We start from the raw sequence: 121896 nt of genomic DNA on the forward strand, positions 1-121896 counted from the left end.
CCAAAGTTGTGCCATCGATGCTGAGCAGCATGGGGAAATGTAAATTGAACATGGGGCAAGAGTTAGTTTCTGCACTATGCGGCATACAGAAAATGCTGCAGCAGCGGTTCAAGCTTCTGTTTTGGCTGCAGCAGCTGAAGTAGGACTGAACTGCCCAACACTCCTATCAGTCAGTAGAGGTTGGGAAAATGCAGTTCCCAAACTACGGAATGTGCAGACCTGAACAAGTCCAACGGTAACAGTAACAACCTCTACAGCAAGGTCAGTGTAAATAAATGCCTCCAACTCTGTGGAGTTTTCCTCTGCTCCTTTCTCTCCAGATTCTCCTGTGCACTCCAAGCACATGGCTTAGTAGTAGTCCACTTTACCACTGCCAAGGGTAAACAACATGCATCTGTATTTTAAAAGGCTTTACTGGATCAGTCACCCACTGGCATTCGGTCCAGCTTCACAGGCCATTGCAATTCACTTGCCTTTAATGAGCAGCATGAAGTAAACAAGACTCCCTCCTGAACTGCCTTGACCCAGACTTGGAGGGAAGCAGCTGGCCACCTGCCCACGCTCATGTTCAGCCACATGGCTCAGGAGCCAAACAAGCTGCAAGGGTTGCATTCTCCCAGCTGCGTGACCCTGCTGCTGAATGCCTGGCTGAGTAGCTACATGGAAACCCAGCAAGGAGACAGCAGCTTTTGCCAAATTGTGCTTTAGAAACTAATCATTAGAAATGGAGAAACTCCGAGTTGCCAGATGTCCCTACATTTTAAAGAGACATGCTTAATTGGAGGGAGTTGACTCTTACTCCAAGACATGCCATTCCGAAGAAACATACAATTATTGGGATTGCAGCAGGATCTTTCTGGCTGTGCCAGCCTGTCAATTTTTATAGGGCTGTGTAAAATGGATTTGAGCCTTGAGCGAGCTTATGCCTTCCAGATGCCCATCCCTGGCATCAAACAACAGGAGCGTCCCCAGTTTCCATCATCTTTCTGCCTCTCATCTTGATAGTGCACACTTTTAAAAAAATATGAAAACTCCCTGTCCATATTCTGCTTGCTCAATACTCATTGCTTTAGTTTTGGAAGGAGAGTGAAAAGGCATTCCCTTTCCACAAGATAGCCTCACCCCCATTAATGAAGGTTCTCTACATTAGGTTCCATGACTCACCAAGTGGCTGCTTCCTAGGGTTGAGAACCTCCAGGTTGGTCCTGGAGATCTTCTGGAATTGCAACTGATCTCCAGACATCAGTTCCCTTAGAGAAAATAATTACTTTGGAGGACATCATACTCCATTAAGGTTTCTCTGTAATTTCTCCTCTCCAGGCTCTACCCCAGGAATTTCACAACCAGGAGCTGGAACCCTACCATTTCCACATGGGTAATCTGCCCAAATTTGGTGCTATTTGGAAGCTTTGTGGTGCATCTGTGTATCTCCCAGGTTTCCCTGGTTTTTCTCTGATCTTTCCCAAACCTGCTCTGCCAGAAATTCAACTGCCATTTAAAAAAAAAAAAAAAGCCCTGATGCAGGGGAGGGAATGGCCCTTGTTGGGAGTTTAGCTAAGAGAATGGAAGCTGAGTTGCTGCTGTTCTGCATCAGAAACCTCAGAACAGCAACAGGGGAACTACACTAGCCTGTCCCCATGTGGATATCCTCAAAGGGCGGTTCTACAATACAACTGTTCTCTACCATCAAGTCCATCATGCAGAACTACAATCGAAGATCCACATATTAGTAGATACTTTGCTTTGCAAATCATCTGGTGGTAGAAAGTGCCAGTAAGTCTCAGCTGATTTATGATGAGCCCAGAGGGTTTTCAAGGGAAGAGACGAACAGAGGTGAATTGCCATTGCCCGTCTCTGTGTCATGACCTTAGTATTCCTTGGAGGTCACCCATCCAAGTACTACCCAGGGTTTTCCCGGATTAGCTGCCAAAATCTGGTGAGCTCGAGCTAGCCTAGGCCATCATTTCCCTCCCAGATTTCCCATCCATACAATGAGTTCTGTTCTGTGATGATTATGAACCTGCTTCTTCTCTGTTTATATCTGTGGAAATAGATCTCTGTAATTTTTTCCTACATGTAATAAATGGCAATACTATTAGTTTACTAATACAAAGGGCTGGATCTAGGGGGGGGGGCAGAGTGGGTTGCTTGCCCCGGTGTCAACGGAGGGGGGTGCCAAATTGAATATGGAGTCCATTGTATTCTATGGGACCATAAGATAGAATGGCCCATAAGGGGGCGTCATTTTTTAATTTTGCACCCCCTCAAGAAACATGTAGATCCGGTCCTGTTAATACAATGGGCGTTTTCGCACTCACCTTCAAGTGGTGCGACCACCCTCCTCACGCCGGCGGATCTGCAGGGATTTCGCACCAGAAGCGCCGGCGCACCCAAAAGAGCCGGCGACTTCCGTTGCGAAACCAGCTCAAACGTTTTCCTGCTTCTTGGCGGTTTCCGTTTGAGCTGGTTTCGCGACGGAAGTCGCCGGCTCTTTGGGGTGCGCCGGCGCTTCTGGTGCGAAATCCTTGCAGATCCGCCGGCGTGAGGAGGGTGGTCGCACCACTTGAAGGTCAGTGCGAAAACGCCCAATGAGTTTTGAAAAACAGTAATGTTGACAAAAATGGCTGGGCTGAAGTCCTCTTGAGCAAGCAGATGGTCCCTTCTGCTCATACAATTGGTTCTCTGGCTTCAAGCAGCCACATGTTGGAATGCGCAGCAGGCAGCAATGGGGAAAAGATAAAAAAGATCTGTTCCACACAGCTCTAACCCAATGTTTTTTGGGGAAAGCTGCATTTTAATTTTTCCCCTTCTTCAAGGGTTCCTGCAGACAACTTCCTCTTCTGTTTACTGAGGGATCAAGAGTTAAGCTTTTGTGCTGCAATGATGGGATCTGGGAGGGAAAACTTCACAGTGGCAAGCTGAAGAAGAGTCAACAACAACAGAAAGGTGTACTGACAAGTTTCACACAGTAGGAAGGAAGTAATACAAGTCACATGGGGAATGCCTGAAGATTTGAGGGCAAGGAAGAAGCTGAGACAGGCAAGAGGGCATCAGTAAGAGGCTGGGACTGATAACCAGCGCAGCAGGATGATGAGCAGACAGAACTCATTGTGCTCAGCAAAGGAAAAAATAATTATGTAACAATCCTAACTTCCTTGGAATTCTATCTGATGACTTCAAACACCACTGGCTTCTAAACCCATCTTTCATGACTATTGTTGAAATGCATATTTTGAAGAACCTCACTTAATGCAGAGTTCCAACTTTCCTTCTTATATTGTAAATGATTCTTTTCTGAACTGGACAATTAATTTTCAGTGATTACTTGACATTACACACAATTCTGAGAGAGTCAGGATATGAAAGAGGAGTTGTTCAAACAATTTGGAGCCATGGACCATTTCTAGAGTTGCCAGCCAGTAATATGAGTGGGGAATCCCCCCCACCAGCATTTCCTGCCGGCCATCTGAACAGTAGCATGAGAAAAATAAAACAAAACAATGGCCATCAATTGACTTTACATCACTTTCAGGGAAACTCAGCTGTGACTTTGTGCTTTTCTAGAGAGATATGACATCACATTCAGATTTTTCCTGGAAACGATGTCATGCCATCAGTTGATGGCCACCTGCCCATGCTCCCACCCCCTGGTCTCCCACTGGTTGGCTGCCAGACATGACAAATCAAGACAATTTGCACATTATAAAGTCTATCTGGTGGACATGTGGAATGTCAAGAGAAGTGTGCTACCATGAACTAACTTCTCAGGCACAGATAGGAGCAATCTGTATTGGGCCAATGCCACACAGGAAAAACAGGCTGCTGTTTTCCTTACCTGAAATGGTAATGAGAGAAAGTTATGTGTAGTCATCAGTACATGTAAGCTTCCTCAACAGGACAAATCTTGACTCCCCAGAGCTGTTTCAGGAGAGAGGCTTAAGCTCTTTCTTCCCACAAGCCCCATGACTCTCGAGCTTGCTAAGGAGCCTGAGAGTCATGGGGTAAAAAGACAAGTCCTCTTGTGGATCAAAAACTGGCTAATTAATAGGAAACAGGGAGTGAGTATAAATGGGCAATTTTCGGAGTGGAGGGTGGTAAGCAGTGGGATTCTCTTGCTACATGTTAAACCTTTGTTGGCATTCCTTGCAGTATTTGTCCTGAACCAGAATTTCTATTACTAAATAAGTGTTTAAACGAAGCATCTCCAAGCAACCCCTCCTTATTCTGTTTTTGCTTCCTTCTTCCCCCTTCCCTCCCTTGTTTTTTCCATCATACCCCCCCCCTCATCTCAGCCACTGCAATTACTTCTACAATGCAGCTCGTGTACTGCTGATATGTACCCACTGCTGATATGTGGCAGATTACAAGCCCCAAGGGAACAGAATGAGGTAGCTTGCCCCACAATTTATCTGAGCCATAGTTCAGTTCACAGTGCTGTATTGTAGACCATTAATTACCTCTTTATTTACTCCATTTATGCTCCAACTTTTCTCCCCAATGGAGACATTTTCCTCTTCTCCATTTCATCCCCACAATAACCTTGTGACATAAGTTAGACTGACTGACCCTAGCCAGTAGTATGAGTGGGGTTGCCAGCTCTGGATTGAGAAATTTCTGGAGATTTGGGGGGTGGCATCTGGGAAGAGTGGAGTTTGGAGAGAGGAGGGACTTCAGAGGGGTACGATGCCATAGAGCTCACTTTCCAAAATGGCCATTTTCTCCAGGGGGACTGATCTCTGTCATCTGTTGATCACTTGTAATCCCAGGAGATCTCCAGCCACCACCTGGGGGTTGGCAACCCAAGGTCACCCAGCAGAGTGGGGAATTCAAACCTGGGTCTCCGAGATCCTAGTCTGACACTCTCTGCATCACCCTGCTTTGTTTCTTCAACTTTTATAGTAAGCCTACTTCAGGCCCGTAGCTAGAAGGGGGCTGTGGGGGCACAGCCCCCTGACTGCTAGGCAGGGCCCCTTAACTTGGGGCCCCTAACCAGCCTCCAGTGCCTTGGCTGCATCAGTCTCCATTCTGCCGTCATCATACACCGTTGCTTCTGCTTGCTTAGGGGACATGATCATACACAGTTGCTTCTGCTTGCTTAGGGGCTGGAAGAATTCTCTGACCCCTCAGCGAGCAGAAACAACGGAGCACTTTCAGCGCCTAGGACTGAAAGTTAAGCTCCCTGTTGTTTCTGCTTGCTTAGGGGCTGGAAGAAATCTGACCCCTCAGCAAGCAGAAACAAGGGGGCACTTTCAGTGCCCAGGATTGAAAGTTAAGCTCAAAGTTGCTTCTGCTTGCTTGGGGGCTGGAAGAAATCTCTGACTGCTCAGCAAGCAGAAACAACGGGGCACTTTCAGTTCCCAGGACTGAAAGTTAAGCTCCCTGTTGCTTCTGCTTGCTTAGGGGCTGGAAGAAATCTCTAACCCCTCAGCAAGCAGAAACAACAGGGCACTTTTGGAGCCCAGGACTGAAAGTTAAGCTCCCTGTTGCTTCTGCTTGCTTAGGGGCTGGAAGAAATCTCTGACCCTCCCAGCAAGCAGAAACAACTGGGCACTTTCAGTGCCCAGGACTGAAAGCTTAACTCTGTGTTGCTTTTGCTAGCTTAAGGGCTGGAAGAAATCTCTGACCCCCTCAGCAAGCAGAAACAATGGGGCACTTTCAGCACCCAGGACTGAAAGTTAAGCTCCACATTGGGCTGACATTGGGCTAGAGGGCGCCTGCAAGAAGAGGCCATTCTGGCCCTCAAGTGGGGCAGCGGGGGTAGGGGGCAGATGGCTCCATTGCAGACAGGGCAGGATAAGGTAGGCTGGTGCACACAAGTGGAGGTCCCAGCTGCAGTCCGGGGCTGGGGATCAGTGGAGATGTGATGTTCACCTGCAGGGGTTTTCTGGCCTGGTCTCACTGGCCACCCGAGCAAGGGTGGGAGTTGCGCTTGGGCAGCCTTGGCTCGCCCTCCGACAGGAAGAAATTCGAATTGGAGGTCTTGTAGCCCCAGAAGTCAGTTGCGACTTGGTGGCGCCTCCCCCCCCCCCTTATCCCGCCGGGCTTGCCTAGCTGGATCATGCTACAGGTAAGGGCAGAAGACTGTGCGGCACATATCTAAACCTCTGAGTGGCTCCCCACCAGAGCTGCTGGAAGAGGGGTGGAAAGGGATCACCTTTGGGCAGCTGCAGGGAGGAGGGAGGCTGTATGGCAGTGATCTGGCAACTTTCCTTCTCAGCGGTGGTAGGAAAGAAGGCCATGGAGGTTGGGGCCACTATGTGCCCCCTGAAAAAAATCAGGGCACCCCCAATTCTTCAAATCCTGGCTATGGGGCTGGCCTACTTTAAAAAAAAAATCCAAGCATGAAGAACATAGGATGATGAATCGTACTGCTATTGGCTAAGAGAAAGCCAGTGTGGTATTGTGGACAAAGTGTCATTGAAGAAGAAGATGATATTGGATTTATATCCCACCCTCCACTCTGAAGAGTCTCAGAGTGGCTCACAATCTCCTTTACCTTCCTCCCCCACAACAGACACCCTGTGAGGTGGGTGGGGCTGGAGAGGACTCTCACAGCAGCTGCCCTTTCAAGGACAACCTCTGCCAGAGCTATGGCTGACCCAAGGCCATGCTAGCAGGTGTAAGTGGAGGAGTGGGGAATCAAACTCGGTTCTCCCAGATAAGAGTCCGCACACTTAACCACTACACCAAACTGGCTCTCCTGAGCCAGGCAGGCAGAGGTGGGGGTAGAGTTGCTAACCTCCAGGTGGCACCTGGAGATCTCCTGCTATTGAAAATGGCCTTCAGACGACTAAGATGGAGAAAATGGCTGCTTTGGAGGGTGAACTCTATGGCATTATATCCTGCCAAGCCCCATCCTCCCCAAGCTTCACCCCCAAAATTGCCAGGTATTTCCATACCCAGAATTGGCAACCCCAGGTAGTGGTGCCACACACAGTGGGCAGGAAGGGGAGAAGTGGAAGTCACCATCCTCTTCTTTTCTGCTTCCTAACAAACAGCTGATGGGTGGGTTTTTAACCTTTTTTAAAGTGGCCCCATACATACAGGTCCAGGTGATGCACATGTGCTTTTCCAAACTGGGATGTTGATGTACTGCCATGCTTACTGATTATGTAAATCAATACAATGATGTCAGCACCAGTGTTCCCTCTAAGCTGAGTTAGTGTGAACTAGCTCACAATTTTTTAGCCTCCAGCTCACACATTTTTGTCTCAGCTCAGGAAAAATAACCTTAGAGCAAACTAATTTCTGCAGTAGCTCACAACTTTAATGCCAGTAGCTCACCAAGTAGAATTTTTGCTCATAAGACTGCACAGCTTAGAGGGATCATTGGTCAGCACCCTCAGTATTATGTTACTAAAAGAGCCTCTTGCTAAAAATAAAACAATACAAGCATGAATTTGTAACACATAATAATAGAATACTGTTATATAAACACACACTAGTAAATGAAGCTTGCTTTCTTTATAGATCTATTTTTCTGACTGCCAATGGAAGCACCCTTGCGCCAAAATCCTGACCTGAAAATACGACATGACTCTCTCGACCCCAAATTCCATATTGTGAAGTTTTGCCTGCTGTCCTCTACATTCTGCACTTCAGACTTTTACCATAAGAATAATAATGAAAAACCCAAGTCTATGTATGTTTGTCAAATTTCCTACTTAAAGTGGGAGTAGCTTCACTATCGTACAATACATCTCTGTTATGACAGAGATTTATAAATTGCTCATTAGGATATCCTTTACTGCATATGTGCCAAATTTCAGCTTTCTGGATGACTTATTTACATTTCCTCAGATGAGCTCCACCACCTATTTTTCTACAAAATGACTTCTGCATATAACAAATATAAGTGTCCTTACAGACAATGGGAATGCTTATTAAATTTGCTGATGATACTAAATTGGGAGGGGTTGCAAATACAGTAGAAGACAGAAACAGGATACAGGATGACCTTGACAGGCTGGAAAACTGGGCTAAAACCAATAAAATGAATTTTAACAGGGATAAATGTAAAGTTCTGCATTTCGGTAGGAAAAATCCCATGCATAGTTATAGGATGGGGAAGACTTGCCTTAGCAGTAGTATGTGCAAAAAGGATCTAAGGGTCTTAGTGGATCATACGCTGAACATGAGTCAACAGTGTGATGCGGTGGCTAAAAAGGCAAATGCAATTTTGGGCTGTATCAACAGAAGTATAGTGTCCAGATCACGTGATGTGATGGTATCACTTTACTCTGCTCTGGTAAGACCTCACCTGGAGTATTGTGTTCAGTTTTGGGCACCACATTTTAAGAAGGATGTAGACAAGCTGGAACGGGTCCAGAGGAGGGCGACGAAGATGGTGAGGGGTCTGGAGATCAAGTCCTACGAGGAAAGATTGAAGGAGCTGGGGAAGTTTAGCCTGGAGAGGAGGCTGCTGAGAGGTGATATGATCACCATCTTCAAGTACTTGAAGGGCTGTCAAGTACTTGAAGAGAGCCAGTTTGGTGTAGTGGTTAAGTGCGCGGACTCTTATCTGGGAGAACCGGGTTTGATTTCCCACTCCTCCACTTGCACCTGCTGGAATGGCCCTGGGTCAGCCATAGCTCTGGCAGAGGTTGTCTTTGAAAGGGCAGCTGCTGTGAGAGCCCTCTCAGTCCCACCCACCTCACAGGGTGTCTGTTGTGTGGGGAGAAGATATAGGAGATTGTAAGCCGCTCTGAGTCTCTGATTTAGAGAGAAGAGTGGGGTATAAATCTGCAATTCTTCTTCTTCATATAGAGGATGGTGTGGAATTGTTTTCTGTGACCCCGGAAGGTAGGACCAGAACCAATGGGTTGAAATTGAATCAAAAGAGTTTCTGGCTCAACATTAGAGCAATTCCTCAGTGGAACAGGCTTCCTCGGAAGGTGGTGGGTTCTACTTCCTTAGAGTTTTTTAAACAGAGGCTAGATGGCCATCTGACAGCGATGGAGATCCTGTGAAATTGGGGTAGGTAATTGTGGGTTTCCTGCATTGTGCAGGGGGTTGGACTAGATCAGGGGTGGCCAATGGTAGCTCTCCAGATGTGTTTTGCCTACAACTCCCATCAGCCCCAGCCAGCATGGCCAATGGCTGGGGCTGATAGGAGTTGTAGGCAAAAAACATCTGGAGAGCTACCGTTGGCCACCCCTGGACAAAATGACCCTGGAGGTCCCTTTCAACTCTATGATTCTAATCCTAAATTAATTTTATACATGAAGCACTGAATATTGTTACATATATCAGATAAAACAGAGGTTTCCAGGTTTTGGCATCTTGTTATCAGCGGCAGTCTGCGGAGCTTGTCTCCAGCGGCCCCTCAAATCAGGCAGTAGGAGGGGTGCTACAGCTGTGGTACCCCTAGGGGGGCCCAGATAAGGGTCCCCTGACAGCAGGGAGCCTGGGAAGCCTGCGGTGACTGGTCCCTGAACCTTCTGTTGCTCCGATGCACCACCGCAACAATCGCCATCTTGGCATCAAGAAGTGAACACCCGCTCGCTTTTCTCTCTCAGTGATCCTTCATTGCATCTTTTTTCTGCTAGAACTAATGAAATGGCACCTTGCAAGTAAGTTTATTTGGCAATGTTACCTATCTGCAAAACTCTCACTACAAAGCCAAACTTGCTTGTTCACAAGGAGTGGGGGAGGATAAAGACCCCTCCCCCAAAGTGGCTTCTAAAAGAAAAAAGAACAAACTGATAATAATTGTCACTGTGCTAAGTAATATGATCTGGATCGAATATATATATATTCACAATAAAAGTCACAATAAAATCACAGCAGCATAATAATAGAAAGCCAATTACAATATTCAATACAACAGAATAGTCTGGCAGAACAAAATGATAAGATGGTGTAGCAGGACAGTGCAGCAAATCAGTGCAGTAGGATGGTACAGTGGGGAGGCCAACCGATCTAATGGATAGATGCCCACTGCATCACCCGTAGACCTGGTGGAACAGCTCCATTTTACAGGCCCTACGAAAGGCTATCAAGCCAGGTAGCGCCTGGATCTCTATAGGGAGCTGATTCCACCAGGTTGAGAAGGACCTGGCCCTGGTAGAGGCAAGACAGGCATCTCTTGGGCCAGGGACAGTAAGCCAATCTTGGGAGGCCAAACGAAGCGACCTCAGGGGCATATACAGGAAGAGACGGTCCACAGGCATGTTGGTCCCAGGCCTCATAAGGTTTTAAAAGTCAGAACCAACACCTTGAAATGGATCCGGTCCTCTATAGGCAGCCAGTGCAGGTCACAGAGCATCGGTCGCATGCTCACCTGTATAGGTGATGCAGTCGACAGGCGAGCTGCCGCGTTCTGCAGCCGCTGCAGTTTCCGGATCAGTTTCAAGGGCAAGCCAGCATAGAGTGAGTTACAGTAATCTAGTCAGGAAGGGACCATTGCATGGATCACTGTGACCAGGTCTTGGGGGGATAGATATGATGATAGTTGCCTGATCTGCTGTAGATGGTAGAAAGCAGACCTGGCAGCCGCCATGACCTGGGCATCCATAGAAAGTGAGGCATCCAGGATCACTCCCAAACTCTTCACCTGTTGGGTTGGCACTAAAACCGCACCATCTAAGGGTGGGAGCTGTGTACACAACCCCCCACCTCGATTCAGGCACAGGACCTCTGTCTTAGTTGGGTTTAACTTCAGTCAGCTCTGCTGTAGCCATCCTGCTATGGCTCCTAATGCTTCAGACAGGTGTTCAGGGGCAGAAGATGGTCTGCCATCCATCAACAGATAGAGTTGGGTATCATCAGCATACTGGTGACAACCCAGACCGAAACCTCGGTTAATCTGGGCAAGGGGGCGCATATAGATGTTGAATAATATGGGTGAGAGAATAGCTCCCTACAGCACTCCACATATAAGTGGGTGTCGCATGGAGGTCTGCTTGTCCAGCATCACCCCATCCCCGGAGAAAGGAGGAAAACCATTGCAAGTCTACACCCGTATTCCGGTGACTGCGAGGCAGTGGGTCAATAGATCATAGTTGACCATGTCAAACACTGCTGACAGGTTGAGAAGAATCAGCAGCACCGACCTGCCTTGTTCCAGAAGTCTTCTTAGGTCATCTGTGAGGATGACTAGTACTGTCTCTGTTCCATGGCCCAGGTGGAAACTGGATTGGAATGGGTCCAGGGCGGATGTTTTATCCAGGAAAACCTGAAGCTTCTCCACCACCGCTTTCTCAACTACCTTTCCCAGGAACTAAAAGTTCGAAACATATATTTGGATGGATTTGGTTTAAAATTAAATAAGCATTAATTAGACTATTAATCTTTCACGCTTCAACTCGAACAAAGGCTGATTGTGACTTTAAACGAGAAAAGTCCATAGGATGATTTATTGCGACTGAAGTGATTGTAATTGGAATGCAAGAGATTTTTTAAGCAGAGATTTGGAAGGACTTGTCTATCGAGATTATGAACTATTTTTTCAGTTTTTACTACTGGACTGATCTATATTGTGGGAAAGATGGCGCAGCAAGTAGAAATGGTTGCTCAAAAGGATTTTAGGGCTATCATATCTTCTATACAACAGGAAATCGGTCTCATAGTGGAGTTGATAACAGACAGGATGCAAAAGCTTCTTGAGAAATGTAAAGACGTTGAAAATATACAGGAGCAGACATATCAAGGTGTACAAGATTCTTCTAATGAGCTGGAAAAAGTGAGTAGACAAAGTTTGAAAATGTCCAGAATGATTTTAAAATGGAGACGACATATGCAGTTTTGCAGGAGAAATCGAAACTAGAACCTATTAAGACTAACAAAAGGGGGAGTGACTTTGATTTGGCTCTAATATTTTCCGTAGAACTGATGAGTGATCCAAGGGGAATGTTTCTGGATTATACAAAAATTCACAGGTCCATGGCAAGCTATAAAAGAATCAAGACTTGGAAGGCTTTCAAAAAGAGGGACTATAAGCTCTCTTTCCTTGTTTTATTGCTAATATTGGTACAATACAATGGAACTGGTGTATTTTTCTGGAATGGAAATTTGGACTTTTAGGCTCTGTAGTAAACAAAATTGAAGCTTAAATCAAGGGGTTCTTACTATTAGGTGGGTAGTAAATTTAAAACAGGGAAAGGGGTGGCCAGTTACAGGGAAAGCTTAATAAGTGCTTTTTATTGTGCCTTCATTTCCACCCCCTCCCCTTATATATAATATGATATTTGGGTATACATTACCTTTGACAACCAACCGGCATAGAGTACTGAACACTGAACATCGAATTTGAATTGAGCATAGCTTAAGACCGCTGAATGATTTTAATGTTTTACGTATATAACAAATGTTTAGATTTTTAACTATAAATTATGTAATGTTAATTTTAATGCTTAATTTTATATTTTATGTTAGTTTTTACATGTTGTAAGCCGCCCTGAGCCACCTGGTGGGAAGGGCAGGATATAAATCTCAGATAAATAAATAAATAAATAAAATAATTCCTTTAAATGATTTGAATAACCTTTTAAATACATATCTTATTTTTAAGAACATATAATAATTAAGAGGTTATATGAACTTTACAATCTGGATGACCTGTTTGCTATTGTTAACCATGAAATTTCCCTCCTTCAATTTAGATAAAATAATCCAGCAGAGGCAGTGTATACTCTCCTTTCTATAAGTAATATGTTGTTCGGCTATATATTGGTTCCAATAACTTTTAAACAACTTTGAATAACCTCTTACACGCATACATTATTGCTGTCAACCTAGAATAATTTAGAGATTATATTTACTTGATAGTTATAGATCTGCTCTTTATTTTCTTTTATCATTTAGCTTTGAAATTCTTTCTTACTATTATAGATGAAGCTATAGGACTGTGTTAATATGATGCTTTTCCTCTCTTTTGGTAGTAGATAAGCCTGTATGATAGACTGTTTTTTTGCTTTTTTTCCTCTTCCTTTTCTAAGCACTAAGGATAAATGGACTGGATTTATACAAAATCATAAAAGGTCACAAAATCTTTGCAAAATTAATGGTAATACTTAGGTTAAAGGTGGACTCTTGCAGGTATAATGAACTTTGTATTATTTTCTGGTTCTTTTCTGTAGTAGAAACTATTGTAATTTGTATACTGTTTTTTTCTTTTCTTCTGTATCCCCCCCTTTTTTCTCTTCCCCTTTTGTTCAAACTTAATAAAATTTTGAAATCTCAGATAAAACAGAGGCAATTTAAAGAACAACCACATTTATTCCAGCATAAATGGAATGAATGAGATGCATCAAATAAATAAATCCATTAATAAATTCATCCACAGCCTGATAACACATAAGTGCCTGTCGAGTCAAGATACCTTGTTATTCTCTGGTTGTGATCACACATGCTAAATAATGCAGTTTCAACCCACTTTTAGTGCACTTTCCAACTGGATTTTACTGTGTGGATTGGCAAAATCCAGTTTGAAAGAGCACTGAAAGTGGATTGAAACTGCATTGTTTAGCATGTGTGATCGCAGCCTAAGAGTTCTTAGTCATACATAACATTTGTTCGGGACTTCAGGACTGAATTTTGGACTTCCTTTGCAATATACATGGTACTTCAGAGAGGAAGGTAAAGTGTGGAGGAAGGTAATCAATGACGTTGTTATTGTGTGATCATATTATACAGTGAAGATATCAGTGTCAAGGACATATTTTTTATCTGTGTCAATGGGATCTGCTCTGCCAGGATTGGTTCTGATTCCATGTAATGACAGCATGTGCTTTCTAGTGCCTTTATCTACCCACCCTGGACTGGAACAGAATGCCTTTGCATCACTGCCAAGCAAATTCAAGCAGGCATTGCATCTAGCATTATGTTAAGAGTTTGAAATGTCTTTCATGCTTGACTGCTGGCTGTCATGTTGGAAATTAAGCCATGGATGCATTTTGTTTTGTTTTGCTAATTTTATTGTATTGTTTTTAAATTTAAATGGTAGGTTTTTATTGTTGTTCAGTTCATGTTGTGATCCACCCTGCCTGAGCCCATTATGGGAAAGGGAGGAATATAAGCCTACTAAATAAAAAAATAAATTGTATTTGCATATCTGAATTCTAGTCCGTAAACTCTAAGAAGACCCTTCCTGGCAATCTCATTTAAAAGTGAAAGTTCCTAGTCATTATCATTATGAGTGTGTGCATGCAAGTAGGTGATGCTAGCTGAAGGGCTCCTATGTATTGAGTTTTTGTTGTTACTCAGCTTCTTAACTGCATTGGCTTTCTCTTCCCCTACAAACAATATAGCTTGGCAGATACTGTTCTTTCAGTTTTTCCTTCAGGTTGTCTCAATTTTTCTTTCCTTCAGATCAGTGGCTAGGATGCCTCCTCAGTGTCAGACATAGCTCTTTGTCCATCCTCTGACTAGCAAAATCAGAATAAATGAGTGGTACTCATGGAGGGTGGAATCCCTCCTCCCATCGCTGCCCATTCTCCATACCTTACAGTTCAATGTGAAGTAGGAGAGTTGCAGGGGGAATCTCATAGGCCTCACCACCTACTCCTCAGCCCAGAATCTCTGCCACCACAGTCAAGTTTTGTGCAGCTGCTGGTGCCCAGCACTGCTGTTGTTGAGCCCGGTGTGGCTGCCAGCATCCTCCCACAGCCTTGCCTGCCTAGCACAGCTGTCAGTGTCCTTCAACACTGAGGTTGGGCCCATCCCGACTGCTGGCATCCACTGCCAGGTCAGGCTGGAGTGTCTCCCTTCTGACCAGGTGGGGCTATTGTCTGCATGTGCACAGAAACACAAATGTGTTGAGGGGAGTGTTAACCCCCCTCCCCGGTATATTTTAATGTTGATTTCAGATTTTTCTGCAAACTTGGAGAGTCCCCCAACTTTGCTGAAAAATCTGCTTAGCCTCCGCCTAGTCACAATGTACAGATTTAGGTATCTCCACATGTTGCTAATAGTATATACGTTATTTTTTTTTTTAAGTAGTAAATACTGAAGAAATATGCAAAACAAGACAATGCAATTTGCTTTGTTTGCATCATTTATAAGGACTGGATAATTTCCCTTTACTGCATTACCTGTGTATAAGTGCGACTGAACAACAACAATCAGACTTTTTTGTATGCAATACACACAAGTCTAAACATATCCTAGTAATTGTTAAAGTTATTGTTAATTGTAAGTAACAGGAAATTCAGTTAATGTGAAATAACGGGTTCAGGTCAAATATTTGCAGTATGAAGCTTACTGATATGGTGTATTAGTTTTACATGCATCACATAATTTGCATTTTGGAAAGCATAAAGAATCACCTGCCTGATGATACAAACCATTTTTGAAAACACCTTGAAGAGCCAGTTTGGTTTCCTTATCCTCTCTCTGTGGGAGCCCAACTGGTAAACTACAAAGAAACATATGGACACAGCTCAATTTAGTCTTGTTTGACACAAGCCCCGCTTAGTCAACTTTCCATTTACTCTATTGGCTCTCATTACACTAACCTCAGGCTGGGTGGCTCTTGCTTTGACACTCAGGAAGCTTTTCTGCTTCATGCAACTTTCCAGTTAGTCTACTTTGCTTAATGAAACATTCATAGCTCTTACTATTACCTGACTTGCAGCATCAGCCACTTATTAGACGTTTAGGTGTTGCATTTGGTATCTGTGTCTCACAGACTGGGGGGCCTTTTTGCCTTCTTCACCCTAGTTTCAGTTTGAGTTGTTTTCTAGAATTTGGTATTTTTAATATTGTTTCATTCTGAAGATATAACATCTCTGTGGCTTCCACTTGGCAAGTGTATAGGGCTTTCTCAGATGCTATGATTTACCAATGGAGATGGAAACACCAAGACAGAATTGCCTCAGCAAGTCCATTGTAGGGGGATTGCAGTTTAGCAGTACTCAACCCACTGACATAAGCCACTAGTGAATGTGTATTCTTGCCTCAGCGAGCCCAGCTACCAAGCAATATAAAGATAGTACTTGTGCAAATATCACAGACATCCTCTCAACGATGCCCATAAAATCATGGCATTTCCCTGTCTGGAAACATGGCTGAGGATACAGAGAGAACTGTGCTTCTTCAGTACCAGGTGATCTGGGAAAACAGGAGGCTCTCAAGCTGCCATTTACGTGTTCTGTGGAGAAATACTTTTTCCCCTTGCTATCCTGAATCTACTCTAAGTCAATTTCACTTAGCAAGAACAAACTCTATTATGAGGAGAGAGGGAGAAATAGTTCTTTCTCCATTTTATCCCCATTGTGTATACATAGTATAAAGCTCAACCATGTCTCCATTGCCAAAGGCATTTTTTCTAAACTAAAAAGTCTCAAACACTTTATTTTCACTGGGAGCAAAGGAAACTCTGTACATGCAGGGTGGCTCTTTGCTAAGAATGCCAGAATTGTTATAAACAAATGGTGGTAGAAGGGGACCACAAATAGTATGGAGAAATGCTAGAGAGTCTTATTTAGCCAACCAGAGGCATATATTTTAACACTTCATTCTTAGAGGACCAAGTTAGACATGATGGCAGCAGAGCTGGCTGTGTAAACACGGATCTGCCACAATTACGTAAAACAGGGGTGGCCAATGGTAGCTCTCCAGATGCTTTTGTCTACAACTCCCATCAGCCCCAGCCAGCATGGCCAATGGCTGGAGCTGATGGGAGTTGTAGGCAAAAAAAATCTGGAGAGCTACCATTGGCCACCCCTAACGTAAAAGGCTGGTGCTGATGAGTCTGATTTTAGAAGTAAAAGGGACATATGGAAGTGGAGTGTAGAGCTGTCCCTCTGCCCATTGCTTATCTTCCTATAGCTCCTCTCCCTAAACACATCTTGCCCAGCTAACCACACTTCAGCTATTGGGGTATGACTGAGGAGGAAAGCACTTTGGGAGGACAAATTGTGAGTCAGTTTCAGTATTCTTCACTTCTGTGTCCATTTTAATTGATTTCATCTTAATGTTCTGTTTTTATTATTTTTGTTTTGTAAGCTGCCTTGGGTAGTTTCCTGAAGAGGCGGCATAAAAATGTTCTAAATAAATAAATAAAGCACCCACCATCACATCTTGTCCTACATAACTGGGACAGATCTAGGTCATAGATCTGCCATTATTGTGTCTACTTTGGCCCTCACAGTTAAATTTTGGGGCAGATCCTACCTGCCACCAAGGAAAAGAATAAAGATCTCCTGCATTCCCTTCTGACTCACAGAAAACAGATTCCCAGGGTCACAGTATTAATGGGAATTAATAAGGTGGGGGGGGGGGGTTGCACTGGGAAGAAAGAATGAGTTGGCCCTTCTTGCATTTTCCAGCTGCAGAGCTGTGCTGAAGGAAGAGGTTAGGAAATACCTGGAGATTTTGGCGGTGGAGCCTGAGGAGGGTGGGATTTGGGGAGGGGCGGGACTTCAATGGGGTATAATGCCATAGAGTCCACCTTCCAAAGCAGCCATTTTCTCCAGATGAACTAATCTTAGTTACATAGCAGTCAGCTGTAATCCCGGGAGATCTCAACCCGCCACCTGGGAGCTGGCAACTAGAGTCACCAGGTCCCCCCTGGCCAGCAGCAGGGGACGGGGAGGTAGAGTTACCAGATCCACAGTGGGAAACTCCTGGAAATATGGAGGTGGAGTCTAGGGATGACAGGGACTTCAATGAGGTACAATGTCAGAGTACAAAGTATCCATTTTCTTCAGGAGAACTGCTCTTTGTATTCTGGAGATGAACTGTAATTCTAGGGGATTCCCTGGTCCCACCTGGAGGTTGGCATTCCTACGTGGCATCCCTAGGAGAGAGGGTGATTAACATGGTTCCCAACACCCCAGGAATCTGCTTTCCAGGTGTTGAAAAGGAACTGATGGAGGAAGAGGTAGTTAGAATTGAACCAGGGTCACAAATTAGCCAAACATAAGCGGGTATCATAACACTCCTTTCAGGCTGTTTCAAATATTCTTTATATTATAAGGCATAGAAGAGGAGTTACAACTAAGTAGTAGTGACAGTGCATTTCTCTGCTTGCCTGGAGGATGTACAGTTGCACTAAGGAATCTGGTGTCCTGTGTTTTTTCTTGGCTGGCTGGCCAACTTAATCTGGAGGTAGCTGCAAGTGCAAGCTGCACTGGCTGAGAGATGGCTTTGGGTGACAAGTCATTGGACTGCATGGGAGATCCTTGGGATCTAATCAGAGCTGTTTGGCTCATCTGCAAAGTGGCTTGGAGACCAAAAAACACAAAAACACTCTCACATAACACATATGGCAAAATTGTGCCAAGGGGCAAAAGTGTGGGGATTTGTAGCATACGCATTTGTATTCAAAATACAAAGTTTGCACATTACATCCGATCCATTGCACCATGCCGGAAGTGCAGTCATAACCCATTTTGTGCTGCTCTACTGCTCATGAATATGATATGGCACAGAGCATGCATGCAAAATCCAAGTGGCTGAAATATCTCTAGTTTTGTACTCCTGGTTCTAGTCTTCACAAGAGGGTAACATTTGGGCAACTAGCAACCACAAGTATTGGGAAATTCAAGCCTCATTCAGATACAAAAAGATTTTCTGTCTTCAGCTTGGTCTGGAGTCTAAATTTTCAAGAAGTCATTGTCCTTGCTTGATGGTCAAATGGGGCAGTTGTGCCTGCTAATTTAATCCTAGTAAATTATCCATAGCAATCCGATTGTGAACATTCAGGATAAGAAAAGCCCATATTTTATAAAACAAGACCAGTTACAGCAAGTGAAGAAGCATTTTAGAGTTTTATTTCCACATGCAGGCTGCAATCTCAGCATGAGGGGAGGCCCCTGTTTTAGAAAATGCTGCTTTTGGAAGAGGGCACGCTGTCTGTGATTGTCAGGACTTTCTTTGCACTTTAGCCAAGTGAGAACTGAAGGGAGTTACCCTACAGCTGAAAATACTCCCAAGAAAATAAACATTTTCCCAAGCCCTGCAAAGTATTTTCTCATGCCCTGGTGTCAGGGGCAGTTCTCACCTACAGAGAGTGAGAGAGGAGAGAGAAAAGACATTTTAGTGCAATAAATGATTACAGATGGCCTAGTTCAGACCGTTTGCCTGCTAGATAAACCTGATACAGCGTGAGAGACTATAGTTGCTAAGGCTAAGCAGAGATCTAACAAATTAAGCAAGCTTAATTCAGGCAGTCTTCAAACAATGCCTCCACCTGTTTTTCTGTTGCCTGGCCATCTGCTGCTCCTTGTTACCTGCTGCAGTAGCAGCTTTCCCATGCAGTAGATTTTAAGTCATGTCATATCACATCTTGTCACTAAAGACAACAATGGCATCATCTCAGCTAACCTTGACAGCCCAGAAATTACAGAGTGGCACACAAAATGGTTTACCAGTAGAGTAGCAATGGTTTTGTCATCACGTGTGTAGGGTGATGGCAGATAGCTTCCAGCCAGATTCTGCTAATGGATAATCAAAGTCAAAGATGATACATTACAGGTAGCAAACATTCACAGCTCTGATGAGTGACCAATTCAAGTTATAATTTCAAGAGAGCTTACCAATGCATACAGGCTACAATATGACAATGCAACATTATCTTTTGTATATATGAGAGTATATTAAACAGTTGAAGTCCAAAGACATTCCTCTAGTAAAACAATTGTAAAAGTTGTAATACAAGGGATGCAGTTAGCTATAGTTCGTGGTAGTTATAACTTTCTTCTCTATTAATATATGATATAGTGTGAGCATAGCTGTAGAGTCAGCAATATCCTGAACTACTAAATTTACCATGGGCACCACCAATTATGGCAGATCCCTTCTACAATATCATGCCATTGGCAGGGGGGCAGCCCTCTCCCAAACTGCAGGAAGACCACGCCGGTAATGATGGATTTATTACATCAAACTGGAAACTGTGGCTGCTTCCACACACACTGAATAACGCACTTAGGTGAACATTTACAAATGGTTTTTCCTTTTCACAGTGGGAAATCCACTTGCAAACAATCACCAAAGTCCACTGAAAGTGCATTATTTCACTGTGTGTGAAAGCAGCCTAAGGTGCATGTGTTATTTTACACTTTCTGTCATCATCAAATTCCACCCAGAGTGTAGGGTTGCCAACTCTGTCTAGGGAAATTCCTAGAGAGTTGGGTGTGGACAGAGGACAGAGTTTGAGGAAGAAGGGAACTCAGTGGGCAGGTGATACCATCGAGTTCACCACCCTCCGAAACTGGCATTTTCTCCAGAGGAACTCTGCAGCCTGTTGCAATCCAAGAATTCCAGGTTCCACTCTATCTCAATGCTATCTTTTGCTGATGGCAGACTAGTCAGCCATCAGAAGTCAGAAGAAGGTATGGACACCAGCACCTCTCCCCAAGTAAATACAACATCCCCTTCCTTTCTAAGACAATATGCCACAGAAAACTTTCTGGTGCACTACCAACTTAAGCAATTACCCTATGCTCATGAATCGGAATGTTTAGAAAAGCAGACCTGACTACAGTTTGGGGCTTCTTATAGTAGACGCCACTCTCTCAACCATCAAAAGTATTTCATACATTTAAAAATATGCAAAGAGAGCAAGGAAGGTAGATAGGTGAGTGTTGGGTGGGACTGCTAAAATAATTACTGTCTAAACTTCTCCTCCCAACAGCAAGTATATTGCTGTTTTTGTTAGGGGATGTTAGTTTTGCCATTCAGTTCAGCCATGTAGCCAGAGATTCTGTCCACTGTATGTAGGTATAGAGTAGGACTTTTAACCCCATAGCAGCCTGCGGTGGATAGGGCCTAAGTGCATATTACATCTTCCCCAGGTCCTCCCTGGATCCATATGACCAAAAGCATATCGTAGGTTGCATGCTAGGAATTTCATCCTAGGCATACACAGGCCCAATTGGGAGCATGACCAAAATGCACAGCGAGAAGGGACTTCTGCCTTCTCTCCCTGCATTATTTTCCTGAGCTAAAATAGCTCTGAGGGTATGTTATTTGCCTTGTTTGAAGAAGGAGAGATTGGATTTATACCTTGCCCTTCATTCAGAGTCTAACAGCACAATCCAGAGAGGGGGGCCGGCAAGTCTTTTGGGAGCAGACGAGCCGCTACGTGGGCACAGGAAGGGTGTGCGCCGATGTACAACCGGCATCGCCACAGTGGAGGAGAGTTACGGGGGCGGGGGGCCGCCTGAGCGCTGCTCCACCCGAGGGCAGCGGCGCCTGAGGGCTGCGCCCAAGTGTGGGTGGAAGTGAGGCAGAGCACGGCCGGAAGTGAGGCGGAGCACGGCGTTCAGGCAGAGGAGGGGGCGGAGTTGGGGGCATGGCCAGACTTAGGCAGCTTCCTGAGCAGTTTGGCCCATGACACGCCCCCCCAGATGTGCAACATCACGCTGGCAAAAATAGCAGTGTGTCCCATAGGCGGAGGTGGGGGCATGGCCAGACTTAGGCAGCTTCCTGAGCAGTTTGGCCCATGACACGCCCCCCCAGATGTGCAACATCACGCTGGTAAAAATAGCGGCGTGTCCCATAGGCTCTCGTTGAAACCAAAAACAAAGGTCACCTCCGCTCGCAAACCCCTTAGGGAGTGGCATAATTGCCTCACCAATCCCCTCGCGCCTCGGCCTGGCGAGCCTCCTCCCCGGTGCCCAATCATGCCCCCCCCCCCGAAATACTTCTGCTCTGCCTTGCACAGCTCAGTTGTTAGGGACAGGTTCACGTGACGGGAAGCTCTGCCAGAAAGCTCCCGGCCATACAGACTTAGAATGAAGGACAGGCAGGCACGTTGGTGGCGCATTTTGCACTGTGCAGTTGCTTTGACAGTACCTTTGACTTGTGAGGGCTAACTGCTCTTGTTTCCAGGTCTCCACAGGTTCAGGGCTCCCGGAGGCTCTGCATGTGAGGACTGTCGCCCATGGCTGGGTAAGTTCCACTGTCCCCCCGCCCCCCGGCCTCCCCTTCCCCTTGCTCTCGACTGCTTGGTGTGCGAGCGTCTCTGACACTTGAACCCGGCAGTGGGCTCCAGCAGAGGGCATTTGCTGACCCCGCTCCCCTGTGCTGCCGCCTGCTCCCTTCTCTTAGTCTGCCCTCTGCCGCATTCTCAACCCCTGGCAGGGCATGGGGAGGGGGTGTGTGGAAGCTGCCCCGATGCGGAGAGGTGGGTCAGAGACTGTCCTTTTAAGAGAGCTCCCAGCTGAAACGCAGCCTGCTCTTCCAGCTGCCGCTCCTGCAGGTGCTCTTGATCTCTGTCTCTGTTTTGCAGGTGGGACTCCAACACAGAGGTTTCCGCGTGTGTCGCTCCACTGCCCCCCCACTCCCTCAGCTGTTTCTGCCCGCTGCTCTGAATGGAGCCCCGCCCAAGGCGAGACTGCCCAGTGCGCACCAAGGAGACTGTTGCACTCTGTTCTGGAAAAATAAAGTCTGAGCTGTGCCTTCTGTTGTCTCTCCTGCTTGGCATCTGCTGCACATTCCCTGGGCAAACCCCACCCCCCGTCAGTGGCCTTTCTGAGGGAATGCCTGGAAGGGTAGGCAGACTTGGTTGGGGGGGGAATAATCCATGAGCCGCCACGCTGCCCCCCACGTGGCTGGACAGGGGAGGGGAGTGCTGCCCCTCAGCTTGCCCGGGCTGACAGCCTACCCAACCCCACAGGGCTGTTGTGTGCAGGGCACTAGGGGGGGGGGTGATGAAGTGGACTCAGAGTTCTGTGGCTGATGCACTCACACTCTGAGTTCTGCGGCCCCCAGGGGAGGTGTTCCGTGCACATGGCAGGGGGTGTCAGGGCAGCACAGGGGGTCTATGGGTGGGGGTGGTGTCTGCTGCTGGGCTGCTCACCCCTAGACACACATTCCAACTCCTGCACTTGGTACTTCATGCCATTGGCAGAGTCTCTGACAATGGGAGGGTGTGAGGGGATGACGGCTTCTCTGTGGTCCCGTGCGGGCCCATCTCGCACCCACCTCGCCACCAAGCCAGGCTTCTCGTGTGTGAATGCCCAGCCTCGCTCCTATTCCCTCCCCGTGTTGGTCTCTCCTTTGCCTTTGATGGTCTGCCCATCATTGGCTCCGTTCTCTGTTTGGGGGCGGGTTGGGGATGGCTATCAGCCTCTCTGGGGCTGCCTCTCCGCATCCCTGACTGTCATGAGCCATGGCGCATGCGCCAGGACTGGCCGGGGGGGGGGGGCGGGCTGGCCCTCTCCTCCGGCTGCCTCTGCCTTCCTTGCGTGCCTACGCCAGCGGTGTTGCCATGGCGACCGTCTTCCTCATGGCAAGCTACGCCTCTCCCCTCCCCATGCTCCAGCGTGCCGAAGTCCTCAGGAAGTCTACTAGCGGCACGGCAGCTACTCCATGGCCGGCCGCCACTTATGTCTGGATTGGGCTGCCCGAGCAGTTTACAACCTCCTTTTCTTTTTTTCCCCCCACAACAGTCACCCTGTGAGGTAGCTGGGGCTGAGAGAGGTCTCAGAGAACTGCCCTTGAGCAGAACAGCTCTGAGAGAACTGTGACTGTCCAAAGCCGGCTGCATGTGGAGGAGCGGGGAATCAAACCTGAGTCTCCAGATTAGAGTCTGTGCTCTTAACCATACACTAAACTCGGTGTGCCTCATACATGGTTAACACCTAGGTTTCCCTAATGAAAAATCCCCAGGGTCCATTCCAGACTGGTAAAACAGCATGAGGCTTATGCCCCTTTGTTTTGTGCATGATGGTCACAATGCAAAGTGAGGCCATAATTACCTGAGATGACATACCCAACACAAAACATGCAATATATGTTTGATTGTAGGGACATGGGAAAAACATAATGTATGCAGCTATACACTACAACAAACCCATGTGCACGAATGCAGCTTGTTTGTTGTACTCGCCTCCTCTCTCACTCCTCTTTGTACACAGAGCACAAATTAAAAGTCTTGTTTTTACCAAGCTCCAATCCATGGTGACATCCTGTATACTGATTTGCACATGGGAATATATTTCTTCCTACAAACCAACTCTAAATCTTGCTTTCATCCCTGGTTAGTTCCCCAGTCTGTGGAAAGTAAACAAACCACTTTGTATTCAGGCAACTTTCTTTCACTCACCCACAGACCCTATCTGTAAAAATCTGGTCTGTGAGTTGCTCATTTCCTGCTATCTCAAGGAAGCAACAAGTAAATCACAAAGGTAGGTAAACTTGGTCATTCGTAATCTCAAGGATTTCAAAATCTTGCAACAATGACTCAAAAACCAGAAGAGATCTGTCTTTACCACACGCAACCTCCATAAGACTCCTCCCCTTTCCTCATCACATTTCCAGCTTATATATTCCAAATTCCAATTTAAAATAATATAACCTCAGGTAACAAATTGGTAAAATCTATGCCAGTTTTCCTAATTTGGATAACTGATCTGAATGGCAAATTGTAAGTTTTGTGGTTGTGGGGTTTTAATTTCTATAAATGTACAAAAAAGCCCAGCAGGAGCTCATTTTCTACAAAAAAGCCCAGCAGGAGCTCATTTGCATATTAAGCCACACCCCTGGCACCAAGCCAGCCAGAACCGCTAGCCTAAATCTAGAACAAAAGCAGGTCAGACTCTCTCTCTCTCTGCGAAGCCTGAGTGGTGGGCATTGTGAAGGACTGCTGCTGGAGTATGGGGGTGCCTATAAAGGTCTGCTGGGAGCAGCTGCAGTTTCCACATGAAGGGAGGGAAGGAGGGATAGGAGCCAGCTACCACCAGTTCAATTTGCACTTGATTATCCCAGATGGTGTGACTTAATATGCTAATGAATGTGTGACCTAATATGCTAATATTAGGGGATGTGGTTTAATATGCTAATGAGTTCCTGCAGGGCTTTTTCTACAAAAAAAGCCTTGGACCTAGGCATTTACCTAGGGCAGCGGGCCAAGAGTGGATGGGTGTGCCAAATTAGGCTCTCCCCACATGACTTCAAATAGAAAAACAATTATTTGCATTCATTTTGCCAGCATGAATCATTCTCCCTCGGTGGAGCAGTTTTTAAGTTGATAATTTTGTATGGCCTGCAAATGATGTTATAAATATTCAAATGGCCCTTGGCAGAAAAACGGTTTAGGGGATAATTGGAGATCTTTGAATCGAAATTCCAAAAAATCCATTGCAGTATAGTGGTTAAAGTGTTAGACTGAGATGACCAGTGTTCAAATCTCCACTTATCCATTAAACTCACTGAATGGCCAGTCATTCATACTCTTAACCTCATCTACCTGACAGGGTTTGGGAAAGGACAAATGATGAGGTGAAAATAATACCCATTCCCTTATCTCCTTGGAGAAAGAGTGAAATACAAATGTAATATACAAACTGTCCTGAAGTCCACAAGCATTCTATGTGAAATTAAGAAACTTCCTCTTTGATTGTAAACCTGGGGGTTTCAAAGGGCGACCTATCTTAGAATGTCAGGGAAAACAAGTGGAACTTGCTTCTTTATATGGTAGGATGGATTCATTTTATTGTCTGAAATGTAAAGCTTCCATACAGGTTCAGAGAAGGGCTGGTTTCTCCTCCATACGTTCAAACTCTGTTTTGTACATAATTTCATAGCACCTAATTAAACATGAAGCAATGCTTTTAAACCATGCTTTCTGTTAATAAGAAAAAAACTCCCTCTTGTAAACCTCAGCACTGAAAGCTGGTATAGGTCATGAGGAGGAGACTGAACAAAAATGTTGAGACAACAGTGGTATTTACTAAAGTAATCTTGAAAACCTGACAGCAGTCCCAGGCTGCTCACGTGACAACCAGATCAGGCTTATAAGACAAAGCAATACTGACTCCAATGGGGCAGGGTGGGGGGGGGGAGCTTCTCAGCTGCAGAAAAAGTCAGCATTTACCTGCTATGCCCAATATATGTGGGCATGTGTTTCATATGTGTAATGAACACCAGAGAGAAGGTAAACATGGGCTTAAACCGGGGTGGGGGTGGGGGGGATGTTAATGAGTGTGGATTCTAATGGCTCTATATTTAGCACAACACCCAGTTTTATTTTGCCCTAATGACACCTAAAACTAATCTTCAGCTTTACTAATATCAGGACCAACACGTTTGCTCTCTGCCTTTAAAACATTTGTGTATTTTAATTGATGCTGAGGGAGCAAAAAAACTGCTTTTATATTTTCCAAGGGAAGATGGCCGATTTTTGCTTTTCTGTTCCTGGTCTGCATCTTGACATCCATTTTGCATCCCCAAGCTCTCTCATCGAATTAAGTCTGCAGCCCTTCCTGGTCTCTGTGTCAAGATGGCTACAAACTGCATGCTTTGAGCTCCTTCAGCATGCAATTCAACATCCACTCCCCTGTTCTGCACAACTAGTTTGATGAAGAGTTCTTGGGAACTTGAAAGTTTGCTGGCTACTTCGTGATAATATTGCTGGTACCAATGAAAATGTTTACAATGCTGTGTAAGATAGCATGCTGTCATATTTTGACATCAACAATAATTAAAATTTTCTTGTGTTAAACAGTAAAGAATGGGGTGCTCTGATATGCTACTATGATGCTCATAGAAAATCCGTGGCAGATTAATGCAGCCAAAATTATTCCCAGTACTATACTGAAGTGCCCTTCTGGGATATCTATTTTTATACCATTCAGAAAACCATTTAACTGCTTTATGTCCAAGTACGATCACAGCAGAACACTTTATGGACTGTCGACTACAGTCCTTAAAACTACTTATTCTGGAGTACACTCTTCACATTTACAAACTGTTTGTTTAAAGGCATGTACAAAGGTAACAACATCATTCAACAACTCTAGCAAAGTTCTATTCATCTGAGCTATTTTCTTTCTATTATGCAACTTTGGACAAAGCATTCTGTAAGTTTGCAGCAGAAACTGGTTCCAAATAGAGCTGATTGACAAGCATCAGTGATGTCACTAAACTATCTCTCTAGTAGCCCTAGGTCTGCAACTTAAGAAAAAGGAGCATGCTTTAAGATACATTGTTCGTATCTTGCCTGTTTTCTACCCTGCCATGACCTGGATGGCCCAGGCCAGCCATATCTCATCATGGGAGGGACGGTGGCTCAGTGGTAGAGCATCTGCTTGGTAAGCAGAAGGTCCCAGGTTCAATCCCTGGCATCTCCAAAAAAGGGTCCAGGCAAATAGGTGTGAAAATCCTCAGCTTGAGACCCTGGAGAGCCGCTGCCAGTCTGAGAAGACAATACTGACTTTGATGGACAGAGGGTCTGATTCAGTATAAGGCAGCTCGTTGTGTCCGATATATCTCAGAAGCTAAGCAGAGTCATCCCTGGTTAGTATTTGGATGGGAGACCACCAAGGAAGTCCAGAGTCGCTATGCAGAGGCAGGCAATGGCAAATCACCTCTGAATGTCTCTTGCCTTGAAAACCCTATGGGGCTGCCATATGTCAGCTGTGACTTGACAGCACCTTCCACCACCATCTCCCACTCTAGGACACAGAACAGCATACACAGGATTCCAGAAGATTTTTAATCCAGGGACAACCAGATACAGGTCTGCTTAGTGTTATGTAAAGTTGTTAATGTGCCTTCAAAGAATACTTGGATAAGGAGACAAATCAATGCTTCAGTTAATAACCCTATACATAGCAGTTCAAAACATTTAAAAGGTATGTAGCCCATCTGACGTATGGGGAGAGATGCAAGAAAGACAATGAATCTGAGTCTGAATCACTACTATCAGAGCTTTTTTTCTGCAGGAGTCCACAGGAGCGGAGCTCCCCCTGGGCTGACAAGGGCTCCAGCTGGCTTGACCTGCCATGCGATAGTCACACACTCCCAGACCAAGCAGTGTGGCCTAATATGCAAATGAGCTCCTGCTAGGCTTTTTCTACCAAAAAAAAAAAGCACTGACTACTATGAACATCTGTAATTTACATTGCAATGATGAGAGATAGTCACTGGACAAAACTCCCTGTGGCTTCTATTTCAATGTTACATCTTTGCCAGAACAAAACACTGCCTTGGATAACAGAGAACGTTGTACCTCCTCAAACATGTAGCTGTCCACATGGAATGTCAGTGCAGGCTGACTCACCGAATGTCCAGGGCTAAATCTGTAGAAAGATGGTACTGCCTAGATATGACATTGCTTTGCTGTGGACTGGTTATCATATTTGCACAACAAAATTCTGTTTCAGAAGCAGGAGGCAGCATAAAAGGGATGACTAAAAATGAGTGGCTGACCAATTCCCCACTCGCCTTGTTCCAGTCTCGTTGCTCCTTTTCCGATGGCGCTTCTACTGGATTTCGCACAAGCCGCCCCAGGACGGTGGCCTGCCTCTTGTCAAGTTCCCTCTGTGGCAGGCAAAAACCAGTTTTCAGAGGATCCTGCCTGCTGTGGAGGGAACTTGAAGAGAGGCCGAGCAACTCCCCCCCTCCCCCGGGGCAGCTTATGTGAAATGCAGCAAAAGCATCACAGGAAAAGGAACAACGAGACCGGAACAAGGCGAGTGGGGAATTGGTCATAATGTTTGTTTGCTTTCACATTTGTATACAACTTGAGGAACTTAAAGCTTGGTCTGAAATGAAGCCCACCTTTCTACCCTAGCAACCATCAAGCAAAGAACAAAACCAACACTTTTGCATTGCCAGCAAACAATACTTTTTTCATCAAGAAAAACAGAAGGTCATGGATTTGATATGATCCTTGTTTATATATATCTAATCCTTTTTTCAGTGTGAAAATCTGGACTCTGCTTCTCAAAGCTAGAAAGTCCTTGTGACATGAATAGTTCTAGGGGTGAGGTCTTCCTGTTTCGACATGGGTACAAAGTTTCTCATGAGCTCTTATGTCAATAATTAACAGGAATAAGAAGAGTGTGATTCTGTGTCTTAAATAAGGCAGTGTTAAGGGCCACACAGACCACCAACTGAAGGAGCTTGGGGACAGCCAGGAGATGACAGTTGTTTTATGCCACTCATCCCACTTTGAGGATATAATCCCAGATTTCTCCTTCAGGCCACTTAAAAGAGAAGCATATAGCAAACAGGAATCAAACCTAACATTAAGTAATATGTATGCCTCAGTGTATTGATAATGTTGCACACTTGGTAGGTGGTAGTGGATTAATGCCCTGACCTGTTTAGCCCACGATAGCCTGATCTTGTCAATTCAGAGGCAGGCAATGGCAAACCACCTTTGGAATCTCTAGCCTTGAAAATCCTACGGAGTAACCAGTGCTCTCTCTAAGCTGTGGAGTCTTGTGAGCAAAAATGTTACTTTCTGTACTACTGACATTAAAGTTGTGAGCCACTACATAAATTAGTTTGCCCTGGGGCCATTTTTCCTGAGCTAAGACAAAAATGTGTGAGCTGGAGGCTAAAAACTGCAAGCTAGCTCACACTAACTCAGTTTAGAGGGAACACTGGGGGGAAACCACAAATTGGCCGTGAACTGATGGCAAAAAGTGGTTAATAATGGTTAAAAATTATTGATCTAGAGAAACCAGAAATTGTAAGTGGGAACCACAATGAAATATTGAGGGTTGCTTTGTGAGCTTCCTGCCTTCCCTCCAGTATCACTCTCTGAAGTCTTGCCAGTTAGCGAGGACAGTTTAGGGAGGGTGGCTCAGGCAAAAGCTATGGAGATGGGCAGCTGGGCAAGGAGGCTCCTCACCCACATGCTGCCTGAGCTGTCACCTCTAAGCTTTCCTGATGAAACTGCAGAGAGTGATGCTGAAAGCATGGTGGGGGAGCAAGGAGGATTCTTCACACCCAGACACCCATCTCCAGATCTGCCGCTCCCTGTTCTCTTGCCCTTCCCCACTGCAGCAGTGGTGCATTTGGATTGTTAAATCCCCTCACCCCTTTATTGCAGGTTTAAGATTTTCTGCAAACCTAGGTAGTCCCCCAAGCCTGGGGCAGGGAAATTTCTGTTCTGTCAATATGGACCTAAACCACAGATATAAGCATCTGCAGATGGAGCCATATTTCCTTATTAGAAGATTCATAAATAAGAAAGTCACTGGGATGCTTTTTTGAGTTGTTTCACTTGCTGCTTCATGCACTAGTCCACTCTTCACATTTACAACCCATTCTTCCAATAATAAGCTCAGGATAATACTTATGCTCCCTTCCCATTTATCCTTGATCCTCACTATAGCTCTGTGAGTTATGTTAGAATGTAGAAAGGCTGCAGTATTTATAGTTGCATAATAGAGGCACCTTGGCACCAATGACAAGGGCCCCTGGAATTTTATACCCTCAGTTTCCCCTCTCAGTGGCCTTGAAGGAATCAAATTGAATTGTCACCAGCAGATCTGTTTGTGGGGAGCTGCTGTATTATACTGCATGGAGGAACTGACTGGTGCATTTCCTCACCACAGGACCAACTGTCTTGACAAAGATGTCATTGACAATTAGGTTCACTCACAGTTAGCTATCTGGGATGCCTCTCAGACATAACTAGGAAAATTCTTTGAAAATATCTAGTTATGCACAGATTCTCTTTCCCAAAGGGGAAAAAAACAAAACAAAAGTGGAGTCCTAATTAGGGACATGACCAGTCTAAGGTATGTGTTGCACCAGCAGCTTCTAGGACATAGTATAGATTCTAACAGAGGCAAAAAAAGAATTCTGACCACTCATAAACATTCATTTAAGGTTATCCAACATCTTTTTATCAAATGGATGATAAATTTAGGAGGCTTGATAAAATTTCTAAAAATCCTAATAACATGTCCTACTTGCACTTCATTTCACCCATTATTCTGGTTTCTTATCTTAATTCTCTCTCTTGAACATGTACTTACTCATAAAGTCTCACACCCGGTCCAGCCTCACTTCTTTATTGCTTCTCAAGAATCTGCATAGCTTTCACTTTGTCTCAACTCCCTGCCTTTCTCTCATCCTCTGCTTTAGTAAATCTCATTTGCCTCTAAATGAACCATATTCACTTTCTTCCTTTCTCTACCATTCTCCAACTTATCCTGTGTTCCAAACATACACACAACCTTTTTATTTGCCTCTTCTCATCTTGGATTATTATCTTGACATTGCAATTATCAATCTAGAAAACACAAGAGACATGCCAGATGGAGTCTAGAAGAGAAGTAGACAGATTTAGCTTAGAACAGTTTTTTCCAAATGTTGGATAATTTGGTATGAATCAGTGATGAATACCTTAAGATAGCAGAAAAGCACCAAAAGACATACAATTTCACTTTTTCCTCCTCAAAATAAGGCTAAGGGTGTAGTTACAGAATACCAGTAATACCTTTTTGTCTCTGGTGTGGCATTACATAATGGAAAGGCATCTATTTTTAATATTAAACTTATTTCAGCATTGCTTTTTATTTAGTTTTCAAATGAAGATGCTTTAAATACTGTTGTCAGCATCAGTTGTTGAAATGGCTTAAATCTCCTGTTGGTCTCATTAATGAAATAAAATGGTAAATCTTGCAATTAAATTTAAAAATGAAGGAAAAAATCCTAAAATATTATGGAAACAAGATAAATAATTTAATCCCAAAAGAGTGAGATAGGAAAGGTTCTTGAAAATTAAGCAGGAGAGGAAAATACCAAATTGCTAAGGGAACAAATATTTCACATACTTGACCTACAGTTTGTTAAAAACAGCTATTTTACAAAAGGTAAAGGTTTAAGTCTGATTTGAAGCCTTACTCAGCAAAAATGGAAGGAGAAAAGACAAAAGATTTGTAATACTCCCACAGGAATGACAATAAAATTGGATTCAAAATCCTGATTTTCTATCGGGCAGAGAAAGAATACATTTGATTACCAGTCTCAGATATGATGCTTACAGAAAACAACAGAAATGCAGAAAGTTGGGGACGGGGTGATAAATGTCACACAAGTAATAAACACACAATTTCAACATAACAAATATATTTAGTAGTAACTCTGTTACAGGGTGGCCCTAGACTCTTTGGCACCCTAGCAAGGCTAACTTCTGGCACCCCCCCCCAACCAATAACCAGTTTTCAAAAACAGATGAATTGTGGGAAAAATGAAAAGCACAAAACTTGAAATTGCTCCCTGACCTGGATAGTCCAGGCAAGCCTGATCTTGTCAGAACTCAGAAGCTGAGCAGGGCCAAAACATACATTTTGATTTGACTTTTTAAAATTTTAGTTTACAAACACACAAAACATACAAACATAAAATAGAAGCATAACTATAACCATACCCTTGAAAGAATCTCAGAATGAGCATCAGGCAAGAATGAAAGCAGCCGAGCTGCTGGCACAACCTCTTTTATATTTCCTGAAATTTTTATTGAAAATGAAAGATTTTGGCAAGCAATATTCTCTAGCTCTCACATGAGACATCACTTGCAAGGAGGAGAGCACATTAAAAACCACCTAGAGTAAACACATGCCCTCTCTCATCACAAGCATAAGTCAAATGGCAAATCCACTGCCTGCCTTAAAATCAGGGTAGCTGAGGATGAGAAAGGTTAGTTTTTTTGAACCATAGAATTCTCAGACCGCAATAACTCTGTGGGTCTAAGCTACATTTATTGAGCATGACTGTATTATATCAGCACCAAAACAGCAAAGGCAACTTTTTAAATTATTCCTGGAGCCCCAAAGGTACATGTGTAGAAGACTCAAAACTATCTGAAGCGGTTCAAGGATCAAACAGCATGAGAACAAGACAAGCAGTAAGGCCACTTTCAGTAAAATACAACAATCAAAAACCTAACTCCCTCACCATCCTTAGAAAAACCCAACCCCAAGAGAGCAATAGATGTACACTTCTGTGATTTTCAGGTATGATAAAATCTATACAAGCAAAGCATGGTTTTATGTATATATGTTTGTGTATAGTCTACCTTTCTCATGAGACTCAAAGCAGATTATATCTACATGATACACATATAGATTTGCATTTGCTGACTATGATATCTGACTAGTTTTGTTTTCAGAAAAGAAATTCCAGAATTTAGATGGTGACGCCAGTAGTATACATGCATACAAAGCTAGGTTGAGTTCCTATTGTTCTCCTTATTCACCTTCTGCCTTTCCACATGCCATATTCAGAGTCATTACAGCTCTGAGATCATGAGGTTAAAAAGTCAAGGGAAGCTGCTATTCTTATGGTTTGCTGTGAGCTTTCCAGAAACATCGGATGACTGTATTACATGAGCCGTTGGCCTGACCCAACAAAAGTGGGTCTCATCCCAAAACCCAAGGGTCCCCTCATCAGAACCTCCCACACCTCAGACACACACCCCAGTCTCCCCCTGAAGTTCCCCTTTCCAGAATAATCCACCCATCTGCCTACTATCTCCAGTGAGCCTCCCATAACTACCCTCACTGCTCACTCACCTACTGACCCAAGAGCCACTTATTTCCCCCCAATCCTCCCCAACATTGTACTACAATACAACTAGTCTGCTACAACATCCCCTTCCACAACTTCAAGGATTCTCTGTACCTACTTCTCACACAACACAAAGCACAGAAGAGCTTGCACCAATGCTTAACTTGGTCCTTCCAGCCTCAAAGCAAAAGTAGCACCTTCTGACCAAGGCAGCAGGTCTCTTGTTTGCACTCCCTCTCCACCCCCACCCCGGGCAATTTATGCTGCTGTTAGCTGAAGTCAGACTCAGAGTAGTGTATCTTGTGGGCAAAGGTGTAGGCAAAGGTTGTGCAGTGCTGGTCAGTTTCAGCTAGGGTTGTCAGGTCCAATTCAATAAATATCTATATTTGATTTTTAAACTCCTTTCTTGGTCCTATATCAACTTGAATAATGCTTTTGTGTGTATATATATAAGTATTATGTTTTTAGTATATATAAGTATTATATATGTGTATCATGAGCCTTTATGTACAGGCATTGTTGACCACTGAAGAAGGCCAGTTTGGGCCAAAATACATGGGGTTGCAATAGTTCCTTTTTGTATACATTGTATTTTTATGCTGTAATGAGGCTAAAGTTGGGCCCATAAATGTCTTTAACCATTTGATAATAAATACATGTATTTCTGATACATGTATTGGCGATACGTTGATTTGCAGTTAACCTTTTTGGCTTCTTGATTAAATTAAGATTTATCCATAACTTGTAACTGTCATTAGTCATTAGCCAATTGCTATTTTACATAATTCCTCAGTACATTATTTCTCCTGAGCCAGAACAGAAGCTGTTGCCATGATCAATCTTGCTGTTTCCCTTTCATTCCTTACAAACACTATAGCTGCTGCTATTAGAGTTGCAAGGGCAAAGTTTGATGTGGGAATTCTGGAAGATAGAAGCAGCAGTGTCATTTTATTGGAGAACATATTGCATAATCACAATCATATGGGGAACCACTTCCTACAGAGCACAGCACCCACAAAGTTCCTTTTTTATATGAACTGGGCCTAAACCCTGACTCAGACCATAAGGCCCCCATGTGGTGTGTGTGGAGTTCACTGAAAATCAACTCCGTGTGGCTTGCCACATGGAAGCTGTCAGATCTGACATAAATAGCTGACATAAACAGATTTAAAGGCTCAATTAATTTGCAAAATAAATGGATTAGATGAACGCAAATTCATACCAGTAGATTTGCACACTTTCATTTTCCCCCTGAAATTTAATATATTAAATATATTAAATTTATAGGGTAATATATGCTGGCTGAATGATTGAGCCTTGTTTTGGAGAAAGAAAGGGGGAAGTTGAATTTCATAACCGTTCTGCATATCCTGCACCATAACTGTGACTTTAATGTGTTTGTCTGCCTTCTGCAATGACTGATTTTTTTATTGTGATGCCGAGCTTTGCATCAATAAAATATTACTAGAAAATGTGGGCTAATTATTCTTTGGAGACTAATTCTGATGTACTTTATTTCCTGTGGCTCTGCAAATCAAGGGTCAACTCTAAGTAAATTTGGTAGCCCAGTCGGCAGGTGTGCTTTTGCTCTCTCAGAGTTCCATGTACACTGGCAGATGGGGGGGGGCAGGTGCAGCCCATAGCTAGTCTGTCACTAGTCCCCTCTGCCTCTATACAGGAATGCTGTGGTATTTGTTATGCCCTGGAATCTCATTTACCCATGAATACACACCACTTGATTATGGCCCAAGATGGCAGCTGAATGTGTTAACTGATTAGACCCCAAGGTGTCCTGTTTGAGATTATATGAAAGTTGTATCTGTGGAGGTATATGTGTATGTGTGAGGCCCACACACATAAAAGTCAATAATGCTTCAGTCAAGAGATGGGCAAGCATGTGCAAATGAGGCCTTTGTTATCCTGAGATGACAAGCTGAGGCAAGCGAACACCCCCCCCCCACCCCGTTCTTGAACAGAATTGGGTTCTGACTTTATGCATATAAACCACACTGTGAAGCTACAAAAATTTCCTGATTTTTTTTTTGGGGGGGAGGGGGTGTCGGGGAGTCAATGTTGTAAAAAGAAATTGTTCCCAGGATTTGAATGGCTGATTGGTAAGATTTAGGTCGCAAACAAGAAAGGCTGATAGCTATACATTTGTTATGGAAGCAAAAAAAATGCAGCATTGATGTCACAGCACCACAGTGTCAATTGTCATACAGAGGAAGGATACTGATACCATAAACTTGTCTCTTTTTTAAAAAGACAAATTGAAACATACCACAGAAACAGCAGCTCGGGCTTTATTTTTCAAAGTTCCAAACACCTGCTAAAAAGGATCATTGCCCTGAGATTAATGTGCAGCAAGCAGTTGGTGCCTCATTAAAACCAAGCCGTAAGTGTGACCTAAGGTCACAGGTCATTGCATTCGAGAAGTGGCGTCTGTGTGCAAATACCTGCAATGATTTTCATTAAAAAGCACCCAGAAAATCCTCTCACCGTGTGGTCCTAACCCACAGCGTCTTTGGGAACCGATAAAAAAAAAAGCCGCCGCGGGGAGCCCCAGCACATTGCGATCTCCGGTCCCTCCCTGAGAGTTAAAACGCACTATGCAGCTCCTCTTCTAACCTGCTTACGAATAACTATTTATTGTGAAAGGGAGAGCTGCAAAAGCATTAGGCCTGCAAACAGAAGCTTACGATCAATCCCGCCAACTCCCCCCCCCCCAAAAAAAAACACAAAGAGAGGGAAAAATGTGCACAACAAGAAAAACAGCTGAAGCAAGAGACAGAAAGAGCCACCCACCCCTCGCTCTCCCACAGCAAACCCCGCCCCTCCAAAACTTCGTCATCTTCCAATCAGCACCAGAGAGCCGGGAAAGTTACAGCTTTCCCAATGCTCGCTCGCTCTCATCGGGAGGCGGAGGGAAGCGAGTCATGGGCTACGGCTGATTTGCATGGCCCAATCAGGTGGCTGTATGCAAACGAGAGGAGAGACGGTTGGCTAGGGGTTGGCAGGATAACTCCAGCCAAAGAAGTCTTTGTCCCTCAGACGAGTCGTGCGGGGCTGTTCCGGCCGGCCTGCGCGAAGGGATCCGGGTTTGCAGGCACTTCAAGCGTTGGGGGAGAGAAGGGAACGTGAGCGACTGGGTCAGGAGCGAAGTACTGCGGGTGCTGATCGAGCCACATGCACGGCGGCTGCAAATTCGTCTGAGGGCTGCACTGTGGGCAGAAGCCGAGCACTCATCCAGTTTGTCAAGAAGAATAGGGGAAACCGGAGGAAACGAGGGCAGGACACCCGGTTCCCAGCTGCCTCTCCCTTTCCCTCTTTGCAAGGGATTTGCGGCTGCAACATGACTCTGGAGGAGCTCGCTGGAGATCATCAGACTTTGGGAAGGTACAAAATGTAATTCCACCTTGGCAGGACTTAGATTGTCCTGTGGGGAGTTCGCGTTGCCTGCAATGCTGAAGCGCACAGGAGAGAGATGTGGTGGGCAACTGGGACCGCCGCCTCACAGCTGTGAGGGGGGGGGGAAGAGTGGGTGGGACAAAACGGAAAGCGATTCTGCAAAACAAAACAAAAAAGCCTGAAGGGATCTGAGAAGAGGCGATGCGGAGGAAAAGAGATCCGCGCGCGCGTTTGTGTGTGTGTGTGGTGTGTGTGAGGCAGAAATCGAAGAGGCTGTGGAGAAGTTGGGGGAGGTATGGATTGTTCCTGACTGGAGAAAAATTAGTACTTGCTTAAATCGGAATCACTTCGGCGGAGAAAGGATTCTGCTGCGATTGCATCTGACGCCCACTGCTTCATGAGTCCGGTCACTTGGGATTGAAGGGTGTGTTCAGTTCAAACCTTTAATTTTGCACCATGAGGAGGGCGCAGGGAGGTCATGGGTGCTGCCGAGTAGTCTCTGAGAAAGTGATGCATGATTAATTTTTTTTGCTCCCTCTTGTCAGGAGTTTGTGTTTTTCTTGTTTGTTCCGTTGAATCTTACTAGTATGTCTGGCTTCTTACAGCATGGAGAAGGTAGGGGATGCCTTGGAGGAAGTCCTAAGCAAAGCTCTGAGTCAGAGAAGCATCACTATTGGAGTATATGAGGCTGCCAAACTGCTCAACGTGTGAGAATTGATTTTTGGTACCTTATTGTGGGTTGATTAATAATAACCACCAACCTTGGGCTGCAGTGCCTGTTGTATATTTATTCCATTCTTTTTCTGCCTAATGAGACTCCTATGCACTTATGACCTGCTGTGTGCTTAAGGTGTGAACTTTATGCGTGGATAGGGTTCAGGGTGCTTATGTGGCCGCACAGTAATATAAATGTTTGTTCATCTCTACTATGCATGCTCTACAAACACTGAGTTTCTCTGAGGGTCAGATTTCAGAAGAATGTCTACTCCTTTTACCCAGAATGCTAGAGTTCCAAGCACCCAGTGACAGTTGACACAATGGGAACTGCTGACCAGTGGTTTTGAAAATGCCCTTCAGTTTAGTGCCAGTAATCAAAAAAACTCCTTTCCCCATTGAATCAGAGTATTAGACATTGAGCACTTGAAAAATCAATCAGCCCAATGGGTGTGAAGGATCAACCACATCCTGTATAATGTACCTGAACTTCAGTTTGTGTATAGCCAGAATTATTAACTACATTTGTATGCCCTGTGACTTTAGCAGGGGAGGGGCTGTGGCTCAATGGTAGAGCATCTGCTTGGCATGTAGTTCCTGTTTTGTCCCTTTTCTGTTATTGTAAAATGAATCATTGTTTGTGGGTCTGTGACTGACTCTGTATTGTTTTATCCCTGCAGGGATCCAGATAATGTAGTGCTTTGTCTGCTAGCTGCAGATGAGGAAGACAATCAGGATGTTGCTCTACAAATTCACTTCACCCTTATCCAAGCATTTTGCTGCGAGAATGACATTAACATACTCAGAGTGAGCAATCCAAACCGGCTAGCCGAGCTGCTGCTCTTAGGAGCAAGTGGGGGAGGCGAACAGCCTGCAGATCTGCACTGCATACTCGTGACGGTAAGTGCCAGGCTTTATAAACAGCTAGAGCACTGGACCAGGGTGACCCAGCTGCTTCTTCAGGGTCTCTGTCTTAGCTGCAAAAGTATCATTTCCTTGAGGTATGCTTGAATTGCAAATCTGTCCAAAAACTAACCATCATCCTCTCAAGATGAGTTCTTTAGTTTAAACTTGGTAGGTACTGTGATGACTTGTTCAGTGCCCTTGCACTGGTGCACTTGGCTGTTTCACGTTTATGAGCCAAGTGTCTGACCTTTAGGTAGCGTTTCCTCTGCACAAATCTCATCACAGTTCCTACTTTGCTCGCAGAAATTTTCAAAGTAGACATGTTCAAACACGATCCATCCTGTTGACAACCGAAGACAACTCTATGAGTCACCTTTCTACAGTAACTCCCTGCCTATATTTGAATTTCCTTATTACTAATTGTCTCAGAGGTCATTGTTAGATAGCTCATTGTAACTATGATGAAAATACTGGTCACTATTACTCAATGCTGAGTTCACAGAATTAAATGTGATTTGTGGGCAGTTGAAATCATAGTCCAGAACACATGCTTATGTTTTTAGGTGCACATGTCCCATGCCAGCACTTTTACAGTATTTACTCAAATGTAAGAATAAGTATTTGCACAGGTATATAATAAAAAAGAAGGCCACCTTACATAAGCATACAAATTACAGTTATGACGATTCTTTTTGTTTGTGTAACATTTTAGAAGGGTCATTTTCTTTTTCAGTAAATACAATATTGTAATTTTAAAAAACTGAATGATTAGAAATATGCTTAGACAGGAAATTCAGGGTGGAGTTTTTTGGGGGAGAATAGTTTGGTTTGCTTCCAAGTATGGAATTACAAAAGTATGAGGTTCATCTGACCTAATGCCTCAATTCTTGCAAATGTATTATGTCTGACTGTTCATAGAGATTTAAAAAATAAATAGCTAAGCACTTTAGATTTACTTTCTGCTTAATATAGTACACATTTAATACAACCAAAAATGGTAATCAAATTGTATTAAGACTACTGCTAAAATTTTATCATAAACTATGCTATAGACAACTTCCAAAAATAGTCAGAATTACTTGAAGAAACTTGTGTACAGATTATACTCCTGACTTCTACTCTTAATAAAAAGTAAGAGTTCAAGCTCCTATAAGGATTTCAGTTGGATAATTTGAAATCTTCCCTGCATCCTTTACTACGAAAAAAACCCCTTAATGCATAATGCACAGAAAAAATCTGGGGCAAAAACATACAGAAAGTCAGATCTAAAGAATCCTGCAAAAGATGTTTGGCTATGACAGTATAAAGGGATCAAGGGTCTGTTTATCGATTTTATTTTACAGAATGTATATCCCGCCTTTCTGCCTTCACAAGTGCTACCAAGGTAGCTAACAATTTAAAACATACTAGGTAAAATTGCATTTTAAAACCATTAACATCCCACACACCCCAAAGCAAACATCATTAAAGCAATTAACAGCACAATTAAAATACATTCAAGTCATAAAAAGAGTAAATAAAACATTGGTTAGGAAGGAGGGATTACCAAGAGAATGCCAGATGAAAAATAAATCTTCTGCTAGCAGAAGATGGTGACAGAAGGGGACAGATGATTTTCCCTGCTGTACAAGGATAGTTCCTAGCTAGAACAACTTGGGGCATTTATGGATAGGCTTGTTTTATTACTGGCAGAATTTCATCTTATGCTGACTTAGTGGTCCTTTTTTTTCTCTGTAGAATCCAAATGCCTCTCAGTGGAAGGATCCAGCCTTGAGTCAGCTGATTTGTTTTTGCCGGGAAAGCCGTTACATGGATCAGTGGGTTCCAGTGATCAACCTTCCTGAACGGTGACAGTATATGGACTAAGTTGAACGGGATTTTTTTAAAAAAAATTGCACTGAAGTTTTAAAATACTTAGAAGATTGCTCAGGAAGTAATTTCTCAGCATAACACAAGGATTACAGTAACTGATGTCAAGCGGGGAGGTTGCGGTTGAGCTGTACATTGTGTGAAACTGAAGGATGTTTGACTGCGCTGTTGGGAAAAGACTGAAAGCAGAAGTTGCGTTGGAGGAGCAATAGGAAGTCCTTGGAGGAAGTCAGGCCTCCTTGAGATGGTTCTGAAAGGAGGGTGGCAAAATTCCTGTGAGAACACACCAAAGGCGCTTGGTTGGAGTTGTAAACGAGCAACTTTTTGTTTCAATTTTTAAGTATCTTTCACTCGTATGAGCTAAAATGGTTAATATTTTTTAAAACCATTCTATTTTGTCTCAACATGCTGATTTCTTAAGTTTTTATTCTAAGAAATATTAAGTTATTTTATGATATTAATGAAAGATTTATTTATGCTAGGGAATTTCAAGAGCATTCTGCTTGCACCACATGTATTTTAAAAGTTTGAATAGCTACACTTTAATAAATTGTTTGAAATTGGACTGTGTTGACTGAAATAAAAATGTAAAAGCCATTGAACATGGGTGTATTTGCTTTTGTTAACACAGTTCTTGCAGCACATGGAGTTGGGCTTTGGTGACATAGTTCCTAGAAGGCTGGTAGTTACAAGAGCAGTTTCTGGCTGAGGTAAGACATTTCTATGTGGTCACTCAAGGTGACTCCAGTTTTTAATATTTGCATAATACTTCTGCAGATTTTCTTAACAGCATGGTGCTTCACCTGCAAAGAATAGGATGAACAGAAATTGTAGGATGCTGAGGAAGGAGAGGTGTTACAGTTCCTATTTTTACCACTTTAAAAAAAAAATCTGGATGACTAGTTCTGTATTATACAGGCCTTGAAAAATAAACATTTAAAGAAAATTGGGAGGAAGTGGTTGTCACTAACAATAGCTCAGGAAATATCCGGAGGCAGTGGGGATAGTCTTAAACAGATTTGAAGAAAAACAATTGGAACAGCAGCTCTTCACACTGTCCTAATTACCCATTTTCCAAGAAAGAAACTATTGCATTGAGTGCTTGGGAAAACATTAATGCAGAACCAAGGCAATCCTGAGAGACTTTACATGTATGCACAACAAATGCATACGTCATATAGAAAGGACTAAGATTAATAATTTCTGTTCTTCACAACTAGAAGTTTGGTAAGTGGCTTTAAACAAACCAAAAATTTAACTCAAAAAAACTTACTACTTTGTCTTGATGATATAGGCAGTATTTGAAAGATTACTACTTCCTGCCAAATACAAGGTAATGTAACACAACTATACTGTGTAAACAAGAATAGGGCCAGAGCTGAAATTAAGCCTGTATTCTGATGCTGGAAACAGGTTTGTGCTGGTTTTTAGTTCTTGCATGTTCCCTCCCATCATGCAGAGTACAACTGAAGATTTCCTGGTTTCACAAATATTTCATCAAATTACAGTGTGTTCTGAAATCTAAATATAGGCACCTGGAGATATTGTAGTATGTTTCTTCCCTACAAGCTGATTATGAACCAAATCTAATCTACATTTAGCATCCTGGTCTGTTGAGAATCAAACTGCAGTTTGTCCAAATGCAGGCATCAGGATGTCATGATAAAGTTTGAAGAACCAGGAAGTCTTACATCATGCTTTGTATGCAAGGGGAGGGAATGCAGTCACCACAAGAAGCCAGGTTTGTGTCCATCATTAACAAACCTCTGTTTGAGATGTCTGAATACAGGTAAAGATGGGTGGGAAGGCAGTTAAAACTGCAGAAAATTTTAGTCCTTTAATGATACCCAACTATTTGTCATAAATGTGGACCAGCTTATGATGCTCAATGGTAAGGCCAGCTTTATTCCAAATACCTTCTGTAAGGGGAATACCTTATACCACACCTATACATAGTCCAGAGTGTACCTCCAAGTCTTACACTACAGTGTACCATTAGCAATTATGTAAACAGTGCATTTAGAAGCAGCCTAACATTGTAATCTTATCTTCAGGAAACATTTAGGATCTCACCTGAGTGACCTTAGACTTAGTTATCATACTGTACTTGCGCAGGTACTACACCATGCATGAAAGTCATGAGGTCAGACGTGGATGGTGCTGAAACTTACTCAAGACTCTAAAATCAGTATTGGTGTCCCATGTTGCACTGCACACACAAAAGATTTACTGGAAGGAGGATAACTGAACATTACACATCAGCTTTGAGAAGCTGGCTCTAAGGAAGATTCATTGGTCTCTGTGAATGGTTGTTTTCTGCCACTGGGTGAAGACTTTGGCATACCTCCAAAACTGCTTTTGGCCTCCTCCCTGGTTTTTAGTGTTATGAATGGTTTGTATGTTTTTGTCTATTTATTTTTCAAATTTATATTCTGCCCTCCCAGCAAGCAGGCTCAAGGCGGATTACAGACAAATAATTAAGCCATTCAGCTTCACAATACTACACAGGTTAAAATGAAATGCACAATTTGTTATGTGCACAGTCTCCAAAACTGCTGCTGCTGGACTCTGATGTTTGTCCGATCTGGACCATGTGAAAGTGGTGTCTTCAGCAGGGCCCCCCCCCCCGACTTTTTTATTGGACAGTAGCTGCCTCAACTAAAGGCCTGGCAGAACAGCTCCATTTTACAGGCCCTGCTGAATGGTAGAACCCCAACGACACACGGGAACATGTTCCACTAGGCCAGGGCCAGGACAGAGAAAGCCCTAGTTCTGGTCGAGGATAAATGGACGTTCCTCAGGCTGGAGACAGCCAGCAGATCTTGGTGGGCAGAGCTCAGGGCTCTCCAGTATGTCAGTCCTAGGTGGCTCAAGGTTTTGAGGTCAAAGGTTTGAAGGTCAAAACCAGTACATTGAAGTAGATCCAGTACTCAATCAATAGCTACTGCAATTGGTGTAGCGCTGGCTGAATGTGCACCAGCTGGAGTTTCTGGATCAGCTGCAGTGGTAAGCCCGCATAAAGTGATTCAGGTGGGCAGCTGTGTTGGTCTGAAGCAATAGAACACAGTAGGAATCCAGTAGCACCTTTAAGACCAACAAAGCTTTCTTCAGAATGTAAGTTTTCGTATGCATGCATGCTTCTTCAGACAAGGAATGAGGTACAGTGAGCAGAGCTACATATAGCTGGTGGGTAGTGGTTTAGAATGCAAAATGGTACAAAGTTAAAATCCAGTGGAAAAATAGTGTAATTAACAAATTGAAAGAACATTTGGTCTGGATAGCATTTGCATGGGAAACCAATAAAAGGTAATAAAAGCTGTCAATCACCCTATTGCTAGCAAGTATTCTCTATAAAGGGCAAACAGGACAAAGCCTATGCGCCAAAGGATAAATGGACACAAATCTGACATCAGGAATTACAAAATTGAGAAACCTGTGAGAGAACACTTTAACATTCCAGAACATTCAATGGGTGACCTCAAAGTAGCTGTTTTACTGCAAAGGAACTTCAAGAACAGAATGGAGAGGGAAACTGCTGAATTACAATTTATTATGAAACTTGGAACAAACACCTCCCCAGGACTGAACAGGGATATTGGTTTTTTATCTCATAACATATGCTAAACCTATTCTCACCAAGTATAGCTGTATAACCACAATAACCCAATGCATTTCTCTTTTAGAATAGTGTATCAGAATAATGTTTTTTGTATTGACATACTCAAATAAGGGATATTGGCTGTTTATCTCTTAACATATACTAAACCCATTTTCACTATATTTTAATGTATTTTTTTCTCATGACAAACTTGAATGATGTTTATAATGAATATTACATTTTAAAAAGTAAATTAGGTGGACAAGAACATCTTTAGGAAAAAACGTGGCCTTAGTTTAATCCTACTTGCTAACAATAGGGCAATTAACAGACAGCTTTTATTACCTTTTATTGGTTTCCCACGCAAATGCTATCCAGACCAAATGTTCTTTCAATTTACACTATTTTTCTTTAAACATATGTATTTACACTAATTACATTATTTTTCCATTGGATTTTAACTTTGTACCATTTTGCATTCTAAACCACTGCCCACCAGCTATATGTAGCTCTGCTCACAGTACCTCATTCCTTGTTTGAAGAAGTATGCATGCATACGGAATTCTGAATAAACTTTGTTGGTCTTAAAGATGCTACTGGACTCCTACCTTGTTCTATTGCATAAATTGAGTTATAGTAATCATTCCTGGAAGTGACCATTGCATGGGTCACTGTAGCGAAGTCCTGGGGTGAGAGGTAAGGGGACAAGTTGCCTGATTTGCCAGAGATGATAAAAGGCAGACCTAGCAACTGTGGTGAGCATGGAAAGCAAGGCATCCAGAACCACCCCCAGGCTCCTCGCCTTCTGGGCTGGCACAAGTGTCAGGGTGTGCGGCCTAATGTGTAAAGGAGATCCTGCTGGGCTTTTCCTTCAAAAAGCCCTGCACAAAGTAATGGTGACATCGAGGGGTGTGGCCTAACAGGCAAATGAGTTCCTGCTGGCAGGGGTGAAATTCTAGCAGGAGCTCCTTTGCATATTAGGCCACACCCTGTTGATGTAGCCAATCATCCAAGAGCTTACAAAAAAGAGCCTTGTAAGCTCTTGGAGGACTGGCTTTATCAAGGGTGTGTGGCATGATATGCAAAGGAGCTGCTGCTAGAATTCCACCTCTGCCTGCTGGGCTTTTTTTTACCAAAAAAGCCCAGGTGAAAACCATTCTGCAACAATACCAGGTGGAGCTCTATGGCTGCAATCCTGATCATATAGTTCTGTAATTAACTTCTGATGCAATTATAGTTAAGGAGAATGTGTATGTGCATGCATGTACATGTGCACCTACAGAACTTAAATGCTGTCTGCTATGTCCAAATTCTGGAATGAAAAACAGTGAAGTGGCTAAATCTCATCCTCACTACACATGTTGGGAGTTTCCAAGTCCTTTAAACATATGATGTAGTAGAATGGACTGGTGCCATTTGTAGACTTGCCTAACTGCTGCACATACTTTCAAACTATATACCCATAATATATATCACCAGTGGTGTATTGTGGTCCAATGTGCTATTGTTTACCATCCCCAACTGACTTGTACATACCTATTTATTTCAAATGATGGTTTGTGGCAATTTATTATGAAGTGCAATTACAACACAAGCACAGCCAACATGAGCCATTTAGCTATTTTTTCCTCCAGCCAGGACAAAAGGCTTGTTGAGATTAGGAATGACCTCAATAAATTGTTTGTCTTCCAGAATTACCTGCACTTCCAGCTGTCCACAACTGCCCAGCATTATCTGGCCAATATTTGTCTTGCTTGGCTTCTGTCTCCACATTGCCTGTATGAACCTGGTCTGTTGCAAGACCCTTCTGCCCTTGTAGGTCTTTTCCAACCTTCACCATCCTTAACAGACAAAAGCAGGCTGTTGAGATCTCCTTTTTGACTACTTGGTTATTGCTGTGCAATTTCAAATCTGCACAGTCAGTTTTTGGAATTTCAGCAATGTATACTGCATATCATGCAGGTTCATAGCTAAGCACATGTCACCGGCTTAAAAAAACAGACAAGCGCTTACTTAAATCCCACCCACAGATGGCATCTATTACCACACAACTTATTCATGACCGCTTTCCCCACTCTGTGTGGAGAGGAAGTGTGAGATATCAGCATGGGGATATCATGAAATTACGATGGTAAAATTGCTTTTACGTGAAAGCTGGAGAGTAACTTCTCAGAAGCACAATGGGACCATTCATTTAATAGGTGAAAAGGGGTACTTAACAGCATAATTCTCTCCCCAATTAAACTGGGTAGAAATAGAATTACTTGTGTAACAATAGATACATGCTAGATCAGACCAATGTTCTATCCAGTCCAGCATTCTGTTTTTAACAGTATTAGAACCCAGACAATAGCCATTACCTGTTGACTCTTTCCCAGTATCTAACAAACCCAGAATTCTCATTCAGCTACTATGGCTAATAGACAACTAGAGCCGGTTCCAGGTTTTTGAGGCCCATGGGCATCTTTGTTACAGCCCTTTTCTCCTTTAATCATATCCCCTTCCATTTGGCCCCTCCCCTTTGGCTCTACCTTTTATTCTTTAACCATACCCTTTTCCCATTTCAGTTTGCTTACTCTGCTGAAGAAAAATCATACAAAATTTTGCTTTTTTGGTTGCATTAAAGCATCATGCTGTGGATTATTTTCATCCAAGGGTTTTCAGCAGAAATGTGGTTTAGCATATCACTACACTATAGTTAACATGGAAAAAGAGTTCATATTTCCTACATCAGGTGAGTCCCAGAGTTTTTCAAGTACAGTTTGTTCAAAATTCCACAGAAACAAACCAAGATGCTTAGAAACAAAGACCCTATTGTATCCTCATCACTCCCATTCTGATTCTTAACACATTTACAACTAAGAAATAACTTCCATCATACTTTATGATAAAGTTGGCTATTACTTTTCATTGTAAACACTTCTGCCATTCTAACTCATACCGATTTCGCACTAGGGCTTGTCTCAGGTGGAGAGCCTTTTGCCCCCCGCACTTCTGTTTTTGCACAAGCTGCCACAGAGCTGCAAGTTGGTGTGCCACTCTCCTGTGGCAAGCAGAAACTGCTTGCAAGAGGATCTTGCTTGCCATGGGAAAATGGCACATCAACTCACAGCTCCGCAGCAGCTTGTGCGAAAACTGAGAGAAGTGTCAGGAGCAAAAGGGCTCTCCACCCGGAACAAGTCTAGTGCGAAATTGGTCTGTTTTTATATTACTTTTCCCGTTGTACTTCTTACTACCTGAACTATGGACCAGCAGCAGAGCCTTGCAATACCTGTATGTGCTGGAAAATCACCCTGGGAAATCTTATGGAGAACGGCAGGGAAGAGTATAGGCTTGGTGTGAGTTTTTATAGAATTAAACTTTTTAAAATTACCCCTTGATTTTATGGCCCCTGGCCTGCAGCAACCTGAATCTCTGCCCTTCACAATAGCTGGAGATTCTTGGTGAAGTTTGCAATGGCAAATGGCAATTGTTAGACTTTAAAGTGACACTGGACTTTTGTTTTACAAAAGAAACAGCATTATTCACAGCTGGGACATTAATTTGATGCCTATGAGTGGGGCCCTGGGAAGCCCTCAGATTTTTGCATCAGCTCCATCTCACTGACTGAACACGCTGGCTGCATAGCAACTGACAGACCAATACTCCATAAATCTATCTAGCCCCCTTTTAATCCATTTAAACTAGTGGTCATCACCACATCTCTTGGCAGTGAATCCCACAAATATACTACTCGTGTGCAAAGCAGTAATTCCTTCAGTCTGTCATGAATTTTCTGTCAATAAGTTCTGGTATTATGGAAGGAAATGAAAAGTTTCTATCCATTTTCTATATTCCATGGATAATTTTGTGGACTTGTCTTGTCGCTGCAAACTTTTTCTAAACTAAGAAATCTCCAGATGCTTTAACCATGCATCATAGGCCAGGAGTTCCAACCCTGTGAGCATTGTGGCTGCTTAGTTCGCAGTTCTTCAATATCCTTTTTGATATTTTTTTTCCTCAAGAGCCTGTGCTCCTGCCTGCAGAGAAAGGAGGGTGGCAACTAGAGATAGGCCTTTATCATTGGTGGTACTTTTGTCTTTGGAATATCCTCCCTCTTGAGGCTTTATCTGGCACTTTTAGATGCCAAACTAAAACATTTATTTTCATCAAGTCTGTTCATTAAGCGCTTTTAAAAAAGCTGTTTTATGTTCTGCTTCTAGACTGAGGACTAACATCATTCTAAGCTTTGTTTTATGCTTTGCATGCCCTGGCTTCTTTTTAATGGCTTACATGCTTTTGTTATATTGTTTCATTTGTGAGCCACTTCAAGCAGGTCTCTGGAAAGGTAGCATAAATAGATTTTGTAAATAAATAACCAGTTACCAATCCAAAGGGTGTGTCCTCTTAAGTCTTGACTGTTAAGTTTATCCAGGAGTCTTTGGTGAATACTGGAAACCCCACTGTTGACTTTGCACTATCACCATTGTTGCTTCAGTACTCATTAGTTCCTTCTTGCACAGATGTTTAACCAATCTTTTCTCTGATGCTTCATCACCAGAGCATTGTTTTGCTCATGGACCAGTGGAGCAAGCCTTCACTACTTATTTACCTCTGGTAATACTTTTAGGGCTGCTTGAAACTCCTCAGGTGAACTTGGGTCATTTTGTAGAAAAATAGGTGGTGGAGCTCATCCAGGGATTGTTATGCAGCTGCACCTACTATTCAGTGGACAAGGAGGGAAGGAGGAGGTGGAACTCTCAGAAAGGTTCAGGAGCTGTCCTCCTCTGAGCTCCCGCTGAATCCGAGGCCTGGGTGAACTGCTGCTTGGGTATTCAGAGAAAGAGGTGACAAGAAGCCCAGGGCTTCTGAGCAATGGGTGATCTCCAGCAAGGGCTACTTACTGGTTAGGTATGCAGGTGAGTTGCAACCTCACCTGCCCTTAGTCTACTGGTCTTCAAAGCCAGCAGTGGCAAGAAACCCAATGAACGTCTAAAATGTTAATGCACTGGTGGAACCTGAATATATACCAGCGTGTGACTTACACTGGCAGAAGGTGCCAGCAACAGAAACCTTATCACGGAGCAATACAATGCAGTGCAAGAGGGGAAATGATGAGAGGAATAGCACTCAGGAAAAATGTTGTGCTTCCCAGTATTCAGTCTCACTTGTGACCATGTAATATTACACCAACCAAATAGGTAACACAACCACTGGAATCAATGAAAAGTACCAGATGACACACACCCCCGGACTGTTTCAGAGGTGTCTGACAGAAGATAGGGATTTTACCCTCCTTATTACTCATTCCAATTGTCTTCATAATTAGTCACATATTTTACTTGTATTCTTTCATCTGTGGTTAACATGTTGCTCTGTGGTGCAAGTCCAGAGTTCTGAATCACTGCCTTTCACAGTGGAAATTGCCATTGCTACCACCTGCATAATTGCACCAGACACAAACAGAAATGTTAACCTGTTGTTAGACAGTTTAACTGAAGCCATATATTAAATGGATAACATTATTTCCTATACTGAAATCAACACGATTATAATTAAAAGCTGAAAAGTAGTGATATTTAATTTTGTTTCATAGCCATAGTACTAAACATGTTAAGATGTGAATTGGAATCTTAATTACAGGTTTTTAAATCCCCATTATAGCTACAAGAAATCAACTTTCAATAAAAGATTGCAATGTATTCAGCTTTAATAAGAGATCAACTGCTAGCGAAAGGCAAAAACAAGTTAACATTAAAATTTCACAATCTTTTTTTTAAATCAAAGGCAATTCATGGTGGTATTCTTGTCGATCTAGGATTACAATAATCCAAAACAATATTTTGTCAAAGCAATCCAAAGAGAGAAACTGAGAGAAAATGTGTGCTTGTAAGAAGTAAACAGAACATGATTTTTAAAAAGGCAAAGAGAATACTAAGCACTTAAGTAATGCTTTACTACTGAGGCATTTCTAATCAAAGCACCAAGATGCAGTGTAGTGGTACAGTTGCTGAAAATTCTTATTAAATATCATACATTTAATTTCAAAACCTCACAGTGGTCTAGCAGGTATTTTGGATGGTTTGATTATTCCTATTGAATTTTACAGGGTATAATCATACAAGCACCACTGCTGTGTAACCCCCCATTCATTTTGATGGAAGTATGATACAAATCACATTGAAATAAATTGAGAATGAGAAGGAAGATTGCCTACGTGGGCAGCATTCTCTATACTTCTCTTTATGATTATACCATCACTACAAAGTCTGCTTTATTATGTTATGAATACAAAAGGAGATAATTAATGCAAGTTTAGATTCTTTTAAAAAACAGTATATTTTTTAAGTTAAGAAATGAAATACATTTAACACCTAAAATCTCTAGAACATAAGTGACCGAAACTGTCATTTTGTTTTAAATTTACAGTTGCTGTGACTGAAAACTGCTTTAAAGTCAGTACACAAAATGTGCCAGACTTAACAGGGTTAGGCAGGTTTCAATCCACATTTTAGAATGAAAGTCAAAAGGCATTTTTACTATGAAGTTGGCACATTTTGTTACATAATTATAATTATGTCCCTGCAGTTTTAAGCATGGTAGTTTAAATGCCTTATGTTAATAAAATATGTGTATTAAAAATCTAAAGCACTGCTGGTGAAAATATTGATTTGGATCTGAAGAACCACAAGCAGACAGAAACAGCAATTAGTGCTGATTCGCAAGTTTAAGTACATAGAGTGTTCTAATAGGTAGGTATGCCCTCATGCTTGCACTAACAGAAAACAGCATTGTAGCTTCCTGTAACTGTTGGTCACTGGGTGTCTTCTGTGCAGGTCCCACACTGTGCACGTGTAGGCTAACCATGGAGAAGAAATTTCAAGCTTTAGAACACTAAATGGGTGCCCCTCCCCCACAGCATACTAGGTGGAGTGTTCCTGTCAAATCATCACATGCCATGAGGAAGGGGCAACCCCTTCCTTCAGTTCCCCTGAGATGCTGTAAGTTCAAGAAAAAAATAAGCAGAAAAAATGTTTGCCTACACAGGAGACATTTGATGAACAACAGTTACTGGTGAGCGCAACCCTGTTTTCATGCTCAGTCTTCTGTGAAGTCCCACACTGGTAATCTAATAAGCAACTCACCAAGGAGGTGGGAGAGAGACTCAGCAAAACACGACATGTGGTATGACTTTTCACATTGCTGACTTCTTTCTCACATTAATGTCCACAAAGTAATAGTATGCAAAAGTGTCAGCTGAAGACCATGTGGCTGATGACCATGAAGACCATTCCATTAGAGTTACCCTGTAGAGAAAACCTGCAGAAGAAGCTTGAGCTCTAATGAAAGGTGCCTGTATGTGGAAGTGACAACACTCCAGCATGCTGATAACTTGGTTTAATGGTGGTAACAATCCATGTTGAGCAGAAGCAAATTTGTTTTTACAAACAAAAAGATGCTAATTGTTCCTAAATAAGTATGTCCTTTCTAAATAAAGATCTTTTAATGTCCAATATATGCAATGTATGTTCTACATCTGATAAGAAGATGGGGGGAAAACCCTGGTAAAGTGCTATCTTGTGGCAAGGCAACTGAAATCTAGACACAACTTTAGGAAGAAATCAGAGACAAGTATGCAAAAACACTTTTTTACCATAAGACTTAAAAGGAGCATCAGCATGGAGTACTAGTTACTCAATGTGGCAGAATTTGTCAAGATGGGGGCAGTTCTATAAAGTGGCCTGAATTTGCGAAGAGGAGGAGATGAAGAAGATGTTAATGACACTTCACACTGAATCTCAGAGTGGCTTGCCTTCCTTCCCCACAACAGACACCCTGTGAGGTAGGTGAGGCTTAGAGAGCTCTCACAGAAGCTGACCTTTCAAGGACAGTTCTGTGAGAGCTATGGCTGACCCAAGGCCATTCCAGCAGCTGCAAGTGGAAGAATGGGGAATCAAACCCAGTTCTCCCAGATAAGAGTCCATGCACTTAAGCACTACACCAAACTTAGGCCTCTGTTTGCTTATTTCCCATAAGGCATTGCAGGAGGCTCTTCAAGCCTGTCAATGCACTCTGCTCTGTAAAGAACTGTTTACATTTAAGAGCTCCAGTCCCAAAGTCAAAACATCTGGATATGAAGACTTGTGGCTCCAAGCTCTTGAGAGGCAGGGTGTTTCTGAGCTAGTGATGCAAAGTTTTCTGGTCAGAAAGGGGAAGGATCTGGGTGTCATCAGGACCATCCAGTTTCTTCACTGACAGTTAATCTGCATTCTAAAGGTATTTAACACCAATGTTTGAGATGCTAAGGGCCCTCTGCCAATGCTGTTGTTAGGACTTGATAGAGTGCCAGAATGCATTCCTGAATAGATAAATGTGCATTTATAAGTATTGGTTTATCTTTTTTCCTTCTGTAAAATGAATACTGAAATGGCTCCTTGCTTGAAAATGTGTGCAGTATGGTTTTCTTTCAATAAATGCTTTTGACTTTGGAATAGATTTCTCTCTCTCTCTTTCTGAAACCACTGGGTTATTGCCAGTCATCCCCGTCCCTTTTCCGAACCTGGTGAGAATGGGAGTCCTAGGTAAAGGTTTCTATACTCCAAAATTTCCTAACACTCAACTCTTCTGGCAGAAGTAACAGTCACCAAGAACCAGATTTTTAAGAAAAATAATGCTAAGGACTAAGTAACCAGGGGCTCAAATGGCTATGTATTAATAGAGAATACTAGTAAAGAACACCAAGGGACTAAAGGGTCCACCCTGACCTGGATAGCCCACGCAAGCCCGATGTTGTTAGATCTTGGAAGCTAAGCAGGGTCAACTGTGGTTAGTACTTGGATAAGAGACTGGCCTTGAAATACGCAGTCAAGAGGACAGAGGCAAGCATGACTTCCAGGCGCAGATAAACACACACTAAAATGCACAAAAATAAAAAAGGGACTAAAGCAGGGGTGTCAAACATCTGACCTGGGCGTCAGATCAGGCCCTTGAAGGGTTCCTATCAGGCCCATGAGCAAGTCTGCTTTCTTCTCCCTCTCTCATCTGAGTCACTGCCTGCTTTGCCAGGCTTGCTCAATCTCACAGGAACTACAGAGCAAAGCCTCTATTTTCTCCAAGGGGAGGAAAGAGAGCTTCCTTTGCCAGACTCTCTCAATCACACAGCAGAGCTACTGAACCAAGCCTCTTTTTCTTCTATTGGCTGAGGCTCCACCCCCTCCTCATCCCTGGGGATGGCAGGAAAGAGCCAGAGCTTCCTTTGCCCAGTTCCCTCAATCACACATGAGAGATACAAAATCTTTATGTTTGTCTGTGTCCTTTATAAAGTTTGTACTTCCACTATCTGGCATTACATTTTATGCCACAAATGGCCTGGCCCAATGAAATCTCATTTATGTCAGATCCGGCCCTCATAACAAATGAGTTTGACACCCCTGGACTAAAGGGACCGTAGGTGGAAAAAGGTTAAATATCCTTTTCATAAGCCCTTTAGAGTATGATGTGAGAAAACAGTTTTACCTTCTATCAGAGCACTAGAAGCTGATATGGCAGATCAGCTCCTGTAAGCTGAGATCAAACCAAAGGACTTCAATGTGAGCAGATAACCAAAAATCAAGGGTAATGGCCAGGAAGGGGGCAAAGCTCTGCTAGCCACCTCTTTCCACTTGGAAGTATAGGAAGTATGAGTGGAAGGTTTGTGGATATTCAGTAAGATGTTAGAAACCTGCAGAGACAATTTCAATTGCAGGAAGTTACCAATCCCAACATGAGGTCTAACCTGAGGATGTCTTGATATAAGACCAACTCCCTGTGGAGAAAGTTGGGAGCATCCAGATGATGTAACACCCCCTAACTAACTGCATGATGTTTGAGAACCATAGTTATTGAGCCAAAAGGGACACACTAGAATACAATGGGAATTCTTTGTATGGATCTTGCAAAGAACCTTGACAATCAAGAGAAGGGGTGTGTATAGAAAACGGTGTTCTGTCAAGGTATTTGAAAAGCATCCCCAACAGAATTTGGATTGCTCCCAGGCATGAAATAAAAAACATGTGCCTTCACATTTTTACTCACTGCTATAAGGTTTACCTACAGAAACCTCTCTACTGCTGGAAAACTGTTTAGATATAATTGCCCGTGATTGAGTAGCTGTGGGAAAGAGTACAGAAATTTGCTCAAAATGTCTGCTCTGATGTTGTTTGCGCCAGATGTGGATAGCTTGCAAGGTGGCCAAGCTGAGCCACGTGTATCAGCCTGATCACGAGAGGCCACAAACGAAGCAAAACAGTCTACTACATGTCTGCCAGCATTTATTTGCTGCTTCAAGAGTCAAACAGATTCAGTCTGCAAAACTTTGGCCAATGAACTCTTGTTCTGTGAGATAAGGTATAGGTAAGTTGAAATTTGTTGAAGTTTGTTCCCAGAGGAAAAGCTGGTCGCCTGGTAGTTTTCAATATGAAGTAAAGGTAAAGGTAGTCCCCTGTGCAAGCACCAGTCGTTTTTGGGGTGATGTTGCTTTCACAACATTTTCACAGCAGACTTTTTACGGGGTGGTTTGCCATTGCCTTCCCCAGTCTACACTTTCCCCCCAGCAAGCTGGTTACTCATTTTACCGACCTCAGAAGGATGGAAGGCTGAGTCAACCTCGAGCCAGCTACCTGAACCAGCTTTCGCTGGGATCGAACTCAGGTGGTGAGCAGAGAGCTCCAACTGCAGTACTGCAGATTTACCACTCTGCGCCACAGGGTTCTTATTTTTCAATATGAAAGCTGAATGCTAATGATGCATACTCTCTTTAACCCAACAGCATCTAACTTGTGGCCCTCTCTGTCCACTGGGAAAGAGTGTGACCATTGTCTATGTTTGCTCTGCATCTCATCAGCCACCAAGGATGATGCAGTCAGGTAGGGAAATACAAAAGAGCAGCAATTATGAGTGGAATTTTTTGTGGAACTGGAAGCAGGCTTTTCCCAAATGGAATCTGAAATATCCATGAATTCCTCTAACACAGGAGAGACTACAGAACAAAAGTATCTAAATATAATGCTCTAAGGATCTTACCCTTGAGGCTTTGGATCAAGGAAAATCACATTTCTTTCCAAAGATTTTGCCATTCACAACATCTGTTCAGATACAATCTGATATTTACATGTAACAATATAAGAATGGGACCCCACACACATACACAGTCTAATCTGGTGAGAGAACCAAGGGAAACTGGGAACTATGTTCAGATCAGGGAGCATCATCATCCTTTACTGAAGCATCCTGGGAAGCCTGAACATAGCTGTAGAACAGAACCACTGGATGACCTCAAAACTACTGAGGCAGAAAATGATAGTTGCTCATGGCATGAGATAAGAATAATTTCCCCAGTTCCATACCCTAGAAAGGGAAAATATGAGTACAGTTGCCACAGGACCAGTGGTAAGGTTGTAGGCCATGTACAGAGGAGGTTATGAAGAAACATGACAGTGTTTTTAACTGGTGTTGAATGTAAGGCAGTGACTTCCTGATTGACCTACCCTCAGAGATAGAATCTCCTGTACATGCAGGTGTGGAAATTGTGTCCAGGGTGAACTGGGATTGGAATCCTCCAGACAGACAGATTCCAATATGACAGGAACTGGAACCTAAGGGGCTATGCCTGCATGCTTAGGTGTGGCTGAAACAAGAGAGACCTATCCCTGTGCTTAGATTGTGTCCTTGCCTTTTTGGTGACGGTTCTGACAAACTCCTGTGAGAGACATTTGGAATCTGAATCAGCACCAAGGCAATCCGAGGCCAGAACTGACAGAACCAAGGCAATGGAAATCTGGAGGCTCTATCATGAGTTTTAAGACTGAACTGTTGACAGAGGCAGCAAGTAGAGCCATTAGGGGACTCTCACCAAGGCACAGTAGACAGAGTTCTCATCTAAGTCATTTTCATGCCATACTAAATAAAGATTTCTGTGATAATTTCTTCTTTTCAAAACACTTTTCTTTCCAGTAATCAGAAGGCTGTGAACAGTTGTGAGGAGAAATACTGAACGAGGCACCGGAAGAAGATTTGCTGGTGGCAAAGAGAGAACTGTAGGAAAGGGTCATTCTTCTCTAATGGCACATGGCAGTTTCAGCAGTAGAATGCCACACTTGCTGTTGGAGGGACAAGTGTTGGCTGGCCTGTGCATGCCCAGTCCCAATGTGACAAAAAAAAATAACCATGTGATGCAAAAAATAAAGAAATTTACAAAGATTTATCTGTTTGTTTCTTCTCTCTCTCTATATATATGTATTTATTTATCCAAAAATTATAATTTCAAATATGATAGAGATGATACCAGAGTCCACAGCATAACAGTCTCAAAAATGGGTAGAGCTCCACTTAATCCAACATCTTCATACGTAGTGGTTCAGTGAAATTCACAAATCACAATTTTTCCACGCCTTTGAGGCTTTCCTATGTGGAGTCCAATTTCCATTCATAGTCAGGCTTAAAGGGTAAATAGTTCTTCCTTATGCGTTCGCTAGCTAACCACACGCTTCACATACAGATGCTTTTTTCAGAAGTCGACCTTTTTCTAAATTCTGTGAAAATTCCAATTTAGGCACAAGCTGTGAGAGCTTTTTTTGATGTCAATTGAAATTTTCACAGAAATTAGAAAGAGGTCGGCTTCTGGAAAAAGCATCTGTATGTGAAACGTGTGCTTAGCTAGCAAACACATAAGGAAGAACTATTTATCCTTTAAACCTGACTATGAATGGGAATTGGACTCCACATATGAAAGCCTGGAAGATGTGGAATAATTGTGGTCTTATTTATGAATTTCATTGAACCACTATGTATGAAGACATTGGATTAAGTGGAGCTCCACCCATTTCTGAGACTACTATGCTGTGAACTCTGGTATCATCTCTATCATATTTGAAATTATAATTTTTGTATGTATATATTTTTGAATTTATTTTTTGCATCACACAGTAGTTTTTTTCTTGCCTTGTTCATTACTGTGTTGCCACTGTTTCATTGCAGTCCCAATGTGGGACTGCTCAGAATACAAGTTAAACTTTGATTTAATTTTCATTTTTTCATGCAACACAATGCTGTGAAGTGGAAAATAGCCCTTCCATGAATGGATGAAGTCTTCTGCACATGGAAAGGCATGCATGGATCCAACCTATTTTGCCTGGTACTTCAACACAAGAAAAGCTCAAATACTTGAGTAGGGTTTTAAAATACAATGAAGGTTATAACAGCATTGACATGGAAAGAAAACCCAGAGGCCCATACCTGCAGCAGTACACAGGACAGAAATGAGATATTTGAGAAGACATTGGTTGGCTGAAAGCAGCTCTAGTGAATTTCCTCTCTCTCCTTGAATTATTTCTTAGTCATTCCAAGATTTTCCTTCTAGACAACAGGGTTATCTAAGGTAGAGTCCTTTTGGAACCATCATTCAGCTGCCTAGGCCAATAAGTGCTAACACTGGCTTTATGCGGTGTTTACAGAGTGGCGAAGCTTGCCCATATTTGGATACCTAACAATCTGAAGACATTTTTCAGAGACTGTAACTGCCCTATGACAACAACTGCCCTGTGACACACATGATAACTTGTATGAATTAGCCTTTAGAAAGGCATCTCTTGCGCATTATATATACACACACACATATTAAACAACTGCCCAAGAACTACTGATAGCAAGTGAAGTGTTGGGTAAATGGAAAGTAAATCAGGAAGTATAAACCTATTAATGACCTATTAATGGAATGCGCCTATTAAACCTATTAATGGAATGCACCCAGATTTATTCTATAATAAAACATACACCGTAGCATTTACTGATTATAGTGTATGCAGCCTTGCAGAATGCTCTCTATGACATTTTATTCGGTCATTAAAAAAACTCTGTGAGCAGACACTGAACTCCTATTTTCGTATTATTTTTTGTATGCAAGTACCAAATTGATGTTAACAAGAATTTTTTTCTTTTTTAAAGGATGGTGAATCAATTTGATGAATAAAAATTGCTACATTCAGAACAAAGTTCTGATGGACTTAAATGTAGACAAATTGATAAATCTGTTAGGGCTGGAAAAAGCATAAAAGTTTTAGCTTTTTAGGAGCTAGCATCACATTTTTAGACACTCAGGCAAAACGCATCTGGGATTTTCCCAACATTTGATCTAATATTAGGCAATTACTACCAGCATAAATGCGCCAGACTCAAACAGGGTCCCAAAGGGAGCAATCACGTGGCAGTTGCGCCCTTCTGGGCTTTCTTCATTGGGAAGATTACTTGCAAAGAATGGCCATCCTATTGCCAGAGATTTGTTTCCAGTGACAAATTCTGTGATTTCCATGTTCTAAACAACAACTTTAAGGCTGTGTGAATCACTAATTTTTAAAATTTGGTACAAGCAGTGCATTTTCAGTTTTTTTAGTAATTTGCACAGGTTAAATAGTAACTGTCTATAGTCATCACGTTTTTGCTCAAAACACTTTTCAAAGATTTTCATGTGATAAAGTCATGATTTAGACACATGATGAATTTTTCAAGACAGAATGAACTCTTACTAACCTACAGAGAATAAAATCAGCTCCCCAGATGTTATTACATGATAACTTGTGTGAGTTAGCCTTATGCATTATATACACACACAAATTAAATAACTGCCCAAGATCTTAAAATATGTCAGAAAGACCAGTTTCAGCTGAATGTGTGATCCTAGGCATGCTTACTTAGAAGCAGGGTTGTTTTTTTTTAGTAGGAGCGCACATGAACGCAGTTCTGGCTGGCTTGGTGTCAGGGAGTGTGATCTAATATGCAAATGAATTCCTGCTGGGCTTTTCCTATAAAAAGCCCTATGTGAAACAATGGTGACATCAGGGGGTGTGGCCTAATATGGAAATGAGTTCCTGCTGGGCTTTTTCTGCAAAAAAAGCCCTGCTTAGAAGCATGTTTTATTTAAATGCATGGGCCTTGCTTTCATGTTAGTGAGTTTTTGATCAGAATGAAAGTCAATTATGTATCTCTATTATCTATTCTTTCTAAATGAATCAGCCATCAATGGTGTCAATGGGTAGTTTATATATGGATATTTGAGTCACAATACTGTTTAATGTACATTCATTATGAAAGGGCAGACTGAACTACCATAAGCCAATTTTTGAAAGTTGTTTATTGATTCCAAAGCTCCTATTAGAATTTTTTTTTTTAAATTATGGATAGTAAGGACAAACACTAAGGTTATTTATTAGTTGGTTTGTTTCTCACAGTTGGTTGATTTCAAGTTTTGGAGAAAACAAGGTACAAATATTTCTTATTATCAATGACTTTTTAAAAATCAACCTATAATTATAGGTTAAAATTATGAAGCACTAAAAAAGAAATAGACTAGAAGTTCTAACATATAGAACAAATGAATGGGGCAGGGACCTTGGCTTGTTGGCTACATAGCCAGGTCTTCCCTGAAGACACAGTGAAGACAGATTTTTGTATTATTCTATCTATAATGCAACACGACTTAACTACCATGTGTTTAATAAGGAGAAGTCTGGCTCTTAACAGAGAATGCCTCTAGTTTTATTATTATTATTATTAGTGGACTTTGCATTCTATGATCTCAGGGCTCTTCTAAAAGAACCTAGAGATATCTGACAGGCTCCTTACCCTCTTATAAACCCCTATACATTTATTACAAGGCCAGACACAAGGTACTTAACAAATTCTATAAATGCACAGATAAGGCAGGTCACAAAATTAAAAGCTGTTAAAGGGCTGGCAGTGGCAACAAATGCAATACAAATACATACTGATGGTCTGAAAAAATCAGTATTTTATCTTTCCACTTGTATTCCATCAATGTATGAAGTGCGCACAAATCTATTAATAAAGCTTACACTTACCTTTGATGCTGGACCCTTCTTCTATTCCCCAAGATTTTTTTCAGCACAACCCACGTTTTTTAAAAAACAAATCACTCAGCCTTGTGTAGAAGCAACAGCACCATGAACTGACTGCACTCAGTGCCTGCCAGTTCCTTTAAGATATTATTTGGCATTTGTTAAATGTGAAATTATCAATCAAAGCAAGAAATGCTTGGATGCTTACAGACAAGACAACAGGAGATGTGAAGGGAAGATAGGTAGTAGAGGGTCCCTCTGAAGCAACGGAAACATGTAAGACTTTCCTTTAGACCTCATTTTTAGAATCTGTGCGCAACTGGAATACTAATTGCAGAATATGAAAAACATAAAATCAAAGGTTATGAACACCTTTCAAACTATTATGGGAACAAGACTTTACACTAACTATAATTCTATAGGCTCTTCAGACAGTGAAATACTAAAGACATACTTTATGGTAAAGATATGAACAGTGTGTATCAATAAATGTTATAATTAGTTTTGAAGGGTGTATTTTGTTAAAGAATGCACTTGGAATGTGTATATATACCCAAACAAATATACGTACATGCTCTAGATATAGACACCAATTACATACACAAGGATAGACAGCAGTATAAAATCAAAACGTAAAGTAAGCTTGATTACAACTCTACTTTCGCCTCACTATTCTGTAAATGAAGCTCAGGCAACTTTGGTCTTGATTGTTCAACCTAATACCTTGAACTGTGAACACTCATTGCACTTTAAAGTAAAACCCACCCCATCAATCTCTCTTTCCATAAAAGCCAACAAAATCCAATGGTCAATTATTCTCTTAGAACCATTCCATTTTACAGGAAGTAACTCTAACCTAGCATCCCCACATTGAACGCTATAAAGAAAAGAAACTTTTTAGAAAACTTTAAAGTTCATTGATACACAATGTAAATGGATTGCTGTTTTATGCAGTTGGTACCACATGATCTTCAGGTTACTTCTCTAAGAAACTGCTTGGTTGGTTTCACAGGGAGGGTCTTCAAGGCATCTTGCTACTTTGCCTATAGGATTGTACAGGTCTTTTTATCCTTGAAGGGGTTTTCCGAAGCAGGTATACCCATTAGTAAAGGATCCTTCCTAGCATGCTCCTCGCAATAGCACATTAGATCTGCAGATGCCTTGGATACCTGTGCAGAGAAATAAGGTGCAGAACTATAGACATTCTAGAGGATTAGCTGGATCACTAAACAAGGTCTATATATTGCAAGTAGAAAACAGAGATGCTCCACCAGGTCTACAGTTGAGGACAGCATCAGTTTTTTACCATGGCCACCACCGTAGCCTTTACCAATCCCAGTCTGTGATCTACCCTATGAAGTGAGTAAAGTTATAGCATGCCATTGATTATTGGAGGATGTATCCTGCATGCGTTAAGATAAAACTGGTTACAAGAGTCAGACTCCAATTGGAAGAAATGTTATTTCTCAACTTTGCCTTTTGGATTTGCTTCAGTGTTAAAAAACAAAACAGAAAAAATTCTGATGGCAGGAGGCACCCCTGAAAATGTCCTCTCCCCCCAATGTAGGCTCCTAACCTCCCTGAAATACTGCTCCTGGAGGACAAGGGACCCTTATGAACAGTGAGGAGGAAATCAAATGTCTGCAGAATGTGGGGCAGGGGGAAAGATCAACAAAACCCATATACACTCTCTTCTATTATTAGAAATTATCACTGGTATCTAACCAAACAAATGGAAATATGATAATGTAATTTAATGTTGATCCCTGGGATTTTGTCACTTTTTCTTAACAACTGACATTGGCTTAAGATTCTGTCACTGGTAATTAGTAATTACTGTGAGTAAAGGCAGCAGTTGACTTCCAGCATCTAAGAAAATTAATCATTACCTTGGCAAGGCACTGCCTCTTAACCACTGAACCTACTCTACATGATGCAATTTGTTTCCTGCTCGTTCAAAAGATAGAGTATGTAAAAAAAGAATCCAGTAAATCTGATGACAACTTTAAATGAACATTAACTGCACTCAGAAAACAGGTTATCTGATTTAGGAGCAATAATTTAATCTCAAAAGTAGCATAAAATATTTTGAGCCTGTAACTCTTTGGAACTGTATGTCTTTCACCAAAGCAACATTTCTAGAGTTTTCCATGCATCTTGATGCCATTTTAGAAAAAAAAAATCTTGGTGACAAAAGATTTCTAGCCTCTAGCTGTATACAGAGAAATGGTAGAGAAACTTCAATATACTTAACTGATGAGTCTAACCAAAAAGAATGCAACTTTTTCTGTGTTGCCTTTAGATCACGCCTGTGTGGAGACTGAAATATATTTTGACTGCAAATTAAATGCATATGGCATTTGCACATGCCCACAAATCAACTACTGTAATTTATGTATGGTATGACAAAACCCCCCCTATAAAAATGTATTTCAAATTTCAACTCATCTATATGCTCAGTGTGTTGCCTCAAATCCATATCCCACCACCACCTTGTAATACATGTACATCACTTGCACAATTAATCTTTAATAAAAATATTTTATAACAGCTAATATAATTATTTATTCAAAACAATGCTAAGGCACAATTTAATATGATAGGTTGACCATGACAGAGTAAGATGACTTTGTAGCCAGGATCCAGCAATCCATACACAAAGCAGTTCTGCAAACAACCGGGGAAAAACTGATTATTTATTCTAGCATCTGACATTCATATCTCAAAGGGTGCCCCCAACCTTTCTGTGGAATTTCTCAGGGATGCTATTACAAGAGGAGAGCTGAAAACCCACACATGGCATTTGGGATCAGAATAGGAGAAAAACTTCAACAAGTTTTAAACAGGACTTTCATTTTTATATTGGTGAAGTTTGTTGATTTGTTTCAGTATTGAAGGCTACATACTTCCATTAATTCTGGGCTGGCTATTCCCCAAACTTCTTTTTTCCCCTGTCTCTCTGTATTCATGTTGATTTCCCCTTCCTTTTGGCCTTTGGAAAAGTTGTGGGACAGGTAAAAAATTATGTATGCATTTAAAACAGGGTGATATTTAGGATTGCCAGGATTGACTCAAGAAATATCTGGGGACGTTGAGGATGGAACCAGGGGACTTTGGGGTGGAGCCAGGAGCAAGGCTGTGACAAGACTGAACTTAAAAGGAAGTTCTGGCAATCACACTTAAATGGATTGCACACCTCTTAATTGCCTTCCCTCCATTTGGAAATAATGAAGGATAGAGGCACCTTCTTTTGGGGCTCACAGAATTGGACCCCCTTGGTCCAATATTTTTGAAACTCAGGGGATGTTTTGAGGAGTGGCACCAGATGCTATGCTGAAAGTTTGGTGCCTCTATCTCAAAAACAGCCCTTCCCCAAGCCCCAGATACCCTCAGACTGATTCTCCATTATACCCTATGGGGACCTGTGCCTTAGCAGACATATCCTCCCTCCCCCTCACTTTCTGATAACTCTAGATATCAAATGTGTAAGATAAGCAAATAAACTGCATATTTCTTAGTTATTCAGAGATTATGTATACTGTAAGGTTGCCAACCTCCAGGTAGGGCATAGAGATCTCTTCCACTTTTACAACTGATCTCCAGATTACAAAGATCATTTCCACATGAGAAAATGGCTGCCTTGGAGAGTGGACTCTATGGCATTGTACCATGCTGAGGTCCCTCCCCTCCCCAAACTTTGACCTCTCTAGGCTCCATCCACCCAAACTCTAGGTATTCCCCAACCCAGAGCTGGGAAGCCTAACACTGACACAGCAATGTTCAAAGTATCATGATGTTGTTGTTTATTTGTGCATTTTCTCCATGATGTTCAGTTGCTTAATTTACATATTCTCTGTTCAGCTCACACTGATCACAAAACATGTATACACAAACACACTTTAAATATATCAGAAGTACGACAGCCTGGATGTCTGTGTCTAGGTGGAGTAACATGCTCTGAATAGCAGCACATCTGAATAATTTACATAGAATCTAAGGACTTGAATTGCAATATACATTGACTGAAAATGGATTGCAACACTAAGAACTATATTCTAGCCTCTAACATTTGAAAAGGTATTTTAGGAGTATTTTTTTTTTTAAAAACCCCAGCATTAAGTAAATGTTTATCCCCTTCTTCAAATAAGTCACTAAGGGCGGGGGGGGGGGGGCGGAGTCTTATTCTTACCTTTATTCTTTCTATAGATGCTTCTATTCTCAACTGCTGGACAGTTCTTCTGGCCTGAGCTATATTGTTTGTTGTACCGGAGGTTTTGCTGGACATTTTCAATTAGCTCTTTCAAGTGCTGTTAAGAAAAACTCATCCAGTTAATTTTCTATCAACAAATGATGTTTAATAATAAAAACTGGGAACTACTGTTCAGCAAGTTTCATGTTTTTCAATGGACCTTGTTGTAACAACAGCATATCACAATATAAAGATACAATAACTGCATACTTAAAAAAGTATTCAGTGTGAAAATTTCATAGATGTGAACTTCTTACAGAAAAGTAGATTGCAGTTTCAGTTCATAAGCATGGACACATATTCATTTCAAATATTTTGCAAAGAGAACTAACCGAGGTAATTTAAGATGCATTTAAGACCCATTTATCCAATGCAACCACTAAAAACTAAGAGAAGACAACTTTGTGCTTTAAAGTTGATGTCAAACCTATTAATAACAATTCATTCTTATATAACTATTTATTTACTTTACTAAGACTTAATTAATTAAGTAAATAAATAATTCTGCAGTGCCTTTCTCACTGGGACTTAAGGCAGGTATAAAACAATCAGAAGGATAAAACAACTAATGAAAAATACAATTGGACTAGGATTACAGAATTAGAGAACTATTTGGACAACAGACTATCTAAGGTGAAGTATACCAAAAACCATACAGAAAGCAGATTACAATAGAACAACGCAATAAAAGCAGACAATACCTACAATAATCACTGCAGATTACCTTGGCTCAGCTGAGCTGTCCATGCAAATCCATGCTATGGTTATCACAAGGCTAGACTGCTGTAAAGCACTTTACATGTGTCTGCCATTGAAGACAAATTGCAAATTCCAGCTGATGCAGAATGCTGTAGCCCAGTTCCTATCAGGTGTTAGGCAGAACATGTACGTCAGATCCATTCTGCAGACACTTCACTGCACTGATTATTGTAGGTATTGCCTGCTTTTATTGCATTGTTCTATAGTAATCCGCTTTCTGTATGGTTTTTGGTATACTTCACCTTAGATACTGTTGTCCAGTTAATGAATTTAATTCAAAGTTCCAGTTAAAGCCCTTAATGGCCTTGGACCACATACCTAATGGATTGCCTTTGCCACTACGCTCCACTGCAACAGCTTTGCTCATGAGAGCAAAACTTTGCTAATGGTCAGGAGAACTAAAACAAAGCTGAGATTTATTTCCTGAACTCTTGCTAGATGAACCTTTCAGGACTCTTAAAAATATGCACAATCCAGTCTTCGAACAGTGTATAAAATGCACTTTCAAATTTTCTATCATTGCTTCTAAATATTCTGTTCTAGAGCAAGTTTACAATAGAAGTTCATGTCTATGAAATGTGAAGTGAAGACTATCATCCAACTATTCAAGCGAATCAGAAACAACAGGCAGTCCTTTAAAAAAAGGGAGGGGGGATAAAAAAATCCCTTTCTTTGGCCAGCCCAAACTGAATTGTGCATCACTATTGAAGCTGACTGCACTATACAACAGAGGGTAAGAGTTCAAAGAAATAGTTCAGTTTTAGCAATCCTGCTACTGGATTTCTTCCAATTAATTATCAAGATTTGGATCATCATATTCACCCAAAGGTTGACCACAGTAGCACACAATGGCTTTGGTGGAATGGTTCTCTGGATTTTATAATGGCAGACGAGTAATCAAACTGCAACCCTTGAGGCAAATGTTTATACCTGAAACAGTGTCCCAAAAGTTCAGCACACAGAAATTCTATTGCAGAAAAAAAAAATCTTTTAAATCAGCTAATGTGTTCCTCGTGTGCAAAATAAGCTTAAAAGAAGTAAAACTGTAACTATGCTGACAGTTATTAGTAACAAAAAACAACTGTAGCATGAACTGTTAGCCTGAACACCAGCTCAACCTGGTATTTTCACAATTCTGCAAAGTTTACAGAGACCCTACTAGCAAGGTCTTTCAAAACATTCTTTTACTATATGCACAACAGTGCGTTCTGTAATATCTATTTCACTATATTTTGTGAAACTATTAGATTGTGAGACAATCTTTGGAAGCCACAACCTCATTACACTTGATTTTCTTAGAAAGGTCTGCACTGGCATATAGTATCATAAACAGAAAAGAAATGAACTCTGTTTTGAATGCAAAATGATAGCATGGTAGCAATGTTTCTAGATTTTAACTGTATCTTTTGTATTTTATGGGTAGTTTTTATTCTATATAGCTTGGTGGTCCTCTTACTCTGTATAACTGATTTCTTTTATGCCAATAAAGGCTGCTGCTGGTGATGATGATGATAGCATGCCATCATAGTGGTTTGCAAAATGAAGACAAACCAGCAATCGTTTCAGCCTGCTTTGAGCCATACATGGTATCAAGCATCTCCTCCCCTCATCTTGTGCAAGATCTTCCACTTGTGCATAGGAAAAGGGTCAGCACTTCATTCTGACAGAAATTTCTTGTGACTTATGAGGTACCAAGCCCAGACCTCCCCCCTCCCCAATTTTAGGAGGTGGTTCTTGCAGGGACAGCTGCTGTTTAAAGGGAGAAATCTCTGTCTATGAGTGAAGCACATACCATGTTTAATATACAAAGTTTTTTTTAAAAGAACTGCATAAAATAGAGTTCAGTGTAATTATTACTGTAATACATTCTAAGTGTGGCTGCATTTGAAGAATCTCTGGAAATTTCAGAAGATCAGCATGGAAGCTTGCTAACTGGAAGCAATATTTCACCTACATTAATTACTAAACAGCTTCCAGTCTATTTCTGATAAAAAAGTTTAATGTTTTACCTTTAAAACCCTAAATAGTCTCTTATATGAATGCCCAACTCAGACAATCTCTGAAACCTGGCCTCCACTTCTCTTGACACCTTTGCCTAATTTTATTTTTATTTAAAACATTCTATGCCATCTTTTCACCAAATTGGGTGTCAAGTCTGTATAAAACTCTGGTCAAGTTTGTATCTAACTTTGGTTCAGGGAAAGGCACCCTGGGTAAAGCCAAACTGTATTCCATTGCTGCTAGCTTGAACTCTCCTCTCCCCTCTCCTTTCCTTTGTTATGTAGTTGTGCTTTGAAATGGGAATATGTGAACTTTTTATCTGAGCCTTCTCAGGCCTAGCTCAGGGGGAGGCTGGAGCCGACAACGCTCAAGGCCAAAGTAGGCCTAAGAACGAAATGGTAACATCAATGTGTGAATGTGCCCTGCATAGTCCCCCTCCCTAAAGAATCCCTTTGAAGTGTACCTTATATGATTGCATTCTACTGTATGATCTTTAGTCTTTCAATACTAGCCTAGTCGAGAACAACAGTATCAACAAACTAGTTATTTTGTTTCAACAACGACTCGTTATTGAATCTGCCAACTTGACATTGGGGTTTACAATGCAGTGAACATAAAATTTAAATAATTAAAATACAGTTAAAATTTTAATTAAAATCTCCTTTGCGAGTGAGTTCTAAAATTTTGGTGCAATGAAGGAGATGGCCCTTTCTTGGGTTGCCATCCATCTAGCTTCAGAAGGTGGGACAACCAAAGGAGAGTCCCTAAGGCCAGAATGAACAGGTAGGTTTGTGTGGGAGAAGTGCCATCCTAGTTATAATTCAGTGAAAATCTGTCATATTCTTCCAAGTGTTTGTTGATTAATCTGGGGTGTGTGTGTCTAGTTTCCTTCAGCTATTTTGCCTGTTTTCTTCAACTATTTTTAATTCCAGCTTTAAACTGTTCTTTTTGTTAGCTGATTACTAGTCCTTTAATACATTTTCCCACTACTGCTCCTTCAGTTACTTATTTGGTTAACTACAATGTTGTTTTGGATCTGGCAAGCATCCTGAAATCTGTAGAAAGAAAAAGTAAAAAATTAAAATAAAAACATAATTATATTTCTAAATTTCTTATGCTTTATAAGCTCATTGTCAGAATTCTAATCACCTGACTTTATAATACTGAATCTACCAGAGCACCCTAAGCTTACTGGAAAACTGTGCAGGCAAGATACAACTTGTCCATCATCAATACTGTGGGATCTCTGGGAAAGACATGCAAATTTCTCTGCATATAAAATTGGTAGAACTAGAAGACTTCATATTAGTAGCTGCAGGGCAAGCACATTGTCTTTTTCATTACAAATGGAATCCAGAAGGGAGACATCTAAAATCTATGATAAGAAAATGTATTAACTGGACCAGTTGCAGCATTCATAGGTAGCTACTAGTGTATCAGATATCTTGGCAAAGGCTTTTGCCAGACTGCACAATCTGTCATCATTCAAGCTTCCTGGCAGACAATTCAGTTCTTACCCCTCCTTAACAAACAAATCTATATGAGGGCTGAGGTGAAAAGGAATTAATATGTCAGGAAACTTCTGAGAGGGTTTCACTGTCAAGGGAAGGGGAACCAATTTTAAATATTTTCTTGCTAGGGGGCATAATTTCTAAAAAATCTTTTCCAACATGCTCATTTTAGGAAGACAAAAAAAGATATTACTTTGCTACAAAATCAAAACATTAATAAGTGTAACTTGGGGCTCAGCAATGAAAACACACCAAGCTTCTGTCACATAGCAAGGACAGCAGCTCTCCAGCCTAAAGTTTCAGGTCCTGGTGAATCATCAATAACCTTCAGGATGCTGAGCAATAAAAAATAAGCAAATTATGCTCAAGAGGTCTCAGAAAAGAAGTACATGAAGGATAAGTTTCTTTTGCATAAACACAGGAAACAGACACATTTTGGCAAAAGGATGCGTAATACTGTCCAAGCAGAATGGAAAGGAGAAGGAAATTAAAAATCAAACTTGAACAAGCTTGTTTTAAATATTCGTGGCTCTGCCAGCTCTGCATTTCAGACACAAAAATCTCACAACAGGAGATCACATTTCTTGTAGTGAAACTAAGTAAACAGATGTCTAAATACTGGCTGTTTTGGATAAGAATATGTGGGTTTTCAGCATGCTCTTCAAAAGACTGCTTACGAGAATTAGGAGTACCCCTCGCCAAGCTTACCTTGACACAATCCCAAGGATTGCACCTGCACTGATATGTTTATAATCCTACCAGCAACAGAGCTAACTTCAGCTATATTATTCTGTAGTATTCTATTAGTCAAGAGCCATGAAGGGTAATGAACATTGACAGTGACTAGTAACTATTTCTTCTTTTTTAAAAAAATGATTAGGTGGAGGTGGTGTTTAACAGACCAGAAAATCAGGACACGATCATTAAATGCTTTTGTTTGTTTGGGTTATGCCATATTACAAAATTAAACATTTAAAATTCCACTTATTTCAGTGAAAGTAATATATGCATGTGCTGAACCTTCTCAGTTTTTGCTGTAACATGACTTTTAAAACAGACAGACTTGAACATTTAGGATAAAATAAGAACCACATAGGGAAAATAGTATGCGTTACCTTGCCACCACCTGAAATTATGTCGACAGCCACCCATGCCAAATGTTAAAAGTGCTAAATTGAATATTTTAATGGTATTAAAGTAACTGGCTTGGAAACATTACTTTTTGCACTAAGCATTTGATGGCCTTCCCATTTATAAATGATACCTTCAAATAATTTTAATGCTCCTAGCAAAAACCAAATTAGTTACACAACATAACAATAATTCAAGTTCAAATATGTAATCCCCCCCCCCCGGTTCAAACATGTGATTTTCCTCCCCCCTCCTTCTCTCAAGCATATTCAGTTTTGGACTTGCCTACAGAATATACACAAGAATCATAGACTCAAAGAGTTGGAAGGGACTTCCGGGTCACCTAGTCCCTGCACAATGCAGGAAACTCACAAATACCTCCTCCTAAATTCACAGGATCTTCACTGCTGTCAGACGGCCATCTAGCCTCTGTTTTAAAAAAAGGAGAGCTCACCACCTCCTGAGGAAGCCTGTTCCACTGAGGAACCGCTCTAATCGTCAGGAAGTTCTTCCTAATGTTGAGCTGGAAACTCTTTTGATTTAATTTCAACCCATTGGTTCTGGACCTACCTTCTGGGGCCACAGGAAACAATTCCACACCATGCTCTATATGACAGCCCTTCAAGTTCTTGAAGATGGTGATCATATCACCTCTCAGCCACCTCCTCTCCAGGCTAAACATGCCCAGTTCCAGAAGCAATGGCATCTAAAAAAAATGGTAAATCTCCAGGCCCAGACGGTTTACCTGCAGAATTCTACAAAGCCTTTGAAGATTGTTTATTGGCACCATTCAAACTTCTGACTGAAAGGATTCAAAAGGAAGCTCAAATACCAAATTCATGGCAAGAAGCTACAATATCTTTAATCCCAAAAGAGGGTGCAGATTTGAAAGACATAAAGAACTTCCAGTCAATTTCTCTTTTAAATGTAGACTATAAAATTTTTGCCTTGATATTGGCACAACGTCTAAAGAAAGTTTTATCGGTTATAATACATCAAGATCAGGCAGGATTTCTTCCTAGAAGATATTTGAAAGATAAGGTTAGAACAGTATGTAATATAATGGAATACTATGGGAACCATCCAGAGAAACAACTGGCATTAATTTGTCTGGACATGGAGAAGACTTTTGATAACGTACGTTGGCAATTTATGTTACAACAGCTGAAGGGTATGGAATGTGGCGAGAACTTTTTCAGAACGATTCAATCAATATACTCTTGTCAAAGGGCAAAGGTGATGGTGAATTAACAGAAGCAACTGCTATCCAAAAAGGTACAAGACAAGGCTATCCACTGTCACCACTTCTTTTCATCCTATGTTTAGAGATATTAAACAAACAAATAAGAGAAGATTCAACTATTAAGGGGACACTGATTAAAGGTGAACAATATAAATTGAGGGCCTTCACGGATGACTTGGTTTTCATACTAGAGCAACCATTAGATTCGATTGACCATTTGATAAATAAGACCAATCAATTTGGTCACTGGGCAGGACTGAAGATAAACTTTCATAAAACAAAATTTTTGACTAAGAATATGACGGCAGAACAAATTCAACTTCACCAACAAAAATCAGGATTTTCGCATGAGAAAAGAGTCAGATATTTGGGCATATATATCACAAACAAATGCAGCAATTTAAAGATGGACAATTATGATAAACCGCTCAAAGAGATTAAAAAAGACTTGGAAAAATAGCAAGATCTGATTATATCTCTGATGGGAAGAATAGCATCAATAAAAATGAACATTTTCCAAGAGTGTTATTTTTATTTCAAACTATTCCAGTGCTATTAACTAATGTATTTTTTCAAGAATCGAATAAAATGGTCTCTGAATATATCTGGCGAAAGAAAAAACCAAGAATTAAAGACACTACAAGATTCTAAAGCAAGAGCGGGCCTGGGCCTTCCGGACTGGCAATTGTGTTACAGATCTTTGGTGCTATCCTGGGTGAGAGACTTGGTGTTACTGAACGATAGGAGACAGTTATTGTTAGAGGGACATTATCTCACCTTGGGCTGGCATGCGTATCTATGATATCAAAGACTTGAAGGACATTCTTATTTTAAAAATCATTGGTTGCAGAAGTCTTTGTACCACACATGGATATGGTTAAAACCAAGAATTTATCAAAAAATTCCAAGATGGGTCTCCCCAGTAGAAGCATTTACACCCCCAAACCTTATAAAACCAAATCAGAATTATAGATATGAAGAATTGTTGAAAAAAGACAGCCAACTGAAAACCAAGGAAGAATTAGAAGACATGGATATTAAAATGAGTTGGTAGTTGAGAACACAAGTAGAATTCAGATATGCTAAGGACAAGACAATAAACTAAGTCAGTAGCCTTCAAGGAAAACCTGTGTAAGATGTTTTATAGATGGTATGTAACTCCACAAAAACTTTCTAAAATGTATTCTAATATGTCTAATAAGTGTTGGAAATGTACTAAACATGTAGGGTCATTTTACCACATGTGGTGGACCTGTGAAGTGGTGAAAGACTATTGGAACATGGTGCATGAACTATTACAAAAAATTTTGAGGACTCTGATTCAATTCAAACCAGAACTATTTTATTGAACATATATCCCAGTGAATATACGAAAGAAATGAGACATTTACTAACTCATATGAATACTGCAGCCAGAATTCTTCTGGCACAGAGATGGAAACTGCAAGAAATCCCCATGAGAGCGGAAAATATTGGAAATGGCTGAGATGGACTACTTATCCCAGTTGCTTGCTGTGAAATCTAAGGAAGAAGCAAGAAAATATTGGGAGAAGTTATATGTCTGGTTAGACACTTAAGATTCTTTGATGTGAACTTCTTTCTTACTATCCCCTGTAATGTAAACTGTTATATCATAGATATGAGAAATGTAATTTTAAACAGATGATTTAATTGAAGACTTACAATCTTTATAGCATGTTACCTAATTTAGGATGACATAGTGCTAAGCGAATAATAATAATGTAATAATATTTGTTTTTATAGAAGTATTCGCATGTAGATCAGATCATTTTGATAATACCAGTTGTATTTCTAATTTTTCTACTGTCCCTTTTCCTGTTCTTTTTTATTCTTTGAAATAAAAAAATACAGAAAAAAATAAATAAACATGCCCAGTTCCTCCAACCTTTCTTCATAGGACTTGATCTCCAGACCCCTCACCATCTTTGTCACTCACCTCTGGACCACTTCCAGCTTGTCTATATCCTTCTTAAAATGTGATGCCCAAAACTGAACACAATACTCCATGTGAGGTCTTACCAGAGAAGAACCTCTGCAAGAAACACTCTGCAGATTAGATCCAAAAGTGCTATCACAGTGGCATAAGAGCACTTCCACTGACATAACAGCACTTCTGTGCAGGGGAGAGTGATTTTTCCGACTCCTACCTGCAGCCCCACTATGCCCCTCTTGCTGTTCCTACGAGCCCCCAATCTCACAAAAAAAAAATTTCAGGGGGTTTAGTGGGCTCCTCCTTTAATAGGGGAGTTGGGAAAGTACTGCTCCACGAGTTCCATTTGGTTTGCTGCAATGTTATTTTTACATGCACAAAATACAAACTTAACAGAGTCTATTAGTGCTGGCACTGTATTAATTAAAATCCTCCTCCTGGGCTTTATATATTTACACAGACACGTAGTCAACTGTCCTACTTTAAAAATAATTACAACCTGACTAATCTGTGGTAAAACCCAACTGCTGTAGTAAAACCAAAAACATATAATTAAAATTTTTATAACAAAATAGCTGAAGCTTAACTGTAGCACAACATATATTAACCTTCTCACTAAAAATTAGCCAGGCAAGGGAGGATTGGTCAGTTGGGTGAATGATCCAGGGAGCTTAGAGCATAGGATTGCTAGGTCTGAAGACTACACCCTAGACACCAACTAGAGATTTCTGCTAATTATGACTTACTGTTGTCATTACAGCTCTAAGGGAAAACAGGTCAAACAGCAATAGGAGGCAGTTGAATTTCATATGCTGATTTACACTAACCAGCCAATACATCGGGCTAGATTTATTTATCTAAAAATAATCTTTTTTGTTCTGTGCGTTCTTATACAGGTCCACATGCCCTTCTGAACAATTTGGTCTTGCAGCTTCTACAAAATGATGTGTGAGTCTCTGTGTGTGCACAACCTCTTCTTCTCTTTCAAGAGGTTATTTCACAAGAAAGGCAAGTGTCTGAAAATATCTATAAACAAGCAGTAGCTGGTTGAATCTTAGTGTGTGTGTGTGTGTATGTGTGTGTGAGGGAACAGAAAGAAAACACTGTTGTGCTGAGCAGAGTTGCCACATAGCTTCATACCCAGAGAAGCAATCCTTCAATTATGTACATTGTATATACAATCACTTTCCATACAACCGAAAACATGCCTGAGAGCCAGAATACAACTCAACTAAATTTAGAAATATCTATTTGCAGTCATAAGAAATGCAATTACAATTTCAAATCAATCTGAGTTGATTGTAATCTACTAATTCAACAACATGGTATAAGAGCTGTTACTTTTCTGAACAGATCAGAGCAAGTAAGATCCTGGATTCTTTTCAGCCATATTCATGTTTGAGGACCCAGGGAGATTTATTCCCATAGAAAATCATGGAGAATTGATCCGTGGGTATCTGGGGCTCTGGGGGGGGGGCTGTTTTTTGGGGTAGAGGCACCAAATGTTCAGTATAGTATCTAGTGCCTCTCCCCAAAATACCCCCCAAGTTTCAAAAGGATTGGACTGGGGGTCCAATTCTGTGAGCCCCAAAAGAAGGTGCCACTATCCATTATTTCCTATGGAAGGAATTGAAAAGGTTTGCCGTCCCTTTAAATGTGATAGCCAGAACTCCCTTTGGAGTTCAATTATGCTTGTCACAGCCTTGATCTTGGCTCCACCCCTAACGTCTCCTGGCTCCACCCCCAAAGTCCCCAGATATTTCTTGAATTGAACTTGGAAACCCTAAGTTGCACCTTTAAGACCAGCTAAGTTTTATTCAGAACGTAAGCTTTCGTGTGCTCTCTAAGCACACTTCATCAGACAAGGAATCCGGTACAGTAAGCAAAGCCACACATAGCTGGTAGTCAATGGCTCAGAATGCAAACTGGTACAAATTTAAGATCTAATGACAGAATAGTAAAATTATCTGGTAGAAAGTGGTTTAGAATGTAAAATGGTACAAATTTAAGATTCAATGACAGAATAGTAAAATTAACAAACTGAGCAAACCTGAGTAGCATGAGCATGCAAAAACAATAAAACAGTAATATGTCAAAATGTGAGGATGTCTGTTAATGACTATATTCATTGTATTAAGCCTGGGTCAAAAGGAAGGTATTTATATCTCAGAAGATTTCCCATCCAACTAATTTACCTTTTAACATGTAACATACATAAAGTTTGCCATTAGGAGAAAAATACATTAGTGGGAGATGGGTTCAGTATATGTAATGGGATAAACAGCCAATATCCCTGCTTGAGTATGTCAATACAGCTAAAAGAGAAATACATTGGATAGTGATGTTCTTGTCCACCTAATTTACTTTCCTCATAGCAATTTTGATCCCCTTGGGGGAGGAGCTTCTCTCCAGGTCGGATCCAAAGCAGTCCATTTCTCACAAACAAAACTCACAACAGAGAAGAACCACAAAAAGGACAACCTCCACACAACCAACAGAGCACTTTAGATGCTTTTCAACTATAATTTTGTTGCTGTTTTAATGTTTGAACCCACCCCGAGCCTGCTTTGCAAGAAGTGTGGGATACAAATCCAACAGTCGAGAGAGAGAGAGGGGGGCACCCTGCAGGGAGGAGAAGGTGGGAGAAGCCCAGGCTGGAATCTAGCTAGATATCTGAGGGAGACCCACCAACCAGATTTTGAACCCCAGGTCCATAAACAAGTCACAGGCAAAACTGGGAGAATTGGCTCCAACCCTAAGAGGAAAAAAGACCACTGAGAAGGAAGATTCATGGTAAGTGAAACAAACCTTCCGTTTTCTGGAGGTCCAGGGTGAGGCAGTCTGAACCTATGGGACATTTAAAAAACAGTATGCCCCCCAGGGGAGGGGGCATAAAAAGAACTCAGCCTGAAAGGGCATGCTGCAAAACCCTTCTACCAAAGGCTGCATCAGCAGAGGGTGCCTTATCAATACGGTAGAGCTTGATGAAAAAATGCACCAACGTCCAAGGTTGCTTCATAACAGGCGATCTCTGTGGAGGAAAAAGCCCAGTAAGTGGAAGAAGCTGCCTTTCCCCTTAATGAACGGGCTTGTTATGCCCAATGGAGGGGGGTCAAGACCCCTGGTTTTGTATGCTAGATTAATACACCCTCTAACCCATCTGCTAAGGGTGGAAATAGGTACTCCTTTCCCCACAGAGCCCTTCTTAACGGACACAAATATGGACGGTCCACCTTTACCAAGCCAAATCTTGCAAAATAATTTAGAGTCCTGTCTAGATAGAAACTCAATGCCCTTCAAACATCTAAGCAATGCCATTCTCTTTCCTGAGGATGTTTTGGATTCAAACAGAAGGAGGGGAAGACCGATTCCTCCAATCTCTGAAAAGTCAAAGTGACCTTTGAGACAAAGGCTGGGTCAGTATCTAGGACCACCCTGTCATTATGAAAAATACAGAGCTCTTAATCTAAAGAGAGGATCCAAAGCTCTGACACCATCCTAGAACCTTCTCTCGACCACACATTAAATTAAATGGATAGGAGGGAAGGCATACAGGAGTTGATCTGGCCACTCACAGTTTGCAGCAGCTACTCCTATAGGCTTGAGGTCATGTGATGAATTTTGGAACTTGATGGGTGATCTCTGATGCAAAGAGGTCTACCTTTACTAAGCCAAATCTCTGGCAGAGCTAAAGAAAGACCTCCCTGTTCAACATCCATTCTGAAAAATTCAGGGACTCCCTACTGAACCAGTTCCCTAGGGTGTTGGATGCTCCCACCACATGGACAGCTTTGAAGGGTATAGGTGGGTCTCCACCCAAACAAAATCTGGGTTACCTCTGTGTGAAGAAAGCTGGATCTCATGCCACCCTGGTGATTTGCAGTCATGTTATCTGTGTGGATGAAGACATCCACAACCAGCCACTCTAGATTTTAAAAGTTTTATTAGTTTCAAGAAATTAGGAATAAAGAATAAGGGAGGATAGAAAATAAAAGTACATCTTAATCTTTTTCTTTATAGAAAATACTTTCAAAGAATACAAGTCTGCATCTACAATATTTTCTTAAAATACATAAATTGGCAGTTATTATTATATCTAAACTATACATCATCAACATTATAGTATTTTATGCTATAATTTTTTTAGTTATAATGTCTATCAATTTTGACAAATCCAATATAGGCAATCATATAGTACAGTGTATAGGAAAAAAGGAGATATAAGTTCACACCAAAGAATCTTAAAAGTCTTATCTAGCCAGGCATAAAATTTCATCCAATATTTTCTTGCTTCTTCTTTAGATTTCCCAGCCATCAGCTGGGACAAAAAATTCAGCTCACCTGTTTCCAGAATTTTTCCCACCAAGTTCCTTCTAGTGGGAATTTCCTGAGATTTCCATCTCTGCGCCAGAAGCATCCTGGCTGTTGTATTGAAATGCACCAACAAATGTCTCATTTCTTTGGAATAATCACCAGGAAATATATTCAATAAAAACAATTCCAGTTTGAATTGAATCTGTGTCTTCATGGTTTTCTGAACTAGTTCATGCACCATTTTCCAATCGTTCTTCACCATCTCACATGTCCACCACATATGATAAAAAGAACCAACTTGTTTAATACATTTCCAACATTTGTTAGACATGTTAGTATAAATCTGACACAATTTCTGTGGAGTCAGGTACCATCTATAAAACATCTTACACAAATTTTCTTTGAAGGTTACTGATCTAGTTAATTTGACATTAAACTTCCAGAGTCTCTCCCATTCTTCTAGTGTAATGCTACTGCCCAAATTTTTAGCCCATTGGACCGTGCAATCTTTTACAACTTCATCTTGCGTCTTCATCTGCAATAGATATGCATATAGTTTACAGATTAATTTTTCTTGAGGGCCTAGGAGAATTTTATCAAATGGGTACTGTTCAATATTGAAGCCCGTCATCTTGTCTTTGGCATACCTAGATTCAACTTGCATTCTCAACCACCAATTCATTTTAATATCCATACTTTCTAACTCTTTAGTTATTGATTGTCTTTTCCCAACAGATCATCATATCTATAACTCTGATTAGATTTTAGAAGATTTGGGTGAGTAAATGCTTCCACTGGGGAGACCCATCTTGGAATTTTTTGGTAAATTCTTGTTTTTAACCATGACCATGTATGATACAAAGATTTTTGAAACCAATGGTTCTTAAAATAAGAGTGTCCTTCAAGTCTTTGATACCATAGGTACACATGCCACCCCATAGTGAGGTCATGTCCCTCTAGCAACAATTGTCTCTTATCATTCAATAGTACCCAGTCTCTTACCCACAAGAGAACCGAAGCCTTATAGTACAGTTGCCAGTCTTGTAGGCCCATGCCTGCTCTTAATTTGGAGTCTTGCAAAGACTTTAATTTAATTCTCGGTTTCTTGCCTTGCCAAACATATTTGGAGACCATCTTGTTCAATTCTTGAAAAAACCCACTATTTAGAAATACTGGAATAGTTTGGTACAAAAATAGTAAACTTGGAAGGATGTTCATTTTTATTGAGGCTATTCTTCCCATTAGGGATAAATTCAAGTCATGCCATTTTTCCAAATCTTTTTAAATTTCTTTAAGTAGTTTTCATAATTGTCTATTTTTAGATTGCTGCACTTATTTGAGATAAGTACATCTAGATATTTAATTCTTTTCTCATATAAAAACCTTGATTTTTGCTGGAGAATTTGAATTTGATCCATCGTCATGTTCTTTGTCAGGAATTTAGTTTTATGATAATTGATCTTCAGTCCTGCCCAGTACCCAAACTGCATGATCTTATTTATAAGACAGTCTATTGAGTCTATTGGTTGTTCTAATATAAAAACTAGGTAATCTGCAAAAGCTCTCAATTTATATTGTTCACCTTTTATCACTGCTCCCTTGATGCTTGCATCTTCTCTTATCTGGTTGTTCAGTATCTCTAGAGATAGAATGAAAAGTAGTGGTGATAGCGGACAGCCTTGTCTTGTACCTTTTTGAATATTGATTGCTTCTGTTAAATCACTGTTCACTGTTACCCTTGCTCTTTGGAGAGAGTATATTGCTTCTACTGCTCTCAGAAAGTTTTCACCACATTCCATGCCTTTCAGTTGCTGTAACATAAATTGCCAACAAACATTATCGAAGGGCTTCGCGGCATCCAAACAAATTAAGGCCAATTGTTTTTCTGGATGAGTTTCACAGTATTCCAAAATATTACAAACTGTTCTAACATTGTCTTTCAAATATCTTCTAGGAAGAAACCCAGCTTGATCTCAATGTATTATAGACTGCAGAACTTTCTTCAAACGTTGAGCCAATATTGCAGCAAAACTTTTATAATCCACATTTAAAAGAGAGCTTGGACGATAGTTTTTAATATCTTTCAAATCCGCACCTTCTTTAGGGATTAGAGATATTGTAGCTTCCTGCCATTAAGCTGGTATCTGGCCTTCGTCTTTTCCAAAAGACGCTTAAATGGTAACAATAAAGATTCCTCATAGGCTTTATAAAATTCCGCAAGTAGTCCATCTGGACCCAGGGCCTTGCCATTCTTTTGGGATGCCATTATATCTCCAAGTTCTCTTATTGTTACTGCTTCATTTAAAACTTTTTGCTGTTCCTCTGTAAATTTGTTAAGGTTGTTTTGCTTAATGTAATCTCCTAAATCTGCTTTATGGACTTGCTTATCTTCATATAATTTTTTTAAAGCTGTTCCACAATTTGACATATCTCTTGTTTTTGGGCTTTCTCTTTATTATTCTCATCTTTCAGAACTGAAATTATTCTTTTGGCCTTTTCTTTTCTCATCCTGTAGGCCAACCACCTTCCCGACTTATTGGCATGTTCAAAAATTTTTTGTCTGGCATACTTCAGTTTTATCTCCATCTCCTCCATGAGTAACAAGTTCAATTGATGTTGAATTTCTTTCACCTTCTTTTGAAACTCATATCTTGTTGGTTGTTTTTTTAAATTCTTTTCAGCTTCTCCAGCTTGTGACATTAATTTTTGAAAATTTTCAATTCTTTCTTTTTCTTGGCACTATATCTAATTGCAAGGCCCCTAAAATAGGCTTTAGCAGTATCCCAAACCACTTGCATCTTTACATCTTGTGTTATGTTTTGCTTAAAGAAGGACTCCATTTCAGCCTTAGATTCCTTAAGAAAATCTTTATATTTCAAAATTGAGGTGTTTAACCTCCATGATCGTCTTGTTCATGTACCTTTGAACTTTATCATTACAGGGCTATGATCTGAAATGACTCTTGTTTGAATTTCTGTCTCAATTAAATCTTTATCCAGATTTGTAGAAAGCTAACACATATCAATTTTTGACCAAGTTTGGTGGCTATGGGAATAGTAGGTAAAGTCTTTAGAATTTGGATATCTTGTTCTCCATACATCAACCAGATCCAATTCTTCTGCTAGTTTCCAAAAACTTATTGGCAATTGAGGGCTTTTGCTTTTCATCTGTTTGTGCATTTTTTTGTCCATTTGCCTATCAGAGACTGCATTAAAATCTCCTATCAAACAGTATTCTGCATATTCCAAATCTGATAATTTAAAATGGAAGTCTTGAAAAAATTTCTCCTGTTGATCATTTGGCGCATAAATATTTGCCAATAAAACTTTTTTATTATCCACTAAAATTTCCACTAATAGAATTCTTCCATCTTCAGAAGCGTTCTGCAGTTGTGGGTTGAATTTATCCTTAATATATATTGCCACACTCCTTTTCTTTTTAATCTTGTCTGTTGCTGTAAATAGGCTACCAAATTTCTTATTTTTCAAAAGATGTTCATCTTTAGTCAAAATATGGGTTTCTTGCAGACAAATTATATCCATTTCTAATTTTGTCAAATATCTGAAAGTCTTTCTCCTTTTGGCAGGAGAGTTGAGTCCATTCACATTAATAGAGACTATTGCAGCCATTATGGGTTTTCCCTATCTTTTTTATCTTTTTTGTTCAATATCTTGTTCAATATCTCCATGATTCATTTGGGTTCTCTTCACCAGAACTTTCTTGCTCTTCTTCATCATCTTTCTTTTTCTTGCCCTCTTTTTCCTTCACTCTATCCAAAAAATTCTGAGCTTTAAAAATGGAATTTATCCTGTACCTATTCTGATAAGTAAAAAGAAGGCCTTCCGGCATTAGCCATGTGTAGGGTATTTCTCTCAGAAAATCTGTTAGTGGTTGGTATTCTCTCCTTTTTTGTCTCACTGGCCAAGGTACCTCTCTTAAAATTTTCACCACGTTTCCAGCTATCATAACAGGTTTGTCTCTTGCTTGCTTCAAAATATCCTCTCTGGTCTTCTTGTTAGTTTCAAGTGCACTTCGCTAGGTAATTTCTTCCATCTTGTATAACTTGATGGCACTCGTCTTACATGATCAAACTCTTCTTCCATCCTTTGAGGAGTCATCTGTAGAATTTCAGCCAAGGCTTCACTTAGTATTTTCTGCAAATTTTCAGTTTTCTCTTCTGGTATGTTTTGAAACCTCAACATATAGGCAGCTTTCTCCACTTCCATCTGCAAGAGTCTAGATTCATGTATGTTCTGTTCTTTTTCCACCTTTTGTATATTCTCTGTCACCTGGACATCTAATACTTTTAAGGCTTTGTTGGTCTCTGCTGTCTGCTTGCTATTCTCCAAAAGCTCTTGTTTGATCTCTGCCATCTGTTCACCAATATTTTCTACTTTACTAGTCAGTTGTGCAATGGCAGTCAATAATGTATTTTGCATTTCTTTCATGTCTCCTTGCATAGTTGTAAATTTTCCTGGTCCGGATGGAGTGCTAGGAGAAGGTATTGGTGGCTTTCCTTCTCGATTTACTTTTTTCTTTACAGCTTCTTTAAAACCAATTACAGCTTTATTTTCCATTCTTATTAAATTAAATACACTCACAGCCACCTGATGTGCTGGTCTTTTGGGGCAACTCCCTATTTATACAAATGGTGAAATCAATAACGTTATGGTCACTGCTCCCAAGCAGTGCAATCACTTTTACATCTCTCACCAAGTCTTGAGCATTACTTAGGACCAAATTGCCCTAAGATTGCCCCATCTCTGGTAGGTTCTGTGACCATCTGCTCCATAGCATAGTCACTGAGAGAATCTCTTTCTCTCAACCTGAACACATATTGACCCAATCAATCTGCGGGTAGTTAAAATCACCTATGACGACACAGTTTTTACGTCTAGCCACTATCTTTAATCCTTCCATCATATTATAATCATCCTCTATCTTTTGATTTGGTGGGCGATAACAAACTCCCATAGTTAAATTTCCTTTTGGGCCCTCTATTTCAACCCAAAGAATTTCTAGAAGGGAATCTAATTCTCTGACCTCAGTCTTACTGGACTGTATGCCCTCTCTGACATACAGAGCCACCCCACCTCCAACCCTTCCCTCCCTTGCACTTCCGATATAACTTATATCCAGGAATCACCATGTCCCACTGATTCTCCTCATTCCACCAAGTTTCTGAAATTCTCACAGTGTCTATGTTTTCTCCCAACATTAAACATTCCAACTCACCAATTTTACTTTGAACACTTCTAGCATTTGTGTACAAACATCTATAATTTCCCAGGCAAGCTACGCCCGCCACCTTCCTCCTGCCGCCTCGAGACTCTGGCAGACAGTCCATACTGTTTGTCACCATCTCAGTGGACAACTCTGATCCATTACCCGGTAGAAAAGTAACAGCTAACCCTTCATCTCTTTGAGATGAGTCCTCCCGAACCAGAGACATTTCATCTCCTGTTGGCTTTCCCCCAAGATTTAGTTTAATAATAATAACAACAACAACAACAACAATAATAATAATAATAATAATAATAATAATAATAACAACAACGACTTTTTATTTGTATCCCGCCCTCCCCGCACAAGCAGGCTCAGGGCGGCTCACAACACAGGAATGCAATACAATATAATAAAATCACATAAAACAGTAAAATTAATATGCAGTTACATTAAAATTAACATTAAGGTGCTAATAGATCTTAATTCAGTAGAAGAGAAGAAACATACACAGCGACATTATCTTAGCTCAGTATGGGCGAAGGCTATTTTGAAGAGGTATGTCTTACAGGCCCTGCAAAATTGATTTACACATCGCAGGGCCCGTACCTCCTCCGGGAGTTGGTTCCAGAGTAGTGGGGCCGCAACGGAGAAGGCCCGATCCCGGGTGGTCTTTAATCCGGCCTCCCTTGGCCCAGGGATATTCAGCTGGTGCTTACCAGCTGACCTCAGTGCTCTCTGGGGCTCATATGGGGAGAGACGGTCCCTCAGGTAGACAGGCCCTCGGCCATATAGGGCTTTAAAAACTGCTCTGCCACCTTTTTGCTTTGACGCGCCAACAGCCTGGTTCAATCTGGGGACAAATGGAGAAAATCTTTTTTCTACAGCTCCCGCTTGTTCCAGAAAGCATCCCAGTGCCTAACAAACTTAAACCCTTCCTCCTTAAACCATCGTCACATCCACACATTGAGACTTCTAATTTGTGCCTGTCTCTCCAGCCCTGCACGTGGAACAGGTAGCACTTCTGAGAAGGCTACCTTGGAGATCCTGGCCTTAAGTCTCCGCCTAGCAGCCTAAATTTTTCCTCCAGGACCTCACAACTACATTTCCCCACATCGTTGGTGCCAACATGCACCACGACCACTGGCTCCTCCCCAGCACTGTCTATCAGCCTATCTACTACACGCATAATGTCTGCTACCTTCGCACCAGGCAGGCAAGCCACCATACGGTCAGTACGTGGTTTTGCCACTTGTCTACTTGCCTAAGGATCGAATCACCAACTACCAAGACCCCCCCTCTCTCCCTGCCCAGGGATGATTCCTTGGCACGAAAGGATTCCCGCTCACCAACTGAAGAAGAGGTCCCTTCTGAGGGCGCATTCCCCTTATCCTCAGCCTGGTGCCCTGTTCCCTCTCGACCCTCGTGCTCCCTGGCAGCAACCGGGCTGCCACGTTCAGAGCAGGGCTCATCTAACACGTCCCTGAGAGTCTTCTCCGAGTGCCTAACTGACCGTCTCTGCTTCTCCATGTCAGTCACCTCAGCCTCAAGGGTACAAACTCGTTCCCTGAGTACCAGGAGCTCCTTGCAACGAGCACACACTCAAGACTTCTGTCCTGTGGGCAGATAGTCATACATGTGACTCTCACACTCAGTGCAAAACACTGGAAAGCTCCCACGCCCTTGCTGGCATTCCACTTTCATGATAGCTTTTAAAAAATATACAGTCCCCTTTTAAAACCTGTTTGTTTATGTGGCTCCCCACTTGGAGTGTCTACTTACCTTATTGGGAACACAAGAAATCTGGGTTCCTGGTCCTTACACAGCCCCCAGGCTAAGAGCCACAGGCCAAAAGCCCTTTAGCTCTCACCCTTCGGCACGCACCTCTAGCAAGGCACAGCTTAATAATGCAAAGAGTGTGGGGAACACAGCCACTCCTAATCAATCAGCAACAATCACCTTCAATCACCTTCACCTTCAGCCCTTCACACGAACTCAGAAAATTTCAGCAATTCCCCCAGCTGCTGAGCCACAAACCTCACGCTTGTAGCACTTCTCTGCTCTATCCTAGAGCTCTCTGCAATGTGCTCAGTCTCTGGCAAGGCACAGCTTAATAGTGCAAAGAGGGTGGGGAACACAGCCACTCCTAATCCATCAGCAACAATCACCTTCACCTTCAGCCCTTCACACAAACTCAGAAGTACCTTGGGTGACATCTCAAGTATTGGCAGACTTTGACCCTGAAATACTTTCTTCTGTTTAAAGATATCTCTGAAATGCCAGAGGAATGTCCTTAAATTAACTGCAAAAAAAATGGTTCTATTACAAGACTTACTAGGATTTTAGATTACAATCAATTCACAATTCTGAAGATATTAACAGAAGGTTTTCCCTATCTGATCTATTCCACCTTAACCTTTTATTGACTCTTATTGACTGTATTATGTTTATGAATTTTTATCTTCTCTAATACTTATATGGTTCTGTGGTTTTTATATTACAATTCAGATTTTATTATTTTGATTTTTATGATCTCTGATGTTTATTGGATCTGTTCTAATTCTTGTGTAATATTAACTGATGCTATCATTTTTATTGAGCTATTGCTTAAGGTTAAGACCTCTGGTCAAACAAACTATATAAAAGTAAGTAAGTACCAGCAAAAGAGGGAGGAGAGGCCCTTTTTGATCATCAAAAAGGCTGTTCTAGAGCTTATGGGACTCCAGTAGACAAATAAAAGCTGCGTGAGACAGGGCTGAGATGGTGAGAGGGAGGACTTTGAGAGAAAAGATACAAAGAAGCTGACAGTATACAACCTTTTATATATTACTTTCGGGGGGGGGGGGCACAGACTTTATTATGTTTGTTTGGTCATTTTCTCTCAAGAGAATGTCACATACTCCCCATGGAAGGCCACTATGCTTTTTTCAGACTGCAGAAAATTTGCCCAAAGTCACAGGGAATAATCCTAAGAAGGTTGACTCAGAAGTCCCATTTTATTCATTGGGGCTTACTTCCAGGATAGTGTTCTTCGGACTGTAGTCACAGTGTAGTAAGTATTTGAAACTACTCATGACAGATATTTATTTCAGTTTCTAAAAGGTAAGCTCCAGCTAGAATAATAAAATTTCGTTTAACTCTTAGATTTTGAAACTACAAACTACATAAGTGAGTAAAATGTAATTAACTCGCTATGGTAGGGGTCCCCAATGTGGCACCTGTGGGCAGCATGACACTCACTGATATTTCCCGGTGCCCAAATGATTTTAGAAACTGTGTGAGACCAGCGGGGGTTCTTGAATAGCAGGGCTTCTGATTGGATATCTTGACTAGCAGGGCCACTGACTGGATATCTAATTCATGTAGATTTTTTTTAAAATGTCGCTTTGGCAGCAGCTGCCACCTCAGAACAAGGTCCTTCACTGTGTGACTGAGGATAAGCTGTGTGAATGCAATAAAGTATTTCAAAACATTATGTTAATTTAAAGGCCATCCTATTAATCAAAGTTTCTGCCTGAAATGTTGAAGAATTTCCATTCAAATTATGCATAACCTTAATCCTTCAGGTTTTGCAGTTGGTTCTACCTCCTGTAGCAGCCATTTTGTAATTCCACCCACGTTTCAAACATGCTTGCAGCCTTAAAAATGATGGGATCTCTGCACTCTGATAAAGCTAGACAATATCCTTTAGCCTCTGTATTGCTACATGGATAACCTGCTGTTCCATGCAACTGCTCAAGTTTACTTCATAAAAGAGTTTTAAACTAGAAACTCCATTCTAATATAATATAAATATGAAAACCAACAGTTAACTCTTGTTATTTCTTTTACGGCAGCATAGATTTCAGTTATTATTTCACTCTGATTAACTGACAATATCCAGTTACCACACAGAGTAAAAATCCAGATCCAACTTCGTGACTGTTGAGGTTCAATGGTCAAAAACAGGGAATTAGAAGATGGGACTTCTGCTCTCAGGAACACCCCCTTTCTTGTATTTTGATTGTACTAACCCACTGACATAATCTGTTCCAGCAACATGGTGCTACTGGAAGGTAAGGCAACTGTAACATCTCTTGACCTGTGCAGATCTCATGCAATATGTAGTAGTTCTTCTTTTAAGAAGCTATGAAGTCTATGAGTGTGAACAGCAGCAATGCTCTAGAGCCATGTTGAAACTACATTGTAATAATTTTACATATATCTATATTGTGTGTGTGTACATAAGACAGAAATTGTCTTTGAGTGCTTAGTTTTGTTTTGCTTACACATTGGGCTTTGTGACCAGATGCTTGAAGTCCCATGTATGGTTATTAAATCATGAAAGAGTAAGACTGTCATATGACCTGCTCTGTTCAATAGGATTTAATAATCATATACCTGGTCACAAAAGCAAAGTCCAAGGTGTAAGCCAAACAAAGCTCAGCATGTTAATGACCCAAAAAGAAAGATTCTTATTTTTCTTTTACTTAAAATGAATTAAATGTAAAAGTGTTCAACTTTGAATGGATTAAATCCCACTGAAGTAAACAGGTGCTATGGTAGTCTTACTCTTTCATTATTATAGTATTCACCTTTCCATATAAGGCAATCCATCTGCCATTTCTGGCCTTGCATTACTCAGCATGATATGATTGTCTTAGGCTGACTCACCACTGAAATTCTGAGCTGATGAAAGCAGGCTCTGACTGAGCAAGAGATTCTTTCTCTAGAGAAATATTGGCCTGAATATGATACATTTTCTTCCCAGCACTATAAAAACTGTACACCCCATTGATTTAAGAGCATCTGCTTCAATGAAAATAAAATGTATTCAGAATGTCAGAATGTTCCCTAGTTCTGTAGTGAAATAAACACTTGTATGAACTAACGTTGAACCTTATGAGGCAGACTTCTCCTTGATATGTTTTAACTTACCCCTTGCCCAGGAATGAGGTGATCATGCCAGTCAAAAGATTACACAATGCACAATATGCATCCCTGAACTGACCCTTGAACAAGAAGGAAACCTGTCCGCTTTAAGAAGCAATGTAGTGATTCATTTTATTCCACAAGAAACCTCTGGGGAAAAATAAACCTACAAACTCTCACTTTCCCCTTCTGGCTTATCATTCTTCCCCATCTGTTTGTTAAATTAAATACCTGTATGGATGATGTGCCCTGACCTGAATATCCAAGCCTAGCCTGATCTTGTCAGATCTCAGAAACCGAGCAGAGTTGGCCCTTACTAATATTTGGATGGGAGACCAACAAGGAATACCTTATTGGAATTTTTCAGGTATATTTTGGCAGGATTTTGGGGGGAAATGGGGGGAGAATCCCCCTTCAAACTCTAGATATATTCTGGAAGGTTGACAAAGCCCAAAAAAGCAGATTGCTTCCACCTCTCCGCTGTTTTTCAGGCCTTCTTCTGCAGTCCTCTTAAACAGGGCACATTTAAAGGAACTGCAGAAGACAGCCTGAAAAAAATCTGAGCTGGCAGGGAACTTTCTCCTTGCTGGCACAGTTGTTCTGAACTCTCCTGTGCAGCCCCTTTAACCAGGATTGCACAAGAGAGCCCAAAGCTGGGACAATGGGGAGCAGTCTCCCCACAGGCTCAACTGTTTTGGGCTCTCTTGTGCAGCCCGCTTAAATGGTACTACACAAGAGAGCCCGAAGCTGGGCTGGTGGGGTGACAGCTCTCTAGCTTTGGACCACTGGTGGCCAAAACTGCTTAACATAAGAGCCACACAGAATAAATGTCAGATGATAGAGAGCTGCAAGATGTAAATGTAGCCAAACTTGACCTGGCCTGCCAGCTCCCGAAACGCTGGCCATGGCCCTGTCTGATTCATTGTGCAATTATATATTATTACACATACACAGAGAAAGAGCATCAGGTAAGAATAAAAGCAGCCTTGAGCTGCTGGCACAACATCTTATTTATTTCACTTTTTAATTGATCTTTGATATTTTTATTTTATTACCTTTGTATCCCACCCTCCCCTGACAGACTCAGGGTGACTAACAACAATAAAAACAACATAATGCTAAAATAAAATCACAATAAAATAATTAAACATTTCATTAATAAACTGAACTAGATAACTAGAACTATTTGTTTCCTGAATTTTTTCTTGAAAGTGATATATTTTGGCAAGCATTCTCTAGCTCCCTCAATTGGAAACAAATGAGGGAGGAAATGGATAGAAAGGGAGGGAGGGAGAGGTGGAAAGAAAGCAACTATAACTTTAACTGTAACTATAACTCAATGCACAGCAGCCAAGAAGGTCTGAGCGCCTGCTCCGGCTGCAACGCCACTGAGGATGTTCTCTGCAGCTGAGAACAAAACGTCTGGAAGGAAAACTTTCTCCAGTAGAACACGGCACTTGATCCCGAAAGATTCTACAAACCCTAATGATGTTACCAGCCGTGAAAACCTGAAATCTTTGATAACTATAACTTTATCACTGGCTGGCTTGGAGAAGGGATTTAAAGAAACAAATGCTTTCTCCAAGCTGGCAGACCTGGTGGTGGGGACCTTAAAAGCCGCACAATATGTTTAATGAGTCACAGTTTGGCCACCCGTTCTGGGTCATCTTGTGCATTCCAGTTTAAAGGACTGACCGGTGGGGAGACTGCTGCCCACTGGCTCAGCTATTTTATGGGCTCTCTTTTGCAGCTCCTTTCAAACATGCCCTGTTTAAAAGGGACTACAAAAGAAAGCCCGAAAAACAGTTGCACCTTAGCCACTGCTGTTTTTTCCTTTGTTTTTTTTTCTTTTTGGGTCCTTTTTTGACCTCCAAAATTCAGGATTTCCAAAAAATCCTAGATCTGAATACTTTACCAGTATTGGGATCCAGGATTTTTTTTTTTTTGTAATTCTGACTTAATAGCCCCAAACCAAAAAATATTGAGATAAAAAAATTCCACACCCATATTTGCTTCACCTATTCCAGCACACAGACCCTGCTTGACACAGGTGCTTGTAAAAACATTTACAAATAGGGTATGATTGTGGCAGTCATCCCCTGTTCATTCGGGAAATGAAGTAACACTGATGATAGCAACTCTGATCTGTATTTTAAATATTTATGCCACAATATTATTACTATAGATTGAAATGACCAGATATAAAGCAAGTTCTTCTCACTCTTATAAAGGTCCATAATCCTTATGTATAAATGGACAATATCACAAACACTTAACTCTTTCAAAGATCATATCATCATTCTCCACCGTTCCAAAACATAAACACTGATTTCAGACTACTGATTGGAGTCCAGACATGATCAGCTGATAAACAGCACAAATTTTGATATAATGTTTCACAGGTGTTTCACATTATATCAAACTACATATGAATTTTCAGGAAAGATCGCTGATCAGAATGCTAAATGTGGACATCTCAGTTTTAACCCAATAATTAGTTTAATTTGCTATTAGTAACAGAGCAATACGCAGTCTAATAATGAGCAAACTCACTTTTAGCAGAGGAGTGACCTCTAGTGGACAAATCAAGAAACAATTCAGCAGAGTTTGTAATGTGAATCAGCTAAATTGGAAAATTATAAAAGAACTGAGTTAAAATGTCAAAAGACATTTAAATCAATAGTTACCAGCAGCAAAAATAATATATCATGGATTGGATCCTGCCTAAAATTTCCACATGTTGGGTGATTTTCACTCTCCCTCCCCTCCCCGGAAACAGACTTCCAACTCCCTTCTAAACTATTCTGGTCTCTCCTGGTCCCCCAGGAACAGCATTTGGGTGGGGAGGGCATTTCAAGCTACAGGAGGGGGAGCTGTGCATAGGGAAAATCCTTCTGTCCACAGACATTTAGGCATGATCCAAGTCAACAGAAAACAACTTTTAGGTTCAATGTAAACATCATAGAGTCAACCATCAATCATAATTTGGGGATCAGAATGATCCCCATGGGATTCCAACTACATGCGCCACACACATACGCAGTCCTTTAGCAGGAATGTACAAAGACTAGCATGATAGGTAAATTGTCACAGTAGTAGCTAGCGATAAATTCCTTGCAGAGTTATAATCAGATTTTTCTGAAAGATCTACCTGAACCCTCAGGTGGCACAATGTACCTTATCTCGGAATGCAAAACAGTTGAATTAACTAGGAAAATGTAAGTAATGGCTGGAATTGCAAACATGGGCTCTCCTCTGGCATAATGTTTACCTTCTGGTATGAAGGACAGGAACAGTCTTGCAATTACACCACCAACTGGGAATCAGGTGATCTGGCTTCCAACTCTTGTTCTGCTACAATTGTTGTACTTGGCCTTTGGCAAATCTGTTGGGGGAGAAAGGAAACCATACTGGGTTCAGCTGGAGTGATACAGGGAAAGGGCACAGTGATCTTTGAACAGTGAACAGATGAGTTTTGTCTTCAACACAAATTAACACTGCAGAGATTATACCCTTATCTTTGATCATTTGATAATGTCATGAAATATTTGTATGAACCCATTGTGTTAATAAAGCTAGAAGAGCGAACAAAACTGGAACTTCACCACCAAGTGCAAATGAATCGACTGTTTCAGGTAGATAGTGAAAAGGGGGAGGGATTAAGAGCAGAGTAATCAAGACTAACCCATTTTCATGTTTTATTTTTTTTTAAATTTTATACATGACTATTCTAAACCATCATTCCTGATTGCATGGCTCTACTTCAACGTGTTTAGGACGAGCTCAGACCTGGGTTATATCATAACAAATTGAAGTTTCTCTACTGGTAATTAGGATTCTCAGCTAGTTTGATCTTGGTTTAGAATTCCAGAACAGGGAGGGACACCATTTGTTAAGGTACCAGAATTTAGACATCACAACATACTGGAGTTTAGAGCATTTCTAATGCCTGGATGTAGCATTGGAGTGACAAACTATGCCTGGTTCTATGATAATTTTTAAAATACTCCTTTCCCAGATTCAGTTACTGGAACTGTTTTTTTTTTGAGGCGAAAGGGCCCTTTCATTCTTTCCTCCTCAATTGTATTCTGCTGAAAAATGCTGAACCCAGTCCACTTTACTCCTACAAAAAATTGTGTTGTCCTTCTAGAAGGGGTAAAAGCAACTCAAGGAAGATTAATTTTGGGAGGAGGATAAAGAGCCCCTCCTTCCCTGCACTATTATCTCCTCCAGAAAGTAGACCCAGTAACTGCATTTGGAAAAGTTTTAAAAAGTGATTACAGAACAAAACGTAACATGCAGTTCAACCTTAAGACCCAACTTTGTTAATAAAAACCCCAAGCTCCCAAATGTTAGGTAATGTAAGTTTGTTTTCTTAGCACCATCTGAAATCTGAAATTTTAAACCTATTTTTCACAGATTTAATCACCCTAAGTATTCCACATTACCCACAAACCCTCTGGAATTGCATGAATCTCACAGCTCCAGCATGTTAGCATAACCAAGTATCCAGCAGCTTGGTACTTACCAATTAACACAGGGCTATGAATGCTGTATATGCTCTACACTGACCATCCCAAAATGTGTAGGCCATAAAGTAACACTACAGAAGCAGCAGCACATATGATACCTACACATCAGCACAGGCAGCTGATCCCAACTGCCCCTTTAACACAGAGACAAAAGTCGCACACAATATTCACACAACCAACACTATGGCCATTGAAGGGCTTATACCTGACTGCAGTAACTGTGAGCATATATTGCTAAACTCATGTGGCAGGGCTCATGTGGTTCTGCCAGCCTGGTTTCCAGCAACCAAGAGCATGACTACAGTACACTACTACAAAGGCCCCACCTGTCAAGCACAAGTAATTTCAATAACAGAGTCCTTTGTTTAGGTTCAAATGAACTTCTTTATTTAACTCCAAGTTGCATACAGAACATTGTCTTTGAGAAGACTGAGGAATCAGAGGTGACAGGATGCTATATAGGGTATCATAAAGTTACAAACACACACTATTGGAATCTGGGGTTTAAAGGGCAAAGCAGTAATTTTCCTCTACCTACCAATAGCCTTCTAACACTAACCCGTGACCAAGATAAGGCTTGTGAAGTGCCTGGGATGAAACGGGGGAGTTAGGACACTGAGACACAGCCAGACAATTCTGTTAGATAAACATCCTTTGCCAAATGGCTACAGAGACGTGAGAAAGGGTTTGTAGGTAATGGAGAATAACCAGGGCTCCTACTTGACAATACTTCAGCCATCTTAGGGGGAGAATAGCCGTGCTTGACATACTGCCCCCCCTTAGGCCCTCCCTCGGGGTTTCTGAGGAAAATTAGCATAGAACTGTTTGATCAGGGTTGGGGCTTTTACATCAGTTTGGGTGACCCACTCGTCATGTGATTGCAGGAAATGCTTCCAACAAATAAGAAAATACAGCACCCCCCTTTTTATTTTAGCATCTAAGATTTCTTCCACTTTGTGGTGATTCTTATTCCCTACAGAGGCCGGGGCCAGCGGTCTAGGGTGCCAGCACATTGCTCCAGGATCTTTCCTGAGTAAACTGGAATGGAAAACTGGGTGAATTTCATTAAACATTTTAGGCAAATCCAACTCTACAGTCACTTTATTTATAATCCTCATGATCCGAAAAGGACCAACAAATTTGTACGCCAGTTTCTTTGAAGGTTGGGCAATGGGCAAGTTCTTAGTTGACAGGAACACTGTGTCTCCTACTTTAAAGTCCCAAGTAGGGGAGTGGGATTTATCGCAGTGTTTTTTGTATGTTTCTATGGCCACCTCCAGGTTTTCCTGGATATTTCCCCATGCTTTCCCCAACCGTTTCTCAAATGACGAGAAGGCTTCTGGCGCCTTTCCGCCCAGCAGTGACAGGAAAGGTTTCCCCTCATACCCATTCACCATCATGAATGGGGTAGCTTTAGTGGAGCTGTGCGCACTATTATTATATCCATATTCCGCAAAGGGGAGCAATTCCACCCAATTCGATTGCTGGTGGTTGATGAAGCACCGTAAATATTGCTCTAGCACCGCATTGGTTCGTTCCGTCTGCCCGTCTGCCTGAGGGTAATAGGCAGAACTAAGTCCCTGCTCAATGTGAGCTAGTTTGCAAAACTCCCGCCAGACGTTGGCAACGAACTGAGCTCCTCTGTCGCTAATCACCTTATCAAGGAATGAATGTAGGCGGACCATGTGTTGAAAAAATAGGTGTGCCAGTTTTTTGGCTGTGGGAAGTTTTGAACAGGGAATAAAATGCGCCTGTTTAGAGGTGCCCACTACTACCAGCATTACGGTTTTCCCTTGAGAGGGTGGTAGCTCTACATTAAAGTCCAGAGACACCATTGACCAGGGTTAGGTGATTGATTCTAAGCGCTGGAGGAGGCCGGGAGGTTCCCCCCACCCTACACTTGGCATTAAACAAATCGGGCAGGAAGCCACTCACTCTGAAATGTCTCTCTTCATGAACTGGCACCAGAACTGTCTATTAACCAGATGCAACAACTTGACGTAGCCAAAGTGGCCAGCTGTCCTATTATCATGACACTTCTGTAATACTTCCTTGCATATATTTTTGGGTACATACAGCTTCCCTTCTTTGTACCAGAATCCCCCTTCTCCCTGCTCAAATCCCTCAGGTTTGGAGTTTCTTTCTTTTTCCACTTTGATTTGGAGTTTGATCCCCCATTGATTCTCCGTTTCTTGCCGGAGATTTTGTGACCGGTTGGTAACTACCCCTCCCAGATGTAATGTGGAGATGAAAGAGTCAATTACTTCTTTTTTACTGTTATGCTGAGGTAGGCAGGACAACTTAGCGAAAAACCCCGCCCACCTTATTTCTTTCTCAGTTAGTTTCCAATAGCCCTTGAGCACTTCCAAATTTTTGGGATCAGTCCAAATTTCAAAAGGGACCCAAGCACCCTCTAACCAGGATTTCCAAGTCTCTAATGCAAATTTCACGGCAAAGGCTTCTTTCTCCCACACTGACCAATTTCTTTGCTCCGGGGAAAATTTCTTGAAGATATAGGCGCAAGGTCTGAAGGCCCCCTCCTCATCTGGTTGCATTAAAATTCCTCCTACTGTGACGTCACTGGCGTCGCATTGAACCACATAGCTTTTTAATTCATTGAGGTGAATTAAGATCGGCTCACTAGTGAACAGTCTCTTTAAGTGATTGAATGATTCCTGGCATTTGCTTGCCCACAAGAGCTTTGCTCCAGGACGTTTTGCCTCTGGCCCCTTCCCTTTAGTCTTTAGGAGGCCTGTGAGGAGTAGCATGATGTGGGTGAACCCCTGAATAAAATTTCTGTAGAAATTTGTGAATCCAATGAAGGATTGTAGCTGTCTGCGGGTTTTGGAGGGCTCCCAGTCTAGCACCGCCTGTATTTTCCCTGGGTCCATTGCTATACCCTTCCCCAAAACCCAGTATCCTAGGTAATCAGGTAATCAATTTCCGTCTTGTGGAATTCACATTTCAATAGTTTGGCAAACAGTTTGTGTTCATACAACATTTCTAGAATTTCCCGTACTAACTTGACATGGGAGGGGAGATCCTCTGAATAGATTATGATGTCATCCAGGTACACCACTACCCCCTGGTACAAGAACTTCCTTAGCACCTTGTTGATAAAGTTCATAAATACCCCCGGGGTTCCTTGTAATCCAAATGGCATCACCAAGTATTCAAACTGACCCATGGGAGTGTTGAACAAAGTTTTCCATTCAACCCCCTCTTTGATACAGACTCTAAAGTACATGTCTCTCAAGTCTAATTTAGTAAATATTTTCCCTCTTGAGGCTGTACTCAGGAGGTCTTTGATGAGGGGGATGGGGTACGTCTTCGATGCTGAAATTGCCTTAATCCCGCAAAAATCCGTACCAAGCCAGAGCCCCCCCATCCTTTTTCTTGTGGAAAAGCACTGGTGCTGCGTGGGGAGCTATGGCTGGGTGGATGTACCCCCACTCTAAGTTGTTATCTAAGAATTTTCTGAGTTCGGCTTTCTCGGCCCATCCCATGGAGTAAATTTTTTCTTTGGATAGGTCCTGGTCTTGGATCAGTTCTATAGCGCAGTCAGTATCCCTGTTGCGGGGGAGATCGTTGGTCTCCTCCTCGCTGAACACTGCTTTTAGGTCCCGGTACTCCCGGGGGATCGATCCCACTTCTTCTATCATAAGACATAGTTTTTCACAGAGAGGTGGGGGGTTGGGCCCCCATGTCTCTCACACACAGGATATCTAAAGTTAATGATTTGATCACCCCATTTAATGACCAGTTCATGCTTGGCTAGCCATCCTGCTCTGAGTACTATGTCGAAGGATAACAAGGGGGCGATTACAAAAATCTCAGTGTCCCAATGGTCTACTATTTCCACAGGCATTCCCTGCGTTTGGTGGGTGCATGGTTCCCCTTTCATTATTGTTCCATCCATTTGTTCGAATTGGATGGGTGGTGCAGTGGGCTGGTCTGAAGGCCTAATGCCTCGACCAGTTTCAGGGTAATTATGTCCTAGTGCACCCCGAGTCTAGCAACGCTCTGGCGTGTAAGAACCTCTTAAGCCCTGGGTTCATTAATGTCAGTGGTATGACAAATAAAGTCCCCGTTATTCTCACCCGTAGTGGCGCCATTAGCTCCAGGACCTGCAGCTTGGTGCCACTAAGTGCAGGTCGCTCCCATTTCCCACCGGCTCCTCTCCCCAGGATTCCTCTCCCGACTCAGTGATGAATATGATTTCTTCTTCCTGGGGGCTTGGGGTTGCCACATTCCCTTTCACCGGTTCCTGAGGGCACCCGTCCAGTTTCTTCCAAGGAAACCAATGTCTGTTGCTAGACTTCTAACCTACGATGGTGTGGGTCATTGCTCTGACAACCTCTCTGCAATCTGCTACCACTATATGGTGCAGCATGCTTTCAGCATTCATTGGGTGCCTTGGGAAATGTGATTTGAGGATCTAGACCAGGCATGTCAAATGTCAGGCCCGCAGGCCCCCTGGGACTCTTTTCTCCCCCCTCCCCTCCCCTGTCCTCACCCTTTGAAGCTCGGAGGCTGACAAAATTCCCTGCTCTTTCAGTTAGCTGTCTTTTCTGTGCAGACTGCAACACAGACAAAGCTGCAAGGGAAATGTGGAACGGACTTTCCATCAAAGTGCAGGGAGAACATGGAGTTGATCTTCCATTAGGGTCTCTGTGCCCAGATAGATAGGCCCCAGGGACATTGATGGAAGATCCATTCAACATTTTCCTTGTAGCTTTGTCTGCGCTGCAATGTCTTTCAATATAGTGGAGATCGGTTCACTCTCAGTATTCCTATATAGACAACTGAAGCTCAGACTTCCTGGAGTTGTGTCCTTGCCAATAAAGGGTTGATTTGAGCCAGCTTGTTTCTGCTCAATGGACCTGACATAGTATTATGCTAGAGAGCCATTGCCAATCTGAGTAGACAGGCCCAGGGGGGTGGGGAGAGAGAGAAACTTGCAATGCAATTTCATTGTTTTCCCAGGCTCAAAGCATTTTATACTTTTAGTTTCTGCTGTGATCCTTGTGCTTTTTCTTGATGTTTTATTTTAAAAACTGCATTGCCAAATCCCACTATTTCCCCACCTTTCCATTTAAAACAAATTATCACAAGATTTTTAAGCATTTCATATTTTAAGTTTAAAGATAATATCTTTAATTGTGTTTGTCTGTGCCCTTTATAAAGTTTATATCTCTGCTACCTCACATTACATTTTATGACACACATGGCCTGGCTCCACAAAGTCCCATTTGTGTCAGTCTTGGCCCTCCTAAAGAATGAGTTCGACATCCCTGATCTAGGCCCTTGATATGTTGTGCACTGTGCATTCTTCAGACATTTGTACTAAAGCTGTGAGTATATATTTTGATCATTTTTGCTAGAAGACCAGACTAAGTTATGAATACATTTACTTACTCAGACCAAAAAGGATTCATTGAACAATGTTATCAAATATTAAAAAGGATAGTTGATGTAATACAGAAAATATGTCATATTAGTTATGTGACTCTTTCTGAATGTGGCTCTTTCTGAATGTGGACAAAGCTTTTGATAGGGTGGAACTAGGGTTGCCAAGTCCAATTAGAGAAAAATCTGGGGGCTTTGGGGGCGGAGCCAGGAGACTTTGGGGGTGGAGCCAGGAGACTTTGGGGGTGGAGCCAAGAACAAGGATGTGACAAGCATAATTGAATTCCAAGGGAGTTCTGGCCATCACATTTAAAGGGACAGCACACCTTTTAAAATGCCTTTCTTCCATAGGAAATAATGAAGGATAGGGGCACCATCTTTTGGGGCTCATAGAATTGGACCCTCTGGTCCAATCGTTTTGAAACTTGGGGGGTATTTTGGGGAGAGGCACTAGATGCTATACTAAAACTTTGGTGCCTCTACCTCAAAAAATAGACCCCCCAGAGCCCCCAATACCCACGGATGAATTCCCTATTATTCCCTATGGGAATCGTTCTCCATAGGGAATAATAGACTGCCCAGTAGACATTTCCCTCCCCCCCCCCACGCTTTCTAAAGGGGGGGAGGGCCTCCAAACCAGGGAATCCCCTGCCCCCTCCCTCTCTCTCACACCCAAATACTTACCAGATCTTCTTCCGGAGAACTCTTGCTGTGAAAACGAAAGCAAAAGAAAGGGAGGGGCCGTTCTCCCAAGCCCTTCCTGCTTCCTGCCCAGCCTTAAAGGGGCATACATTTTACAAACGGCTCAGGAGCTCTATAATAACATGAAGCCTACAGGTATGTTCTCCCCCCCCTCCACCTCCCACCCCCCGCTTCCCAATTTTTCTTTTCTTTTTTTTGTTTGGTATAAACAATTTTTATTAGTAACATATGGTAGCAGTACTATATCTACAACTTATAAAAGCTTAAAATAAAAGAAAAACCTTTCTACCCCATATCTTACTTTTCCCCCACCCCTCCCCCCGTTACTTGACCCCTGCCAGTGTTAGTTACTTAAAGAAAGCAAATATTAAAGATACCCTTAACTATTAAAAAAAACAAAAAACCCCCCAAAAATTATATTCTTATTTTAAAAACCTTAATCATTATCAAAGATTGTCCAATGTCCTTTTATTTGCCACTCTTTTTCTACGTATCTTCTGAATTTCTTCCACTCCAACTTAAAAAGTTCCAAATCATAGTCTCTTAGTTTTCTTGTTAATTTGTCCATTTCACTCCATGACATAGCTTTTGTAATCCAATCCCATTTCTCTGGTATTTTTTCTTGCTTCCACAGCTGCACATACAATGTCCTAGCAGCTGAGAGCAAGTACCAAATTAAAGTTCTGTCTTCTTTTGGAAATTTTTCCATTTGTAATCCCAGCAGAAAAGTCTCTGCCACTTTATTGAATTCATATCCCAAAATCTTAGAAATCTTAGCCCCCGCTTCCCAATTTTTGAAGAGCGGGAGATGAGGCTGCGAACCCAGGGGTCTCCCGCCAGATCGGGAGGTTTGGGAAGCCTAGGTGGAACATAAATACTGAAATCAGGTTACTGAGAATTTCAATTCAGAGGGTAAAGTTAAAGACTAGCTTTCTTTTATGTGTGACACCCCTTCACCAAGGCTCTCAAATAAATGGTAACATTAAAAAAAAAATTAATAGAAGAACTCAAGGTTGTCCTCTCTCACTTTTGTCGCTTCTTTTGGGTACTGAACCTTTAGCTATTGTTATCCAAATAATGAAAAAATGAATAGAATATATTATGGTTGTGTTTCTAAAATCTGTCTTTACACAGACAGGATATCCTGATTTCTAATACACATTAGTAGCAATATTTAGTTATAAAGTGAGTTAATCTAAATAGAAATGGATTTGATTTGTCATGTTAGTTAAGATGTTCTATGTCATGGAATGACAAACTAATATTTAGGTCTTTAGATGCTACAATCATGATCTTTTGATAGAATATAATCATAATAATATATTCAAGGAAATAAAAAATGGTTAATGTATTGGCAAACTTTGGTTAGAAAAATGAACAAGTTACATATTCTATGATTGTATTCTTGATTTTACCTCCAAGTATAACTATCTGTTCTTACATCCTGGGAAAAATTAATTATTTGAATGGACAAACTCCTGAGGTAGCATCAAGAACACTGATGCTCCTTTTTAATAGAGGTGGCCTGGGAGTTTTTAATATAAATTGTACTACAGACCAGTCAAACTGCCAGATATGTGGAGTGATTTATGAAGAATAAAGACACACTTATTGTAGAATCTTCATTGGAAAAAGGCCTGCCATTGAGAGATCGATCTGGTACTGATAGAGCTGAAAAAGAAGAATTTAGTTATATGTTTACCCTATCAGAGTAGCATAAAATTAAATCATTTTAAAGTCCTGGTCATTCATTCCAAACTTCTGCTTTTTTCCCATGATCATCTGCATGATCTTCTCATTTAAATAATATTAATATACTGAAGAATGATACGTTAGAAATTTAGAAGATGGCTATGAGGCTGCATGTAACTGTAGCATGTAACTGCAGATGAAAACCAATGAAGACCACAGAAATCTAAACATATCTTATTAATGTTGGATACTTGGTGGAAAGCAGATCTTTTGAGATTGTCTCAGTAACATTTAAACATAGGCCTAATATCTAGAGCCTTTAATATACTAGATTCATCCATAAAATTCCCTGCTGTCAAGTTATAACAGGTAGATGGACCAGCAGCCTTCCAGAGCCCAATCTAGAAATATGCACATGAAAAATTGGTATTGTACAGATTTAGATTTGAAGAATGGTTTTCATGCTGGTATACCAGTTATTCAGAACCCCAGTACAGTTTCAGAATTCATATTCAGGGTCCCCTCCACTCAGATTCTGAAATGTTAGGGGTCCATTATTCCCCATGTGGGACTCTTTTCAGGGTGGTAGAGTGGCTATTTTTCAAGACAATGACAGGAAACCTAGTCTTGCCTGTCTACTAAAGTCCACCCCCTCCGGTTTCTAGTAATTTAGGATAAGGGGTCCAATTTTACAGACCTGCAAATAAGCCATCCTACTTGTCATCATTGTTTCCTATGGGGGAAATGCTATGTTTTTCCATGGCAGGTAAGCAAAAAGTCACACACAAAGGAAGCCACTGGCCAAAAGCCTCCAAAATGCGAAGTAGGAGAAGGAGGAAAAGGAGCAGGAGCAGGAGGAGGAGAGATTGGATTTATACCCCACCCTTCACTACCCAAAGGAGTCTAAGAGTGGCTTGCAATATGCCTTCCCTTCCCATCCTCACAACAGACACCCTGTGAGGTGGGTGGAGTTGAGAGAGCTCTGACAGAAACTGCTCTTGAGAGGAACAGCTCTGTGAAAACTTGTGACTGACTCAAGGTCACATCAGCAGCTGCATACAGAAGAGCGGGGACTCAAACCCAGTTCTCCCAGATAAGAGTCTGTGCATTTGACTACTACACCAAACGAACACAAACAGAACCAATGTCAAACCACAGAATCCCAGCAAAACCCCAGGCCAATGCAGAAAGTCTAACAGAATCAATTTTGAATTGGAGAAATGAAGCCAAAGGACACTGTTGCGAGCTGAATAGAACCAATGTCAAAATAGAGAATTCAAGATAACCAAAATGGCAAGCCAGTAACAAGGCAGCCAGACAGACATGGCAAGAAATTGGTACAGATGCTAATGTCACTTCCCCAAAGAAAAGCTCAGGAAGCAAGAGAGAAGGGGATCTGGGGCACCTGAGTTCTCCTGTCTGCAGCCTGAAGCCTATACTGCAACTGGCTTACATCCACAGCCTCAAGATCCACAGCTACCCTTCAAGAGTAATGTTCCTGTTTCCTCCCATACAATACCAGTACATCATGAATAAGCTCCATCTTAGGTGTTTTTGTGGGTTCTGCTCGTTGTAAGAATTGAGACACTTAGCTACTTCCCTAGCATCTTATTTCAGTGACATGTGGGTTGCTTTTTTTCCTTATGAGACTGGCAAGAACAACATTTTTGACATTATTCTTTTCTGAAAAGAATTGTGGTGTGAGACGCTGAGCCTCACCAACATTCCTTGGTGCCACAGATTGGGTGATTTTGGGTTGTTGGGTTTTTTTACTTTTAAAAAAAGACTATCATTTGGAGTATGGGTTTTATAGTGTTAATCACTATATAAGCACAGCCAGTCAACTAGTGATCCATTATTTCTGAGGGGAGAGCAGTATGCAACAGGAACTGATTCATTTATTTAAGCTTGTATCCTATATCTTGTTTCCACTTGTGACCCTCTTCATCTGTTGCAGAGACAGACTTCTGCTGTGGTGTGCATGTTAGTCTAACACCAGGAACTTCTCATGCAACACCAACATCTCTCAATAAGAAGACTGCATTAACTGAGAAGTATCCATATAAACATTACACACAGGAGCTTTGCAATATAGTCCCAAACAGAGTTACATCCTTCTACGTCCACTTAAGCGTACTGACTTGTGTTTAGGGTTTCATTCTTTGCCAAATTCATTACTATACCTGCAACTGAAGTGCAGTTTACTCAAACGATTGATTCTCTCTGTGTTCAGCACATGATCAGAGCCAGTCAACTAGTGATTCATTAATTCTGGGGGAGGGAGGGGGTGTATACTACAAGACCTTTACCAATCAGAACAGCATCACTGGATAGAATTCTGCATATGCAATGGTGGTAGAAAAGTAAACTCTTTTGCACCCTTACCACCACAGGATCTAAAGAGTACTCTTGAGTCTAGCCCATGTTCTAATAGTTTCAGACAGAGTTTTCCTCCAATACTACTCTGTCACCACTGTTTCATCATGCCTGGAAAAGCAGGAAGCTCTTCCTTGTGTGAGACAACTTTTAAGGGGAAATTATGCCCGTTGCCTGGATCAGCTCCCCGTCCCTGAAGAGTTTCTACTGCACTACTATTGGAACTATGAAGCTCTATGGCTAAAAACTAAATTACACTGAGCTGGTGGCAGCCCTATAGTTAGGCGTCACAGGGGGAGGAGGCCATGAGTGAGAGCAGGAAGCTGGAGAGGCCCTCTCCCTCCCACTTCTGCATGATTTAAATCATGCAGGGAGGGGCATGCAGGAAGGGCTAATTTAGAGCCTGCCAATCAGCTGATTGATGGGCCCTTTAAGTGGCATGGGATGGGCAGTGGCTGCTCCTGGGCACCCCTCCTGCGTGATCTAAATCACATAGGAGGGGAGAGAGAGGGGAAGCCCTGGGATGGGGGTGAGGGCCCCCCAAAACTATCAGGGGTCCAGGCCTCTTGAGCCCCCAGTTAGCTACCGGCCTAGCTGATAGAACAGCATAAGCTTTCTTTGCTACCATTGCTACTATACAGTAGGTTCTAAAGTGTGAACACAGATACAACTGCAATGTTAGCCATGAACTGTCAGCAAGTCATTCAGATCTATCACTTTTCAGAAAGCAGACCACTTAATCACTCCCACCAGCCCTTGGTAGTTTTTCAGTAATATGATTTCTTTCTCCAGGTCACTCTTCCCAGATGGATAACAAAAACTAAATCAAGTATTTGACCTGCTATATTCATCAGGGGAGGTGAACATAAGAGAAGCCATGTTAGATCAGCCCAATGGCCCATCCAGTCCAACACTCTGTGTCACACAGTGGCAAAAAAAATTATATACACACACACACACACTGTGGCTAATAGCCACTGATGGACCTCTGCTCCATATTTTTATCCAAACCCCTCTTGAAGGTGGCTATGCTTGTGGCCGCCACCACCTAGGCTTCCCAAACCTCCCGCTCTGGCAGGAGACCCCTGGGTTTGCAGCCTCATCTCCCTTTCTTCAAAAATTGGGAAGCGGAGGGGGGGGGTGGAGGGGGGGGAGAACATACCTGTAGGCTTCATGTTATTATAGAGCTCCTGAGCCGTTTGTAAAATGTATGCCCCTTTAAGGCTGGGAAGGAAGCAGGAAGGGCTTGGGAGAACGGCCCCTCCCTTTCTTTTGCTTTCGTTTTCACAGCAAGAGTTCTCCGGAAGAAGATCTGGTAAGTATTTGGGTGTGAGAGAGAGGAAGGGGGCAGGGGATTCCCGGGTTTGGAGGCCCTCCCCCATTTAGAAAGCGTGGGGGGGGAGGGAAATGTCTACTGAGCACTCTATTATTCCCTATGGAGAACGATTCCCATAGGGAATAATAGGGAATTCATCCGTTGGTATTGGGGGCTCTGGGAGGGGGTCTATTTTTTTACATAGAGGCACCAAATTTTTGGTATAGCATCTAGTGCCTCTCCCCAAAATACCCCCCAAGTTTCAAAACGATTGGACCAGAGGGTCCAATTCTATGAGCCCCAAAAGATGGTGCCCCTATCCTTCATTATTTCCTATGGAAGAAAGGCATTTTAAAAGGTGTGCTGCCCCTTTAAATGTGATGGCCAGAACTCCCTTGGAATTCAATTATGCTTGTCATATCCTTGTTCTTGGCTCCACCCCCAAAGTCTCCTGGCTCCACCCCCAAAGTCCCCAGATTTTTCTCTAATTGGACTTGGCAACCCTACCACCACCTCCTGTGGCAATGAATTCCACATGTTAATCACCCTTTGGGTGAAGAAGTGCATACTGAAATAATCCCATGGTGGCTATGATGGCTATGAAGTCCTGAGCTATCCCAGGTGGATATGGCATGGATGTTAAAATTCCCCAAAACTACCAATAGGCAAATCTGTCTACCCTGTGCCACTGGCAATGTAAACCAGCATAATCCACATAATTTGCTAAGGTGGACATGCCCTTATTGTAAACCTCCTGTAAATAGGAGTTCAGAATGTAAATACACATCTCAATCTATAATAAAACAACTGTGAAAGTTTTTTCTTTCCTATTCTTTAATATTTCCACTATTTTGTAGTATAAAGAAAGGCAAACCGGTCCCTGCCTATGTGATTAGAAAGGGAATTTCCACTTGCTTATTTGCATTTTGGCAAAACTATGGGGATTTTTCCAAGTTTACATTTTCTCTTGAATATCAACACAGTCTGCTCTATTGCTTTAGGCAAGTGAAAATCTTAGGAAGAGGAACTAACAGTCACAGAATTTCTTAGCTTTGCTGTAGAAATGACTAGCAATTCGGAATGTAAGATCATGCATAGCCTCTTTCTGTTAAATGTTGCAACCCCTGTTTAGCAAGGGTAGATCATGAAATGGAAGGGCGGTAAAGCACATAACTACTTGTGTTTTTTGCTCAAAAGATAGTGTTTCAGCAACAACTCATATGAACAGCTTATTTGTGTTCTCTGGAGGCAAAGACTACTTTTTATACATTGCAAGCCATTTTAATAATGCCATTGTCATTATATAGCTACCACAAGAACAAAACAGCAACTGGAGCTATAATTTTCTAATGCTAAAAATGAAAGTAGAACTCACAAATGAAAGTGAGATGTACTTATAATGCAAATTTTTACAAATCCTAGAAAAATGCAAATAAATGCAACAAAAATGAGTACATGCTTTCTTTCTGTAGTTTAGAAATCCAACTAAATATTAAGCATTAGGAACCAGATTTTCCATCTAAAGCCTCTTATGAATATCTCAGCAAAGTAGAGATATCATGCTCAGATAAGCATTACTGACTGACCCATAACCCCATTCCTGAAAAGACTGTTAGCACCCAAATCATCCACTTACTCTGCTCAGGTAAGACCTCACCTGGAGTATTGTGTTCAGTTTGGGGCACCACATTTTAAGAAGGATATAGACAAGCTGGAATGGGTCCAGACGAGGGCGACGAAGATGGTGAGAGGTGTGGAGACCAAGTCCTATGTGGAAAGATTGAAGGAGCTGGGGATGTTTAGCCTGGAGAGGAGGCGGCTGAGAGGTGATATGATCACCATCTTCAAGTACTTGAAGGGCTGTCATATAGAGGATAGTGTGGAATTGTTTTCTGTGGCCCTGGAAGGTAGGACCAGAACCAATGGGTTGAAATTAAATCAAAAGAGTTTCTGGCTCAACATCAGGAAGAACTTCCTGACGGCTTCCTCAGGAGGTGGTGGGTTCTCCTTCCTTGGAGGTTTTTAAACAGAGGCTAGATGGCCATCTGACAGCAATGAAGATCCTGTGAATTTAGGGGAAAGTGTTTGTGAGTTTCCTGCATTGTGCAGGGGGTTGGACTAGATGACTCTAGAGATCCCTTCCAACGCTATGATTCTAAGTCCCAGATATTACTGAGTGGGCATTTTGCTTTGTATCATCATCAAGAACTTACACAACAGGATCAAAGAGAAGTGCCTATTCCTTATTTATATGTATGTATAGTGGCTACCAAGGCTGAATCTACATTTCCAGCGCTGCCTTTAGGTGTTACCATGATACATACAGAAGTTTCATTAACATTAACTATAACTTTGCAGCAAAATTGGGTGATCCTGCTGTTTAAAACATTTCGATGCTGCTTTTCCACATGATCAGGGCCCACAAGGCAGAAAACATTTTAAAAAATTAAAACATCTATGCAATTAAAAATGGTTAAAATTGTAAAGCAAATCAATTAAATACATACACCAACACTGGAAGGAAAGCCAGTAACTGTTATTGAGGGTATGCCAGAAGAAACAAAGTCTTCACCTGCTGGACAGTACACTGATAGAGGGAGAAAGACAAATCTTCCTGGAGAGAGAGTTCCAAAATTTTGGTGCCACAACTGAGAAGGCCCTTTTTCAGACTGCCATCCATTTAGCTTCAGATATTGACAGCCACTGAAGCAGGGCCTATAAAGATGATCAGAGTATATGGGTAGCTTCATATGGAAGGGCTGATCCTTAAGGTATGTTGGTCCCAGGTGGTAGAAAACTTTAAAGGTCAATACCAGCAACCTGATTTGAGCCCAGAAGCAAACTGGAAGCTACTGTAGATGGAACAAGACTGGGGTGATATGGTCCCTATGACACACTTTAGTCAGCATTCTGGCCCCAGTATTTGTACAAACTGTAGCTTTTGGACAGTTTTCAATGGCAGCCCCATACAGAGTATTCTAACCTAGAGGCTACCAGGGCATGCACCACAGTGGCAAGATCTTTTCTATCTAAGGAGAACTGCAGTTGGTTCACAAGTGGAAGTTGGTAAAAGGGACCTGTGTCCATCACTGCCACGTTTATCCAACAGGAGGCCTGGACCAAGAGCACCCAGAAGCTATAAACCTGCTCCTTTAGGAAAGTGCAACCCCATTCAGAAAAGGGGATAAATGATTTCCTGGGTCAAAACCTTCCCCACCAGTAACATCTCCATTTTGTCAGGATTAAGGTTCATTTTGTTAAGCTTCACCCATTTCAAAACTTCCTCCAGATACGTTTTTACAGTTTCCACAGCTTCCCTGGGATCTGATGGTAGAGTTGAGTGTCATCCACACATTGATGGCAACTCAGCCCAAATCTCTATATGGTTTTTTACAGTGGTTTTACATATATGTTGAAAAGTATTGGGAATCGGGGAACCCTACAGACCAAACGGTAGAGAAGCATTCCCCAACACCACACTCTAAAACCTACCTTTCAAAGTAGGACCAGAACCACCTCAGAACAATGATTCCTAATCTCTGTCTTGCAAGGCGATACCATGATTGATGGTATTGAAAGCCACAAGAGGTCCATGAGAACTAACAGTGTCACACTCCCCCATCTATCTCCCAGTGCATGTCATCCACCAGGCAAGCAAAGCCATTTCAATCCCATACTCAGGTCTGAAACCAGTCTGGGATGGATCTAAACAATGGATCTGCTTCATTCAGGAATCTCTGAAGTTGGCCAGTGACCATTCATTCAATCACCTTGCTCAAGAATGGTACATTTGAAACAGGGCAGTAGTTATTCAATTCTCCTGGGCCCAGAGTAGGTTTCTTTAGGAGAGGATGCACCACTGCTCACTTCAAGGCAGGAAAGACCATCCCATCTCTCAGGAAGGCATCCGCTGTCTCCTGGGCTCAGTCCTCTAGTCCCTCTAGAAGATTTAAGCAGCCTGGAAGGGCAAGGTTGTACAAACAGGTGATAAGTCTCAAGCTTCCAAGAATCCTGTCCACATCTTCAGACTAGACGAGCTGAATCCCACACAACTAAACAAATTGGCACTCTGGGACCATCTGATCCAATTGCTGCTAATGTAGCGTCTGATGCAATGCAGTGGCAAAATATTGTTTCTTTGCCACCATCACTGCCATAGAATAGCTTTCAAATAAAGGCCCAAGGCTTTTCAGATTCGTCCCAAGTTCTTCTCCATCATCACTCTAGTTGTCTCCCCTGTCTTTTCATTGTAAGGTAAGGTAAGGTAAAATTTTATTTGTATCCCGCCCTCCCCCGCCGAAGCAGGCTCCGGGCGGCTTCAACCCTTCATTAACCAAGGGGCTACCCATGCTTTTTGACCTAACAGAGGGTCCCCAGGTGCAGTTGTGTCAGTTGCCTGGGTCATTCTCCATTCCAGAGATCAAACAGGGCATTGATAGTAGCTGAGGTATGCTTTGCAAAGTGCCATGTTCTGTCTCTAGACTTATCAGTTAACAGATGTCAGGGAGCAAGTTACTTTATCTTCCTGATAGCTTGTACAGCCACTGCCAACAGATGAGACAGAAAGATGGACCAATGGCATGACTTCTTGGTATGATGACATGGAATCAATTTGCAAAAAGCTTAAAGTAACACAAACAATAAAAACTAGCTGTTAAACTTAGTCTTCCATAGCACTATATACCATCAAGTTACATGCAACCTGTGGTCTATTCACTGGAAGGATAGAGAACTTTAATGATGCTCCAGTTTGTGAATAATCATCTAAAATACCTTGGTGAATACACATCTATCGTGCACTTAGGTTAGGATATGAGACCTAGTGTATATAATGTTACAGTAATATAGAAACACCTAGGTATTAATTTCAGTTTAGTTTTATTCTCAAGACTCTCTGAACTCCTGAAGCACTGGTGTCAACCAAAATGCCAAGACTAATGTCAGGCATTTCCAGATTATGTTCTCCACACACTAATTGTACTGTTGTTATTCCGTTGTGAGACATCCAGAATTCTTTCCTCAAGCCAGAGTTTCTATCATGGGAATACCGCATTTCCCTAAAATCCAAATGTTCTGTTATGCTGTTGAAAAAGAGATAGATTTTTCCCCACTCCAACAAGGGCATCAGTTATGGTAACTGGAATATTAAAAATATTTTAATGCAAAAGTCAACAAAGTATTATTTCATTAGACCCATTAAAAAGGATGGGGAATTGCATTTCCTAATACTGACAAGGGAAAAGATGTATGGATATTGTGCAGTAATCAAACTAGGCCAGGGGTGGCCAAGGGTAGCTCTCCTGATGTTTTTGCCTACAACTCCCATCAGCCCCAGCCATTGGCCATGCTGGCTGGGGCTGATGGGAGTTGTAGGCAAAAAACATTTGGAGAGCTACCCTTGGCCACCCCTGAACTAGGCAATTACTGAATGAATAAAGATTTTTCTTATAAGCCCTCTGTGCTTTGTAAAATGAGGCAGCAAAAATGTTAAAAAACAGCACTGGTGAGATCACTGATGATGAGCAACACAGGCCTGACACCCTTGTCCACACTACTTGGTAAATATTTATGAACCTGTGAGGCTATTTTAATTAACCAAGGAAAAAGCTAATACACAGGGCTCATTTTCTGGCAGGAGCTCCTTTGCATATTAGGCCGTACACACCTGATGTAGCCAATCCTCCACCAGCTTACAGGGCCTACTGTAAGCTCTTGGAGGATTGGCTACATCAGGGGTGTGTGGCCTAATATGCAAAGGAGCTCCTGCTACAAAATGAGTCCTGAATACAAGTCACAGCCACAAGACAATACAAAAAATTTGTATTTTTTGACCAAAATCTCCCACCCATTCCAACACCAACCCAGCTCCTCCCAAAGAAATCCAAACTTTGCTCCTACTCTCTTAATTCCTAAAACGCTTTCCTATACATTTACACTGAGTCACACCACTGGTACATCCTGCACAGTTCTATCTACTCCGACTGGCAGACGTCTTCAAAGATTGCTGGCAGGAACTAAATCTGGGACCTTCTGCCATCCAAGAACATACGTTCCACCACTGAGCATGGCCTTTCCATACAATGAACAGATTCAATTGTTTATTACACTAATCTAATTGTTTAGGGGCCGTGCACTTTCAATTGTAGTATTTAAGTGCGAAAGCATTCATGTAAACAACAGTAAAGACCATCAAAGGTTCTAAACCTGGCCATTCTTTCAAAAATCCATGAAAGTGAAACTTGCTCCCCAAGCAAGATTTCTACCCCAGCAATAGGCATAAGATAGCATGCTTCTAATGCTGGATTGGGGCAATTGCAGATGTAAGACTCAATTATGAGTGTCTTGCAATTAATTAATACTTTCCCCCCCAAGGGGTCTGATGCCTCTAATCTACTTCATACCCCCATACACACACAAAAAAGTAATATGAATGCTCTGCACTAGAGATGTACAACAGGGAAGCCTCCTGTCTCCAAAGAATTCAAAATGAAACAAAAATAAATAAAATGAAGGTTGCAACTGGTGCAGAAATAGGAAGAGGGAAATTTCACTAATAAAATCTCAAGGAATTTCAAATAAGGACCCTGTATATATATATGCATGGCCATATTTTATACAGCAATAACAACAGTGATGATTGTTCTAATTGGTGAGATGAAGAAACAAAAAGAGTGACAAAATAATGAAGGTGAGTGCTAAGAAAATGCCCACTTATTGGGGGGAAATGTGGAGAACGGCCAAAAGGCATTCACCTCCCTAATACACATCAGAATATGAATTCTTCAAGTCCTGATGTGGCATAAAAGTCTTATTCATAACAAAATTATGTTACGACTCAGGGATGAAGAAGAAGATATTGGATTTATATCCCGCCCTCCACTCCGAAGAGTCTCAGAGCGGCTCACAATCTCCTTTACCTTCCTCCCCCACAACAGACACCCTGTGAGGTGGGTGGGGCTGGAGAGGGCTCTCACAGCAGCTGCCCTTTCAAGGACAACCTCTGTCAAAGCTATGGCTGACCCAAGGCCATGCCAGCAGGTGCAAGTGGAGGAGTGGGGAATCAAACCCGGTTCTCCCAGATAAGAGTCCGCACACTTAACCACTACACCAAACTGGCTCTGGATTCAGGGGTTAGCCTTGCAGTGGCTTTCCTCTTTCCTGGAGGGTCGGGGACAAAGGGTGGCAATTGGGGGGGAGCTGTCCCGGAGGCACCTACTTAATTGTGGGGTGCCTCAGGGAGCAGTTCTCTCCCCGATGTTATTTAACATCTACATGCGCCCCCTTGCCCAGATTGCCCGGAGGTATGGGCTGGGGTGCCACCAGTACGCTGATGACACCCAGCTCTATCTATTGATGGGCGGCCGGGCTGTCGATGTTCCTATAAATTTGGACCAGGCGCTGCAAGCCATAGCAGATTGGATCAGGTCGAGTGGGCTGAAATTGAATCCAGCGAAGAGGGAGGTCCTGTGCCTGGGACGCGGTGCTCCGGATGGAGGGATCTCCCTTCCTGCTTTTGATGGTGCGTCACTGGTACCAGTGCGCAGGGTCAGGAGCTTGGGAGTGCTACTGGAGTCTTCCCTGACAATGGAGGCCCAGGTGGCAGCCACTGCCAAATCCGCCTTCTTTCATTTTAGGCAGGCGAGGCAGTTGGCTCCCTTCCTGGAGAGCAGTGACCTGGCAACAGTGATCCATGCAACGGTCACCTCGAGGCTAGACTACTGTAATGCCCTCTACATGGGGCTGCCCCTGTGCCGAACCCGGAAACTGCAGCTAGTGCAGAACGCAGCAGCCAGACTGCTATTGGGCCTACCCCGGTGGGAATATGTGCAGGCTAGGCTGCGGGAGCTGCATTGGCTGCCAATTGTTTACCGAGTTCGTTACACGGTGCTGGTTATTACCTTTAAAGCCCTATATGGCCGAGGACCTGTCTACCTTAGGGACCGCCTCTCTCCATATGTTCCCCAGAGAGCACTACGATCTAGCTCACAAAACCTCCTAGAAGTACCTGGGCCAAAGGAGGCCAAACTAAAAATTACTAGAGAACAGGCCTTCCCTATAAAAGCACCCCAATGGTGGAACCAGCTGCCGGAAGAGGTGCGGGCCCTACGGGACCTTAGTCAATTCCGTAGGGCGTGCAAAACCGCCCTCTTCCGGCTAGCTTTTCAAGATGGAGCTTGAAATAAACATCACGCCATCACAAATATTAATAACTGAGATAATAATCGAGTAGAGATATTTTAGACTGTTTTTAGACTGTTTTTAGATTATGTAAAAATTTAATAGTAAATTGTAATTTTATTGAAGTGTATAACTGTTTTATTGTTCAATGGCTTTGCCATGCCTGTAAGCCGCCCTGAGCCTGCCTTGGCGGGGAGGGCGGGGTACAAATAAAATTTTATTATTATTATTATTAAAATTATAAGATTCATTTTCCCTCAAATTATAACATAGGCCTAAACTTCTGGATAATGGCTTGCTAGAGTAACAAGAACTTGAACATGAACATATGAAGCTGCCTTATACTGAATCAGACCCTTGGTCCATCAAAGTCAGTATTGTCTTCTCAGACTGGCAGTGGCTCTCCAGGGTCTCAAGCTGAGGTTTTTCACACCTATTTGCCTGGACTCTTTTTTGGAGATGCCAGGGATTGAACCTGGGACCTTCTGCTTACCAAGCAGATGCTCTACCACTGAGCCACCGTCCCTCCCCAACTTCAACTGATTTTGTCACCAAAGTGAAAGAGCTAACACTAAAACAAAGACACTTATGATATCCAAATTGCCACTTATATAGTTGCATCACATGGAAATTTTTTAAAAAAACATTTTCATCATAGAAAAATAAGTCTATTGAATATTGTCGAACAATTTTCTAAAGTCATAAAGACTTTAAAAATAACATGAAAATGTTTTTTAAATACTGTGTGTTTGTTATGATGACCTTATTCTAGAGCAGGGGTGGCCAACAGTAGCTCTCCAGATATTTTTTGCCTACAACTCCCATCAGCCCCAGACATTGGCCATGCTGGCTGGGGCTGACGGGAATTGTAGGCAAAAAACATCTGGAGAGCTACTGTTGGCCACCCCTGTTCTAGAGCATTAGTTCAAAGCAAAAACTTTTAAAGCAAAAATTACATTACTAGAAGAGTTTCACAAAAAAAACCCAAACACAATATTTGCTAAAGGAAAACAATGCTAACTTTAACTCACCCTTATTTCATGAATACTTTTGTTTCTGCAGCTGAATTTGGGGTGGGGGGGGAACAAACCTACAAGCTGTCACATTTTAAAAAAAGAAGACATTTTCATGCCAGCTGAAAGACCTGTTCAAATCGAGAACTTACAATTACATTTTTACAAAGCAAAAACATATTAAATCAGAAAATTCTGGTCTTAAAAGTAATGAGAAAATGTTGGTCTGAAATGGCTAATAAACAAGAAAAACAAGAGAGATTACAGAGTTTAATCCAATTCTGCAAGATTTTGCTCTGGTGTTTTATTACCACAGCAAACAAGCCTAACATTAAACATGACAGAACATGCTTAATAACTTCTTACGTTCTCCTGTCATTTTTACTTGTGACTAGGCTCGCCCATCATAAGGCCTTCACAAACCCACTTGCCAGCAGCAAAGGCCCCTGCTCAGCACAATGTGAGAAATCACTCTCTTCTCTTACCTTGGGAGAAGGGAGAAGACCCGCATATTGCACTGAATGTGAAGCAGAAATACAATATGAGAGATCCCTCTTCAACTTCCAAAGTCAAGAAAGGAAAGGGGGAATTTCTCTCATTGGACTAAGTTTTAGATAAGGCAGAAGCTGTCAGATGATTCTGCCTGCTTCAGTACCCACTGCAAGAGACACCCTTCTCTTTCTCTATCTGAGTTTGGTGGCATGTGCAGAGTAATCAGGCAAAGGGGAGGCAGCATTAATGGGAATAGTGAATTATAGCTACCTAGTGAACAAATGCCAAAATTTGCAGACCAAATGACTGTTCAGACATTCTGCTCTCTTTGGACAAAAATGCAAACATCAGCTGTTGAAAGCTTAGCATTGTTAGCTAAGAGCCTATAGTCATATTACTTTCAAAGTGAAAGAATTACTTCCTTAAAAGAAAAAAAAGAACTTGTAACAGCATCAAGGTAGGTTATACGGGGAGTCCTCTTTTATACAAGGATCTGGAAAAAGTTAAACACAAAAATAGCTTCAGAAGAAACCAAAGAAAATCTCACTACACACCCTGTGTTTAGGATTGTTCTCTTCCCACATATCTGCAATAGGTCCTTGCTTTCACTGACAAATTCTGGGATTCACCTCCCAGTAGAAGATTCATGCACACCACACCACTGTGCTGACCAGAAATCTTCAGTGGCTCTTCATGCACAATTCCTACCCCATGGTGCACAGGGTCAGAGTGTTTACTTACAGAGTATTTATTCACTTTGAGTCACAGTGTGACTGGATGGAACCCCCAGCAAAAGTAAGTTCATGGGCAGAGGATGTCCCAAGCCAGCACTACTGATTATCAACCAGAAAGTGGACACTTAAGCCACCCAAGTAATGTTGAAGGAATCATCAGAATCACTAAATTATGGTTAAAAAGCAGCTACAAGTGCAGTCTGGGGTAGGTGGCCCCAATTTACCAAATACCATATGCAACAGCAACATATAATAATAGAATTGGAAGAGTCCATAAAGGCCATCTAGTCCAAACCCTTACTCACTGCAGAATCAGTCTAAAGCATCCTTGACAAGTGTTCAATCTGTTGCTGTTTGAAGACTGCCAGTGGGTGGGGGGGTGGCAGCTCACCACCTCCTTAGGTGCTATTCCTGCCATTCTGCTCACCACAAGCAAAAGCCATTATTTAGCATATACCTTGGGGGGGGGGCATCCTGCAGTACCCTACTCATGAGATAATGTAGTCAAGAGTTTTAAGAAGACTTTGTAAACAAACTACTCTTGAACTGGAATAAATGAGGTCCTCAACTTTCTGCTTTTTCCTAAATTCCCATAAGGTTGCACTGATCTTCGATACTAGATTTGATGGATGCGAGTACAACATTGCGCCAGAACTCGTGCTGAATAAGAGACGATCCTTCAAGGCAAGCAGGGACATCTGGCGGCAACCTTACACCACGCCCTTAACTCGCTGCTCCATAACCAAGCATCACATTCACCTTTGCGTAATCACAAGCATGAACATCTCTACTTGGCTCAAAAAGACACACTTTTAAAGGGGCAGGGCAAACACCCCTCCATCCGGGAGGGTGTCAGGGGGCTGCTGCTTAGGGCAAAGAACATGGGCCTAGCCCAAGAGGTGCTACACAGAACAGCCACACCTCACTCCTCACGGTGGAGAGAGGGAAGGAGCAAGGAATCCTCTCTGCCAAACCGAGGCATGCCAACGAGTAGCAAGAAAAGCCCAGGGGTGGCAGCTTAAGGAGCTATCGTTGTTCTCCAGCCGCCATCGCGATGCCGGGAGGCGGGACAGCGCTGGGGCGAGAAGGAGGAAGGGCAATTCCTTCTACTCTCGGGCCCTTCCCACGGCTTCAGCTGGTCTAGGGTGCTTCTTCCGCGCTGGGCAGTCGCACTCACCGTCGGTGGCCAGGCGGGCGCCGAGAACTCCTTCCTTGGTTTCTCTCGTCCCTGCTTCGGTCGCCGCCGCCCTCACAACTCGGGACTCCTCTGTCTCTATGGGCGACCGGAGCTGGCCGACCTCTCACCCCCCCCCCTCTCCTCCTCCTCCTCCTACTGTTGGCTCCGCCTGGCCCCGGGCGGGGAAGGCGACGATGCTTGTTGGGCCAGGACTGAGCTCGATTCGCCCGCCCAGCGCCTCAGTCGGTTTGCAGCTGAGCTAAGTCCGGAGCTTAGTCTTCCCTCTTCCGCGCAGGGAACTTCAAGGGTTGGTTTTGCGCCTTAACCACAGGCCGAGGAGTGAACGTGCCCTGCTCCCGACAGACTCATGCAACGCAGCAGCATTGTAAAGGAAGGGGAGGGCAGAACTTGCACAACAGCAGGAGGCCATTAGGAAGAGCAGCACATGTGATCGTGCTTCAGGAGCACATCTCTATACGTGGCCTATACAGCTGTAGGCTGCGGTTCTAAACGTTATTTGGAAGGCATTCCCATTGGTTTCAGCGTTACTTACTTACAGAGGGCTGCTTTGAATATGCATGTGGTGAAGATAAAAAAGGTAGGCTTTATATAACGTTTTTGTTTAATAAGCTTGTACCTATTAAGACTATAGGTATACCTACGGCTTTAGTCCTTTTACAGAACTACCAGTTCTTATTCACCCTCAGCACCTCACTTGTATACACATTTGTGAGGAAAACAAAGTAAAAAAAAAAGTAGTAATCCTGAACAGGGAAAGTAATGCTGTAAAGCATTATTTCAAAATTTTAGCACTCCTTAAGAAGCATCTTAGTTCTGATATATTTGTGAGTTATGAGATCTGGATTCTATTTTTATAAATGCAGGAGCAACCATGAGCAGTCCTAAACATGAGGGAAAATCAACAAAGAACATGGTAACGAAAATATTCCACAGATATGCCATGTTTTGTTTCCATTTGCACACATCCATTTACTGTGACATCACGAAAGAGTAGAAAGATTGAAAAAAATAATGCACTTCTGAATTCTCATACTTATATTCAAGAAGGCAAATAGAGAGTCTGTCAGGACAAAGGATGGAACATCTTTTCATGTCTTGGAAAAGGGGGGTATTCAGATGTTCTGCATACATTTATATGAAATCATTTTATTACAGATAGTGAAGGATATTAATGCTCTTTGACATATTTTGTCTACTACATTTAAGTGACTGTACATAATTCAAAAGATGCAGGTTTATGCCTAGATTGCGCATACTAAAAATAATTACATTTGGTCAGTAGATGGCACCATCTCTTTGGAAAGTTGCCCTTAGGAGCATTAGACGGATCATTTTGGGGGGGACCTTTTATCAGGGCACTGATACATGACACTTCCTATCACACACAAAAAATAGTGGCAGAATAATTTAGTACAATTTCATGTACCAAAAGTGGATCATGCAAGTATTTGTACTTGTTTTTGAGATGCTACTTGGTTTTTTTGGACAAGGCAAAGTAACTGGGTCAGTTTATGTTTCAAGGAGATGCAATGGTGCTTACAGATGTGGCTGCCTCCTAGAGTAACCTGCAGGGCCAGCCTAGACTGTTTGGCACCCTAGGCCAGGCTAACTTCTGGCACCACCACCCCACACACACCGATAACCAGTTTTCAAAAACAGATGAATTGTGGGGGAAATGTAAAGCACAAAACTTGAACTTGCTCCCTGACCTGGATAGTCCAGGCAAGCCTGATCTTGTCAGATATTGGAAACTGAGCAGGGCCAGTTCTGGCAAGTATTTGTATGAGAGACCTCTCTGAAATAACAAAGTTGGGAGGGCAGGCCCTATTCAGCCACCTCTTTGTAATGTAATGGTTGGGGACTTCTCTTTCAATGTATCTGATGAAGTGTGCATGCCCATAAAAGCTTATACCCAGAATAAAACTTTGTTGGTCTTAAAGGTGCTTGTTTGTTGTTGTTGTTCAGTCGCACAGTCAAGTCCGACTCTTTGTGACCCCATGGACAAACTCACGCCATGCCCTCCTGTCTTCCACCATCCTCTGAAGTCTGCTCAAATTTGTGTTTGTTACATCAGTAACGCTGTCCAGCCATCTCATCTTTTGCCGTCCCCTTCTTTTGCCTTCTGTCTTTCTCAGCATCAGGATCTTCTCCAGTGAGTACTCCCTTCTCATTTGGTGGCCAAAATATTTGAGCTTCAGCATCTGACCTTCCAGGAAACAGTCTGGGTTGATTTCCCTTAGGACTGACTGATTTGATCTTGCAGTCCAAGGGACTCTCAAGATTCTTCTCCAGCACCACAGCTCAAAAGCATCCATTCGTCTGTGCTCGGCCTTCTTTATGGTCCAGCTCTCACAGCCATATATTGCTACTCGGAATACCATCACTTTGAGTATATGGACTTTTGTTGGCAGGGTGATGGCTCTACTTTTTATTATACTGCCTAGGGTTGCCATAGCTGTCCTCCCAAAGAGCAAACGTCTTTTAATTTCATGGCTACAGTCACCATCTGCAGTGATCTTGGATCCCAGAAATGTGAAGTCTGTCACGACTTCCATGTCTTCCCCTTCTATTTGCCATGGTGTGATGGGGCCAGATGCCATGATCTTAGTTTTTTTGATGTTGAGTTTCAAGCCTACTTTTGTGCTCTCCTCTTTCACCCTCAACAACAGGTTCTTTAGGTCCTCCTCACTTTCTGCCATTAGGGAGGTATCATCTGCATATCTGAGGTTGTTGATGTTTTCCCTGGCAATCTTAATTCCGGCTTCTGCTTCATCTGCTTAAAGGTGTTGCTGGACTCAAACTTTGCTCTGCTACTTCAGACAACACAGCTACCCACCTGAAACTGTTTTATTGAGTCACATTATTGTTTTGCTTGTTTTAATTTGATTCTTAAAGTTTTACTGTTCCTTAGTGCTGGTTCTATAGGGTGTCTGCACTTTTGTGTTTTGTGCCTATTTTAGCATTTGGTTTTATGGTGTCTACTGTTTTAACTGGTTGAGAAGAGCAGGAAAGGCTTTATGTATTCTCAGTGGATGCTTCCTCTCAGACCCACAAAAGTGTGGTGGGGCTGTCCATTGTCTTTTCGAAAAGTCTGCAACCACACCCTGCTTGTCCCACACAGAAAAATCTAGTTGCAAATGATTGCTGTAGTTCAACCAATGGCCAATGTTGTGGAAATTCAACCAGAGTTGCTAAATAATTTCTGCCTAAAAGTGGGGGAGGGGGGTTATTAGCATTGAAGGCTGGCGGGGTTGCCTGCATTTCATAGGAAACCTGCTCCCACCTTCTTCTAAATTTCTGATGAGTTTGATCCACTACAGAACAAATTAACCCCAAATACACTCCTCCAATAAAGCTGATATACACCTCTAGACATGTGACCTCTAGGAAGGGATGAACTATACCTCTCATATAGCTTGATCCTATGTGTGCACGGAATTGCAGCCTCCTTTGCTCCTGTAAAGCAGCCATTCTAAACCCTTCAGAGACCAAGTGTGCCTTCTGCCATGAGGAAACATTCCCTCTGCACATGCTCAGAGGAGTTCCGCTTGTTTCTCACTCTGTCTATTTTGGGGTTATTGTTTCAGGATCAATTTCCCAAGAGCTGGGTGTGAGCTGATCTCCCCTGATTGTCCATTTGGCAGCCCCTCCTTCCCCACCCCTCCTGCCTCTGTGGCAGCCCTTCACCCCACTCCTTGGCCACTCAGCAGTGCTCGCCTGCAGCCAAGCATGTGGCTCCTTTAAAGTCAGGGTTGAGCCTCCAGTTCTTTCTTCTGCCTCCTTTGTGAGCTGGGATCAGGCAAACAGGCGCTCTTGGACACTTCCCTCGCCATGCTCCAGCCATTCTCAGCCACCTTCTGCGCCTCCTTATTGCTGATTTGGGCTTTGCAAGGAGAGGTGGACAGGCGCTTTAGCCAGCGGTGCCTATGGATCCCAACTGCACCAGCCAAGGCCTCTCTCTGAACATGGCTGTTGGGAATGGCTGGATTGGAGCACTGGAGAATTTAGGGGCTGGCGGAGTGGCTGCCTTCCTCCTCCTGTGGGAGCTCCAGGCAGCTCCACCAGCTTTCATTGCTGCTTTGGAGCTCCTGCTGCTGCTGAGCCCTGGGTGGCTGGGCTGGGCAGCAGCAACGGGAAGGCGTGCCCAGCCCCAGGTCCCCGTCGGCCAGCACCCCAAGTCCCACCCAGCAGACCAAGTGGCAGCAGGGCAAGTCATGTGGGGGTGCCCAGTTTTGCTCCCCTAGAAGACCAGCACCCTAGACAGTCACCTAGTTGCCTAGTGGCAGGGTCAGGCCTGGTAACCTGTGATTCCAAGAAGTGGGAGACTGTGGGTTTGGGGGGACTGTGGGGGGGGAGTCATGTTAAACAGGGGACTACAGTGAGGAGGGAGAAGTTGCCAAAATTGTCCTCATCTTCCCTTTCACTGGTAGAGAAAGCATGGCAAAGCAAGCTCTTTGTTCATGCAAGAAGCAGGATGATTTCACCTAACTTCCTGCTCTTTACTGCAGCCTTGGTACTACATGAGATTTTTCCATGAGCCCCATCATCAGCCTTCTAGAGGTCACGGAGCTTCTTAGGGAAAGGAGAAGTGGGAAGAGTATACAGCCACAAGAACCTTGTGATCTTGGTATGTAGGACAGAAACAATTTTTAATGTAGAAATTGCTGGTGGGGGGGGGGGGCTGTAAATAAACCAATAAATACATCCTAAGGGACTTTGATTATATCTTCATTTCAGCCACTGCAGAATTTTCCCAGTACTATTCAGTTTGCCCTGACTTACTGATAATAGAGGGTGAAAGCACTATTTTCAAAGAGGATCATTGGTCTGTGGAATGTGGATCATTCCTCTCCTCCATTTTGTACTACATTTACTAACTTTTACAGAACCCTGAGTAACAAGGTTTTGAGTTCAGCCAGGGGATATGTGGTGATAGAATTGAAAATTTAGAGACATTTCTTTATGTTTTACAGTGTAAAGGAATTGATACTTTGCCCTACAATCACATGGCCTTTGAAATGGCAAGAAGAAGAAGAGGAGGAGATTAGATTTATACCCCACCCTTCACTTGCAGTCTCAGAGCGGTTTAAAATCTCTTTTCCCTTTCCCTCCCCACAGCAGACACCCTGTGAGGTAGGTGGGGCTGAGAGCTCTGAGAACTGCACTTCAAAGAATAGCTTTGAGAGAACTTGTGACTGATCCAAGGTCACATTAACGGCTGCATATGAAGGAGTGGGGCATTAAACCCGATTCTCCCAGATAAGAGTCCACAGTCTTAACACTACACCAAACTGGCTACACCAAAAACTGCTGATGTTTTAGTTGTTGTTCATATTAAAGTTGTTTGAGCCATTTCTCATTCTGTCTTCTCTGTGGAGGATGAAGAAACATTAGAAGACACACTGCCATAACATAAACTTTGTACATGAAAGGACTGGCCTCAGCTGTGAATTTGATTCAGACTAATGCTATGGATGGATCTTTTGGATAGCACTTTTGGTCTGATGCACTGTTTCTGATTCAGCCAATAATTTTTTGCCTGAGATGAAACTAGGACTGGTTTCCCACTCATCTTATGCTGCTCTCACGTTCCTCTTCTCAGTGGAGCTTCCTTCCAATTTCACACTATCTGGCCTGGGACTGCAGCTAGTGTTGGCATTTTTGCGCAGCAAACAGAAACCACTAAAAACCAGTTTCTGTTTGCTGCGTGAAAACGTTGATTCTAGCTGCAGCTTCGGGGCAGATAGTGTGAAATCGGAAGGAAGCTCCACTGAGAAGAGGAACGTGAGAGCGGCATAAGGTGAGTGGGAAATCAATCATGATAAATGAAAAGTAGTTTCTTACAAATGAGTAGTACCAATTGATTGCTACTAAAGAACATGAAATACTCATGTTTTTATAATTCCTCCTTATTAGCATCTCATGAATTTAGGAACAATTTGTTTTAAAAAGCCATAGAGAATGTAAAAGATTTTGAACAAGTTTAAGGATGTGATGAGAATTAAGCAAAGTTGTTTAATTGAAAGCAAAAAGTCTCATTTTGTTTCATAACTGTTAAATGAGACCACTGGTGGTGACTGAAAATTGGACAATAAAGAAGCAGAACCTAGTACCTTTATTTTGTGATTAAATTGCATTACAGCACAAAAATACTAGCTTGGATCCCATCCCACTAATTATCGTCCTACACAGGAGGTGGGGGGATGATTAATTCTCTGTTTCTGCAGCAAATCTCCTACTGTACCATCATGCTGTTCCTGAGGATGCAGTGGGGGGGGCAATGTTTGGCATTGGGGGAAGCAGACAAGTTACACTCCACAGATTTTAGGTGGGATTGTAGCCATATTTTTATGGATTTTTTATGGCAAAGTTGTGGACATGATCTAACTGAAGGATCTATATAAAGAAAGCCAATAATACTCTCTTTCAGGAATAGGGCTAGTGAGATCACTATAAAATCTAAGGGTCTGTACAGACACAGTGATGGAGAACCCAGAATTTATACTTAATTCTAAATTGCTGCTATCTGAGGTCCATTGATAATAGCCCAGTATCCCATCTTGATCCACATGTAAGGGATGGAAGGAGGAAGAATGCCTTGCTATTGGGGGAGGGGGGCAATATAAAAAGAAATTAAAAAAATGTGTACTCCTGTGATGGAGAGGGAGCATGTACTCTTCAAATAGATTTTTTTTTTAAGTGAAGCAAATGGCAGAATGTTCTGTGGAGGGAAGGATTAGTCTTTCTGATCACATCAACTACTTTTTGTTTCTTTTTGAGGGCCAAACAAGCACTTCTTCCTTAACTGGAACAACTGGAAACTTTCAGCATCTAATGTAAATAAATTTAAAATTAATAATAACATTTTAAAGGTAACAGCATAACACAGAAGGGATTGCTGTCGCTCAGGAGGACTGTAATGTTTCATGTCCTGATTAGTGTTATTTGCACCACTTCCTCTTACACAGTCTATCACAAAAATAATGGAGAGGGAATGTTGCATTTTGGTGCAATTTCTGTATATCACATACAGTTCCTTGCAGAAAGACATCTAGATTCCCTGCCAACATACAATAATGTCTGTGCCCTTTGGAGTTAGAAAATGACTGAAGCCAAATAGTGGCAGACATATCCATTTGGCTGAAGGCCCAAACTGAACAGGCCAAGCAAGTAGAACCAGACAGGGAGGCAGCAGTGAAGGAAAATTGACAAGTAAGAAGACAGCAGAGTGCATGCAATGCCTTTTGAAGTCTACAAGGAAGAAACTAAGCTAATTTGCCTGTTCAAGAGCAGAGAAGAGCCAGTCTTGATGTAAAAATAACCCCATGGATTTCAGCCAGTCCTGAGTTTCAGAAGAGGGTCCCACTTCTAGCTACTATAACCAACAATGAAAA

General features: G+C 41.9%; 2 protein-coding genes across 3 annotated transcripts; one reads left to right on the forward strand and one right to left on the reverse strand.

Annotated features, from left to right (window-relative positions):
* Window positions 1-36243: 36243 nt before the first annotated feature.
* GADD45A (growth arrest and DNA damage inducible alpha) lies at window positions 36244-40706 on the forward strand. Its single transcript, XM_060231977.1, has 4 exons — window positions 36244-36603; window positions 37221-37322; window positions 38010-38229; window positions 39973-40706. Exons 1-4 carry the CDS (start codon window positions 36560-36562, stop codon window positions 40084-40086), a joined length of 480 nt encoding a protein of 159 aa, XP_060087960.1. The 5' UTR covers window positions 36244-36559; the 3' UTR covers window positions 40087-40706.
* An 18520-nt stretch (window positions 40707-59226) lies between these two features.
* GNG12 (G protein subunit gamma 12) lies at window positions 59227-114720 on the reverse strand. Of its 2 annotated transcripts, XM_060231992.1 has the most exons (4): window positions 114482-114720; window positions 90133-90246; window positions 63758-63875; window positions 59227-60737 (listed from the first exon to the last, which is right to left on the reverse strand). In XM_060231992.1, the coding sequence occupies exons 3-4, from the start codon at window positions 63851-63853 to the stop codon at window positions 60612-60614; spliced, it is 222 nt and encodes a 73-aa protein (XP_060087975.1). In that variant the 5' UTR covers window positions 63854-63875; window positions 90133-90246; window positions 114482-114720; the 3' UTR covers window positions 59227-60611. The 2 variants fall into 2 exon arrangements, with proteins under 2 accessions (XP_060087975.1, XP_060087977.1); XM_060231994.1 differs by lacking the exon at window positions 90133-90246.
* Between the last annotated feature and the right edge of the window lie 7176 nt (window positions 114721-121896).

The sequence above is a fragment of the Heteronotia binoei genome, chromosome 2, assembly GCF_032191835.1.
Source record: "Heteronotia binoei isolate CCM8104 ecotype False Entrance Well chromosome 2, APGP_CSIRO_Hbin_v1, whole genome shotgun sequence".
Taxonomy (NCBI): Eukaryota; Metazoa; Chordata; class Lepidosauria; order Squamata; family Gekkonidae; genus Heteronotia; species Heteronotia binoei.

Bases quoted from the DNA above. Each gene is read 5' to 3' on its own strand.
- GADD45A (XM_060231977.1), top strand. From the start codon at position 36,560: ATGACTCTGGAGGAGCTCGCTGGAGATCATCAGACTTTGGGAAG. The intron at 36,604-37,220 runs GTACAAAATGTA...GGCTTCTTACAG, and splicing joins GATCATCAGACTTTGGGAAG to CATGGAGAAGGTAGGGGATG. The intron at 37,323-38,009 runs GTGAGAATTGAT...TTATCCCTGCAG, and splicing joins GCTGCCAAACTGCTCAACGT to GGATCCAGATAATGTAGTGC.
- GNG12 (XM_060231994.1), bottom strand. From the start codon at position 63,853: ATGTCCAGCAAAACCTCCGGTACAACAAACAATATAGCTCAGGCCAGA. The intron at 60,738-63,757 runs GTAAGAATAAGA...TTCTCTGCACAG, and splicing joins CATCTATAGAAAGAATAAAG to GTATCCAAGGCATCTGCAGA.